Source organism: Alligator mississippiensis, chromosome 3, assembly GCF_030867095.1.
Source record: "Alligator mississippiensis isolate rAllMis1 chromosome 3, rAllMis1, whole genome shotgun sequence".
In the NCBI taxonomy this organism is placed as follows: Eukaryota; Metazoa; Chordata; order Crocodylia; family Alligatoridae; genus Alligator; species Alligator mississippiensis.
Genome location: NC_081826.1, coordinates 225,358,350 through 225,502,528, shown reverse-complemented (window position 1 = coordinate 225,502,528; position 144,179 = coordinate 225,358,350). Strand labels below are relative to the sequence as shown.

Sequence of the window (144,179 nt, the reverse complement as noted above, 5' to 3'; positions counted from 1 at the left end):
GGGTAACCTGTTCCATTGCATTACTACCTTCCTAGTGAAAAAATTCTTCCTAATATCTAACCTAAATGTCCCTTGCTGCAACTTGAGACCGTTGCTCCTTGTTCTGTCATCTGCCACCACTGAGAACAGTCCATCTTCATCCTCTTTTGAACCCCACTTCAGGAAGCTGAAGACTGCTATTAAGCCTCCTCTCAGTCTCCTCTTCTCTAGCCTAATAAGTCCGGTTCCCCCAGTCTTGCCTCATAAATCATGTCCTCCAGCCCCCTTGTTATACAAATAGACTTTTTGCCAATTGCTTTTAATTTTATGTATTTTCTTGAGTTTTGCATTGCCTTAAAAAACTCCATTTTGTATTGCTCTGTATCTTGACATAAGTGCTCGACCTTTGTATGCTGTATGTGTGAGAGAATGGGTGAGAGTGTGTTTGTGGAAAAGGAAAACATCAGCTGGTGACTGACTGAAGAATGCAGACAGATAAAAGACAAAAGCAAGAAAAATCCACCCCAGAACAGCAAAAGAACAACGGCAACTGACCTTCAAGGAAGAACACAATGATAACCCAGCAGAAGCCCAGAAGACTGGGTGAATTGACAAGGCTATAAAAGATGGGGTGAGATGTATCAATTTTGAATCTTGTTCTGCGTGTCATCCTGGAGCATCAATTCATCTGACAAGAGGGACGGCCAGGAGCCCGGCTCCTACTCGTGATCAACTTGGCTGGCCACCAAGTTGATCTGAGCACTGATAAGACTGGTAACATATACCAGCGCAGAACAGAAAGCGGGGTATGAGTGTGTGTGTGTGTGTGCGCGCGCGCGCGTGCGTGTGTGTGCGTGTGTGTATTAAGCGCTTAATCAATAGATGCGGCATCTTGCCTTATCCTCCCTCATAAGGTCTTGCTCATGATTTGAGCAATTGGCAATTTATGTAACACCCTCCACATTTTGTCGCCCTCTGCTAGACTCTCTCCAAACCATAATTTAAATTCTACATAAGTTTACCCTCAGCCCTGATACAACACAGCCCTAACTTGCCACAGCTAAAATAGGAGAACCACAGCAGCCAACATCCTGCTTCCATGAAATGTTGTCCTATATATGCTGAAGAGATCCAAGGGAGAGGGCCACACTCCCCTTTCCCTCCTCTCCCCAGCTGCAGAGGAAGGCAAAAACCCTCACAGTCCAAACCAATCTGACCATTAGGTAAAATTCCTTCCTGACCCCAGATATGGAGATTGGTCTGACCATGAGCAGAGAGGCAAGGCCCTCTAACCAGGAACCTCTGGCTTTGGAACCAGCAGGAGCATTAGTCAAAATCCCCAGCCTTGGCTGTAACCCAATGCTTCTGGGAAGGCTTAAAAACACCCTGACACATATAGCAGAAAAAGAGGTGAGGGGAAGGAACTGCTTGTGTCATGCAGGCAGTGGATTGCAGCTCTGCCCCAGCTCCAGATCATGCTGTGACTGCTGTAAGGTCCCAGCCTGGGAGCAGCTTCCCACCCAGCTATGCACCCTGCCAGCGCTGCTGGGGCCAGGTCTCCATGGAAACCCTGGCCCCGTGCTGTCATGGTGCCGCTGCTCTCAGGGTCTCCATGGAAACCGGCCGCAGCAATGTGAGCAGGGACTGCTGGGAAATGGAGACTGCCACAGGCCCAATGTGGTCCCAATTTTCAAGAAAGGGAGAAAGGAGGACCCAAGTAACTAGAGGCCTGTAAGCCTCACCTCGGTGCTCAGGAAGATCTTGGAGAGAATCATCAAGGAGCACATCTGTGGAGGACCTGCAGGGGAGATCATGGTCAGGGGCAATCAGCATGGGTTTATCAAAGGCAGGTCCTGCCTGACCAACCTGATTGCTTTTTATGACCAAGTAACTAAATCCTTGGATGATGGTGTCGCTGTGGATGTAGTCTTTCTAGACTTTAAGAAGGCCTTTGACACTGTCTCTCACCCCATCCTCATCAATAAATTAAGCGACTGTGGCATTGATGCCTGCACAGTTGGACGGGTAAAAAATTGGCTGATGGGGCACACCCAGAGAGTAGTGGTGAATGGGTTATACTCAACCTGGTGAGATGTGAGCAGTGGGGTACCCCAGGGGTCGGTCCTCGGGCCCACACTGTTTAACATCTTCATCAGCAACTTGGATGATGGGGTGGAAAGCACTCTGACCAAGTTTGCTGATGACACTAAGATGCGGGGCGAGGTGGACACACTTGAAGGGAGAGAGAGGCTGCAACTAGATTTAGACAGACTACAAAAGTGGGCAGATGAGAATAGGATGGGGTTCAATGTAGACAAATGCTGGGTGCTGCACCTTGGGAGAAGGAATCCCCAGCATACATACAGGCTGGGGAGTTCCCTTCTTGAAAGCACAGAGGCGGAAAGGGACCTTGGAGTCATTATTGATTCCAAGATGAACATGAGCCGCCAATGCCAGACCGCAGCCAGCAAGGACAGCCATACCTTGTCATGCATCCGAAGATGCATCTCAAGTTGGTCCAGAGAGGTGATACTCCCCCCTCTGTGTGACTTTGGTCAGGCCACAGTTGGAGTACTATGTCCAGTACTGGGTGCCGCACTTCAAAAGGGATGTGGCCAGCCTGGAGAAGGTTCAGAGGAGGGCCACCCGCTTGGTGAGAGGGCAGCAGGACAGGTCCTACGAGGAGAGACTGAAGGACCTGAACCTGTTCAGCCTCAGCAAGAGGAGGCTGAGGGGGGACCTGGTGGCTGCCTACAAACTCATCACAGGAGATCAAAAGCAAATAGGCAGAGCCCTTTTCTCCCCAGCACCACCTGGGGTGATGAGGAACAATGGTAATAAGCTGATGGAGAATAGGTTTAGGTTAGAGATCAGATGGCAATATTTTACAGTTAGGGTGGCCAGAATCTGGAACCAACTTCCCAGGGAAGTGGTCCTTGCCCCTACCTTGGGCAAATTCAAGAGGAGGTTGGATGATCACGTGTCTGGGGTCTTGTGAACCCAGCATTCATTCCTGCCTGTGGCAGGAGGTCAGGCTAGATTGATCTGTTCAGGTTCCTCCTGACCCTAGCTACTATGATACTGTGATACAATCTGGCCCGCAGGCCAGTCTTTGCCCACCCCTGGCCTAGGAGGGGACACTAGTTTATTGGCTGTCTTCTGCTCTTCGCTTCTTAGGTTCCTTATGCTAGCTAGATGTTAACTAGCACAGGTACTAATGTTGCAATCATACCTTTATTGTGCAGTGTAGGCATACTCTCAGTGTTTGCAGGATCAAACCTTAAAGCAGTTTCTTAAACTGTGTGTAGTTGTTAGGTAAGAGATGCCTGTGACAAACCTTTGGCCCCGAACTTGTAATCTGATCCACCAGAGTGGACCTTATTCCCAGGTAGAGCTCTAGATAGTAGCACAGTTCTTCACCCACTTCAGTCTGATTGTAGTATCAGGGCCTATGGACTTGTCAACATAGGAAAATTGACCAGAATAGTTCTTTTAAATGAGACAAAGTGCTATAGCTCCCTGCACCTCCCCATTTTATCATGGAATAATTAGTTCACTCACAAAGTACACTAATAAATAAAGTACAATGTCATTTTTATCGAGGATTAGAATGTAAATACGGAGAGGTATTTATTGCAGAATAGCTTGTTCCACACCAGCTATTCTGATAAATCTAAGTCCACCTGCAGTGAAGTCCATGGACAAAGTTCAGTTTCACTTTTTGATTCCCCAGCATTTGCTGCAGTCTCTAAACTGCAAGCCTGGTGTGTTTCAGTCTAATTTAAACTTACTTAATTTTTAAACAGTTTTTCATGAAAAAATTTCTATTCCATAATAGATTTTATGAAACATTTTTCTCCTCCTCAGAACCTGCATTTTTGACTCAGTATATGACAGTGCTATTTTAACATGTAATCATAACATGTAATCATCTGCATTTCTTCCTCTGAAAAATTACTGATGCCCTTTGTTAGTTAGTAAGGCCATTCATTGGTTTGATATGGAAAGTTATAGTAGATCCTTCTGGTGTTTACCCACCTCCTTTCAAAGGGAGAAACTTGGTACAAAGGGCTCCAGCATGCATATGGGGACACAGCAAACCTACCCCTTTCCCAAAACACCATTTGTTCACCTGGCTTTCCAAATTCTCATCTTCAGTTTCACGGAAACAAAGAGACGATGGGAGAAGAAGAGTGGAAAGGCTCACCTGTATACAAAAGTGGCAACAATATGACATGCACCAATATAACTTATGCCAGTTGTGCACGTGGTCTGACATTTGCAGTGCGGCAGCCCATATTGTAGTTGTGAGAAAGTCCCAGGAGACTAGAGGAACTATGATAGAAGGCATCAGATTCTTGTGATCCTTCCTTCTAGAAATCAGAATTCCTGATTCCTGCACTGTTTTCAAATTTCTGTTATAGTAGAAGAAGCCCTGAGGGGTATAGCATACTAGGCCATTACTGAAGTTGATGACCAGATCCCATTGTAACTGAGCTACAGCCCATCTGATGGGTGAAGTCCTTGTTCTCCTTCTGCCATTGGCAGTTCTCCAACCAACAGCAGAACTGTGATAGGACCAAAGGATCTCCCTACATTCATCTCGTAGGGAAAGTGAGAGCACTAGTTCACTCCAAGTAATGAAGTCATTTCAGCCCTGTTATCATGGGCATCCCTCCAGGCTCTGCCACTCCAATGAAGAAGGACTGACCATAGTGTAGGTAATTACAGACTTTGAGAAGTGAAAATATATTAATTCCTCTTTTCTAGAACTCCTCAGTACCCACCCACAAATGGGAGTGAAATATAGGGTCAGTTTCTCAGCAGATATAGATTGCTCTAGCTCCAGTCTGGTTTCAGTTGAGCTCTACACCCACCAGTGGGTTGATATACACCCACAGAAGATCTGGCTTAAACTTAAAACAAAAAAGGTACCAGTTACTTCATAATACAATGTGCAAAATCCCACCAAATGTATAATTATATTTGGCCCAGTGAGGCCAGGAATTTCAGCATAAATTCATCTGCTAGATGTTTAGTACCTGTTAACAGATGTTCTCTGATTGTTGTAATGTGATTATCACAAGCTGAGTCTCCCAGCAAACCATTCATAATCACTTCAAAGAAGGGTCTAAGAACTGTAGGATCTAAGAGGCTCTAATCTTATTACCTTTAACTCCAGTCTGATTCTCCACAAAACTCCTTGCACGTAGGATGTGAAAAATATTCTGAACAAACCTTGTGCCTATTCCACAGGTAATAGAGGGATTTGTCATAACCAGGTACCGGAGTAATATAATACTGGTCTCCAGAAAGACTGAGATGATTGCTTCTACAAGCATCTCAGACACAGGCACTCTGAGGTATGTGAGAAATGGTGTCCAAATAGCACAGATAGTCTTCTAGCTTTCCCTTCAACAGAAAAATAAATGGGATTAGGAAAATGTGGCTGAAGAACTCTGTCACTGAAGCAGAAAACGCAATAAATCTCCTTTGGGAGAATATATCTGCAACCACACTGCATGGGCAAGGTGGCTTAGTGGGAACCCAAGAGTCTGTAGTGAAACCAGGTCCCAAATGCTTTGGATAATAGAGCTCTCATGTCTACCCACATCCTCAGCAAAAAGCCATGCTTTCACTGCCTCCCTCTTAGTGAACACACATTTTGCCCTCTGCAAAGGCAGGTAGAAACCCCAGGCAAGACTTTGTGCTTGGAAATCTGCTGGGTTTTTGGAGGAGCACACTGCAGAGAGCAGTTGACTTCCCATCTCCCTCCCTTCCAGTCTTACACTCCCCACAAAGGCCACAGTAACCATCTTCACAGTGCTCACAGGAAGGAGCCCTCCTCGCTCTTGTCTGGTGTAAAGGCCTTACTGCCTACCTTTGCTCCCTTCCACACCAGGAAGGAGGGGAGTATCCTTAGCATTGGGTACTGCATAAGTAACCTACTAATCACATCTAACTTCTCTGTGGTGAAAACATTGAAAAGGGGATTTTATAACAGTATTGTGTATCTTTTCAGAGCCTGTATTTGCTAAGCTCTGTGATACTACAGTAATATTATCCCAGACCCTTTCTACAGGTTACTCACTGAAATAATAAACCCTTTCTTTCTCAGTAAATGGGGCACATGAATAGATACCAGACTTGTTTGTTATTAGATACTAGCAACGGATATCAGATGACTCATTAACCAGAGAGCTTGCTATTTGAATATACACACACACTTCCAGTACACTGTCAGCAGTCTGACAAGTCTTTCCTTCCATCTTGTTCATTCCTAAACCGCTGTCAGAAAAGAAAGAGACACTGGTCAATAGAGCTGCAAAGCTCTCAATGCATAATTTAACGTGATGCTAGGTATTCTATTTCTCTGATCTACCTAATAAAGACTTTTTACAGCTCATCTGGCATGTCTACACATGCATTTGTGCTGGCTTAAATTTACTGCACAGTAAATTACTGCACAGTAAGTGGGAATAGGCTGGCATGCACATGTGCAGGCATTAAAGCTCATTAATGCTGAGTGTGGAATGACTTGGGACTAAATTTAGTCCCAAGTCAGTCCACACACAGTGTTACTGTGCAGTAAGGTATCTACACATGTGTTACTGTGAAGCAAATAATCGGATATAAATTTGATACCTGCATGATGCAGGTATCAAATTTATGCTCAAGTCAGCATAAGTTGCCATATTTACTGTGCAGTACAGGTGTGCAAGTATAGACGTGCGCCTGTACAGCACAGTAATTTTGGTTACTGCACAGTAGATGCCCACCTGTAGACACACCCACTAAGTAGTATTAAAAAGCACTTCAATGGCCAACTTTCACTGTCGGTTATCATTCCTCTTCCTGAGTATTAGCAGGAGTTCAGGAACAATAAATTAGTTAATCCTAGAACAAGGAATTGTTTGAAAGGATTCCTTATATTTTGAGAACTCTTAATGCAACTGTCATTAAACTGGAATACTAATTTAGTCCTGAAGAAAGGGTTGAATCACTGCTGCATTAAGGATGAGTATAATCTGATGCTTCTCCAGAATTATAGCATCTTATGAAGTGATCTTGGCCTCACAAAAGCTTGCACATCTCTACTTTAATTAGTCTATAAGGTGCACCTCTACCCTGCTTTCTCCAAAATGATAATCAGAACCAGGCAAAAATGATCTTCTGCTTAGTAAAAACACTGTGAAAAGCCAAGAATTTACAGCTATTTCCACTTCACAATACTGAAGACAATAGTTTACACTACAGTCTCCTCTAGCTAGTGGCCCTATTCAAGATCCTGCTTCTTAGGACACATCTACACTTGAATCTTAGGGTAAGTTTGAGTGTCTATATCCAGTGATCCTTAATAAGTATTGCAGTGTGTATACACCACATTGTTAGCCAGTGATTAAGGTATTTCTGCTTGTCTCTTTGAGGATGCACAGCACAGCAGGAGCATCTACACATGTTGCTGTGGTGCTGTTGTTACTGCGCCATTATTTAGTACTTCCTTGTGGAAGTACTAAAAGATGACACATTAACAGCCCGTACTGCAATGTGTACACCCTGCAGTTATTTTTAGGCACTACGTCGCTGTAGTGACACGCTATAATGAGGGAGTGTGTTGCTAAAGTGACATAGCTGCAGTGTCATGGTTTTTGCCCGTGGATGCTATGTCACTGTGGCATTTTGCTAGGGTGATGTAGTATCACGTGTAGACATGCCCAGTGATGCTTCTAAAGAAGCCCACTGCATTCTGGCCAGATGTCCCACAGTGCATTGCTCCACTACCATGCTAAATGCATTCTGGGATTTTCTATGCTGTGCATTGTGGGTTTCCTCACCAGAAGCCAATGGAATTCGGGAGCTTCAGATCAAAAATGTTCCTCTTTTTTCACCCCATAACCCCTGCTATTTTTGCAAGCCAGGCTATGCTGTTTTCCAAGTACTGTCAGGCCATGTGCCAGTTGCGGTTAGGTAACAGGACGTGAGCAATCACTGAATTAAAGCCTGGAATCAGAAGGTGGCTGTCAGGAGACAAAGAGTCTGGACTAGAGCCTACAGCTGGAAGTCAAGAACAAGACGACAGCAGTCATGAACAAGGAGCCTGTGGCTAAAACTTCCTGCCCCTGGGACAGGGGGCTGGATTTGATGATCTTTGAGGTCCCTTCCAGCTCTAATGTCTATGAAATCTATGAAACAGAGACACCTGTGCTGATGAGTAGCCTGACAAATACTGAGAGGTCAGCTGCTTATACCCAGGGAAGTCACTCCCACACTGGTAACTAGAGGCAGCTGGGGGTAAGAAGGCAACCGGCAGCCATTACTCCATTACTTAGGGCTAGCTGGGAGTTAAACCCTACCTGTTGCCCTGACTCCTGACAATAGGATGCTGTAAATCAATTTAACATCCAGTGGCGACTTCAGAACTAGTTTAATAAGGGCATTTGAAGAGAATAGGCAAGCTGAAATGTCCATTTCATTTCTCCAAAATCTTTTCCTGTCACAGCTTGATTTAGTGGCTGGCTTCACTTGCACTGACTGATGGGACAGGATAGTGCTGCAGACTTGGGATAACTAGAAGTGACAGCAGAACTTCACGCTAGCTGCAGGTTCTCCCAGATATCTTGTCATTGTCCTTCACACTCTTATGACCCAGCCAGACCTCTTTAGTCTCCATGTAGTACTGACTTCTATTTCAGTAGGATCCCTTCTCCTTCAGTTGTTCAGGTAGCCACTTGTATATACTTTGGGTGGCTAGATGGACTATGGACCTGTGTACACTTCTTCCCCAGAGATCTTAGCATAAGGCCACACTAAAACATGAGGCATAGCCACTGAATAATCAGGAATATGATAGTCTGACACAGGTCTGTGAAAAAGGTATATTTGTGGACACAAGGCACTTTACCACAGATTAACCCAACTTGCCCCGCAACAAATTTCAGCTGTAGATATACGCTTACCTCAGCACTTTTCAGCCAAAGGGCTATATTAAATCAAGTAGATTTCCACCATAGAATGACATTGGAATTTATCTGCAGTAAAGGACTCAAAAGATCAATACAATGGAAACAAAAAGACTGAGTAGTTTAGCACACTGAACAAATTATGGGATTAGTAATGACTGAAAATTTCCAGCAGTTTTCAGTTTGCATGAAATTACTTTGATGGTCTAGTAGATAGTCTTGATCCCTGTCTACTACACTTTAAAAACTACCAGAATAATTGTCACTAAAATCTCAGCCATGCTAACAAATGGTCTCCTATCTGCACTGGAACATTGACTAGATTCAAGCACTCTTCCTGCACTCGTGTACACATCGTTGTTTTTCACTGCACGCTAGTAGTCTTCAAATTGATTTGATCATTGCCAATAATGATTGCCTATAGGGTCAGCTGCCTACCATGCATAGGACTTAACTGGCACCCTGTTTTGACAATCAGAACCAACAGGCCAAGGTTTACCACCTCCTTTAAAAGGAGTTGCCATTGGTGGAGAAATTCCTAAAAAATTCCCACTTTTAGCAGTGTTTGTAGAGATGAACGGGAGACTTGTGGTAGCCAAAGATCCCTTTGTCAAATGAATGAGAGTATCTTAGTAAGCTGTCCTAATGCAAATATGGCAGCAAGAGTGGTCTTGGATGAGTCATATTGGCAGACCACTTAGGATATGTCTTCAGTTTAGAGCTAACTTGGTCTCCTCTCTGGGTGTTGACCCTAAATCTCTTCCCACCCACAGAAACTTTTTACCCATTGTAAATGGTGGTACTTTCAGCTCAGGCTAGCTGGTCTAGCTAGGGAGCATAGGCCAGAGCACAAGTGCTACTTTTATTCAACTTTGCCATGAGGAGTTAGTCTAAAAAACTCATGGTCTGATAAGACTTGCCACAGTTTCCCCTGCATACTTGTGTTCTCCCATAATAGACTACAAAAGAATAATAAAGCAGCTCAGGTTACTTTTTTACAGCTCAAAGAACCATGGTACAAAGAACTATCCCCCAGAAGAAGTCCCAGTGGTTTACAGAATAAATATAAGAGGTACAGCATTAATGAGGACACAGAGGGAGGGAGGTGCCTAAATGCTATCCACCTACCACTGATAGAAAATTAGGGTTGGAAGGGACCTCAGGAGATCATCTAGTCCAAGCCCCTGCTTAAAGCGGGATCATCTGCAACTATATCATCCCAGCCAAGGCTTTGTCTAGCTGTCTTAAAAACCTCCGAGGATGGAGACTTCCAAGTCTACAATTTAGATCCTCATCCATAGAGAGATAAACATAAGACAGCATATACAGGGAGAATTTGGCTGAATATATAGATGAGAACTAATATGAACTGATACCTTTGCACTTTTGGTTTTATTTAGGCTTCAATTCTGGAGATAAGTTGGTCCCGCTCCAGACATGAAAAATTCTGACAGAATTTTTCTGCCATTCAAAACGAGTTAGATCTGAAGCTTCAGGGTAAACCCATCTCCCTTAAGTAGGTGCCTTATCTTAAGGTTGCATTAGCACAGATTTCTTCATGTACGTTTCTAGGGCAAGTAAGAAATTCTGTCTTGCTGCATTAGAGACAGGCCCCAAGATACTTTCATATAGCCTCATCTGAAGCATGACAGCACAGCAGAGAGCAGGAACTAACCTAAAGGCTCTACGTCACAGCTAGAACTCCATGGGATGTTTCTCTGTGGTCTGGTTGGGGGGTGGTCAAATGCTGGCTCTTCTCCTTCCCAGATGCTAAAAGCTGTAAAAAAAACCATTTTCTTCTTAATGTCACTGGCTATGGCTGTCATTCAGGTGCCATTTGTTCACCGTTGGGACAGGAAGTAGTGTATGTGGAGCAGCAAGGGAGGGGGAGGGAGCTTGAGAAACAATTAGATGTAGGTGAAATGTTGCAAATGCCCACCTTTGACCTGTTTTCTATGAACCAGAACATGAGACTAGTGTGTATTTGTTTTTTGTCTGCTTTCTTCATCTCTAGGAGCCTTTTTCATCTCTAGAACTGTTTTCTTTATTCTTTTTTCTTTAAAAACTGTTAGCACCAATTCAGTGCTTTTTATAAGCTCTCGATAGACTTTACATCAAAATAAAGAGTAAACTGTTTGCTTTGGACTTTAAAATGTCTTCCACACAATTACATACCATGGGCCAAGTTATCAGCTGTCACAAACCAATTTATACGAATATACCCTAGCAGGTGACTTGGTCTCACATTATAGTCCCATAGCATAGCACAAACTAGTACTAAGTCCTGGTGTGTCTTGATAGAGATCAACATATAGAAGAAATGTGTATTTCCTGACCTGTAAAATATGTTGACTCTCCAAGGACAGTTGTGACAGCTCTGGATTTGCTGCTTTGTCTCTTCCTTTGCTGAGTTTCTGCTGCTGAAATAATTCTGAGCAGTGAAGCTTGATGCCATTTTCTTTTTACTCTCTGAGGACTTTAAAGTATTCGCTTTTTTCCATGAGGTAGTGAATCCAGTCATGTACATACCTATTATACATGTCTCACTTCTTATTTAAGGGCTTTTTCCATATAAATATGCACACAGGGTATTTAAATCACTGGCAGGTCTTACATAGGGAATCCCCTTAAGACAAGTAACTGGAAATGGTGGTTCAAGTGGAGACATTCCAAATGCCTGGAAGACAATATAGAAAGACTGGGACTAAATTCTACCCTCTAAATAGGACAACTGGACTGAAAATAGATACATGCAGAAAGACAACCATGTACTTTTATATCACAGCAATAAAATGTTACTAACAGTTTAAACTTGAAGAAGAGAGAGACAAGACAGATCAAATTATGGATGGTACTAAAATATTCCAGTGTACAGCGTGACTGTCCTAAGCATTACATTGTATCATTAAAACAACAAACACTCAAAATCTTTAAAAAACTATGCATATGCATATCAAAGTATGTATGTCCCTGGTGAGAAATATGACCTACTTCTGTTCTTCTAGACATAATCAAAGGAGTTTATAGGCCGGTGTCCAAATCAAACAAAACTAAAGAGAATTAGCATAAATGGTTTATGAATTTTACATAAACTCTCTCCTTCCTCAGGGAACAGAGTCAGTGGAAAGTAGCTGAAGAGATTCAATAAAGCATCAAGAACACATTCCCCCCATCCCCCAACAGGCAGGAGGAATTTTACAAATAGAGGAAATGTTATTTGACCACATTTTCATTCATAAGCTCACTGCTTGGGTGTGCAGGCCACAAACTCCACTTGCAGTGAAACCTATTCATGGCTATTCTGTACTAGGAGGCAACTCTTTTAAATGCTACAATTGGATTTTTTTTTCTTTTTCAGAAGTCCCCTTTGCTGCTTCTGGGAGGAAAAAGCAATGCAATTAACTTGACACTCATAGTAAACAATCGATATACATGCATTATCATCTGTCAAGGAACTGAGAATAGCCACTAGTTTGTTAGCTTCCACTGCTCTTCCCTCCTCCACCTTTGTTTTACTGCAGATACACATATCATTTGCACTTATATAGTGACTTCCATGGAGGGATCGCAGAATATGTTTGTCTCATCAAATCCTAAAGTCTTTTCTCTTTGAAAAGGTTTTTTTACCTCAAGGAGGATGCCCACAACATAAGACACCCCGCCTTTTATCCCAAGTTCTCCAACCAAGGCCCTTATTTAAAAATAAAAGGCAAATTAAGACATAATCGGTTTCTTACTTTGAAAAGGGAGAAATACAAGGGACTCCATGACATTCACTAAAGCCTCAGATTTTAACTAGAAGATGCTCAGATCCTACAATGATCATGGTAATATAAAACACAAAGATGGTTGGATGAATGAGGGAAACTTTACAATGCATCTCTGAGTTATATAAATATCTTTGACACCCTTTTTACAAAGGGAGAAATAGGCTTGTATTCAAAGGGCATGTCTACATGTGCATTTTTGCTGACTTCAATTTACTGGGCAGTAAATTACTGCTCAGTAAGCGGGAATAGGCCAGTGTCTACATGTGCAGGAATTAAAGCACATTAACGCTGCATGTGGACTGACTTGGAACTAAAGTTAGTCCTAAGTTAGTCCACACACACAGTGTTACTGCATAGTAAGGTGTCTACATGTGTGTTACTGTGTAGTAACTAATCAGGAGTGCAAGGAATAGTGGGCGGTGGGGAGGGCGTGCTGCCCTCACCTCCCCCCACCACCAGCCGCTCACATGTCAGGCTGCAGCTCTATCTCACTGCCATTGTCACCACTGTCCTCGGGCCACGACTTTACCCCAGAAGTGAGGTGGGGTGAGGGGCAATGTGGCAGCTTGAGGGGAGCAGAGGTGGCTCCTGCCCGGTCTAGCAAGGCTGCAGCCACATGCCCACTGTGGACACAGAAATTGGGGGGGTATATACATATACATACTCTACCCCACCCACTGGGGGTCTGGGGGTTGGGAGAGAGGGGCATCGGCAGGACTGAGGGGTGCAGGTCAGGAGTGAGGGGGATTTTGAGTCCAAAAAGGTTGAGAACCACTGGCTTAAGAGGGCACTTCACACCCTGTAATTAGTCAGCTAAATTGATATAAAATTTCCACTCAGGAGTAATGTTTAGGGGCATCTTGGCCTCTGCCACTCCAAATCTAGTCTTTTCATCTTAGCCCAGAACTGACTGGTACATCTTGTGATTCTTGGTTTGGGGAGTTTGTCCAAGATCTATTTATAGACTCACTGTTTTTGGATAGCACACTGTTCCACATCACAATTAAGATCCTTCTTCTGATCTTGTTTCAGCTGGCTGATCATTCCAACTCAGCTCTTGCTAACAAAGTAAAATAATCCAACAAAGGAGACATGAATGCCCACAATAAAGTGTGTGCTATCAGCTACTTAATAAAAACCAGTAGCTACTTCCTGTTTCTGCAGGGCACATCACTCAGTGGGATACATAACATAAAATTGGGAGAACCCTGTGGAAGATCAGGGAAGAGGGCTGCTCAGCTAGCCAACTAAGATGATACAGACTGGGTTTTTGATCCTCAGTTGAGATGGAAATTGAGACACTTGTCCTTTACCACTCAGTTGAACTTATGATCTGAGCAAGACTCAGTATTGGTGTTTGAGCAGGCTTTCAATGACTTCTAAAGGCATGTCATGCATTGACATAAATTTCCACCAGGATGGTACTTGGAACTACACAAATGAACTAAAATTTCAACACCTATTACCACAAGATAAAACAGGGTTTAGCATCTCTGGTAATTTTACTCTGATGAGCACCAGCAAAGACAATAAAAACATTACACATGTAATACTAAACTACCAGTTCCTGTAACACTAAAACACTGCTGGTAAGCAATGCATTAGCAGTGCTTTATACTTGCTGATGCTACTGATGACAGAATCTAGAGAGAAACTTTCCATGTCTGAAAATGACCCCCCTTCTCCTGATCTCTGCCCCCACATCTGATTTACAGATGTTCATGGCCCAAACAAAGTTGTGGCAAAGTGCACTGAATGGACATTTCAAACTCACAACGTTTTGAGGCATTTGGGTCCAGGGATTCTGTTTATCCATAGATAATGGTCAACTGTGAACCATGGATCCCAATCATTTTAACATCCAAGATATTGGACTTTGTTGACTTGCTCTGTTTCTAGTCCAACAACCGCTTTCATTTGAGGTGCAAACACACAAAAGAAAAAGACATTCAGAGAAAAGCCCTTTGGCTTCAGTGATTTGCTGCACTGAAACATATAATTCCTTATGGTCTCCCCTCACACAGTCCCATTTGACATAACAGTACAGTAATCATATGCCACTGGGAACAAGTTCATTTCAGAAATATGGGTTAAGTAGATAGATTTCTATTAATATTTAATGCATTATTTTGAGTATGCAATTATATATTTATAAAGAACCATCCCAAGTATGTAGCCATGCATACCATGAATATGTAATGCAGAAGCCATTTTATGGTACAGTTATTGTTAATATACTCTGACAAGAGGAATGTAGGTATCTACAGCTTTTAAAAACATTAATTGAATAAGAAGAGCAGACCGACTAAATTCATTCAATTAAAACAATCTGCCCTAAAACTCAGAAATCAGATACTGCTGGAAATCAGAGAAAGACCAGTCCTATGCAGTCAGTGCAAGTTAATTTGCTACAATATATTTTCTAGTACTATTATCAATGGGGTATCTACACTTCTCTTAGAGCTTGGCTACACAGGTGTTTTTGTTCATATTAACGTAGAGGGGTTTTGTTGTTTTTTTGTTTTGTTTTAAATAAAATAGCTTATATCATTGTCTGTAATTTACCAGCTGAACAGATTCTATAATCCCCTTCTTAAGTGGAAGATGTTCACTGTACACTCCTGTACTTTGCACTAGCCTGGCACTGCTCCAGTTGCTATCCCACACTGCTTTGCAATAACACCAGGACTCACCAGCTTTTTACCTGTGTGCACGTCATTGTTCTGGGGCCATTTAAAGCCTAGGACACACCCAGAACTGGACCACTTGTGGCTTCACACTCTGAAAATAGCATCCCACAGTAATATAGTGCTGTTATTATGGCAAAGCTATATCAGGCATCCTCTGACCATTTGGAGCTAAGCAGAAGTCATGGATCTCCCTTACCCACTGAAGAGAAGCAAATATGCAGGTGGCCTTTTCAAAAAGGTCACTGTAATAGAGTCGTCTACAAAGAACAAATGGTTGATGAAGAGGAATTTATCCTGGGATGCAATCCAATGCCTCAACAAAAGCAAGGACATCAAACACGTTTATAAGAAATCCCAGGATAAAAGTAGGGCCTCCTGTCTCAACTACAAGGACAAGCACAGAGGGTGATTGTTCCCCCCTGTGCTCCCCCAGAAGTCATTTCTGCTCCCAGTTCCTGGTGGGCAGTATCAAAGTTCCTGAGGAGACTGTGAACTTCAAGGATAACCATTAATTTGAGAAAGAAGAGGAGAAAAAGGGAGTAGAGAAGATCATTTAGGGTCAAAGCGCCTCACCTCAGTCCTTGGAAAAATCATGGAGCAGATCCTCAAGGAATCCATTTCTAAGCACTTGGAAGAGAAAAAGGTGATTAGAAACAGTCAGCATGTATTCACCAAGGACAAGCCATGCCTGACCAACCCAATTGCCTTCTATGACAAGGTGACAGGCTCTGTGGACACAGGGAGACCAGTGGATGTGGTGTACCTTGATTTTAGCAAGGCTTTTAATTCAGTCTTCCACAACATTTTCACAGGCAAGCTAAGGAAGTATGGGCTGGATGAATGGACTATAAGGTGGATAGGAAACTGACCAGAGCATTAGGTTCAGAGGGTAATAATCAATGGATTGATGTCTACTTGGCAGCTGGTATCAAGTGGAACACTTCAGGGGTTGGTCCTGGGGCCAGTTTTGTTCAATGTCTTCATCAACAACCTGGAAGATGGCATAGAGTGCACCCTCAGCAAGTTTACAGATGACACCAGGCTGAGGGGAGTAGCAGATATGCTGGAGGATAGGGCTAGGATTCAGTGACCTAGACCAATTGGAGGTTTGGGCCAAAAGGAATCTTATGAGGTTAAGCAAGGACAAGTGCAAAGTCCTGCACTTAGGACAAAACAATCCATGCACCAGGACAGGCTGGGGGCTAAGTGGCTAGGCAGCAGCTCTGCAGAAAAAGACCTGGGGGTTACAGTGGACAATAAGCTGAATATGAGCCAGCACTGTGCCCTTGTTATCAAGAAGGCTAATGGCATACTAGGCTGCATTGGTAGATATGTTGCCAGTAGGTCCAAAGAAGTGATTATTCCCCACTATTTCATACTGGTGAGGCCACATTTGGAGTAGTGTGTTCAGTTTTGGGCCCCCACTACAGAAAGGATGCAGACAAATTGGAGAGTCCATCGGAGGGCCACAAAAATGGTGAGGAGGCTGGGGGACATAACTTATGAGGAAAGACTGAAAGAACTGGTCTTATTTAGTCTAGAGAAGACTGAGGGGGGATTTAATAGCAGCCTTCAACTACCAGAAAAGGGGTTCAAAAGAGGATGGAACTAGACTGTTCTAGTGCTGGCAGATGACAGAACAAGAAGCAACTGTCTCAAGTTGTAGCAAGGGAAGTTTAGGTTAGATATTAGGAAGAATTTTCTCACTAGGAGGGTAGTAAAACACTAGAACAGGTTACCCAGAGAGGTGGTGGAAGCTCCATCCTTGGAGGTTTTTAAGACCTGGCTAGACAAAGCTTTGACTAGGATGATCTAGTTGGGGCTGGTCCTGCTTTGAGCAGGAGGTTGGACTAGATGACCTCCTGAGGTCCCTTCCAACCCTATGATTCTATGAATTCACAGCTGGTTTCTGCTATATATCCTACAGTATACCATCAGAAATGTTGGAGAATACATAAAGACCAGGGTGAGGACAAAGCACCCAAAAGTGCTGTAATTTTATTGTGGAAAAAGTCCTTGATGTGGGTATAGATTTTCAGACTGAAACAGCCGGCTGTTTGGACAAGCTTATTAAATAGCTATCCCTCAAGGCTAGGGACATAAGTTACACATAAACCGGTTTAAGTGATCAGAAACTGGTTTAAACCTGTAACAGAACAGAAGTTCAGTGTACATAAACCAGTTTCAAAATGGCTGAAACTGGTTTAAGATGCACCTGGTTGAATGCAGTATCAGACTTAACTGATGTGGATCAAAATGAGTTATGAAACTTCTGTCCCAAACCCCTCCCTGGTTCAAGTTAAATCAGAGTCCCCCAGCATCCCAGCATTTTGCAACCCTGGGCTGGGCTACACTGTCTGCTCCAGAGATCAGGGCTGCCCCTGCCCCTCTTCTCCATAGCTGGAGCAGTAAGGGCTGGCTGACAAGGGGGTTGAGGGGACAAGCCTGGCTGGGGATACAGCCCAGTCTACAGCAAGAGGGGACTGCCCCTCTCAGACAAACCCCAGCTGGTGGTTGGGACCAGGAAGGGGAGCTAAACACCCCTTCCCCCACTCAAACTTACTGCTGGCTGCATCTGTGGACTACAAATCCAAGAGGCACTTGGAAGCAAGAAGTGATGAACAACCCTACAGAGTCCTGTGGCTCTGATTTTGGACTGCAAATCCCAGAGACCTCAGGGGCAGCAGGAAGAGGAAGCAAACACAGCCAGAGCTGTGCTGTAGCACACCCAACTTCTGGCCAAAGCCACTGCAGGCATGTGGCTGCATTTCCTGAATCAAAGGTAAATGTTCATTCACTTTTGTTTCAATTTAATCTGTGCATTTTAGACTAACCTGCAAAAACTGAATGGATTCAGCCTTGGGGTTTTTGACTGTCTGTACCTAGCTCAAGAGTTAAAGCTCTGCACAAACTGAATTCTTCCCAACCCAGTGCAGACAGGCCCATAGGCATAATCCTATGGTCTTCTGGGAAAATTGCCCTAATTTTCAGTGTCAAATTCCCCTGTGCTATTTCATGTTACTGCTCCCACTTATATGATCTCTTAATAGGCTGAACAGTAGGGCTGTGTGCAGCTTCAGGTGGTGATTCGATTCAGAGGAGATTCAGCCTGATTTGGTGGCCGAATCTCCAAATCCAAATCAGATTAGGGAACCAATAAAATTTGAAGCTCTCTGAATCGATTTGGAAAAGATTCGGAGAACTTTGATGATTCAGACAGTCCCCACCTGCTCTAGCAAGGAGCTGGAACTGGACTCGGAGCTGGTAAGTAGGGGATGGGGGAGGTGAGGCTGAAGAAGGGGACAATGGGGGTCCCCTGCCAGGCCCCATGCCCTGCCTGCTCCCTCAGCCTCCTCCAACTCCAGCCCACTCCCCCCAGCACCCCCACCCCCCACCATGGCTGCCCTGCCTGCCCCAGCTCCAGTCCTTTAAGGAAAAAACAACCCCCCCCCCCCCCCCCCGACTCACTAGTTCCTGCAGTGGCAGTCAGGGCTTCACGGGGCTTGTGCAGAGCCCCCCACGCTGCGCGGGGGGCAGTGGGGATCACCTCTCCCCACCCGGCAGGAACCGGTGAGCCTAGGATTGGGGGGGGGGGGGGGGGGGGGCGTTCTTAAAGGGCTGGACCTGGAACAGGCGGGGCAGCCATTCCCAGGGCTGGGAGAGTGGATGGGGGATGGCCCTGTGTGATTTAGAGATTTGGCAGCAGCCAAATCTCCGAATCAGATTCGGCTGAATCAGTTCAGGACAGTGATTTGAATCACTGAATCAAATCGCTGTCCCCCGAATCAGTCAAACCCGAATCCAAATTTCACAAAAAATAAAGGCATCCCTTACTGATGTGACTATGCCATAAAACATTTCTAGCTTTACCCTCCCTCTGGCTCCATAAGGGGCTCCTGCCATTGACCTGAAGCCTCTTGCAACAGGCAGAAGCATTATCTGCTTGTAGCACACAGCCCTTTAGAGCAGTGACTGACATCAGGCCACTTGTTTGGTTGGGGGGGAAAAAAAAGAAATCATCCACCTGCCCATTTGCTTCAACTCTGCACAGAGGATGACACCAATGCATTGAAAGGCTCAGAGCAAGCTTTGTTCCAGCTGTAGAGAGGGCAGGCTAGCTTGCCAGGGAGAGGGGAATCCAATCCAATCTTGCTATCTGAGCAACAGCTGCTGCAGAATTTTGTTGCTTTTTTTAGCAAGGGGATCGTGGGAATGGTTGATCTCTAGCAGCATTCCACAGCCTTGGGGCTTTGAAAGGGCACTTTCCAGGGACCCACATTAAGCACGTCTCATATGCTGCTTAGAAGGATCCTGCTCTGGTCTTTCCCCCTTTGTCTGTGCTGACTCCAGAGCTTGGAGGCCACAGCCATGAATTAACTAATTGCCCTCTCCTGCTCCTTTTAGGGTGAGCTGCAAACTCTCCACTGAAGCTCCTTGGCATTTACAGGGGATCACTGAGGTCAAGACTGCAGTAGGGTTTGCATAGCCCTACAGGAGGATAGCTGGGGAACGTTCACAGGGATGAGAATCAGGGATTCCCAGATACAGAAGAATGAAGCAGATGGGCTCTTAAGTGAACTGCCACACAAGGCCCCCACCAGATATCCCAGGAACTCTGCTGGATCCCTTGTACGCCTGGCAAAGCACAGTACATGGCAGTGTAAAAACGTGAACTACCACGTGGCCTTGGATATATTTCCTGAGTGCTCCCCAGCAGCAAAGATTTTAGCATCTCCAGCAGCTCAGTAACAGCATGAAGTTCTGCTGTTCTGTGTCAGGGGTTCACAAAGGCTGTAAGCGGTGGGGTAGGGAGAGAGAAGAAGGGGGCTTGGCACATTGCTAATGGCCTGAGGCATTTGTCTAATTATCAGAAGAATGAACATGCTTTTCTTTTTTAAAATTACACCATCCCCATATTTGCTTGTACTTGCAGCTTCCTTGGTCCATTAGTACAAATTATTTGCTAGTGGAATTAGTTTACAAAGAAAATAAGTCTCAGGGCTTGGAAGAGCTATTAGAGGGACCTAGTCATAGTAGTAGCTTGCATGGGTGGGTGGGTGGGTGTGGGTGTAATACTGGATCATATGTTACTACCAGTCTGCAGGCAACGTGTTCCATCTCTCTTATGCATCTGTGTGTATAAAAGGAAAGTCCTGTGGCTATATTTGACCTGCTTGGGCTGGTTTTACTCTTGCTGGAGCCTGTCCTTGGCCCTGAGAGCTGCACATTTCAGAGGCTATTTAAGGATGGTGTCTAGTGAGTGTAAGCTACACACAGCTGGTTTGTATAATGTGAGTATGCAGACTGGAGAGCAACTGAATGCACACCATCCTGTAAAGACTGCAGAGTTGTTCTAAAATCTCTCCCTACTATTTATAATAATCACATATTCATGCCTGTGTGCTTTTGAGTTGAGTTGTCCGTAAAAGAAAAAACAGCAAATCACATCAGACCAGCCTCAAAAAGTATAAATAGAATAAATAGGAATAAACAGAACAAGCACCAAAACAAGTAACAAAGATAAGACTATAAACCTTTCTACAATGAGAGTTTACAGTTACAGCAAGAGGTGATATGATGGCTGATCTCAAGGTTAAGAATTTATTTTTTTATTTAATTTCCTTTATTTTGGTGAGCTGAGGCCACAGAAGGACAGCTTTTCCTAAAATAAGGTTACTGTGCAGCACCAAGTAAAGACAGGGCCATGCTCATTTCAGATAGCTGAAAGCTATTTCAAGTATGTCGTTCCAAGAACATTCCAGCTTGCTTAGCTGTCTGGGCAGCACAGGCACCACAATGATATGTTATGAACCTTTCCCTTTTGTTTGCCCTAAACTTAGAAATGGGTGATTAAAAATTAAATCCTCTTTCCTGATGATGGCCCAGATTTTATTCTGATGAGCCCCCGTTTTCCACATCACTTCAATGTCAAAGTTGCCTTTTGGTGGATGTCCCACAAAATGAGCATGTGATTCTCTGGATCCTCCCCCAGAATAAAGACTATGTTTAGCAAATCCTGAATGTATTGTGTGTGCTGTGGTTGTGGGAAAAGAGGTGGTGGCATGGAGACCTGGATCCAAAAGGGAAGGCATTGGTCTACAAAAGCAACTTCAAATAGGCCCTGCTTCCTTTTCAAAAGAGCATTTTAACTTAGGTTAGTCAAATGGGATAGCTTCTACCAAAGTCAGCCAATCCAAAAGGATGTTTCAGTTGACTGAAGCAAGAGGTTATTCATTTGATGCATTTCATCTTGGCAGGGTTACAGGGTTCAACAGGGATGCAGTCTTCATGAATAAAGGCCACTATTTATTGTCAAAATATAGACTCCTCTTCATTTGCGTGTTTTTCCTCCCATTTTTTTTTTTTAATTGAAATGTACCTAATAACCTTAGCAATAAAAGCACCATTCTCTAGCATTGAGAAATTTCCTTCTCTCCTAACACTGGGCAAGGCAGTGAATACATGCATAACTCTGTTCCAGACTCCTGTCTCAGGTGGATAGCTCCTTTTGGAAAGCAAACAGCAGGAGTTTTAACGTAGCTAGCATGAAGGTAATCTGGAAGTCTTTGCACCAGCGGATGAGAAATTAGCTAGTCCAACTTAGTACCTAAAAGCATAAATGCACTAATATGTAGGCAACACCACATGCTGAGACTGAAGGCATTAAATATAGCATCATTAAGGGGAGGACATTATGCATCACTAAAGTTGTCTTGTCATTTCTTTCCCCAATAACCCTAAGAGACTGAGCACTATAAAGGCAGACAAGGGTGGCCTTAAGGCTTGCACTGAAAAGCTCATCATCACTAAATGCCATATTCAAATACACCTCATCATACCACCTCAGCACCTAAAAGTCCTCCTCTCTCTCTACATTTTTTCCATCAGGCCCTTATCATATATATATTCTGCCTCAACATCTGCCTCTTTAGCCTTCTCAAACCCACATTAGTCCTCCAAACCAAGCAATGTCCCTCATGCTACACTTCCATGTTGGACATGTTATTCTTCCTTTTGAACTGTCTACATATGGCCAAACCTTTGAGCCTTTCATTTTGTGAAAGGCATACAAATATGAGCGAAATAACTAAGATGGAAAAATGCTGTGTCCTGTTTCATGTTAAGACCCTAATTAGCCAAGTATTAACATTTCTAAGTAGACCAGACCGAGTATTTTCTGGTGAAAGCATTTTCATTTGAAAACATTCATTTGCCAATAGTGACTTGTTTCACAAGAAATGCACCAGTTCCATCTGATTTCCAAAGGAAGTATGCCTGCTTCTCTGACAGCTCACTTTGTGGATTCTTGTAGATCCCAGAGTTTGTAGGATACATGGGACCAGAGAAGCATCTCTCTGAGGTCTGCCTTTGGACTATAAATACTGGCTGGCATGTAAGCAGCAGCTTCATGCAGGGTGTCCTTTATTGACTGCCAATTTCAAGGGCCTTTATATACTCTCTCTTCCACGTGAAATCATTTGAACTCTTAAAGTTTTAAGGCTGCAGTGGAGAATTTGTAGATACAAAGGTGGAGAAATTTCATTTTTGGGTAGTAACTTCACTTGTAGACAAAATGGTCATGTGCACTTGCTCTCCCCAGTTTTGACTTTCCTTTTAATTTTTCCAGGATACCAAGAGGACCTTGATTTGTTTGTTGAAATTAATGTATTTTAGGTTTCTCCTACATCCAATTATTTGTTAGCCATCTGTATTAGAATGTACTAGTCTTATCTGGAACTTTGAAGATGAGAAAACCATGTATTTCAGGGGTGTCCAACCTTTTTGAATGTGGGGCCAGATCATGAACTTTTATCACCCAGTGGGCTGGCGAGCTACATTAAAAGACCTCACAGGAAGTGGTATCACATCAGGAAGTGATGTCACGTGACCTTTGACATCAATGAAGTTGCAGGAAGTGACAATGAAACAGGTCTAATCAGTTCAAAACTCTCCCTCTATAGCATCCACCTCTGCCACTGTTCAGGACAGGATACTGAGCTAGATGGACCATTGGGCTGACCAAGCATGGCATTTTTTATGCTCTTATGTTCTTTGGCTGAGCTTCCAAACTATGGCTGAGATTTGCAAAAAGGGGTAGATTGGCATGTTACAAAGTTGTCATAAAAAATTTGGAGCCCTCTAAATCCCATTCATTTTAATGGAAGTTGGCCTTTTGACTCAGCTTTGAAAATCTCAGCCCAAGGTGCCAACTAAATAAGTAAAAATATATTTTGCATTTCTATGCAGTGTATCTATGTGGGGCTCTCCAAGCATTTTATAAACATTAAATGAACCTCAGGACATCCCTGCTTTTCAGAAGTAATGTGATGGTGAGGACATTCTGGGAACATCTCTCACTCTGTGTGTGATCTGCTTCTACTGTCCTTGGACCACCCTAGAAGGGCCCTCACTGCCTCATTTCCAGTTCAGAGCAGGTAAAGTGTAAGTGGGTAGAAAGGGCTTATTTTTTGGCAGCAGCTTTGAGTGGCTTGAAAATAGTGAAGATGTACCCACAATTAGTCACTGACAGAGTGGGAACACAGTTGTCCTCACTTATTAACATGACTCCAAGGTCCTACACTGCCTCTGCCTTCATATTGTTCTCATGTCCTCTTGCTTTCCTAAATCTCATGAAAGTAGAGGATTCCCATCATGCCTCCTCGACTGCCGTCACCAGATAGCTGTGCTGGTTCTAAGGTTGTGCTTCTGACTGTTTCATGGCCTCTTTTAGGGCGCACACTTAGAACTCTGACTTTTCCTTCCTGCTCATTTTGCTGTATTGTGATTATTCCCATGGGGCATGAATTTAGTTCAGGGGCTATGATTCTGATTTCTCATACAGAGGCAATGACTCTCACAAAGTATGGCATATTTTAGTAGGATAAAAACATTTTGAAGGCCACACAGAAAGCAATAAGCAGTCTTTACTCACATGAGCTTACCAGGTATCAACCACCTGCTACTTGGGTTCCTGGCAGGTACAGACACAAGTTTATTAGCATGTTGTTCCAGAGTGAGTCTCTGTGCCATAGCCTACATCAGGTCTCAGATCTAGGGAGCCTGACCCCTCCCCAGCCATAGGTTTGTCATGTTATACCCATCTGCTGGCCGGTGCAGACCCAGCTGGGCTCCTCCCATCCCCAGCAGCACATGGGAAGCCAGCTTCAGCTGCATGCCACTTTTCCTGGCTGGTGTTGACCCAGCTGGGTCCGTCCCATCTGGAGCAGCATGCCACTTTTCCTGGCTGGTGTTGACCCAGCTGGGTCCATCCCATCTGGAGCAGCATGCAGCTGAAGCCAGCTTCCCACGAACTACTGGGGACGGGAGGAGCCCAGCTGGGTCTGCACTGGCCAGCGGAAGCAGTGGTGGAGCTGTGTGCCGCTCAGGACTGACCGGCGCAGGTAGGGGAAAAGTGCAGCTGAGCCCCTGCTGCTCCGGCCAGGCTCATCCTGTCCCGAGTGGCACATGGCTACTCCTCTTCCCACATGCACCATGTCAGCAACATTGTTTGTAAGGTTTTTAGTCCATACCACATTAAAATCCAACAAAGGTCCTAATACTTCAGTAAAAGCTAATTACAACAGTCCACTTCAAGGGTAGGCAACGTTTTTAGCCAGAGTGCTGAAAAAACCTGTAATGTTTACATTGGAAGGTGCTGGAGTGCCAGCATGCAAGAAAAACAAGACTGGGGCAGGGGGGTACATGGCAGAACGAACTGCATATTAATATAGTTAATAATCATACTTTTTTATGGTAAATCCCAGGTTTTCTAAAGATTCTAAAACTGGTGACAATAAATAAAACTTCATATACTACCTTTGTTCTTGTGTATTCTTAAGCATGTTGTGATGAGAGAGAAAAAAAAGAGGGGGGGCGAGGGAAAGAAAAAAGAGAAAAAAGGGGAGAGGAGAGAGAAAAAAAGGAGAAGAGAGAAAAAGGGGAGAAGAGAGAAAAAAGGAGAGAAAAGGAAAGCTGGAGGAGAGAAGAGAGAAAAAAAGAAAGAGGGTGTGTCTTTTGCTGCTCATGTCTCCCACTGCTACCAGCTACAGCTTGGGCCTGCTGGTAACATCCAGTGGAGGGAAACAGCAACACCCCAGCAGCAACCACCAGGGCTGGGGCGCTCAGGCCTCACTGATGATCCCAGAGCAGGGGAAGCCTGGGCCCAGGGCTGGGGTTTGGGCACGCAGATGCCGCCACCCCACCCACATGGAGGCAGCACCAGGGCGCGGAGCACTAGGGTGGCCATCATAGAGGACATTCCGGTTTTCTGATGCCGTGTCCTCTATTGATACGAAACCAAATGCCTTTATGTCCTCTATCTTTGTCTTGAAGAGAAAAATAGAGGAAGTAAAGGCGTTGGGTTTCGTATCAATAGAGGACAGAGGACAACCAGACTGTTCTCTATGATGGCCACCCTATGGAGCACCCAGGCCAGGTGCTCAGCACAGGGTCTGGGCTGCACGGGGAGAGATGCCATGGACAGGCTGACCCCTTGGGAAGGCAGCACCTGGAGGAGAGCAGGAGCCGAGTGAGAAGCAGGGGCTACCCTGGGGCCCTGCAGACTTGGGCCACGGCAAGCAGGCAGGGGTGCCCAGTGACACCTGAGGTGGGGCCCAGCCCAGCACAGCCTGTGCAGCTCCACAGGGTTGGGCTGCAGCTGCCTTGCCTGCCAGGGGACGTGCCTGGCCAGGTCAGGATGCTGGGCTCGGTGGTGGGGGGCCTGGCTCTGGACTCAACCTCCTTGTGGTCTGGGCACAGTGACAGCAGGGCAGAGCTGCCCCCGGTGCAAGGGCCTGGCCATGGGAGCTCCCTGGGCCTTGGGAACAGCTACCACAGATGGCGCTTGGGGCAAAGCCAACCAGGAACCTGCAGTGCAGTGGCCCTCCACAGTACCTGCCCCAGCCCTGGCCCCTGGAGGGTAGCTGCCGGTCAGCCAGGCCAGGGCTTGGTCAGGCAACTGTGGTGGCTATTCCTGGGACCCGGCAGGCTCCCACAGCCAGGCCCTTGCAGCAGGGGAAGCTTTGCCCTGCTTGCACTGTGCCCTGTGCAAAGGGTGGCCGAGCCTGGAGCCAGGAGCCCCCCTGAGCCGGATGTCCTGCCCTGCCAGGTGGTGCCTCTCACAGGCAGGGCAGCTCTGGCCCATCCCTACAAAGCTGCACAGACCTTGGGTGCTCCTGGATGCTCCTGCCTACCCACCAGCTGCAGCCCAAGCCATGGGGCCCCAGGGCAGCCCCACTTCCCACCCAGCGCCAACCTTCCCAAGGGGTCAGCTGGGCCAGCCTGCCCACAGCACCTTACCCAGCACCTCTTTCTCCCCATACCACCCATAACCCTGCCCCTGCTTCCCACCCAGCACCAGCCTTCCCAAGGGGTCAGCTGGGCCAGCCTGCCCGCAGCACCTTACCCAGCGCCTCTTTCTCCCCATGCCGCCCATACCCAAGCGCCTGGTCCCCTGGTGCTGCCCCTGCCTGGGTGGGACAGGGTGTCTGCCTGCCCTAACCCCAGCCAGGCCTAGGGCTCATCCACCCACTGGGAGCCTCCAGCACAGTGGCCCAGCACAGTGCCTGCTCAAGCCCCAGTCCCACCCCTCCAGCAGCTCTCTCCGGGGGCCAGCCTGGGCTGGGGGATGCAGCCCAGGGACAGGGGTTAGGGTTAGCAAAACAGAGACTGCATCCCTGTCTGTGTTCTCTTTACTTCACCCCCCCATGCCTGCCATGGTGCTAGGACCTGCAGTTGCTCAGGAGAACCCAGAGCAGCAACTTGTTTAAAAATATATTTTTTAAACAATTTCCTCACATACCTCCTCGTGTGCTGGGGAAAAATGTCTCTGCATGCCACTAATTGGCACATGCGCCAGGGGTTGCCTATCCCTGGTCTACTTCCTTGTTGCAGGAGCTGTGCAAGGAGATTACGAATATTTTAATAACTTTAGAAATCCACTGTATATTGAATAAAATAATTTTATTTTATTTTATTTTTTACAAAGATTATGGAATCTGAAAGTAGATGAAAAAAGGTAACCTTTAATGAGGCTTAATGTAGGAGATTCTCTACCCAAAAATGTGTCAAATAATAAGGTCATTAAGAACTCCAAAATTTAGTGCTATACTGTATGATATGTAAACAGATTTTGAAAATACTTTTCCCGTTACACAGCTTGACACAGTATGCACTAATCAAAAAAAATATAAACTGAAGAGTTAAATTTGCTTCAAGGGATTTCTTAGAAGGACAAGCTGTTTGAAGAGCCTTTACAGAGCCTGCAGCAAAGAACTTCTACATAACTGAAATTATTTCCTTTTACCCCAGTGCCAAATAACTCACCAAAGGCTGTCCGCTATCAAAGTGATGCCCGGAACATGGATTTGATTGTAGGACTCCAGCACTTAAAGAGCACATTGGTTATACATGGCTTTTAACCCTGGGCTACAGTGATGCTACGACACTAAACTTGAGCCTAAATCAGTCATGTAGAGATATGCATGTCATCTGAACACTGTTTAGAGTCCTTAGTTTTCCAGATCTCATGGAGGTGGTGAAGGCGCTCTGAGGTTCTGGTGCTTACATTCAGGGCAGGGTGAACTTTGCAAATGCCAGATTCCTCCATTAATGACAGGCCACAGATCCCAAAATAGGCATGTAAAGCATCTGAAAACAAGACAAAAAGGGATATAGTAAGAGCTTTGTGGTGAACCATGCAGCAACACAGTCACCTGTTCTAAATTCCAATTTATTTTTAGCCAGGCAATGAACAATTAGAAAATGAAAAGCCCTTCACTTTCTGCTTTATTATTCTACAGATCTAAATATTTCATGCTGTATTTGTTCACATACACCAGGGGTTCTCAAACTGTGGATCATGACCGAGCAACTTAAAAAGGGGGCCGCAAACTCCCCAAGGGGTACGCACAGCGATGTGGGGAAGTGTTGTGCAGAGTGGCAGCAGTGGCTACCACATGCGAGCTTCCCATCCCCCACCATCCAGCACTCGGGGTTGCGGTATCACAAAGTTTGAGAACCCCTGACATAAACCATGGCCCCCTGGTATAATATTTATCTTGTTTTTAAAGGCAGGGTGAAGAAAAGAGTTTTCCTAGATGAAAACCAGTGGTAGCAGCCAGGGAGCCAAACCTGTTGCCAGTCTTGCATGCCAGATAAGTCTAGGGGCACGTGTGAAGTCCAGCCACAGACTAACCCCATGCACTGCCCTGTCTAGCAGGTAGGAACACGTCATCCAGCTGGGGGGAGGGGCTCTCCATGGGTCTAGAAATTTAGTGGCAGGGGAGCAGTGGTACCTTTAATTGTCATAGCTTCCATAGCTGCACCAGTTAATGTTACCGCTGCTCCATAGCCACCATATTTCTGGCCTTCTTAAGAGTGGATGTTCAGTTGGTTTTGATGAAAAAGGGTGTTACACATAAGAAAACACAGTAATTGACTAGGTCATAAAGAGTATTGAGCAAAGGCCTGAAATCTGAGAATGTATTCTAGGAATCTCACCTTCTTTATTCAGCAAAGGCCTCTGCCAACTAATAGCAGTTACTTCAGCCTAGAGAGGAGATGGCCCTACCTAAAGAGTATGTTTCTCAGAGTCAATATTCTCAAGCAGTGAGAATTGACCCTCTTGGCAGAAGTACCATAAATTAGCCCTGCACCCTCCCTGAGTACTACTCTGACCTCCTTTCCCTGCTTATCTGCTGCTCTTTCTTCTTCCTTCCCTGTGCTCTCCAAATGATCTGCTGCTCTGCTTTGTTTCCTGCCCCATGCTACCTGCCTATGCTGCTGCTTTTCTGCTCCATGCCCTGTTTGCCATTTTGCCGCTGATGTCCCCTCCCCAATCTGCCACACACCACACACAAGCTGGCCACCACTGGTCTAAACATTTCCTGCTACAAATAGGCACAAGATATTTTTTAGCATAAGAACACTGTTCTTGGGTACAGCAGGAGACTCTGCAGATGAGATGACGTGAATTATTGAAACAGCAAGATATATATGAACACTAGGAACTATAACCATGACCATAATACCACCATAAACACAGAAAAATTCCCCACACTTCCCCCACTCCCCATGGGAAACAGATACTCCTAACTTGACTCTCTCAGGCAGATCAATGCTCCATAAAATACTTACGTGAGTTTCACTGTAATTTCACCGGTGACTGAACAGATTTTTCAAGAATGTATTTGCACAAACGCCAGCCAAATGTTTTGATCTTTACTGAATGAAAGAATCCTCCATTAAAGTTCATTAACGTGCAGACAGACCATAATTCACTATATATGGGAAATGTCTGCCATAGAGAGCTCTCCCACAGGAAAAAAAACGAAGAATGTTTGCTAAAACCCCATTACAAACTATTGCCTGATTGTCCATACATGGCTATCTAGTAGGCTTAATCAAGAGGTTGTGAAGTAGTGCAGAACAGTGCAGACTAATGCAGAATTTAGGATAGGTCAAAACATACCTATTCTGACATAACTTTGTTTGAAACAAGTCAGTCACCATCAGTTAAGGCTTCTGAAGGCTAGAATGGTCGCACAACCAAAATTTAGTGAAAGTGTCATATAGACAGCAGATCGCCTAATAATTTAAGACATTTAGACCTGCAATGATTGGATAAGACAACTTTCATTTACAGTGCTTCCTAAACAAGTCTCAGTTTACACTTACTCATAACTTCACTTTTAATTAAGGGTGCACCAATAAAGATTTTTTTGGCCAATACCGTTGGCTAATTATTAACCAGCCATATCAGCTGATACTGATCTGACAGTCGATACACAGCCTGACAGCGTGGAGAGCAGCATCCAGCTGGTAAATCTATCAGGGCGGTGGGGGGGGAGGAGCCTGAGGGAGGAAAGGGGCATAGTGGGGGGCAAACTGAGGCCCCAGCAGTGAGGGAGGGAATGGGCTGGGGCAGGTACTGCCCAGCTGGGGCAGTGGATGGATCCTCATTCAGGGTGGTGCACAGGGATGGGGGGTGGGGAAAACAGCTCCTTGTTGCTGCATGCATCCCAGGGGGAGGAATGGGGGGGCATGTGCCCCCCAGATTTGTGTGCAGGGCAAGGGCAGGCTGCCTGCTGTGGGCTGGGGCCAGAGGCTGTACCAGCCTCTCCTTGCCAGGGGGGCTGGGCCAGAGCTGTCCTCTGGGTGGGAAGGGCAGGTATGCTACTATAGCAGAAAGCCCCCTTTTCCTCTTGCCTGCAGTTGCTCTCCCCTCCTTGGATATGTTTTTCCTCTTCTACCTTTTCTTCCTTCCTCTTTCTTTCACTTTAAGATAAGGAATTGTGTTTTGAAATTTGTAAGTGTGCATTTTGTATCTCCCCCTGTATTTTGGTATTTTTATCTATTTGTGTGCCATGGCATTACATTTGTAGCTTATATTTTATACTCCTCACCTTTCAACTAAATGTGTTTAGTTTCATAAATAAGTTATACATTGTAACAATGTTAACAAGGGCAGGAATCAAACTGCCCTTCCCTGTATCAGGCTGGCCCCTGAAAGAGCAAGTGAATCAGTGATTGAATGTGTAACACGGTAGCAGGCAGCAATTAACACCTAAGAAAACTGCAGATCAACCAAGGGAAGAACTCAATAGAAGACAATGTAACAACCGGGAAATCTCTAAACCTGACTGATCAAGGGCTAGAAGCCCTGGCCTGAGTTAATCAATGCTGGGGACCAACTTTTGGGCTGAATATCTCCAAATCGACTGCTCCCAGAGCCCTATTCAAAATTCATAAACAGACTCCCAAACCTGCACGTACATGCGGACAACCCCTGGGGCTGACAGATGACATCCAGTAGCCACCAAGGGGGGAAGTCCCACGAGGGTCATGACCCCTGGATTGGGCAACCCTGAAAACTGGGGAGTCACCAAAGTCTGCTAAGGACAGATAAAAGGCAGTGAAAAGTGACCTTCAGTGGCACCCTCTTGATCTCCAACTCGACCAGACCTGTCCAGCCAGAAGGACCAGCCGGTGACCCCCTTCTGGAGGATAACACCATGCTGAAAGAAGCCTCGACTGGCCATCGACGGCAGACTCCAGCGCTTGTAGGATAGGTATACCGGATTCTTGTAGCTTGCTAGTGTGTGTGTGTGTGTGTGTGTGTGTGTGTGTGGACCAGCCCAAGGTTTATGAGTTAACTTCATTACAATGTTTCAATCCGCCTAATAAACCAGAATTTTAAGGATCCCAAGTTGGACATTTGTAGCTAACATTATAACAAATTTTGGGGTGGTTATAACTCACCCCATAGCCCCCACTTCCAGTGCTGCTGCCACCCGTCACATCCCCATGCCGGAAAGAGGCTGGTGTAGCCCCTGGCCCCAGGCCTGCAGTAAGCAGTCCGTCCTCGCCCCGCGCACAAATCCAAGGGGCACATGCTCCCCATGCCTCCACCGGGGGTGTGCGCAGTGGTGAGAAGCCGCCTCCTTCTCCAATGCCCCACGCCCCCAGATGAGCCTTCCGCAGCTCCATCCCACGCCCCACCCTGCTCTGGCTGGGTAGCACCTGCCCCTGTCCCAATCCCTCCCTCGCTATGTGGGCCTTGATCTGCATCCCTCATGCCCCTTCCCTTCCTCACACTCCTTCCCCACCGACTTACCAACTGGACGCTGCTTTCCACACTGTCAGGCTGCATTCCTGGTCACATGCATGCTGTAGCTGCATGCATGCATGCATGTGACATTTATTGGTGACATTATCAGCCACACTAGCCAAAAAGACCCAATTGCTGATAACGTCAATTTTCTTTTTATCGGTGCCGATCCAGTATGAACCGATATGTCAATGCACCTCTACTTTTAATGTTTTCAAAGTGCTTATTTCTATGTTCTTCTTAATCCTTGTGTTTTAATCAAAGTAATTATTTATTTCCAGTCTTCTTTGTGCTTCATCTGTGCCTTTATATACACTTTCAATTCACTCTTCATTTTCTTAGTTTTGCATTGAATTTTAAAGTTTAGGTAGTTCAGATACTACACTGAGGTGTATACTATAAGACTCAAATAAGGTCTCACTGTTTTGGCCCAACAGGGACACAGGCAATTGTGTTGGTGTCTATTTTCCCCTGAAGAAAAGACTGATGCATAAGTAGTGAAGGATAACCAAGTCATTCTTTGTTTTTCAAAACTGGCTTATTCACAAAAAATTCTTGCACTGATCACTTATCACTGGATACCAGCAAAATTAACATAAGACAGATGTCAATCTTAAATATGTAAATCTGAAAACCTTTTAAACTAAAGTCTGCTTTTGCTTACCTAATTGGAAGCACAATAAAGTGCATGTGATTTATTAGTGATTAACATACAAGCCAACTTGATGTCTGAAGTTCTACTCCTGCTTTAACATGAAATTTTTGGACAAATCTACATTTCCCCTTCCTCATCTGCAAAAGAGCAGTAACTGCTACTGGGGTTCTGAGAGGTTTAAGGTACTGTGCTCTCAAATTGTGGACAATCTTGAATGGGTGTTCAGCTGCACAGCTAACTACAATGGATCCTACAAACATAGAACAAAAAGTTTCTTAGCTCCCAGCCCAGAGGTCTAGAATTATACTGGTCCATAACTACAGACTTGGTGATAGTAAGTTAAGAACCAGTGCTAAACAGCATGATAGACTGAAGATCCAACAATTCTTTGGTCTTTAGTACAATGAAAATTAAGATTAGAAATGACTGAGTTTTAATTTTCTTAATGCTGAAAACTATTTGTATTCTTTTTGGTCCATGAAATAAAAAAAAAAATAACATTTTGTCTTTCTACTTACCATTATATCCCCCGCCCCCACCCTTCAGTTGACATCAGCTCAAGAGCTAGAATCATAACTGTACAAAGCCAGAACATTTGGAATCTCAAGCTTTCAATCCTAATTTCAAAAACTAGGGTTTCATGAGATGACCACCTATTAATATGAATGCTCAACTGAAGTAAGGGTGGGGGGAGAATCAAATCAGAGTAACTTTACAACCAATATGGTATCACCAAATTAAATCTCTATATTTATTAGCTATGTACAATTTTTCCTTGGTTTCACAAAACTTAGATGTAATCATTCTTCCTGAAGATTACTATTTGAGCCGCAAAATACTGACATAGGTTGCAGTTTCAAAGATCAAAACGTAAAAAGACTCTTATATCAATAGAGAAGTCAAAGGAGATCAGAACAGAATCAAAACTTGAAAAATGACTATACAAAAATAGCATCCACATATTAAATAGACTTGCTCTGGGGCATACAGAGTCTCACTCACTGACTTCAGTGACAAAGGCAAGTTTAACACCCCTCTATGTTTAGCCTTGCAGAACCAAAGAAGCTCAAGGAAAGTGATCCATCTCTTTCCTGATTCTCACATCAACAAACTTGAGTTCAGTTTACAGGACTACTGTCCTTCCCACCTCTAGATGTAGATGTTATAGTGAAAGTAACAGGGCTGTTTCATCCTGATGGTATGTTTTGAAGACAAAGGGTGTAACTGAAGACAGCATTAGGCTGGAAAAATCTGCATTATGCAGATATTGTACAAGCCAGAAAGAACAAAGCTTAACTTTCAGATGTCAGGCAGATTCTTCAGGGATGGCAGTTACCATTTCAGCCATGCAGTTTTGTAATAGAAGCCACAGACATGCATAAGTGGAAATGTAAGATACAGTTTTCATGAGGTCACTCTTCAAAGCAGACCTGCATTCCCTCCCTCATATCTGACTTAAGCTTTGTGAAGTTGCACACAGGTGATATTCAAAAGCAGCAAAACTGCGTAAAACACATACAGGTCACACCAGCTGCCAAGGCTAGTAAGTATTAAGAAATAAGCTGTATTTCACAAGGTGCCAGAGCTAATAAGTGCTTGGCATACCAGTGAAGTTTTCTAGAGACATCCTACACTAATCATGAGATTGAAGTTCTAAATCCTCCAGTTCCACATTCAGCCTGTCTATAATCATGCACAGAAGCCTACCACCTTCAAAAGAGAGCCTTGGCAGCAGAATCAGAGAAGACTCGCTTTGAAGGGAATTACATAGTGTTCATGTGTGCGCTTAATGAAAACCCGAAGAAAGTAAGGTTTATCTTTAGCTTTACCAGCCTTAAGCCATATTCCTTCATACATACAACTTTGTACGAGAAATCTTTTATACAGCTCAAGTTTTAATCAGATTGTTTTTTAGTGTGCTAAAAAAAGGAGCACATCAAGATAGAGACGAATGGCTCTACTATGGTGATGGTGACTGATCACAAAGCAGCACAGCAAATACAAGTAGCTTCAAGAAGAATACATTCTCATGCAGTAATTCTTTTGCTGGAAACCTTATGGTGAATACATACTTCCTTTGGGGTATTATCATGTGGACAGAACCACTCCAGTTGCGGTCTCTGTTAAGACTATAAGGTTACTTATTACACAAGTTCTTTAGTTAAAAAGTGATCAGAAAAACTAAAGAAAATGCAATCCAGAGTCAAAACTCTGTTTTATGTCCCCTTTATGTAAGGGACTAATTTGCTACAGCAATAAACAAGGAAAAGTGGTAGAGGGAAACGTGTATACTTCATGTTATGACAGTCAGTTATATTTTATAGCTTCTATTGCCCACATTTTTGAGAGGAAAACAATTAAAAAGTATGAGAGACCTATTGGACTAAATTGGGAGATAAAAAATACCCCAGATTTGTGAGAGTAGTTTACCTGGATGGCTGTCTGGCCACTTTGCAAATCCACCAACAAGGCGATCTTGAGTTGACAAGATGTAATTCCTATTTTTCTCAAAATTGGTATACTGGAATATTTTTAAGAGCTGAAAAGAAATAAGTGGCACGACAATACGTGAACAAAAGTATTAATATTTAATTGGTGCAAAAGAGCATAAATCTAATAAGATTTAAGGCCCTACATTTTTGCAAAAAAGTACTAGATAAGTATAGTACAGTACAAAGTGCAGAGAGCAAGATAGCAATTTTAAGGTCATGCCAGCCTGCACTGGATGCAGCTATGCTGCAGCAGTGACAGATAAAGGAGTTAAACTAGTTAATAAATATATAAAAATGCCTCACTACTGTATTACCTTAAGAGTTGCTCCCACCCAGAAGGAGTAACACGTGTCCACAGGTTTGTTGGGCCGTCCATGGTAGCCATTCTGTTGCCTCATTATACACCATCTTCTTATCCTGTTCAGTTCTTTTTCAGAGAAGACTTCCTCCAATTTACCCATCAAGCACAATGATGCAATTCCACAGAACGTGGAGCCACCTGCAAGAAGAAGAATAGTCTCTGTGATGCTTTGAAATAGAAATTTGGCCTTAGTGAGGATCTGGCTAACTGAGATCATAAAAGCTACAGCATAATACAAAAAGTAAATAAATAAATCAGACGCCTGCTTAATTAGAAAACCTAATTTGAAATCTAACCTCCACAGGAAAAGTAACCCTTTGTCTAGCACAGACACCCGCCACAAAAAAAATTACATGTGCTATTCTACAATGACTAGAGCTTAATTTCCTTACAGCTGGAGGTTCTATCAGTGCTGCACCATTCATGTAACTAGTAAACAGTGATGTAACAGTGCTGTATTCACTGCTGCAGACCTGTTTCCATACGTAATCAACAAGCAAATGAATGGGAAGCCAGAAATCTATTTGAAATGATGCTGCCAAATTCAGAGACACAGCAAGCAAGCTATCTATACCAGTGTTTCTTAACTTTTAAGTAGCAAGTACTCCCTAACTTCTGAAAATTTTAATAAGTACCCCAACACTCAATTTTCCAGGGGATTTTATATTTACAGACTAATGTGTGCCATATGTTGGAAGAAGGGCTGTGTATATAAGGCCATGATATGACAGATGTCTGATCTGGTGTGGGTAGGATTGCCACCTTTTACACCAGGGGTGCACAACTCAAGTATGTACCTGGGCTAGAGGTGATGTTGACCAAAGCTAGAAGGGCTGAACCCAGGTGCCGTGCAAAGCACGGCATGCCAAATTATTACTGGGAAATTTAAAGCGCTGCAATGCATGGCGCACCAAATTTTTTGCCATAGTTTTGAGAGGAGGAAGGGGCAAGAGAGAAAGGAAAAGAGGGTGAGAGAGAGAGAGAGAGAGAGAGAGTGTGTTGGGGTACCCACATACCCCCTTGCCTGTGTCTCGCATACCCCCAGGGGTACACATACCACAGGTTGAGAAACTATGATCTATACCACTCCAATGTAGAAAAGTTAAAGGGAAGAAAAATTTTCAATTCACTACCCTCTACTATAAGTCTCATTGTGTCTGGGGAAAAAAAGGATCATAAGGTTGGAGAGAGAGAAAAATTTCCAGTGTAAGAAGGGGGAAGATAAAGTCATTCCACCCTTAATTTCTACAGAACATTCACTGTTGTTTTTAAGCCACAATAAAGACCTTTGCCTTCTTTCTGCTAGTGCTCCAGCTGGGATGATTTATTTGAGGCACAGAAACAGAAAATTGCTGAACCCTCTCCTCCCAGGACATCCCCTTCCTCACCCCTGGTTCCAATTCAACTGCTCTCAATGGAGCCAATGAATGATGGTTTATTAATCAAATTAATGCTACAGTTTCACCAGAACGGATATCAGTCAGTTTCCTTCAACTGGGGTGGGGGGGGTCACAGAGGGAAAAGCTAGACTTCCACATCAAATTACTGAAGTAGCCAAATTCCTGAAGTAAATTGTAGGTAACCTGCCAGTGTATTTAGTTAGCTCATGCTCAAAAGTCCAACTAGCTACAAGCTGCCAGCAGTTGTGCATTGTTTCAGGCTCTCTCACTGCTACACTTCAGCAAGTTTACAACAAAAAATATACCACCATGAAGCTTCTTACACTGCAGCTGGCCTACTGGGAACTGATCACTTCACCTTCTTCTCACTGCACTGACAGTAAACACCAAGTACTTCCCTAAAATTGCTGATGTAGAACATTTCTCTGATGGACAGAAGGGAACCATAAGACCATATCCATTTCAAGATGATGTCTACACTATGAAAGTCTAAGGACCCCATTATAACTATAAGGAACACTGCAAAACACACAGTGGTGCTCCAGACTTCAAGAGAATAGACCGAAGTCCGAAACAAAACAGGAATCTCAAGTAATTTCTGCATCACTTTCACACTAACTAAACTGTCAAGATTTCCTGAAACCACACTACAACTTGGTAGTGAATTACTTTATTTGAGTCTACCTAATCCTTGTTATTACGGAATATGCCATAGCATACACTTAGGTTAAAAACTGCCTGGGTAAGAACCTAAATTAAGTTGTTGAGGCAATATGTGGGCTCATTTAGATCAAGACACACCACTAGCAATACAAACATGCTGTGAACTGGGTCCAATGAGAATTAGGCTCCTTTACTTCACAACTAACTTCATTCTAGCATCAATACGTAGAAGAGAGACTAGAGCAAAAGCACGGTGGAATGCTAAGGAACCATGGATAAATTTGTTAACTGTAGACATAAATAATCCCTTTGAAATGAGTTTTTTTGTTTCCAAAATGCCATGGAACAATCATCATATCATGCAAGAACCAGTGTTCACTATAAGGTTATCAAACCTTTAACATACATGCACACATATAATAACATTGGTTTTTCCATATTAGAAATGATCCAGCTGCTCTAGCAATTATTGCCACAGACAAATAAATAATGTTTGCACTGAAAACAGCAAGTTAAGAATTTCTGACTTCATGCTTTTCAGCTTGCTGCTTATAAAAGCTAACTGTAGTCCTAAAATTCAACTGACTCTGTGGTTCAGTGCAGGAAAAGATGATAGGGTTTATCTGTGGTTGTCTGAACTGGAGAGTACCCTCAGGAAGGATTGCTGCATGAGGACACTTGCAGGACTCCCAAAACAGCAATGATAACATTGTAAGGAGGCTGCTCTCCCAATATACAGCTTAGGTCCCCTCTAAGAGTTAGTTAGATAAGAACAATAGAGAGCAAAACTGTTTAGCACTCTCTCTCTCTGCCTCCAAACCTGTACAGGTCACACTGTAGGGTCATAGGAAAAAGGATGGCAACACATTCTGAGAGGTGCTTTGGATTTATTGTACTTCCTTAACCACCCAAAATATCCAAAGGGAGGGAAAGCATGATAGGAATGCTGAATGCCAAGTGTGGAAAGCAGCTTAAAGTTCACTATAGCCATTTTTAGAGTGGAGAAAACATTTTGAGGGCCTTACCATGAGATTCCAGCCCAGCTCCCTGTGCCAGCCCATTATCGTATGACTAAAAAAGAAAAAGCACTTCAGAACCAAATTATTCATATCAACATACATCTCCAGCATCCTGCATATATATTTTCATTTTGTAAGAAGAATTTGTATCAAGACATAGTATTCAATTTTTAAACCAGCTGATAACTTCTGAACAACCTGCGCCTTGAAAAGTTAACAGCAATAAAATGCCCTGCCGGCAGCTTTTATAATTGTTTTCTCAAAACAAGATCAATGTTTCTGTTTCAGTAGCATTGCATGATAAGCGCTGAATAATTCTATAGCATTTCATTGCAAAGTTACAGGGACAGAAAAAGCCAATTCTGTGGGACTTTTTAAATCTATTCTGCTGGAGCTGTGTTTTTTTTACACAGAGAAAGTAGTTTCTGAATTCAGACAAGATGAAACTAACTTATTTATGCTGTTATCTTCACCAAACCAAGAGCAGGAAAGTAACAAAACATTACAAGTAACTTGGCGCTGAAGTACATTACATACTCTAGTAAAGACTTGCACACATCAAGCCCATAAGAGCAACAAGAAAATGCAGCACAAACATACTTGTTAAGCATGAAAAAGAAAGCTTGAGATGAAATGAAACAGCTCTATGAAAAGCTACCTTTAAAAATACCAGTGTTGGGAGTAATTTCTTCCCTCTGATGTAAGCTTTAGCAATCAGTTAAGTGCTAAAATCTCTTGTATTAAATCTGCCTAAAAACATATTTAAAAACAAAACACAATTTTTTTTATAAAGGCAGCATTGTGGGTTCCATGTTTATGGGATTAGTAATTCCAAGCCATGTCTGTTCAGTTTATCTATCTATCTGTATTTTCTAAAAAGGGTCACAACCCCTTGAATACTGAAGTCAAAGTTGACTCTAAGGTTTACAGATCAACAAAAATACTACATCAAAAACTTTTAAGTCAGTGACATAATGAAAAGAGTGCTAGTCTATCATGTACAAAGATGCATTTTTTAAATAGATTACTTTTTCAGACTAGAGGTACACTGTAATATTGTAATGTTCAATCAAACATTTGCCTTTATTGGCGTACGTGCTTAAATGTATGATTCAGGAAACAATTTTCTGTATGAAATTTAAGTTTGTGTTGCACTTCTGACACAACAATACTAAACCAAGAGACAGAGGGCAAGAGAAAATAATGAATTCTAAAACAGGAAAGATCTGTAATAATGACTGATATGGCTACTCAGTCTTGCTGTTGTCTAAACAAATTACTGTACCTCAGCTGCAAGTCAATTTGCATAGCTGAAGAGCTTATGAACTGACTTGCACTGAAATATATAAATAAGCCTCACTTACTTGCAACTGGTGACATAGGATATTGAAACAAAACCAAATCTTTGTATGGTAGTTCACTACTGAACAATGCCAACTATTTTGCCTGATAATTAACGTGCATATGAGAACAAAGTAACATTGTTAAAAAAGAAGCATTTGTACGGGAAACCCCCCCCACTAAAACAACGATATGGTTTATAAAAGAAATCCAGAACTGTAAAAACTGAAATAATATTTGCTTCAGATGTAATCATGAAATTTATTTTTGAATGCAAAATATTTGTACTTAATGTTATTTTATAACAGCAGCCACGTAGTGTTTAATAGCAGCGTTGGATATTAGCATTCAGGCATCCTGCGTGTTATGCAATTTTAAATACTGTATTTATAAACTCTGTAAAATTCCTTTTTACATAGTGGGAAAATAGTCACCTTGGCAACCTATATAAAGCAAAAATTGAGCAGCCTTTGTTAATAACAGCTCTATTTTATTTTTTTCTGATAGTATAATAAATATCTGTTTTCTAACTTCAATGGATCTGGAGATTCATCAGACTTGAAATCAAGCAGAGGTAAACCAAGTGATAAGCAGGATGAATGCTTTCCAGGTACAGTATTTTGTAACTTACCTGGGTTAGAAAGGCTTGCTTAAAAGACTCAATTCCCAATTGTGTGAGGAACTGTGCCTATCCTGGATAGCGAGACACGAGAACTCAACTGTCAAGCTTACACTAAGGTTATACAATCCAGTAGTGTTTGACACTAATCCAAAAATGAATATAGCAGGCTAGAAAGCAGAGATCGCCTATAAACACCTTACTGAGGATCCCTGCTGCATTGGGGGTTCCCTAGCAAGCGTAAAGCCAACAGAGCATCAAAATATCATGCAAACATAGGCCATACTCCCGCTGATGAGGGGTCCCTTGAGGAACGAAATGCAGCAGAGGACCCAGACAAGCAAATCCCAATGTATAAATGTATAATTTCTTATGACTGACAAATTTCTTCATTTGGGTAAAGGTTGTGAACAGAGACTGTACATCTTCAGTGCTTGTGCTGTGAATGCTACCACGTCCAGAGACCTAATGACTACATGATAACAAGTCTCCCTTCTCAGTTACATTCTTTTCCATCTCACAGCACAGGAGAGCTGCAGGCATGTTTAACTCGAATCTTAGATCCTGCAACAGCCCCGCTTATTCAATACGTGCAGTGTCAGGAACAAAACTAACTCACGTGTTGACTGTATCAGGGATGACTGCAGTAACCAGATTCTAAAATATGGTGGGATTGAAGGTGTATACACACTTCTGTGCAAAGATACCTGTGCTAAGTCTAAACGATCGAGAACGGATACTGAAAGCTGTAAAGCCATAGGAGCACGGAGCTTCAAATGGGCTACTTTACCTGCTACGGTATCTTTAGACTGCGCCACAGCATTCTACCTCATTCCAATCTGAGGGTTCATTGATACAGCACAGTTATACATTTTTAATGGAATATAATAAATGTAGGTCTTAACAAAGGTAGAAAATTTGAAATTAAATTTGAAACATTTATATGCTAAAAATAAATTATATTTACAAATACAAATAACTGACTTCTTACCCCTGGCTCATATACAATACTATAATTATATTAACAGCACACGTGCAGCAGGGCTGTGCATTGTACACATTTAAATGTATAATGCTAATATCTGAAGATTTTCCCTACTACATAGAAGTCTAATATCTTTTTAATAAACACAGGAAAACTCACCATACTTCTTCTAATATAGTCTATTGCCTTCTTCATATCCATGCCTGACCAGTTGTTGAGCATGTAGCAGATACAGGAAGCACAGTACACAAATCTCATGTCATTCTCGCTACCTTCAAGCACAGCGCAGAAACTGAAAGAGATTTTTTTCAATATGCACTGAAAAGGGTATCACTTTATTACGATGAACATGAATAGTAACTATTCAGAATAATGCAACATTTATTTCTCCTTTCAGGAGGAAATTCCTTATATATCTGGACTACCCAGAAGGACTATACTATGATTAGAAAGATATCTAATCCACGCATACATTGAATTATTAAATATCCTCTGTAAAAGATATGCTTCTATCAAACAAAACAAGATTAAATGAACCATTTACATTTTAGAGGCTTTTGCAATTTTAGCTACGCTAATGTCAGACTACTTGTATTAATATTTAATAAAATGTTTCAATGCCCGCATTCTTCCACCCACATCATATTACATCACTACCCACAACAGAATCTTTTTGCCTACTAATCCCTTTGTAGGAATCCTAGGGCCCTAGTTATTCACTGTTTAAGGATCAGGTTTTATATGTACAAAGATATTAAATCAGTATCATTAGCGCTGCACATACTGTGTGTGGAAATAATCTGGCATCCAGTTTCTTTGATTGGGTGACCCTTTTGAATTTTATCTTAGTCCTTCTAACAACTAGAAAATGAAAGCAGCATGAATTAACACGTCCAAGTCAGACATCGATCTTTATGTTGCTTGACATCAAAACCCATATCACTGAATTGCTTTGCTTCCTGACAAGAGTTCATTTGGCTCAAATATATAGCTAGGATACTTAGGAGCTTTTAGAACCCATGAACCTGGCAGGTGAACTGAAGTTGTTTGAAAATGTCCTCTGACTGACACATTAATCTAAAGAACAATTTATCTTTTTGATTTGAAAAACACCAACTCAAATACCACACTGAGCCAAACAGTAAGAGAAGAGCATGAGATATAGACACGCTAATAATCCAATGTGCCTGCAGATGCTGACTTATACCAAAACTAGACAGACAAATGCACACTTTTTTCCCCATAGGAATATTTGTCTCATTTCATGTCAGTCATTTTATCTAGACATGAGATTCAAATCCAAAAACACATGCAGCTCATTCCTCATCTAGAATTCTCAGATTTTAAAATAAAATTTAGAATTATATTTTCATTTTGTCTGAATTCCTGAAAAGAGTTTTACTTGGTAGAGTCCTCTATAACATATTATACGCATCATCTTAGCACAAATTGCAAATACTTTGATTTTTCATTACACTTTTTGATAGCCCATTCTGGGCTAGATGTGGCCCACAGGCTACCAGCTGGATAACCCTGACATATAATATATATATTTTTAGACCAATTCTATTTCCTTTAGATGTTGAAATATAATGATTCAGTTTAAGGGAACAAAAAATGTTACTTGGGCAACACTGAACAACATCTTACATTAAGCATTATAGTAAGCTTATTACTAGAGTGTTATCAGGTAAGGGAAAGTCTCTTTTTTTCAAAACTAAGCACACATGCGAAATACTTTCACCCTAGTTAACAACTGATTTAGAAACCATCTGCTAACTTACAATTGCTCTGAGGTAAAAACAGTTTCTACTTAAAGGAAGGTTTGATGATAGAATTGGAAGCTCCAATGCAAAAACCAAGTGTAAACATAATTCAGAAATGGAAAGGATCCTTTTGCAATGAAGAGCCCCAAACAGACAGTTTATTCATTAACTAACAAAGCCTCTTCAATGAATGACAACTGGAGGGGCTGCACACATGTTTTTTTACAAATCAGAATAATGGATTCACAGAATTATAAAACGGACATGTATTCTACACGCTGCCTGCTCCTTCATAATTTGCCCATACTGCCTTTTATCTAACATTCCCCTGCAAACATTTCTAACCTGCTAGTGTTCTGGTTTAACTTTATGTATGTGTGTAATTTAATTAAAACAACACTGTTTATTGTTTAAGTTCTGATTGCTAAACTATTCTTAAAGCAGAATGTGACGGAGAATGAGCTTCCTTATTGTCAATAATATTTAGTGCATATGCTTAGCAAGAATAACTTAATTAGTCGAGTTTTTGGAAGCCTGCATTAGGAGCAAATAGCTAAAGCAGGGATGAGGAACCTCCAGGCCACTAGTCAGCTAGGGACTCTATTTCCCAACCACCCCTGCCCGCATGTCTCGTGCCAGTCTTCATGAAGACCTCAGTCACATTGGCAGAGCACGTGACAGAGCAGTGGAAGGTGCTGTTCCAGAGCTGCCGGGAGCATGGGACAGAGGCAGCTTGCATGGGACAGGGGCAGCTTGCTCCGGAGCTGCCATCTGTAGCCTGCATTCTCCAGGCAGGGGCACGCATGCAGGGGATCATGGCTCCACCCTAGCTCCAGATGGGCTGTCACTGCTGCAAGGAGCCAGAGCAGAGCCACAATCCCCTACATGCATGCCCCTGCCTGGAGCTTGCAGGCTATAGATCGCAGCTCTGCCCTGGCACCGGAGCAAGCTGCCCTCGCCGCAAGATCCCAGCAGCTCCAGGGCAACCCATTACACTGCTCTGCCGCATGCGCTGCTGGCTGGCTAAGGCTCAGGTCTCCATGGAGACCAGCACAAGCCATGTGGGCAGGGGCGGCTAGGAAATGGAGTCCCCGGCCTACCAGATCCAGCCCATGGGGCGGATGTTCCCCATCCCTGAGCTAAAGTTTCAAGTACTGAATGGGCTACAATGCTTGGATTTTTGCTATATATTTACCAATTTAGTGTAGGATCCCCTAAAATCTGTCATGAAAAAAAACCCAAAAGAATTATGCTTTCACAGACATATCATTAGCCTCTGATTTTACAAATGGTGTCTGAGGGCTCCTGTCTTTTTTCAATTATATGCATTACTGTGGGCTAACAAACATATCCCTTGATGGAGGGAAGTATTAAAAACAAATACAAGCTATTAACTGATCTGGGGTGCTGAACAGCAACAGAAGCTTATGCTTTCTACAGAAGACTTTTTCCCCCACACCAATTTCCCTTCCTCCCATCCCTACCCCATATAAAAATTTCTTGAGTCAACTGTGGTTAAGTGTTAAAAAATGTTATAAGAAACTAAGGGCTGTCTCTCTCATATCTCTCTACGTACAAACAGCAGCGTATTACCAAATGCATTCCTTACATTTCTGACTACCTTTAAAATCCTGAATCAGAAAGCTACTGTCATGACAATTTGATCAGTCTGCCATCCACTAAAAACAAACAGGGAACTACAAACAAAATATTTTTCTCTAACTCTAGAAAGTCAGACACTCCATATGTTGCTTTTCTACAGTCTTCTTTTAGAGGACATCAAGGAGTCTAGCACCACACAGAAAGTCAAACAAGTCTGTTTAATATGCATCTCGTGAAGAAACTGGGGATTGAGAAACAAAAAAAAATTGTTTTCAAGCTAATTCATACACTGCGGACACAGGTTCACCCATGATCTATTTATGGGACTGAGGAATAGAGCAGCATTAGTTTATGCAGTGTAGTTAGTCCCCCCCTGACTAATGCCAGACACCTGTAAGTCTGGCAGGATCAGCTCTCCTTTCTAGATAGGACACTACATTTCAATGTCTAATATCCAGAAGACAGACTGAGAGGTTAAGCCAGCTAGATTTCCCCAGAACTAAACGAAGCTCAGATAGGTCCTGCAAAGGAACATGCTCAGCTAAGAGCACCATCAAAATCAGAGAACAGGAAGGCATATTAAAGTTCATTCAGGCTTGAATGAAAGACACCACAGCTATAGACTTCTTAATAGGGAACCTTTGCAATGCTAGACAAGCATAACTGTTCTTTGAATATAAGTAATCTCAGGATACCAGTAAACTATACTGCCTCTGTTTGGCCCCTGATAACTTATTTGTAGCTTAGCTTCTACAGATAACAGGAAGCTTTTGGTAAATGGAGAACTGTTAAAACCAGGTGTTTCACAGCAATATGTAGTATATTTGTTCCACAATTACATTTTTCTCAAAATTTTCCAGTGTGCTTTGCTATAAAGAAAGTCTTGTACCTTCCATCTTCCAGTTGGAGAGCCTTCAATCCAATCAATAAGGCATCTTTGTTCACTCGACTCAGGTCATCGCCAAGAATAACCAAACATGATAATCCAGTGTAAGTCATTGCTATGTGGCCACTGTCGTATGGATGAGATATACCAGGACCCTTAAAAACAAAAACATTTAGCAGAGGATATTATCAGACAACAAAATGCATACAGGCAGCCCAAACTTTTATGTTTTGTTTACCTTTATAATTCATCTCTGTGCAACTAATTTTGGTCAAGTGGAATACAGCCAGCCAGATACATCTGAAATAAATTAAAATTATTGCACAGCTCCATTTAACATCCTTGCCAACTTTTGCCATGCTGGAAACCAGTAGAAGGCTATGGGAGTTTTTAAGAACAGGGTAGACAAGCACTTGTCTAAAATGGTTGAGTCAGGGATGATTCTGCCTTGAGCAGGGTATTAAACTAGATGACCTCCTTCCTAATGTCTCTCCCAGCCCTGTTTTCTATCATTCTAAGCTTCACAAATCCTTTTTTTTTAAAAAAGGAAAGTGGGCTCTACTAAAAACTGGTAATTACACCAATAAATAAATAACTAAATCAGCAGTACTCATTCATAACAGCTTTGTAAAAAGAGATCACCACATTCAAGGCTAATACTGAACTTTTCAGCTACAGTTCTCATCTCACTTTACTAAGGTAAAGTGAGATTAATCACATTTTGTGCATAAGCAAATGAGAGTTAGAGGCAGCAACTGGCCAACGGTCAAAGAGCAGAACCCAACATCACAAAGGAAGTGGGGGACAATCTTTTGGTAACACAAGTTAAACCCTGAGCCCAGAGTGCCACTCCAATCACTTTTCCCTGCTGCTCTAGTTTCTGCTCCCTGCCAGATCTGCTGCTCTACTCTCTGCTCCTGACCCTCTTATTTCCTACCTGATCTGCTACTCTACTTTCTGCTCCCTGTCCGATCTACCACTGTGCTCCTGGCTCCCTCCCTGATCTTACATGTGCCACACAGAGAGGCTGTCTGCGTCACTTGCAGCATGCATGTCACGTCATAGGCTGGCCCCACACTAAGGCCTCTGACTGTCTGATGACTTAGTTACTCAATCACACTGCTTACAACAGTCCTTTCTACAAAGGGCTGACAGTACATTAACAAGTATTTGGAGTTATTCATTTAATACTTTCTATATCCACAAATTCCTTCACATCATTAGATGTATGTATTAGCAAGAACAGGTACTCCTCACTTAACGACCGAGTTCCGTTCCTGCGACTCGGTCGTTAAGCGAATTGGTCGATAAGCGAGGAGCCGCTCTGAGCAGCAAAGTGCTCCCCGCAGGACCGTGTGCTGGCAGCCGCGTCCCTGGGGTGGGGGGCCAAGCTGCTCCCTCCCCCCCTCTTGCCAGCACCAGGGCAGCATTTGGCCCTGAAGCCAGGGCTGGTGGGAAGAGGATGCTGAGAGAGAGAAGGAGCTGGCACCAGGGAGCAGGAGGGAAGCTTGGCTCCGGCAGGCAGAACTAACCACCGCCCTTAAACCCACCCTCCAGACCCGCGCGCGGGGCTGCTCTGCGCCCTGCTGGCTGTTGTCCCGTGGGGCCGGGGGCATTGCGCCTGCAGGCAGGTGGGAGCTGGCAGAGCTGCCCCGGCCCCGGCGAGGAAAGCCCGCTCCGTGTGCCCTGCCCTGCCCGGGCCGCGAGCATGGGAGCTGTCCGCCCCGCTGTGCTGAACCTGCGGCGCGCTGTTTCCACAATACAGGTACTCCTCACTTAACAACCTACCTGCTCGGAGTACCGACTGCTCGGAGAGCTGGTCGTAAGTCCGCGCGGTCGTTAAACAGGTAGGTCGTTAAGTGAGGAGTACCTGTATGAGAAATACAACATGCCAGATTTCTGCAATTTTCTCTTTGCTGGCTGAGGGAGAACCTTTTATCTCTATTACACAAGACCTAAATAGGAGATGAAACAAAACTTTAAAGGCATGCTACAAAGCTGAAATGAAAGGTGAGCTCCAAAACACAACAGAAGCAGCATCAATTTGTAGGCATTCATAAGGGAAGACAGTTTTTCTTGTGATGCCCTTAGGTGCACCCATCACTGGATTATTGTACTACATCAAATACCACGTGTTGCAATGATTCAAATATGTAGGGCAGACCTTTTAAAAAACTGCAAGTATCAAGGCTTTATAAAAGGAAGAGAAGATTTTTTTAAATGCTAGGAGAGCCATTTCTCTACTGAACACAGTGGAAACCAACTGGGGATTTTAGCACATTTTAATAGGGTTTTTATTTTAAACTATTTTCATTTTCACTTTCCGGTCCTTTTTTTAAAATCTATGCAAGACAATAATATTAAGTTTTTAAAACTATTAAATAAAAAACCTTATTTTCTTAGCACTAAATTCAGGAGAAATGTACTCATCTTTCCTGCTTTTACTCTGAGAATAGATACACAAATTGGTTGTTTATTTTCCATTCACCAATCCTGTTATCTTTATAGCTATAAGGGCCAAATATTTTTCAAAGTAAAAGTTTTGCTTCAACTGCAAAATTTGGCACCAAATCTCACAGCTGTGACATAAAAGGAATGCAGACTACTTAAAGTCTCCACAGACAACAGGTACCTGGACCTGTTGACAGACAACAGGTACATGACCCAACTAGGGAAGTGGATGGGGAGAAAATTTTGTCAGGCAAATCCCTATTCTTGCAGAAACTATACAACAGATTAAATTAATGCTAGTAACTCAGTGGCAGGGAGGTGGTCTGTAGATAGTCCTTACTCTGGAGATTTTCAGTCCAAAAAAAGGGGAAAAAGGGGTGCAATAGGTAATGTTTCACTTTCTGCCACGTATTATGAGGGGCAGAAAAAAGGGAGAGAGATTGACGTGAAGAAGGTAAGGCAAGCAGTCAGAGTAGACAGTAAAAAATGTCCAGCATTCAAGATTTAAAGTAGCATCTGTTGGCCCAGCATCCTCCTGAACTGGAAAGCTCACTGCTGAAAGTGAACGCTGTCCAACAAGTGCTGGATCTGGGCACAGAGTCCTTCCTCCTCCAACAAACAGTGGTCACATAAAGACTTTCATTTTCACCAGTAAGAATCTCTCTAAAATTCTTATTAATAGTAAAATAGCTGGAGCATACATACCTTCCAGCCTCCTAGCTGGAGAGTTACACAGGTGAGCTGCCCAGCAGCCATGGGGCCACCCTCATGCTTATGGGAACCTATCCTCTCCCTGGCCTAGGAAGGGGGCAGGATGTAAAAAGGTAGCCCCCCAGGTAGCCTAGATGGCTGTATGCAGTAATTTAAAGCTGGAGGCACAGGGAAGAAGGGCCAGGGATAGCTTCTCTGACCCCTAGTTTTCCAGCTTTTAAATAACTGCATGTGCCTCTCAGCTGAGCAGCACATACAGCATTTAAAGCCTGTGAGGCTGGGACCTCAGGTGGGTACAAGTGTCCTGGCCCCACTCCCTTCGGCTTTGCAATCCCCACTCCTGCTGCCCAGCTAGGCAGCGTGGGTGATAGCGGGACACCAGTGGAAGCCAGTACACCAGGCTGGGAGGGGAAGGGAGCAGCAGGGCAAAGCCCCCAACCACTTCTCCAAATCAGGCAGTCCCCAGTTTGGGGAAAAGTCCCCTCCCATCTGGGAGGGGAATGTACAAATGCTCACTCTTAGGAGAGAAACTCCTGGAAGCGGTAATTTTCCCCCAGGGGAAATTTACTGAATGCTTATGTGCTTCTCATTTCTACTAGTAGAACAGCAATTCTCTTTGGCAGAAATGTAATGCCCATATGTCACGGTGCCGCCATTTAACACCTCTGTCATCTTGTTTCTCAGATGGATGTCATCTCTTGGCCATGACTCTCACTGTAGCTTATCCCTGGCCCATCTGCTGTGGCAGGTGCCAGGGCTGGGTAGTTAACCCTCTGGGCTAGGCTCCACCCTCAATATGATCAGCTCTTCTAGTCATAGTTCATCTGACAAGGGAAAAGGGCCCTACTGAGACATGGGTAGTGGGACTGACCGTCATTCTCCTCAAGGATATGAATGGGGATTCAGGATGGGCTTCACATCATCATATCCTACTGCTGCAGTTGCTCCTAGCTGGTGTCTGAGGAGCTGGAGGCAACGGGAAAGACAGGGCATAGGAGGCAAAAGGAATATAGGAGAAAGAAAAGGAAGGAAGGAAAGAAGAGAAGTCTGTAGTATTGGCATTGACTTTCCACATAGAACCACGCTGCTTTTCTTCCACAGATCATCTGAGCTGGAGGAAAGAAGAGGGGACCAATGACAAGTTTTAAGACTTTTTTTTTCTCAGCATTTAATCTGAAACACTGATCAGGTCAATGAACTGTATCGCACTATATTTAATCTAACTGGGACACGCTAGACCAGGGGTCGACAACCCCCAGCACTATTGCTCGACACGCCACCACCAGCCCCAGCTCTGGGTAGCTGCTGCCAACCATGGAGCCTGGGCTGCTCCCAGCAGGAAGACAGGAAGCTGCAATTAGCAGCTACCCAGAGCCAGGGCTGGGTGCAGCAGGCAGGCTGCAAACAGCTCTGTACTGGCACGTGCACCCGCGCCTTGGAGGGGACAGTGGGAGGGGCCTGAGGCAGCTCAACCCCAGTCTCTCCCCCGCTCCCAGCACAGGGGTGATGACTGGGCTCTGGGCAGCTGCAGCAAGCATCAGGCAGGCTGCAAACGGTTGTGCTAGGCTCCACCGCTCGGGCATCAGCTCCATGCTGGCGGTGACTGTGTCCTCAGAGCGGACAGCAGGAGGGCTGCGCTGCCTTGGGCAGGGCAAGGCAGCCGTAGGCATAGCCGCCCTACCCAGCACCATCCTCCCCAACCTAGTCCTGGCATCTGCTGCCTAAGGTAATGGGGCAGGGGCAGGTCCTGGGTCCTGGTCCTGAGCCCCTTGCTCAGCTGTCTGGGACAATGGGATAGGGGCCCTGGGGCTCAGTGCCTGCCCAGAGGGTTGAGGGATGGGGGAGCTCAGGAAGCGGAGCCCTCCCTGCTGAGTCCGCAAAGCAGAGCAAGAGGGAGAGGGTGAGTGTGTGAGTGTCGGGCTTCAGCCAGCCCCAGCCCAGCCCTGAGACTGCCAGCAGGCTCCTCTCCCTGGCTGGGCAAAGCCAGGGCTGACCCCTGCCCTGGTAGGCAAGGGCAAGGCCAGGAGCAGGGTGAGCAGCGCTGGGAATGCCCTGCCAGGCCAGGCTCCCCCTGCCTCTCCTGGTGTCAGTGGCGCCACGCTGGAGCAGGACTGGGAGGGGAGGAACGGCTGTCCTCCCCACCCCAAGCTTTCTGGCCCCTGCCGCTGGGACCAAGGCTAATGCCCAGCTAAGGAGTAGCTGTGTGGGGACTGACAGACCCAGCCCACCCTGCTGCATCAGTTCCTCCCGGCTCTGGTGGCTTCCCCTGGGGCAGAGCCTGGGAGAGTGGGCCTGGAAGGCTCCTGGTCTGCACCTTGGGGGAGCAGAAGGATAAGGGGCAGGGAGAGGCTGAGGTGAGCAAAGCCTGGCCCTCTACTAATCCCCCTGAACCCCCTGGCTGAGTGGGGGGGGCTTAATCCCCTCTATTTCTCCCACAAACTGGGGGGGGGGGGGTGGTCAAAGAGTCCCTGAAACAGGCTGCTCAGCCCTCTAGCTGATGCCAGCATGTGTGCTGTGACCCCCCAAAATTGGCTAGTTTTGAAGTGACTTTGGGTTATAAATTTAGCTGACACCTGGCAACCCTGCTGGCTACAAGCAGCTGCTTGGGGCTCCGGAGCCCAGTCATCAGCTTTGTGCTGGCAGCAAGAGAGAAGCTAGGGTTGTGCTGCCTCAGGACCCCCACCGTCTTCTCCAAGGCACACGTGCAGCTGTTTGCAACCTCCTGGCTGCAGCCAGCCCCAGCTCTGGGTAGCTGCTGCCAACCATGGAGCCCGGGCTGCTTGCAGCAGGGCTTGCAGCTGAGCCGGCTTGCATCTGCTCCAAGCCCAGCTATGGCCTAGGCCCCCTACTGGGATGAGGCTGGCGCTGCCCCTTGCCAGGAGTGCTGCACCCTTGCGGGCTTAGCTGCGTGGGTGGGTGGGTGGTTGGGCTGATGGGCAGGCTCTAGGCTGGGGCCTCAGCTGGCCACGCTGCAGCACAGGGGCTGGCTCCCCAGGGAAGCACAGGGGCTCTGGCAGGCCCGGTGCATTGTTGGGTCGGACTCTGTCCAGTGGCCCAGCAGCCTGGCTCTGTGCACCCATGCATCTGGTTCTGTGCATCTGTGTGTGCACACGTGTCTGGTTCTGGATGTGTATGTGCATGTGTGTTCTGATTTTCTGTGTTTGTGCACATGTGGATCTGTGCGTGCATGCGTGCGTGCGTGTATGTGCCTGGTTCTCTCTCTGCTCTCTTTTTAATTTCTCTTTCCCTCTTTCTATTTCTCTCTCTCCTCTTTCTCTTATTTCTCTTTTTTTCTCTCTCTCTCACTGCAACATGCTTAACAAAAAAAGTACATGACAACAAAGGCAACACTTATGATTATTAAATATACTAATATGCAGTGCATCCTGCCATGTACCGCCTCCCCCCCCCCCCAATTTTGTTTTTCTGGCATGCCGGCACTCTGGCACCTTCCAGAGTTGACATTGTGGTTTTTTCAGTACTCTGGCCAAAAAACGTTGCCTACCCCTGCATTAGACCAAGTCACCCCCCGGTGGATTAGATTCTGAACTTGCAAACAATTAAGGACAAATCTGAAGGTTAGTGCAGCAGGTTGTTATTCAGCTTTTTATTTTTCCTGGGGCTAACTTGTCCCCATATGAAAACCAACATCCATAACAAAACAAACACACAAACAAGCAACAAAGGTTTAACTCAAACCTGTAGTCCTTCCTTGGACCTGGAGAAAGCTTTCCCAGTTCTGTTCTGTCTCCTCAGCACCTCAGCCTCCACTTCCTCCTCAGCTCCTTTCCCTGGGAACTTTTAACTTCCTCAAGCCAGGCAATCATCTCTGTCCACTGGCCCGTGCCCCTGAGCAGGCAGGCTATTACTCCCTACAGCAGGGGTGGGCAAAATGAGGCCCGGGGACCGAATGTGGCCCGCCGGGCCATTCTATCCGGCCCGCGAAGCCCCTAAAAAATTTAGAAAATTAATATTATTTTGCCCTGGGCTGCCTGTCGTGCAGCCCTCAATGGCTTGCCAAAACTCAGTAAGCGGCCCTCTGCCCAAAATAATTCCCCACCCCTGCCCTACAGCCTGAGCCATGTCCCTGGTTACAGTTAGTATGGTAAATCCTTGTGTCCAAAATACATTCACCTCAACAACTTTACTCTGAGCAGTCTACTTTCCATGCTGCACTTCTAATTTTGAGTTCCAGAATCCACATCTCAAAATATAAGTACCAATCTCGAATTTCTAGGGCAACAGAAACCAGGTCCTGTTACAGCCAATACTCAGTTTATAAGTGACAGGGCAAACAAGATTTTCCCTTTTACAAAACTTAAATTTGAACCAACACAGCTGCTGTAGCAGCATTGCCTGTAACCTAGCACACCAGCCAGATTTCAAGTGTTCTACATCTAATTTGGGCAGAAAAGATTTCAGCAAGACATTCACAGGTGAAAAATGTTTGGAAAAGTTCCACGATACTAAGCAGTAAGTTCCCTTACAATACTGAAGTAGGTCATCCACAAGACTGACTAGAAAATTGAATTTGCAAAAAATTTAAACATAATAGGATTATATAAACTGGATGGCTGCAACAAATTAATTTTTACTTGGCATGTCTATGAAGGAGGGAAGATGCCAGCACTAATTATACACATAGAAAATGCCAGTCTGAAAAATATTGTGTTTCTTTATTTTATCTACGCATGGATGTTGACAGTGCTAATCTCCAAATAAATACTGACATCTGGAATAGTAGACAAGTAAAAGGTGCAATGAAACATTTTTTTTTTAAATTTAAAGTTTCATTCTGATGAAGAGAAGATTATACTTATTTGAGAATTGAGATTTAGTACAGTCTAGCTTTTGACTTTTAAATTAAGGTTGCAGAAATTCTAATTGAATGTCATGCTCCACTAGCAATTTTAGAAGCATTTAAAAAGATTTTATTGGAAAAAAAATCTTTGGCATTTATCATTCTAAAAAATACTCCCATTTAGATAGCAATTTTCATGTTACCCCTCAACATAAAGTTTTATTTTGGAAAGTTTGGTAAAATGTTGTTCCATCAGAATTATTGTAGTGGGAAGAAATTCATAGATACATAGACTGTAAGGCCAGAATGGACCTTGGAAGATCATCAGGTCCAGCCCCCTGCACCAAGCAGGAAAGACAACTGAGGTCCTCTTGAAGATTTCCAGGGTAGGCAATTGCACCACCTCTGGAGGGAGCTTATTCTGTAACATATAATGAGTGGTTTATACATTATGTAGCACTGATTTAATGTGTTTGCTGAGTATGGATAATGAAAAGCTATTTACAAGTTGTATTTCATTTAGGTATTTAATGAAGATAAGGCCTTTCTTGGAACAACACCCAGCTAGACGGCTGTTGCATTGTATTTTTAAGATAAATAGTAATATACTTTCAAACTTGCAAATTGTGTACTTGGGGCACATCAAGGAATACAAAGGGAAAAGAGCAGAGGCAGGCAATTATTTTGGGCGGAGGGCCGCTTACTGAGTTTTGGCAAGCCATCAAGGGATGCATGACAGACAGTCAGGGGCAGATAAATATTAGTTTTCTAAATTTTTTAGGGGCCCCATGGGCCGGATAGAATGGCCTGGCAGGCCACATCCGGCCCTCAGGCTGCATTTTGCCCACCCCTGGAAAAGAGAGTGACCAAGCAGTTTTTCCGGATGAAAAATACTCCTCACCTCCCCCCATTTAAAGGGCAGTACAACATTGTAATGGGTTTTAACAACAGCTTAATCATAACACAGGATAAAATAGCATGTAAACTAACAGACAGGAACTGCCACCTTAAGAATTTGAGGACTGAACAAGTGGCTTTCCTGACAGTGGGTGGAAAAAACAAATCAAGTTTTGTAAGATGTTTTAACTACTAACCCAGATAGATTACTTTGCTAAGTTTAATGACACTAAAACAACTTATTTTAAAAGGGTTTACTGTTAAATGAAGAGATTTCTAGAAGCTAAGACTATTTTCAAGATTTCTTCAGGATTTTCCTTGTGCAATTTACATCTTAGGCTTTGGGACGCATAACAACACACTGAATAAAACCAGTGTTAACCTGATAAGAAACATGGTATTTCCAAACCAACTGCACAATGCCAGTGTTTATATCCCAGAAGCAAACTTCAAGGGAAAATAATCTCTGTCCAATTTAATTGCAGATTGTTTTTACAAAATCTAACACCACACAGGTATCAAATTATACTTGAAGAATTTTAAATGCTTTTTCCATAATTTCCAAGATTTAATAAAAGAAAAACACTGTATTCAAGACCACATTTACTAAGCTGCTCCCTATACCGACTGTACCACAGAGCCTCCAAGCACAGTGCACACAACTAACTCCTGCTCTACATTTATCAGAGAGGCCATCGCTTTGCAGGTACCTTCAGGATTAGCCGAGAGGCATGTTTCACTGTATACAGTGTATTTCGCAGAAAGACTACTCTTATTTCTGTGCCACTGCAGTAATAACTCACAAATCATCAAGCTAAAATATAAGCAAGTTATTGTTTCTGTCCACTCAAACAGCATTGAACTTTTTAAGGTCAAGGACAGAGAGGAAAGCAAAATGATGATAAACTATTTTAAGAATGAAAGTAGTTGCATCACAGATATATTAGTGACAAGAAGGACATTGAAAATTATGGTCCTGTTACACTTTGTAACATGGACAAGACTTAACCTCCTTTTTATGGAGAAAGATCCAGACTATGGCTATGTCCTGCCCATGTTAACAAATTTTAACTGCTGTTAAGAGATCCTTCTAGTGTAATAGAAACAAGGATCAGAGCAATGGCGCTCACAACAAACAGCTAAGACTGTGATTGCCACCTTGCACTTCCAATATGAGAAGTAACTCCTCATGCTTGTGAAGAAACATTTAAAATTTGAACCATAAATAAATGAAAATTATTGCAGCAAACTCTCATTAGTACGGTATTAACTGCTTTTGCTGACCACTGCAGACAAAGTTAAGGTCCTAGCTACAATGCAAAACCAATCAAGCTGGTGGAAATGATTTATGTGCTTTGGTCCTGCAGTATAGGCAGAATCTGTCTGCACCAATGAAGCAAATCATCATGATAATATAGATCAGAGACACTTAAATCCTTCCCATCCCCTCAACACAGTAACTGTGGTATGATGTATTATGGCAGGGGGGCTCAATCTGCATTGCAGAGCCATGGCATCCTACCTGTGGAGCTCCCCACAAGTTGGGAAATTTGTTAATGGGAGAGTGGTGGCAATTACTACTGCTACCCTCCTCTGATGCCAAATTCCCAATCCTCGTGCGGCAGGTCAGAGCTGGGCCATACTCTCTCACTCCACAGAGCCAGATCAGGGCCCAGCCACCCCACCCCCGCTTTCCCATGGGTCAAGGTTGGGGCCAGGCCATGCTCCTTACCCCACAACATGGATACATGGAGCCCCACTGCGCCCACTCCAGACACCGGATCAGGACCACCAGCCGTGCCTGTGGAAGGACTGGGCACTTCCCATCTGGTTTGCTAGGCAAAAAGCTTGAGCACCAATGCACTATAGTAACAGGGTCCCTGAACTCAGTTGATTTTACACTGCAAACACAACCTCCTTAAAACAGTTTTACATGGAAAAAGCACTACTGACGAGGGTTCACCCCTCAAATGGATTTATAACAGTTTCAAAAGACTTAAGATTTCTGGCCAACTTAGGATCAGCTAAGACATTGTCTTTTATGCATGCTAGATTTAACTCGAGTCTAGTAACACCGGATGGAACAGACCTTGGGACCTGAAGCAAATTCATACTCTCAAATTATGCTATACAACTGTTACAGACAGATGTACACATCCAGAAGCATTTGCTAGTGTGGAATTTTCAATCGGTCTACAAGTTTACAGTACTTCATATACTTATTAAGACACACCTAATCATCTTGAATTAGGTTAACATGACTATTGATTTGAACAAAGGTTTTTTTTCAGTCTCTCACAGATTTGAAGACACCACAATCATGTAAAAAAAAAAAATCAAATGGTTAAAGAACAACCTGTCTCGGCCGGGCTGAACCGACTCAAGGTGATTCAGAATTTACCCGTTCGTCAGGGCGGGCTGGTGAATAGAGAGGCTGACAAAGCTTAATGGTTGCAAAAAACTTTACTTACGTCGCGGGTGGCTGCGACGGAAACGGTTCGGTTGTCTGGACAACAATGTGAGTTGCTCCAGCTGGCGAGGCCAATGCCAGTAAACTCGTCCATAATTCAAGCTGGTGGGAAAAGGGTATGTCTGGGACTGCGTTCGGCGACGGGAAGAGGGATCGATAGGTGATCAGTCTATGGATCAGCTAGCCGCAAGTCGGATCTCTAAGAGGCACTCTGCAGTGTGCTCAAAGCTCTTCGACTTGGGCGGAAGTCGCGCTAGTTTTTAAACGGCCAGCAAGCCAATTACCGGCCGCCACGTGTGAATAATTTAGCACTAGCCAATTGCAGGGCACAAATTTGCATCCGAATGGCGGGAACTCTTTGCACCGTGCACCTCCGTGCTGCAAAGAAAAAATGCATCCTGCAAAGGCAGCTGCAAAAGTGGCGGGAACTCCCTCCTGCACGAGGGTTCTTTATGCAGCAAAAACCCTCGCTGTGCAAGAGGCTCTCGTGTGTCAAGAAAATTCCATAGTGCCAAGGCACCAAACTCACTGGGTCGTGACATGCCCCCTTGCCGACGGCACACCTGGAACTTTCGACACATGAGCACATTATATGGATTCACTGACTTGGCAAAGCCTTCACAACCAATATATATATATATATTTAAATACATAAACAAATAACTTTTGAACACATAACAACAACTGTTGATCATCGTCTGATTAGAGAACATTCCGCTTCGGTCCGTCTTCTCCTATAACAGACAATGTCAGTAAACATTTAACAAAATAAAATAATGCCATAACAAGTCCTGAGTAGATGCGTTCTTTGCTGTCTCAGTGCCTCCCTCGCAATTATCACTTTCTGGCCTCAAATGGACTGCAGTCTGGTCTATTACCGCTTTTGCTGGGGTCAAACCAGTGAAGAAAACAGAATAACAAGACAAAACACAACGAGAAAGAATCATAACTGGTTTCACTGTAAGGATACTGGGTGACTATCGGAACGGCGTGTCATCCAGTTGTGATGAACGATAATAGGGGGACAATCAGGCTTCTCTTCCAGTTGGACAGAATAGGTATTGGGATATTGTCCCGGCCGTTGAACTATCCCTTTGTGAACTTGTGGATGAGACTGATGAGGGTGAGGTATTGAAATCCACACTAACTCGTCAGGTTGGAACTTGGGCTCCCAAGGTGGGGGTTTTTGGACATTAGCTTCGTCCCATAACGGTTTAGCAGTGTTTAGTGAAATAAGGACATCATGATTAAATTTAGTCCAATTTTTAAACGTCCCTCCCTCCTCTAAGGCGAAGCTGCTCCTTGTATAGACCTATATGTCTCTCCACAATGCCGTTGGACTGCGGATGGTACGGCAGATGAAGATGCCATGCCACATTATGAAGACAAGCAAATTTATCCAGAGAGTTAGAGTTAAACGGAGGTCCTCCATCAGACTGGATTTCATGAGGAGGTTGCCAGGTGGCAAACACAGCAGTCAAGGCAGCAATAACAGCAGTGGCATTGCTTTTTTGTAAGGGAATAACCTGCAACTGTCTGGTCCCCAAATCAACCATAACTAGTCCTTTATTTGGCAGTTTAGACCCTGGGAGGGGTCCCAGTAAATCCACCTGCCAAACTTTTCCTGCCGGAAACTGCAAAGAATCGAAAGCTCCGATCTGATGCTTGGGTTTTATGACACTCCTCTTTAGCACATGTCTCACAGGCCTGAGCTACCTTTTCCCAATCCCGCCGGGCTCCATATGAGGCCGGCTCTGTAATGGTTCGGCACCAACGTTGATGACAAGCCCGTGGTCCCGGGTGACCCCAATTTTCGTGAAGCCACGCGAGGAATGGATTTGCTTCAGGATCAGTGGTAGATGTGACAGGCAAGGCTGTCGGTCCGGAGCGGATCCTCCAAGAGCTTATCAATTACCTCATGCACTGGATCAGTATCTGAACGATGGGATTTAGTGTGCCTAATCAATGGAAGGCGTATAAATCTAGTTAACATCCTCCAGATGTCTCGCCAATCATCCAAGTTTTCGGAGGGAAAAGCTGTGCCCGTGAGAATTTTGTAGATATACTGCAAATCAATTGCGATGATCGGAACTGGGAGTGTATCGTTATGATACATCAAACAATGTTCCAGTACCTTCAGGAATCCTAATAATTCACATTTTTGGGACGAATTATCATCTGGGTCAGCTTGGAAAATTTCCTTATCATGACAAGCTTTACAGTAGTACCCATAGGCTCCTCCATGCCGGGAGGTTCCGTCCGAGGCCATCCACGCTGGGGCTGAAGTTCCATACAGCGTAGGAACCTTTTCCTCATCTTCTGGGCTTGGATCAGGTACCGTGTCTTCCAACCTCCAACAATGCCAATTATAATGGTGGGTTAGTACTAGCGTATTCCAGGTCTTAGACTCCCCTTGAAAATGTGGGTCGATTCTTCCCGCGTCTAGCAAGGGTAACAACGTGGCACCAGGAGCGCGTAACGTCCCATGCCCCCTTGCTAACAGCTCCACCAGTTGTTCGGCTAGGAGAATCTTTCCCATAGCTCTATATCGATGTTGCGCCGCTTGAAGCGTCTTATGGGCCATATATACCAACTCATCGCGGGGGTTATGCACGACAGCCCACACGTGATTGGTGGTGAATCCAAGGGTTATGGTTAGTGACTCACCCAGATCGATGGCATGGAGTTGTGTACCTTTAACTGTGGTTAGCAGGCGAAGCAGATTCTGCTGATCTTTTTCCGTCCAAGCCGTGGACTTTCGGGACTTGTCACGAATCTGTCGCTGTAATTTAGTGAGGAGTGCCAAATCGCTGGGTTCAACATAATGTCGATACCAATTTAAATGACCCAAAAGCTGTTGAAAATGCCTCTTAGTGACAGGGTGGAATGTTTTTAGCGGATCGATGTTAGGACCCTCATGCGAGACTCCGTGGCAGATGGAACCGATGTATCGAGTGCCAAGGAACGTAATGTCATCTACAGGATGTAGGCTTGACTTTTCCTCGTTGATGGTCCATCCCTCACTTTGAAGGTGAGCAACTAGTTGGTTTACTACACCGGCAACTACAGAGCTATCGCGACCCATGATGGCAATATCATCCACATAACTCCAAATTTTTAATTCTTTCTCTGGGGGAAGAGAGTGCAAGGCTCGAAAATTCTTCAGGGTGTTATTCATGGCACCAGTGGCTAACGATGGAGCGTTGCGATATCCTTGCGGACAAACTGTCCACCTGTACATGATGCCATCAATACGCATATTCAGTATTCCCTCCGGGTCAGTTATTGGGATAGAAAAGAACATATTTTTTAGATCTAATGTAACTCCGACCCACGGACTTTGCTGGAACTGTGCCATCTCAAACATACACTGTGGCAAAGTAGACAGATTAGGCTGTCGAAGCACTTGGCATCTTTTATTAACTTCTCGATAGTCTACAACCAACCGGGCTTCATTAGGCTTCCCAGGTTTCGCCACTCCCCATCCTGATGATAGGTAGGTGCTGGCTGTTATGGTCTTAATACAGCCTCGTCGCTCAAGTCGCTGCAGAAGGTTAGTAAGGAACTGTTTCAGAGAATCCTTAGTTGGGATTGGCCGATATCGCCAGGTGGAAGTGTCACGAAGCGTTGGTCGATGCCAGTCCTGCTCTGGGATAATTACAGGTAATGCCTGTAGCACTTGCTCCTTGAGGTCAAGCACTTTTATCCCCGGGATTCCTAAAATATTGATGCCCCCTAAAACAGCTTCTAGGGGATATCGTGATACTGAACCCAAAACTTGACCTTCGTTGTGATGGTGATAGCATTAAGCCCTTGTACCTTGATCGTCTTGGTGGTCTTTTGATGAGGTATCGTTAAGGTGATCACATTGGTCTGAGCTCCAGTATCAAGAAGAAAGAATACCTGTTGTTGGTCATCCGGATCGGTAGGGTTGTAAACAGTGAGTTCAGTGTATGGTCGAGAATCAGTAGGATCAGGTCTGAGTTGAGGAAGGCCGCCGGCGGAGCCAACGGCCATTACTTGTTTTTTGACGGATCCTCAAAATTAAATCCCATTGCTTCAGCCATACTGGTCTGGGCCTTGTCTCCCAAAAGTCTCAATTGAGCCTTTGTTAGTCCGGAGTGCGCAAGAAGAAATTCGAACACAGTCCTTTCCTTCAGAATTCTTTCCTTTGAGGTTCTTTCTTTTGGGGTCCTTGGAGGTGATCCCCATGGCTCTCGTCGAGGGGTATACCCTGGACACCTAGGCCTCAATGTTGCAGCCAGGTACACTGAAGGTCGATCCCTTGTGTCACCAGAAACTTCCTCATCTTGCTTCATAAGTGCCTGCAATCGTGGGAGATGGCCTAAAAGACATCCCACTGGTTGTCCTGCTATCGGGTTCAAGAAGAGTCGAAGTGTAATAGCATTCGCTCCTCCGTACACCTCCACGCAGGCATCTATGGCTTCCAAGGGCGTTGGAATTGCCCCAGGGTCCGATAGGTGACGATGAGCCCATCTCTCTTTACGCTGGACTGCTGTTAGTCCCATTGGATTTGTTCTTGGGCTCCACGAGAGATACGACATTCCAACTATAGCCAGGAGTTGTTCTGCCGTAGCCTTCTTCAGGCAACCCTCGTGCCAGGTGTGAAATTTGTGGTTTACCTGTCCTACCACAAGCGCCGGGAGCGGGATGGGCCAGTGGGTACTATCCGTGACCACATTCAAATCAGTAGCGCGCCCTCCGCTCCACGCTGCTTGTCGTGTCAGGGCACTCGCTTCTTCTTTATCCAGAGTGTCGGATCCAAATTCCACTATCAGTCGTCCTAACCACATGGCCAAGGTTTCTTCCGGCCTTATTTTGGATTCTTTACAAAGCTCTTGAATCTCTGGTCTGGTGCGCGTACGAGAGATAGTGATGGTATGTGTAGCACCAACTTCATCCTCAACATGCTTCGTCACAGCTATCAGGTAAGCTGCGGCAGAGAGAGGGTTAAATTCTGCATCTGGGAGCATTGGGTACATCCCTCCTCCCATTGCCCCCTCCCTGTGGCAAAGAGGCGTGGTTGCAGGGAATGATGTCACTTCAGGGGGTGGAGTCACTAAGGGAATCCCCGCAGGGTCTTCCAAAACTCCGCCCCTCCTTTCCGGGTTCCCCGGGTAGCTTGCGCTTCTCTCAGCGCCATTTTCTGCTAGCAGCATCATGCGGCTGGCACTGTTAATAAACGCTGCTCCGGAGCCCTTTGCTGTCTGCTCCAGCGACTCTTTACCCGCAGTATACATCTGAGCCTCCAGATTCGCGTATTCCCTCAGTAGGCCCGTTACTGCACGGAACAGCACATTTATCATCTTTCCCTTTTTCCATTTAATTAGACCCCACTTCGGCTTGTGACGGCCCTTAGTTTCTAAATCCTCCCGCAGCTGAACGAGGAGCTCATGGCCCCGCGACTCGGGCACCAAATCCGGACAGCTGAACCAGTCCGCGGGGGTGGGTTCCCCCCCCTCCTTCAAGTATCGGGTGCATTGGGCGAACTCCTGAGCGGGGGTCAGCTGCTCTGCCTTCCGCACTTTCACCCCGGCTAGGGATATTGTTGAAGTTTCCTCCGGGGGCCGATAGTAAACCCGGTCGCTCCCCATTATGCATCCGAACTCCCCTAGGGATAGTTTTGTTCTCCATTCTTTTATTACGGTCTCTTCTCTTTTTACGGAGAAGTAACCATCAATACTTTTTTCCTCCCCTTCTACCGCCTGGTGGTAAGCAATATGCGCTCATAGATCGTTAGCGTTCTCTACGTGGCAGTTCCCGGTGCGCCAGGGGCAGCACCCAATTAAGTTCTTCTCCATCACCGTGCCCTTTAATCCCATCCTCGTCGCCATGTCTCGGCCGGGCTGAACCGACTCGAGGTGATTCAGAATTTACCCGTTCGTCAGGGCGGGCTGGTGAATAGAGAGGCTGACGAAGCTTAATGGTTGCAAAAAACTTTACTTACGTCACGGGTAGCTGCGACGGAAACGGTTCGGTCGTCTGGACAACAACGTGAGTTGCTCCAGCTGGCGAGGCCAATACCAGTAAACTCATCCGTAATTCAAGCCGGCGGGAAAAGGGTACGTCTGGGACTGCGTTCGGCGACAGGAAGAGGGATCGATAGGTGATCAGTCTATCGATCAGCTAGCCGCAAGTCGGATCTCTAAGAGGCACTCTGCAGCGTGCTCAAAGCTCTTCGACTTGGGTGGAAGTCGCGCTAGTTTTTAAACAGCCAGCAAGCCAATTACTGGCTGCCATGTGTGAATAATTTAGCACTAGCCAATTGCGGAACAGGAATTTGCGTCCAAATGGCGGGAACTCTTTGCACCGTGCACCTCCATGCTGCAAAGAGAAAATGTATCCTGCAAAGGCAGCTGCAAAAGTGGCGGGAACTCCCTCCTGCACGCGGGTTCTTTATGCAGCAAAAACCCTTGCTGTGCAAGAGGCTCTCGTGTGTCAAGAAAATTCCATCGTGCCGAGGCACCAAACTCACTGGGTCGTGACACAACCATCTACTTCCCCCCTCCCCTCAAACACACTTAGATCCTGTCAACATTCAGTAAAACTGGGAGAATTTTCCATTTTCTTTTCTTCATTATTTTGCAACGTCTATAGTGATGAGAGATTTCCATGAACTTCCATGAATCAGCTCAGACATACACCTATCAGCCTTATTTCCAATGTGACACTAAGCAGAGCTAAAAGATGAGATGGTCACTACAGAGGTGTGGAAATAACTTGCCAATGCAAAACCAAAAACACTTATTAGCAATTTTTTTGTTTGCTTATTTTTTTTCTTTTAAGATGCCCACTTGACTGACCACTTTTCATTTATAAATTAAAAGGCAGAACCATTCTTACCATTTTAAACAAGTTTTATCATTGTAGGCTTCCATGTTTTATTATTCTTTTGTGTATTGATAATTCTTTTTAAGTTGTCTTATTGGCAATATTTTAGAATTTTTTATGCCAATACAATCCAGGGAGGTCCACTTCCTTGAACCCAGTGGTGCTCAGCTTTTTTCTCTGGTGGGCTAGATGGACAGTGTCTGGTCCCTATGTGAGCTAGTCCAGCTGACAGTCTCCATCTGGTGCTCAGGCCAGGCACAGCAGGCCCCATCCAGCCTTATGGGGGATATGGGCTTAACTTGGTCCTAGTCCAGCCATGGAGAGGGGAAGGGGACAGAGGTGGCCCAGTCTTGATCCAGGCACAGGGGGGTTAGGGTTTGGGAATCTGGCAAGTGGGAAGGGTGGCAGTATTAATTGCCACTACTCTGCATTGTTTCCTGATCCGTGGGGAGCCCCAAGGACTAGATAAGATAGCTCTGTAGGCCACATTTGGCCTGTTGGCTGGAGGTGAAGCACCTCTGCTTTAACCTAATGATTCTTAATATAAAAACATGCTCTCCTATGAACAGTGTTTAGGCTTTGGAAAGCGAGTGCATTAGATTTCTATAGATTACCCACTCCTACCCTCGGTCCCTTTCTACAAACTGACAGTTTACAGAGCATGGGACATCATGGTAGGTAGCAACAAGTGTCCAGAAAATAAAAGATGTATCGCTCAAGTCATGTGCTGTTTGAAAATAAGCAATACAACGAAGGTACATAAAGTGTAGACAGTGAATTGCAATGGCATTCAGAACTTTATACAACACTTTTCTTCAAGCTGCTGTACAAAAACTCCTTTCGGTGAAGCCCAGTTTCTTCAAGCTTTGTGCACAGGAGAGGATTTCAGGAAGCTTACAGAAACCATACCCTTCCTTAATGTACTGAGTTTATTTCATTCTTTCATTTACTCATTCCCTCATTTTAAGGCTTTGTTTCAATATTATGACTGAAAATCCTTGATGTGCATTTCAGACCATTCAAATCGTATTACACAACTGTGCTGCAGGAGCACTACACTACTAACAACTTCTAATTAACCAGAAGAAAGATAAGAATCAGCTCACAGAATGTAACTTGAGGAATATATAACCTTACTTGGGTTATGGGTTGCTATTTATGCATTTAAAAGGTTATTGAAACACCTTAACATAAACTGCCCTTTGGTATGTCTGTAAGATTGTTACAGAAACTCTCCTTAAAGAGAGCTCCATGAAGAAATCCTTAACAGCTCCAAGAGCCTGTAATTAAAGTTAATGCCAATTCCAACCAGTGTACAGTTCATCATCTTTACCTCTAAGACCATGGCAGGCACAGTATGGGCTCTAGAAGGGAGTAACTCCACAGCAAACCAAGAGACAAAAATACCTTGTCTCTCGGCAGTGCCTGGTAGAGATGGCGCTGTGCTCCCAAGCACTGTATTGCTCTGGAGCCTTGGCTGATTCACTCCACAAGAGGAGACAACTTGTTATTCCAGAGTAAATCAACTTAACAGCATTTCAGTCAGGGTATGTCCATACTGCAGACTATAGTACAGACACCAAAGTAAAAATGAATTAGTCTAGGCAGAAGGCAAGGAAGGACAAGGTAGCACCTTACAGTTATAACACTAACTCATTCAGAAGCTATTAGCTTTTATATGCTACAGCTGACTTTCAGACAGCATCTGATTACACTACACTACCACTGCAGTTTAGAAATACTTCCATGAAACAGCTACTCTTGATCCTGCAAATCTTCCTGCTAACCCCCCTTCCCTCCTCCAAATGCTTTTTGGAATCTGGCCCAGACCCAAATCTACATCTCCTTCTCACATCACCATCAGCTATCCTGACAGAAGCAGCACAGACAAGCCTTCTGCTCCCTCTTCCAATCCCCCCACCTGTCCCTGTCAAGTTCACCACTATTCTTATCTTCTGAGTGTAGCACCCGCCACCAACAACATTTTTAACTGTTTCTGCTCACTTCTAGGTCTCCCCTTTTCTCTCAATTCTACTGCCTTGTATCCTACCTCCTGTTGCCTTCCCCTACAAGTGGGTATGAGCACAGTTTTGCTCACATTCAAGTAATACACAGGATCCACTCAAATGCCCTGTGAATACATCTCATTCGCTTTAAGAAAATTCTGCTTTTTCTGGCCCAGATCCACTTGCAATTCTTAAGCCTGGCTGGCCTAGTCAACTGCAATTGTTCCTAGAACTGCCAATGATTTGCAGTGTGGGTTGATGCAAGCCACTATAGGGGTATATCAGTTTCTCCCCTGACACTTGTAAATGCAGACATAATACTGTCTTCCTTAGAAGCATGCTGGAGATTTTTAAAAACTATACAATGAACTTAATATTCAGTTGACTAAAAAAGGTTGCCTGGATCTACACTTGCTTCCTAAATATTTAAGGATTGTACATCTAGGTCAATGAAGAAGCCACAAGATCATTACTTGTTTGTACAGGAGACTCTCCCCTCACACAAAGCATCAACTAACCTTGGATGGATTGAATGGCAGCCCCAAATACGAAGAGCCTCGGAAGCCACAGCGATTCAAGTTTGTTCCTGGAGAGGGGAGGGGAGGGAAAAAAAGAAAAAAAAAAGGAAAAAGGCAACTGATTTACTTTGATGAAACTTAAATTTTGGCCAGATCCAAGATATGTTAGCACTAAGTATCCATATAGCTTGTTCTTGTCCTTTCAATACTGTCTAATTTCAGCATGTTACTCCTGTAACACAATTTTCTCCAGAAAGATAATAGTGCAGCAGAAGGTGCTTTATCTGCTTCACATATCCTGTTTGTACTAGCATGGAATTTCCTCCACTGTTCTTAGTACCTCCTAGAAAAGTGTCTACCATGTGGATAAAGCTGTTTGCATTTAGATTTCTATCCAGTAAGACTTGCTTTTCACAGCACCCTTATTTAGTTGCTTGATGTACATGAATGCAGAAATGACTTCTATGGTTTTAAGTGGGCACTGACTAAACCATTTCAAAATAACAGGTAGGTCACTACATTGAACTACAGAAGTATCTAATAGAGACTTTGTGAGGAGCTAACGGGACTGCTCTCTCTATCCAGAATACATATGGGTGTATTTTTCCCCAAGAAAAAGCTGCTTGCTTATTCAAATATGGAACTCTTGTTGAAGTTCTCTATATCATCATGCTCATCTTTATGGCATGAATACCTAGGATAGGTTAATATATTTTCAAATGACATAATGCTAGCCTTTTAGATAGCTGAACTATGCTTTGAGCTGCAGTAACCCAAGTCCTTGATTTTAAGTCTCTGGAGGTACAAAGCTAGTGCTGAGCCCTATATTTTAGCGTTCAAATAATAAACATAAAAGGTTTATACTCTGGACCTAAAACTCCCCATCTATACTATAGAAATCTGAAACAAAATAACTACAATGTAATTACAATGATGCAAACTCCCAATATAGATTTGTAACAGATTTGTACACTCCCCTTCTGGGCATTGATATAACAGAAGCCCCTTCTTACCTGCACCCCCTCCCCTTTTTGTGCATTTCTTTTTCCTTCTAAGTACTGGCAGAGACCTAGCACACTCATTGCATGGGTGTGGCAAAGCTCAGAGAAAGCCAGAAAGCTGAAGTTGGTTTCTGTAGGAGAAACCTACAAACTACATCTACATAGCAAATGACCTAAGTGTCACTGAATAAAACAAAAGAACTAAAATATCCACTTCAAAGCAAAGCCTGTAAGAGACAAGAAAACCCAAGGTGCATTGAAAACATTACTTTAAATATATCCTGGTAAACCCAGTCCCCCTTTGATTAAAATCTATTTTCCAAAGCAAACTTCCCATATCTGTTTAAAGTTTATGCTAAATCAGTGTATGTGAGTTAGGTTAGACTGCATCTAACCTAACTCACCTGTCCCCAGTAGTCTTTGATCCTCACCACCTCACACTGCATCTTTATATATTTCTCATTTTTATATTACATCTGTCTCATGTTTGGCCTGGCATTCTGTATTTTATGTTTTATACCTTTTAACAAATGTATTCTTTAGAGAAAGTCATACCTTGCATTACTAAAATTATTATTATAAGAATACATTGGAATTGTAAATCACTGGAATTGTATTGCTGTATTGGGCTGATCCCCTGAGTGAATGCGAGTATGTATGAGTCAGTAGGTAACTGAATGACAAAGCAATAGCCTCTGGCGGTTAACTGACAATAGTCTAGCCCGCGAAACTTACCATTACAAAACTGTACTCTACAAGCCATTCTAAGCTAACCAAGCCACCTGAAACCTGCAACAACACATGTGCAACAACACAATGAGTCAATCAAGTCAAGGGTGGACTCCCAAAACTGCACCATCAGGCAGAACCCCCAGTGACTGACTGACAGCTGTCATGCACTACTCAAGACCCATGTGGGACAACAACTGGGTAGCCAAGATGATGCAGATCGCAGAAATCTGCCAGAAATGGATAAAAGGCAGTGAAGCATGACCCTTAGTGGTGCCCTCTCATCCAGCACCCGATCTATCGAGACAGGACAAGCAAGCAACCACCTTCTGGAGAAGACATCACCTTGGAGGAAGCTGATCATTGACAGATTCCAGTGCCCCGGATAGGTATAAACCAACATCGGTGCTATATTACTACTGCAGCAATCGCAAGTGCATGTGTAAAGTGGCCAGTACCCCTTATAACTCAAAGTTTGCATTTATGATTTTATTGGTAACTTCACATCCCGTACAATAAATAAGCATTTATTAAGATCTTGTGAGTTGATCCTTTGTAGCCAACAGACTCACTGTGCAATAATACTATTTTCCAATTTAAACACCAGTTTAAGATCCAATTTGTATCTAATACAATTTATATGAACATGCCCGAGTTTGTACCAGTGTAAATACTTCCATGCCATTAGACTAGTGAAAAGTTTATTTATCAGAGAGGTCCCTAGATCTATTATGTTTACAGCCATTATTCTGAAGTGCAACGAAGTGCTTACTTAATGGAAAGAAATGCCTGCAATTTCGAAAACCTCCGCTGCCCCGCCCAAGCTGAAAACTATATGAATAGAAATACAACAAAGGTCAGTTCAGTTTAAAAAGCAATTGGTATCATCTGTTATAGTATATGGAGATAAAGATAAATAAAATGCTGAGGAAGAAGGAAGCTTTGGTAATTTTCTCTTCACAAACCCCAAAATTAATTGTAGCCACCACATTAATTGTAGCACACCCTATTTTAAAATCATAAAAAAAAAACTTTCAGGAGCAAGGAACAAAGTTCTTAGAGACAGATTCTTTACCCATCTTGCAGGCACACCTAGACGGCTCACTAAGGACTGGGTCCTCCACTGTGTTGGGTCCCATACCTTAAGAATACAGCAAAAAAGGCCTCTACCCAAAGAAGTTCAGACTGAAGGAAAAGGAGAACTAGGACAATTCGTGAAAATGAGATCACAAAGCCACCTAAATTGCTGCCATACAACTGAGTGTTTTCTGATGGTTCCACAGCCTAGATCAGGGCTGTCCAACTTCTAAGTGGCCAGGGCCACATGAGCCACACTAGTGGAGGCCACATTAGCATGAACCACGCGGGGTGCAGGCCCCCCACTTCCCCACCACTTCACTGCACATGAAGGCAGTCCCCTCACTTTCCTCTCTATGACTGTGGGCTCCCCCACTGCTCTGTGTAGTGAGCTGTACCACACTGCCCCCTGGGGTGAGGCAGAGAGCAAAAGCTAGAAGAGGGACAGGGAGCCTGGAGATCCTGGAAGCTGCTGGGAGTAGCAGCAGCCAGGTGGGAGCCAGTTGAAAAGCCCTGTCCTACATAATTTCCTAAAATAAATAAGATCAGCTGTCCTAGACTGGACACAACCAAAACCACCACTGGCTAGACTTAAAACTAAATCAGTGACATGTTTAGAGTACATGTAATCAAGACAGTACACCTGGAAATCACCATTCTACCATCTTGAGATCATTAATTTTAAGAGTAGTAAGGGTGCACAGATAAAGATTTTCTGGCCCAATACCAATGGCCAATTATTAACGAGCCATATCAGCCTTTACCGATCTGATTGCTGAAATGCAGCCAGGCAGGTTGGAGAGCAGCGTCTGGCTGGTAAGTCTGTGGGGGACACAGATCAAGGCCCCCCATGGTGAGGGAGAGAGTAGGGCAGGGGCATGCACTGTCCAACCGGGTCGGGGCATGGGACAGAGCCACAATCAGCTCATCGAGGGGGCATCGGGAGGGGGTCAGCGGTTCCTGCCAGTGGGCGCACCCCCAGGGGAGACAGAGGACATGTGCACTCCTGGATCTGTGCGCAGGGGTGAGGGCAGTTTGCCGCTGTGGGCTGGGGCCAGGGGCAGCACCGGACTCTTGCCGGTGGGGGAGCTGGGCCAGTGCCACACTCAGGGCAGGTGCAGGCGGTGCTGGGAGGAGGGCTACAGTGAATTTTAGCCTATCCTGTAGATCCTCACTTACCCTGAGCATAGCCCTGGCCCAGCCCCCCGCTGGGAAGATCACAGTGCCACCCCCAGCCACAGCCCACAGCAGCAGGCCACCCTCGCCCCACATACAGATCTAGGGGGCACACCTCCCTCATGCCTTCCCTGGGGGTGCATGCAGTGGCAGGAGCTGCCCCCCGTGTGAGCCGTTCACAGCTTCATCTCCACGTCCCACCCTGCTCTGGCTGGGCAGTGCCTGCCCCTGCCCTAGCCCCAACCCACTCCCTCCTTCACCGTGGGGGCCTCAATCTGCCCCCCTTCCCTTCCACGCCACAGACTTACCAGCCAGACACTGCTCTCCAAGCTGCCAGGCTGCATTCCTGGCCATCTGCATGCTGTGGCTATGCCCATGCATGCAGCACTTAACAGTGACATTTATCAGCCACATCAGCCAAAAAAGCCAATCGTCAATAATGTCAATTTTCCTTTTATCAGTGCCGATACTACATGAACTGATGTATCAACACACCTCTAAGGAGTAGAGAATGCTTTTCTTTACAATTTACAAAGTGTTATGGTGATAGGATATAGCTTGGTGCAAATACCATATTTATTCAAATACAAGATAACAACCCCCCCTCAATAATTAGATTCTATATATGGGAAATGTATACATTAGATATAATTTTTGAAGTATAGAATCTAATTATTGGACCTTGAATCTGTACCCTTCCTACTGCTACAGCAGGGAAAATAGATCGCGGGGGGGGGGGGGGGGGCAGGTCACCCCTTTGTCCTCTACCACCCCTGAACTTCTTCCCCCTGTAGCCCTTTCCCCCCCACTTACTGTTAAACCCTAATCTTACTGAGCACATGGAAGTGAGAAGCAAATTAAAAAAAAAAAAAAAAACACCTGACCCTGAAATAAATATAGTTATAGAAATTTGCATATAGTACCCTTAGACTGAGCTCCTCCAGAACCCAGGTGCTAATTAGTCCCCCACTCATGACTGCAATTGAGTGTTCTTGTTCTGAGTCCAGGGATATACTCCAAAAATGTATATGCACAAGGCATATAGTAATCTGGTCCAGCTCAACCTTACAGAGGGCAGAGCCACACTAATCATACGTGACAGGCTGAGAGAGGGGCCAACAAAGAGATTCTGGGTGAATATGGGCCATGTACTTTATAGTCATGCTCAGTGCTGTGGCTGCATTTAATCAGCTTCAGAGTTGGTTTCCTGAGCACATGCTACATTTAGCAGCAATTCAAAAGATAAGACAATGTATTTAATGTGTGGTTTCCTTGTATGTGAATGTAAAATGAGGGGCTTTTTTCCACATGCTGATTGGGAGAAAAAGCCTTGTGTTGTATTTGAATAAATACAGTAAGAACACGCTGTGAGCCAGACTGTTTTGCAATTAAGCTGAACACAAGTTCCAATAGTTAACAGGGAGGAAAAGAATTTGCTTTTTACTCTGCGCTACTGTGACACTAAGGGAGCTACGTAATTTCAGTCTATACATATGTAATTTACTGAATGTTGTTTGTTAGAGTATGGTGTGAATAATACCAAGGTTGCAGGTTTGATCTCTGGTTGAACAAGATGATCTCTTGAGGTCCCTTCCAACCTTACATCTCTATGATCTGGTCTGAAAGTGGTAATACACTATGTTATTGGACTATTTCACTATTCTGTACAAATATAGTGATCTAGCTTAGTTGGAAACTACTTGAAAAGCAACCACAAGAACAATTGAACAGCTAACTTCCAATAAACATGTGTGACACAACTACAGACAAGAGCAATATTTTTGCCACAGCTCAGAATCTAGAGATCAAAAAGGAAATATATGGTAAAAAAGGACTGCCTTCAGCCCAAAGGGAGTAGTTACGAATGTGTTGTTCCTAAAGAGGAACTAACAAATTCCGTAAAAAAAGTCCAAAACAACTGGGCTCTTCCCAGACCTCCTGGAAATGGTAAACCCTAAAGAAGCTAGGCAAATAATAGTCTGACTAATGTTTAAAACACATTTTCTATTAAATTATGTGGTTCTAAGTAATACTTTTCTTTAAGAAGGCTCCCTGGTCACCAGATAGAAAGATCATTGCTCTTGAAGGCAACAGAGCTTCCGGTACTGACCTTGAGACAGTCCTGGTTAGTGGCTAGAGCCTGCGGCCCAAGACCTGTTCTGAGTATAGAAGTAATATGATTACACCCTGAGGATGCTAGCATCTGATATCTGAGTGTAAGTGGACTAGGAGAGACCAAGAGGGCCAGAAGTACAGCTGGCCCAGGAACTGACAACCACCATGAGGAAAATGAGATTTTAAAAATTAAATTAACTTAAAACGTATTTCCATCATTATCTCTTTTAATTTCTTAAACATCTGTGGAGCTTACTGCACCAATTATTTTATTATAAAATGTTGGGGTTTGATGTCAAGCAGAAAGCAATACCTGTAATCTTTTAATGCCATGGTTTTATCAGCAGTGCTATTAATTTTATTGTTGTTTTTTTGGCAAACAATGATTTTCTGGTCAAGTAGTCCAATTGGTTAGTTCAGAGTTTTGACACTTCTTGGCTAGCGGCTTAGGTGAACACATACTTAGTCCCTGGGGAAAGCAACACAGCAATCCATTATTCATGGAAGAAGACCAAAAATTGTCAGAGAAGACCCACATCTCAGCCTCCTAAAATAAAAAGCATTTTGTACTTAAGGCCCCCAGACTATCAGATTTACAGCTGGCCTTTTTTTCATTAAAAATAGATGGTTAAGCTGAAAAGGAAATGCTAAAAAGGAAGTGAAAATAGCTGCTTTTGCTGGTGAATTATAGTATGAAAAAGAAAGGCCATAATATTTAGAAGACTCATCTATAAAATCTTGAAAACTGTTTCACATGGCAAAGGTGGCAGACAAAGGCTGATTTAAGTTGATCACATTATCTGAGTTTTTAAACACCTAAAGTTACTTTAGCCAGCACCTACACAGCCAGCTAAAACATTACATGCAAATATAGTTAAGAAATGGCACCATCTAGTGTTTATTTCTAGCTTTAACAATACCTGAACATCTACTAAAATAAGCTTTAGAAGCAACAAAAACAAGTTATCAAAGTTAAATTATACAGCACTCACAATCCCCAACAATCATAAGAGAAGCACCTGGAAAAGTCGGCTTCATCTGAGCAGAAAGACAGGACTATGTCAATTTAACCCTCTCCCAAGGCTATATACCCCAAATCATGGGAGTTAAATACTTGCTTGGAGAAGGCCAATTTCATTTAAATTGTGGGCCACTGGCTACAAACTTAGAGCCACAAAGTACCCCAATCTACACCAGTGCTTTTACTAATGACTGTATGCAGTTTATGCAAAACTCAGAAACCGACAGCCTGTTCAGAATGATTAAAATAACAACAAAGCTGTTCCTGCTTTAAATGAGCGTTCCAGTCAGCACCGAGTGGAAAAGACAACAAAAGGCCACCACTTCTATTTGTCCCCTTTGTGCTTACTTGTGCATTTCACTAGTTGTTTGGCATGCATGACTGAGCAAAGTAAATTATCTGTAAAATCATAGCCTTAACTTAGAACTATGACATCTGCACTGCACCCACAGACAAGGACTGCACAGTTCTCACTGTGCTGGCCAAAGTAAAGACAGCATTATGCTACATTGGGTCACAGTTGGAAAGTTATCTTTGCAAGCTTAAGTACTAGCACTGATTTTAAAATGAGAATTTTTATTCTTGAAGCAAGGTTCTCTCAGGGCGATCCAAGTGGATAAGAGCCAGCCATACACAGGAGATTAGATAAGAGTAGTAAAACCAATTGTAGCTCAATTTTCTAACTCACAAACACATAAACAGATGCCTCAGCTGTGAATGGGATCTCAAAAAAATATTTTTCCTGTTTCTTCACGTGCTGAGGAGGCAGCCAAATAAATCAGAAATGGGTATTGTAAAAATCAGGTTTCAAAGCCTGACAACATCTTACTTTCTCGTTGCAGAGTCTATATCCTCCCTCTTTTTTTTCCTTTAGAAAAAGAAATCTGATTTTATTTGCATCCATTTTTAATCTAATTTAAATAAGAAACTTTTCTTTTTAGAAATGAACCTGCTTTAAATGAAATCTGAATGTAATAAAAACATGGGTGGGAGGGAGGGAAAACTTTAGTGGGATAGCATTGAAAATAAAAGGTACGTTTTCATCTCTCAGATGTAGTCTACACTGAAAAGGATTTGCCAGTCTAGTTATCCCTTCTAGCACAGGCTCAGAACCTACCAGAAAAAAACCCATGGTTTTGCTGTTCTACCTTATACTAGATGCCTGGACAAAATAAGCTACACACACAAAACCACTTTGTAAAATTGACATAAAATTGTATCAACCAAGAGCTTTTGCCAATATAAAACACCATACCCTTGACCAATGTTTTAAAACCACAAGAGTTTCTAACACTAACCAGGGCTATGTCATTTTCAAATTTATCAGAGATCACAATACTTGGTTTCTAGTGGATAGATTACTTTCACATCACAAAACTATCCTTACAAATGGCAGTCTTTGAATTAAACTCTCCCTCCTGCAGAAGTCTTACTAGCATAGCTGATCTTGCCCTGCCTCTCCCATAGCTGTTTTACTCCAGCCCAGAGCTCTCAAGTCTCTCAAGCTCTCAACATCTTCCAAAAGTGCTAAATTTGTCTTTAAAGTGATCAGCAAAAGACAATAGGGCTTGCATCCTTTTTCTCACGATCTAAAGCAGGGAACAGCAACCTATATGGAGTGCTGGGCCAAAATAAGGCAGCTGGATCTGAAGGTCCCTGTTTGTGACCAACTACACTCACTACTACAAACTGCCTAATGACATCCCAGCCCTCCCTGCTCTGTGCCAAGGGCTGCTCTCTCACCCTCACATGCCCGCTACTGGAGTTACTGCTGCTGCCACCTCTTATCCTTTGTCACTGGTTCCCATCACCACCAACTGCCACAAAGTGACAAAATCAGCAGTGAGAAAAGAAGTGCCTACATTAAGGGCACACCTGAAAGAGCACACAGGGAGGGTTGAGGCAGCAGCACAAAGTTCTAAAAACAAACAAACAAACAAAAAAACCCAGTATGGCAAAGCAGAGTGCGCAGGCAGATGTGCTCGTCACCCCTACTTGGGCCACTGAATCATGGGCTGGATGCAACTGCTTGGTAGGCTGGATTGGGCCCGGTGGCCATAAGTAAGGATCTACTTAAAGCATGCCGAGGTAAAGAGGAAAAAAAAATAAAATAAAAATCGCAGGATGTCTGCAGCACCCAGCACCATTTTCAATTTTTTTTCCCAGTGACCCCCCCCACCCCGCACTGATTGGCAGAGGGGCCCTGGTAGTTCCACCCCTCACCGCTGATTTATATTCTACTCTTTCTCATTTATGTCTGATTAAGTGTGAATGAAGTGCAATTAATGTCACATCTACTTTACACGGATACATATCACTATACATTGTGTTAAGCAGCAGGCAATCAGGTTTTAATAGGTTTAACTGACACAGTACTAGTATTATTCACTTAAAAAATAGGCAGTTTAGCTCCGAAACTAAATCCTTTTAAAAACAAGCAGGGGGTCATTTCTGTCCGGTTTTATACCCTAATCCTTCTCTCCCCATCTTCAAAAGTTGCTTTCCTTCATGCTTCCTACGACTGTCCTGCTGCTCCGTCACATCAGTAATATTTGCCTGTTTTACTGTTGCTTATAACCATGTTAAGCAGCTAGGTCAGTGCAATCACTAAGAAAGATGATAACTGCATATGATACATCTCTTGTAGGCAGGGCCGCCCCTGGGGGGCGGCAAATCGGGACGACTATTCCGGGCCCCACGGTCAGTGCTGCATAGGCCCTGCTACAGCCGCCACGCACCACCGGCTCTGCTGTTGCCGCCAGCTCTAGTCACTCACCACCCCCCCCGGGGCCCCACACAGGTTGATATGCCTTGGGCCCTGCACACACTCCCCACACACCCCTAGGGATGGCTCTGCTTGTAGGAATAAACTATTAATCTCTTTACAGAGGTGTATACAGGTGGTTCAAGAATGAAGAAAGCACATGGTAAATCACCAAACTACCCACAAGCAAAATTAAGAATTCCTACTAACTAAATGGAAGACATTATTATGCCCATTTATTTTTGGTAGAGTTTACTTGGAATTTTACATTTTCTACAGCTTCAGAGTAATTTTATACCTGTAACGTTATGAAGTTAAAACAAATGGATTTGTCTAAGAAGAGTCAGGCTCTCTTTTACAAGGCTATTTTTAATATAAATTTGTATAACTGCTTGGCACTCTCAACTCCCATTTTAAATTACTGGGAGTTAGATGGAGTCAGTACCTTTGAAAAGTTCTATCTATAAGTAAATAATCATGCATTACTCCCAAGGGCTAGAAGTAAAACAAAAGGTGTTAAAGGCAATAAAAAAGCTAAAAACTCACTCACTGTCTTCTGTGGGAAGGACCTGCAGAGAATAAATCCATTCTATTATATCATCTTTGTTCACCACATCTAAGGAATCCAACATATCCAGACCAGAGAGGGCGAAAAATGCAATTGTCAACCTAAAAGAAAAAGATACGGCTTACACTTCCCACCATAAATGTCACAGCGGAGATTAACAAATTCCTGTAGAAACAGAAAAATCTACAGTATCTCAACCTGTGACTATGAGGGGAAACTCGTTAAGTCTCTCTTCTACAGTTATGAATTTTATCAGTTGCATTCAGTTATATTCCTTACTCTTTGCTGTCTCCACATATTTGGGCAAGGTTCTTTAGGTAAATCCCATTTTTTGTGATACTAATACACTGATAATTCAGATATTTAGAACATCAGCCTGAGGGTCTAACTACCCAGTGGTGTTACTGCAAAGTGGCACACGTTAGTGCTGCACTGCATGACTGTTGGCAAGCACTGAAAAGGGACAGTCAATTGGTGCTTTTGCAGCACTGCATTAACGCCGCTAGGAGGCAACATGTACAGAGCAACACAGCACATCTCAGTTTGGCCCTACCTGGCACCATCACTAAGCAGCATGGATTTACCCAGAGCACTTGTTATGTTCACATTCTGAGCTGTGGTTCATAAGATTCATCCCCTCCACCCCACAAAGCATCCTCAAGTCATGCTGTCATATCTTTGTTATCACATGAAGCATTTTCTCAAAAGGGGCATGTTGCAAACACTGGAGCTTTGTAAACTCTGTGTTACATTTTGTGACATTAATACAAATTACCACAGCCAAAATAAGCTCATTTTGTGAACAACTGGTTTTCAAGGCTGTTTCAATTTACTATATGTTATAGGGGAAAAAAAACATTTGAAGTATAGATGCAAAAACATAAAAGGTGCATACAGGAGCCCCTGTGTGAGCAGAATTTCCATCTTAATCAGATAGCTAGAGTTCTTTGAGCAGCATAAACTTAACCAAAGCTTCTTACCCCAATACTTTCAGACAACCATACCTGTGGCACCATTCTAGCCTTTCACCAATATCCAGCCAAACCAATCCCTAGAACAGTGGTTCTCAACCTTTTTTGTACCAGGACACATTTATAAATACCGATGGCCAGTCCAGACCCAGTCAATAGTTTAAGTACAAAAAAGCCCCCTGGCCCTGTCAGTGTCCTTTGTTCCTGACCCGCTGCCGCCAGGCCCCACTCCCCATAGTGTATGGTGTAAGGGGTGGGTATGTGGGGCAGCGTGGGATGAGTGGGGAATGGAGGGGCCCAAAGCAGCTCCCTGCAGGCTGGAACTCTTACAGCCTGCAAGGGAAAACACATGGTTTTCCATGTTTTTCTCCTTTAAAGCAGAATCCATTTTTAAAGTTTGTTTTCATGACCCTTTCATATATTCTTGCAACCCACTTTTGGGTCATGACCCACAGGTTAAGAAACACTGACTTAGAAGACACAAGGAAAAAAAAAAAAACTTAAAAGATGATTCAATTCAACTAAAGGTCAAGTTTGGGCAGGTCTGCATACAGCAGGGGCAGGCAAAATATGGCCTGTGAGCCAAATCTGGCCCTCCAGGTCATTCTACCCAAGGCCCCTAAAAATTTAGAAAATTAATTATTATCTGCATGTGGCTGCCTGTCAAAAAAGACAAGGCACCAGCAGCAGCAGGACCCAGGGGGAGCCGGTGGCAGGACCCAGCAGTGGAGCAGCAAGGTCCGCCCGGCTCCACCCCGCCCCCAGTTGGAAGCCTCTGGAGCTTCTGGCCTGGTGACTCTTTGGCTGTTCCCCACCTTCCCTCAGTCCAAATGGAAAGTCAGATAAGATCAGACAGAGGGAAGAAGGTAAACTGCTGCAATCAACCCATGCAGCTAGGAACCGTGTGGTGCTGGCGGGGGTGGGCTGGAGGCAAAGCAGCTGGCAGGTGGGTGGGAAGCAGCAGTGGTAGGCAGACAGAGCAGTGGAGTGGCAGCTGGAAGCGGCAGTAGGTGCAGGGAGCAGTGGCAGCTGGGAAGTGGTGGCAGCAGTGGCAGGCAGGTGCGCAAGAGGGAAAACAGGGAAGCGGAGTGGGAGTGGCAGTGGTGGACAGGAGTGTGGAGCCCATGCTGGTGCCCTGGGGCTAGCAGGGGTGGGGTGGCAGGAGTACAGAGCTTGGGCAAAGGGTTGGCCTGGCTGCATCGTGTGAGGGTCACGTAGTCCACAAGAGCCGCACATGATGAAGCCAGAGGCCCAGCCCCATCTCTCTCTCTCCCACCCCACCTACCATAACCCCACACCCTCCCACAGCCCCATCCCAACCACATACCCTACACCCCTCCACACCCACCCATCATATCCACACCCCACACACTCCCCAACTACACCCACCCCACATACATCTCCTTACCTCCCACACACAAAATACAAGAGAAGCACTGTATTTTGAGCTATTACGCAATTGCCTCTAGATACACTATGCAAGCACATGTAAATCAGAATAAAAATATATTTAAATAAAAAAGGGACATCACGGCAAGGATTCCTGATGTCATTCGACCCTCCAACAGCTATCCCCTGCTCCTCATCCATGTGGGAACAAATAATGTTGCCAGGAGTAGTCCAGACCATATCATGAGTGACTACAGGGCTCTGGGGACCAGGCTTAGCAGATGCATGACAAATAGAACTAGGGAGGTGATGCTTCCCCTCTATGCAGCATTGGTCAAACCACAGTTGGAGTGCTGCATTCAGTTCTGGGCACCGTACTTCAAGAAGGATGTTGACAGACTCAAGAGGGTCCAGAGGAGAGCCGCTCCTATGGTTAGGAGCTTACAGGACAAGCCCTATGAGAAGAGACTGAGGGACCTGGACCTCTTCAGCCTCACACAAGAAGGCTGAGAGGTGATCTTGTGGCCACCTAAAAATTCATTAGGGGGACACAGCAAGGGATCGAAGATGCTCTGTTCACCAGGGCGCCTCCTGAGTCACAAACTAACAGAGAGCAGATTTAGGCTAGATATCAGGAAAAACTTTTTCATGGTAAGGGTGGCCAATATTTGGAATGGGCTTCCTAGGGAGGTGGTGCAGCCCCTTACTTTGGGGGTCTTTAAGAGAAGGCTGGACAGGCATCTGGCTGGGGTCATCTGACCCCAGCACTCTTTCCTGCCTAGGCAGGGGGTTGGACTCAATGATGTGTTGAGGTCCCTTCCGACCCTAGCATCTATGAATCTATGGGGGGGGGGTTCAGTTTCAAGATAGCAGTACCCTTCCTCCCAAAAGGAGTACTTCTTAGACAAGGGGAGGGACTTCTGGTGGCAAAGGTCAGGGGTTAGAGATTGGACGTCCAGTCCCGAGATGGTAACCAAGAGGTGGGGCACCTGTCAAGGGGTGAGGCTTGTGACCCTTGACAGCTCACCAAAACTCATTAAGCAGCCCTCCACCTGAAATAACTGCCCACCCCTGGCATACAGTGATCTTGTACAGACATTCAGTTTCTCCTGGGGCAGTTACTGCTTTTCCAGGAGAAGCCATGAGTCTATGCATGTTCAAGCTTTTTCTCCCAGAGTAAAAATGGCCACTCCAGGAGAAAAATAACACAGGAAGAACCAGGGTTAAATCATTCCCAGGAGAGTTTCTCCTGAGGGAGTGAATGTTTGTCTATGTTGTGGCTTCTCTAAGAAAAAAACATAGTTCTCCAGTTCTCCCCCTCTCTCCCAGGAGACGGTGTCTCTTGTTGGACTCTGTTGCTCCAGCAGGGAGCAGGACATGTCCTCTTCACAATCCCCACATTGTGTTTTAGGGAAACACAGGCTGACTATGGGTGGCCCGGGTCAGCCAATCAGGGCTGCCCTATGCAGGCATACTCAGGGTGCCTATACAGAATGTAGAGATGAGTGTACAGGGCCCCTGCAGCTGCAGCGTCAGCATGGAAAGCTCTTCACTCTTCAGCGCCTCAGCATTTGAATGTCTGTACATGCAACTCGGGGTAATTTTTTCTACCAAGAGAAGAAACTTGAGAGAATACTGCCATATTAACTGAAGGTATGTATGTAGCCAGTATTTCCCATATTGGAGAAATACTGCAGCTAGAATCCTTTGTATGCTAGTGCAAATGCTGAAAAAGCCTTTTCACATAATGCTACACAGTTAAGCCACCATCAGAGTATAGAAAGCTTCGTAATTCAACTGAGAATCCACTGTTAATCAGGCTGGGATTCAGCAAAGATCACATATATAGAAGGGAAGGGACCATAGCTAAATCAGTATGAAAAAGTATGAATACCAGGCAAATAAGCACTATGAGCCCATAATTTCTTTTGCCAGAGAACCCACTGTCCTATTGGTACCAGACCATTATGGAGTTACATATACATTTTAAGTGCTGGAATGGACTGCATGGATCATCAAATCCAGTTCCCTGCTATTGTGACATGGCTGACTATAATCTTTTTCATGCAGTGATCAAGCTTATGGAAAAGTAAAAGATACATTCTCAATAGAAGCAACTGCTGCCAGTACCTATGTTGATCTATTGGTCACATTTATTGAGTATACCATCATTCTGAAACAAACTAAAAAAAAACAAACACAAAAAATTCAGCAATGCTAGGTATAAAGGTATTTCACATAACTATTAATTTAGAATTAAGTGTCAAACATGTCAGACATTTGCCTCCTATGAGGTCTGGAAGCTCATACACTAGCAAAACAGAAAGGATTTAATGAATAGATATACAGACCCTTATGTTTTAAGCTCCCAATTTATTTTTTAAACAGGCCTCCCTCTAAAATAAGTGAAACTGATCAATACTGATTTCTAAAAGGCTCTGTTTCTTGTATGAAGTCAGGAGCTTTAATAATGTCTCAGTAGAATTTAATTTTTTTTTTTAAGTAACTGATTTGTGGTACTAAACATGTCAGAAAGAATGTTTAGAGACATCATAACTTTCTGTACTGCAAAGGTGAAGGGAATTCTTTCCCTTCAATAGTCTATAGCACAAAGTGATGGTGTAGGGACATTACTGAATTGTATTACTGAAATTAATATTGCTATTACTGCATACTACAACTATATATTAAAATAAACCTCAGGATATGGAGCACAGCAGTTTCAGCGTGGGATATGTAATCAAGCATCTAATTGCTTATCTCCAACCCCAAAATTAATTCCTTAGTAGCCCTGAACAAGTCATATGCTCCTTGACTGAATTTCTATACATCTAAACAAGAAAGATAGCCCTTTGAGATATAAAAATGTTACTATGTGAAATACACGTTTACAAATTCTTATGTTGACAAAGTTCCCCTTTAAAAAAACTCTACATATCAAAACAGAACGTTTTCTGAGTGGATAAAAGTGTCATGGCAAAAGAACTGCATGTTGAATTTAGACTACCTTCATTTTTCATTTTTAAATTGAGAATTTAAATTGAACATTTTCTGTTTAATTAGAATGCTCAAAATAATTAAAACAGATTCAACACATCTTTTATTTTTGTATTATTCAACCACTAGACAACAGCTAATATTATTTTAGTGCTTTGTAGAAGGTGTAATACAGTTTAAATTATCCCCATCCCTAAACAGTAAATAAACACAGTGTTCACAAAAGGTATTATCAGAGCTACATTGGCTGATGAGATTACAGGTATTGTACTCTATTTCAGCCCAATGCCTAAACTTCTGTGCTTCAGCAATGCCTACAGGTCTAGTAAATACCAGGTCTAAATCCTCAAACTAATTTTCACTTGCATTCAGCAATGGCATTTTATCTTATATGTCAGACATTAACTTGGTGCACCACCTTCACATGTAACAAGGTGCAAAGCAACAAGGCAGAAGTAAGTGACTGTCACTGACCTGTCTCTAATAGGTCAAAGTAGAGATCTACCTCCTATTGTATATTCTTTATAGTGCATTTCCCAATATCTGCCATCATCAACTGGCCCAAAAGAGCTAAACATAACCTTCTGGGTCTTTTCATCTAGAGATACTGTGAAGTTCTACATAAACACACATTCTTTTGCTTTCTCGTCTCCCCCCTGCATCTTTTTACTTAGATTTTATCTTCAAGAAGGGGTTCAGTGGATTCTCTCTCTTCACCCTAGGCTGTCAGGATGGACCAAAATTACTTTAAAAAACTAAATGAAAAAAAACAACACTCTACTTGTATTCAAATTTATGAGAATATCTTACATTATGGACTAAATGTCCTAGTCTGTCAAGAGCATTGAAATAAAAATATGTTGGAACAATGAGACTTAAATGCTGCTTTTAAAATGTAGATTTAGAAAGACACCAACTAAATTTGATATCAAGCTTTATAAATAAAGCATTCTCTCACACATACTGTATTCACTATCTAGATAACCTGGAATCTTTGTAACTGAAAAATGATATTTGCCTCCCCTCCAAAACTCACAGTGGCGTAGTAAACTGTGTTATTCTGAAGTCAGGCACAAGATAGGGTAGGGTGGCTGGCACTTTAGAGACTGGTTAGCCTCTGCTTCCTCCAGAAGTACTTTAATTTGTGCAAAAGATCTTTTTGCCTTGATCACTTTTGATTTCACTTCAGCAGAGATACTTGGTTTCACTTTCATCATCCGTTAATTCAAAATCATTACCGTTCTTCATAGCAGAACTTCATATATACATTAATTGAGAATGGAAAGCTTAGTAAAAGTTTTAGACAATTAACAAAAATAATTTTAAAATACTGTTCCACTAAGTTTTAGAATGAATTCCAATTTCTAGCCCAATGGAGCCTAGAAACAAAGCCATAAACAAAAAAAAATGAATTGTCTAGTAAGTAAATAAAAACTATGATTCACTTTTTTCATCTGTAAAATACATGTAACAGAAACGCTAAACCTTTTTTGGATTTAAGATCCCTAGACAGACTTGAGGCTGCCCTTGGAAAAATGCCAGCTCTTGTTTTCGAGTGCTACATTCGAAAATGCTAGGTTTTCGAGTGCAGAAAAACAAGGGAGCAGTTCTCTTCTGTGGCAAAGAACTGAGGAAGCCCAAAGGAGGGCAGACTGGTTCTGTTTGATACTCTGGATGCCTATTTGAACTCTCTGGGCTCATCTTGTAACTAGTATGTGCACACCCAACAGCGCTCACACTGTGCAGCACCCCAAAAGGATCTCAGCCAAGACACCCATGACAGCTTCACCCCCCCAGTCAAATATCACTAGCCTGTAAGTTTGGAAGCTAAACACCTGTTAAACTAAACAATTAGGTAAACACTTGCACTTTGAGGACACCCTTTCCATTGGTGTGAAGCAGCCCCATGTCTAGCATGACAGTGGAGTTTGGTTAATAAGGTAAGAACAGCCATTTGCTAGGTCATACCACGGGTCTGCCCAGCCCTGGATCCTCCTGGTCAACCCCCTCCTGGCTCTGGCCAAACTGGCCATCTACCAGCCAGGAAGGAGGCCCTGGCAGCAGGGTGGGGAGGCATGACATCCATGGGAGGGTGAAGCCGTTTTCCTCTCAATCCTCTGCTCAGGTCTCCAGGCAGAGTTTTCAGGGTGGATAAAACTCAACAATTAAAAAAAAAAAAAAAATCAGATTTTCCATTTAAATAATTTTTTTGATTTATTTGTATTTGTATTCATTTGTTAAGATGCTTTTTTTAAAAAGTAAACATATAGTTTTAATTTAAGATAGTTAAAGCTCAAAGATATCATCATATCTGGGCCACAGGTATAGACGGCTATACCTTGGTACAGGAAAGATCAAGTGGATAAAAAGGGTGGGGATGTAGCTCTCTCTGTCAAGGAAAGCTACACATCCCCGCAAGCTGACACTGGCGCCCAAGGTGGGCGACTGGAGACCCTCCGAGTTAAAATCCATGGGGAACACGGCACAGGTGACACAATGGTGGGAGTCTACTACAGACCTCCAACCCGGGATCAAGAACTTGACCAGGAGTTCGCCAGGGAATTGGCCGCGGCCGCATGCTCCCAATCCATGGCTGCCATGGGAGACTTCAACTACCTGGACATCTCATAGGAAGAGCACTCAGCCATATCCCCATATCCGAATGGTCACAAAGCTCTCATGTGCGTGGATGAGCTCTATCTGACGCAAGAAGTCTACGGGGCAACAAGAGGCAAAGCACTGCTCGACCTGGTACTGGCAAAGGGGACAACCTTATCAGTGACCTAATGATCGAAGGGAAGCTGGCTGACAGTGACCACGAGCTGATCACCTTCACAGTCCACAGTAAAGCTGGCAAGTCAGTCAGCAATACAGAAGTCCTCGACTTCAGGAAAGCTAACTTTGACAAGCTCAGGAAGCTTGTCGGTGAGGCCCTCAGGGACCACGACCTCAAGGGGAGGGGAGTTCAGGATGAGTGGCTGCTCCTCAAGGGAGCGACCCTGGATGCACAAGCAAAGTGTATTCCATCTCGAAGGAGAGGCAGCAAAAGGGCACAGCGGCTCCCTTGGCTCTAGCACTGCCTATAAGCAGACCTCCTTTGTGGGTGGGCCCAGGGGCGGGCCAAAAGCCCCACATCTACTCCTATACTTCTGTGCCTTGGCTTAGTACCCTCCCCACCCCCCCCACCCCACATGCCGTCGGCCCACACAGCAAAAAAACCTGCCCTGTCCTGAGCTGTGCAAAGTCAAGTGTTTCAACCTAGGAGAACTTTTAGTCTCTGCACTCCCCTACGTCTGGTGATGACAGGTGCCTGAGCCCGAAGACTTGCAAATAAAAACTTTTTTTTTTTTTTTTTGCAAACTTCTGCCACGAGTTATAAAATCGAGGCGTCCTAACCAACAACTTAAATGGTGGTTTAAATAATCATTTCAATCTTCGCGATTTAAATCAAATCCGCCCGAGCAGTGTCCCTATCAGGTGTCCGGGCGCGGCCGGGCTCTGCTCTGCGCCGCTTCCAGCCCCCTGCCGCGGGGCTGCGGCCTCGCTCCCCGCCCCGATGCCTCACGCAGCCGCGGCCGAGCCCGGGGGCGCTGCCCGGCCCCGCAGGAAGACGGAGGCCCCGGTGACGACACCCCCACCCCGCGGCGAGGCCGCACCTGCTGGTCTCCAGCGAGTGGTACCGCTCGGGCAGCACCTGCAGGCAGCGCTGGAAAAAGCGCACGTGCCGCTCCTTCAGGAAGTCCAGCCGCTCCCCGTCCCCGCCGCCGCTGCCCAGCTCCTCCGCCCTAGCCGCCGCCGCCGCCATCTTCTCCGCCCGCCCGCCGCGACCCGGCGCGCGCCATGTACGTCATCGCCTTCCGCCACGTCACAGCCCAGCCTCGGCCGCTGTCACGTGACGCCGGAGCCCAGCGCGACAGGGGGAGTCGAAGGGAGATGGGGTACTTGAGAGCCTCCGTCCGCAAGGCTGGAAGGGCGGGGGAGAGTCGGGTCATGGAGGGGAGCCCCAAGCTGGGTGATGGTCCCAGGGGGCTATAGCGGGTCCCCAGGCTGGCCAGGGGTCCCGGGGTGGAAGGGAGGGCAGCTGAGGTCGGGTGGGGGTAGTGGGGTGGTCTCTAGGCTCAGGGGGAGCAAAAAGGGGGGAAGAAGACAGAAGCCCGGACACCAGGGTGCTGCCTGCATCAGGCCTATGGCACCCCTAGTCTCTCCCCTGTGGCAGCAGGGACGTGGGCAGCACAGCACAGCACAGAGTTGCCCGGGAGCCTGCGGCCATAGGAGCGATGCCGCGGGGCCCCCAGCGCCCAAATGGAACCACCCTGGGAGCAAGGGGGTGGCTGGGCTGGCAGCCCGGATGCCTGGGTTCTGGCTCTAGGAGGGACAGGAGCCTGGGCTGAGAGCCTGGGTTGTCTGGCCAGGTCTGTTTGGGCAGCAGTGGCCCTGTGTCTCTCCGGGCAGCAGTGGCCCTGTGTCTCTCCCCCACAGGGAACACAGCTCATCCCTACGGGGGTAGTGCCAGGACTTTGTTGAAGAAAGGTTAAAAAAAACCCCAGTAGGAACCTGGTAAGGCGATGACCTGGGCTTAGTTATAGGGCTGTCTCTCAGACAGTCATTGCTGCGCCCATGTCATTGCCTGCTTTTGCATATCAGCAGTTTTGAGGCCACTGAGCTGGACTCCTTCAGTGAAAGGTTGACAATCTCTGTGCAATTAACTGCAGTCTCTGTAGAGGAAAGACAAAGGACGATTCCTGCCCACACAGACCTGGCCAGAGAACCCAGGTGTCAGGGCTCCTAGCCACCCCCCCTCTCCAGCCCACTGTCCCCATTCCTCTCCCAGAGCAGAAGTGAACCCAGGCATCCAGATTCCCACCCCCCGCCAATTGCTTACCAAGCATGGGAGGTGCCATGGCCATGGCATTGTTCTGCAGCTCTAATGTCTGATGCCATGGAGCACACTGGTAAGCAACCACTCCTATCACAACCAGCAGTGCCCCCACCACCAGTACTAGGAACCAGACCAGGAGGGAAAGCAGGTGTAAGAGGAGGCAGCAAGTGCAGCAGAAGCACCTCCCTCCCTGCTCCCTGACACCTGGGGTCCTTGAGCCAGGGGCTGGTACAGATTTCTGGGGCATATCCAGGCCAAACCCTACCTGAGGCAGCAGGATCAGCCCTGTCCAGCCCAGACACCCTCATCCTCAGTGATGACTGTTCTCTGCCAGGCTGTACTGCATAGTCCCCCACCCTTACTGTTCCATGGGTCAGGGGGTTTAAGCCACCCCCACAGGCACTGGGTGCTGGCTACAGCTCAGGGCAGGGACTGGGCTGTGCCAATGCTCCTGCTGGGACTCAGCCCTGGAACCTTCCTCCAGGCCTGTAAACTATGGGAGTGGGGGCTGCTGGGGTCCTAGATGCCTGGGTTCTCTGGCTAGGTCTGTATGGGCAGCAGCCATCCTGCATCTTCCCCCCCAGAGTCCAAGTTCTGTCCTGATGAGAAGGCTGAAACTTTATTCAAGGTCAAACGTTTGGTTTTTTGTGGGTTTTTTTGTTTTTTTAATGTGACCAATAACAGTGGGCAACTATTGGGTGGGGGTAACCTGGGCGCAGCAGTGCTGGGCTCTGTCTGAGGCTCTCCCAAGCTGCCGTGCTCTGCTGTGTGCTCCAACCCCCTTGCTGCTCCATGGGTTGGGGGCTTCCCCTTCCCCAGAGGTGCTGGCTGCACCCCAGGCTGGGGGTAGGGACTAGGCTGTGCCAATGTTCCTGCTGGGACTTGAGTGCAACTGGCAGGGGGAGGAGGGAGGGGAGGAGGTGGGAGCCCAGACACCTGGGTTCAAAGGGGTGACCCTGTTACACCCAGCCCTAGCATCACTCCCAAGCTAGCCACAGCTCAGCCCCCTGCTGTACCAGCCCCATGTGTTCCCTTACCGGCTGGGATAGGTTTTGCTCCACGTGCTGTTGGGGTGGGGGTCCACATCTGCCTGAACATCCCCCAGCATCTGCAGCTGCCTCCACGGTTTCTCCTTCAGACACTGATGACAACTCCTCCAACTGTTGCATTGGTGTGATACAGGTAGATGTCCAAGACCTGGCCATGTGGCTGGCTCTGGGGTGGGGTGTAACGGCTGGGTGTTATAAGGGGTTGAGATGCCACCGCTTCTGGGCTGGGGCACTGGTTGTACAGAGCACCAGTGCCTGGTGCAGAGATGCAGCTGCCTTGGGTCGGTGCTGGGAGTGGGTAGAACAGGCCCCCCTGGTGCAGCTGGCTCTGGCATGGGAAGCAGGGCTGGGTATACCAGGGCCCCTCCCCAGTGCAGCTGCTCTGGGATGGGCATCCAGCACCATGGGCTGTTTCATTTCTCCCAGCAGAAGCAGCTGGAGTATTATGTCATCATACATGTACCATCCCCCTCAATTGTGAGGAAGAAGTCAAACAAGTATAAGTGTCCTGCTGAGCTCAGGGGCAGGAAGACAGACCCAAGTCTGCCCCCATCTGCTTTTGTCTTTGGAACAAATGGTGCCATCCTGACTCCCCTTCCCTCTGCACCCAGTGTGGCCCCCTAGTGCACCCCACTCTGGGGGGAGGCACAAGCCCCCTGTGGGCCCTACCACTACCCTGCTCTGTACCTCCCCTAGACCCTTGGTGCAGCTCTGGACAGGTGCTGGGACATAGGCAGAGAGAGGCCAGCGCAGCTGCTGCCACCCAGCAGTGGCTGGGAGTGCTGGCTGAGGCTGAGCAGGTGGGGGGCAGAACTGGCTGGTGGGCAGGCATCTGCCCCTCTATGCTCAGCCCCATGCAGAGCCAGGGGCACAGTCTGGGTTCCATGTACATGTGTCCCAGGGAGCTTCCAATGGAGTCTCCTTCTTTCTAGGATCTGCTACTTTGCTCATTTTCTGTTCCCCATCCTAGCTAATGTCACCATACTCAGATCCCATTGTTGCAAGGGAACAGCACACAGCCCCCAGCTGCATCTCCTGCATCTGACAGCAGAGCAGAGCCAACCTAGCTATGCTACACCTGCAGTATATTACATGCATGAGGCCAGAATGAAGAGCTCCTGTGTCCGTGTCCCATTCCTGTCCCACTTCTCCCCCTCCCCCCCTTGAGACCCTTTTATACTCTCAGCACTTTTCTACTTCTTTCTGGGTTTGTGTTTTAATTGAAAAAGAATGGGGCTACAGGTTTAACTGCTGCGGGGGGGCCTGGGCAGATTTGAGCAGGGGTCATTCTACAACAGTGGTCTCCAACCTTTTTAAGTAGGAGATCACCTTTAGCATTTAAAAGCAACCCAAGATCTACTGTGCACTGCCACCCCCCCCCTCCCCATGCCCAGCAAGTCTGTGGGGAAGGAAGGGGAGGAAGGCAGATCAAGGCAGAGGGAGAAAACATTATTTAGGGGTGCACCTCCCCAGCAGGTAAGTCCCACTTGGCTGGGGCTCCACTCAACTTACCCCTGCCTCTGCAGCAGTGTCCCTCACTGCAGGGACCTTGATTTAACCCATCCTTTCCCCTCCCCACAAACTGACCTGCTGGGCCGGGGCACATGTGTGCATGCACGCCAGCACTCAGCCCCCTACCCCAGCCTCATATTGACTCCAAGATCTACTGGTAGATCGAGATCCACTAGCTGATGACTACTGTTCTACTTCTGCCTGCCTCGGTTCAGCCTGGGCCTGGCTTTGTGAAAAAAGGGGGTCTTCACACAAGGACTCTCGAGCAAGAGGGGGATGGTTATTACCAGGGATGGGCAGGGGTGGTGGCAGAGGGGAAGGGGAAAGGCACACAGCCCTCTCCTCCTACTGATAGGATTGGTGTCATGTGAGAGGGAGGTTTTCAGGAGAGGAGGAGAAAGTAGCAGAGGGAAGGGAGAATGGTTTGTATTTCCTACCCTCTCATGCTCCAATGGGATTGGTGTTGCACAAGCACTGCAAAAAGGGGCCTCACATGATGACTTGTGCAAGGGAGTGGGGGTTTACCAGGGGGTTGGTAGCAGAGGGGAATGGCTGATGTAGGCCTGGCTGCAGCATCGATTACTATATGCTACTCCCACAAAGGCTTTGCTTAAAGCACTGACATGAGTATGCCTCAGGCCCCGGTACAAAAGTTTGAGATGGAATACAACATCTGTATCTTGAACACATAATTTGTTTTGATCATTGGATAAGAGGAGAATTGGAAAGCAGGAACACCTTGTGGCAGCCTGGAGGAGCCTGCATGATGTTGTTCCACCTACACTGTCACAGTACAAGTGCCCTAGCTGATAGACTTGTCAGGGCCATGATTGTAGACAAACTTGACCAGCTCTTTGCTACCAAACTAAGCCTGTTGTCATTCTTTAAGACAAGATTAGTGTTGGGATCTCCTGGCTGTGAGTTTGCCAGTACTGCAGTTCTTGAGACTTCAACACTGACAACACATCAATAACTGCAGCAACAATAATACCAATAACCCCAGAGGACATTGGTGACCCCTAACCAAGTGGCAAACTGCCCTCTCATAGGCTCACAACCTGCAATGACATGACATCACAGGAGGAGCCTCTTGTTTCAAACTGCTGGGCTGTCTTCATCACCATGGGATTTGATGGAAGTGTTTCCTCAAAGGATTAAGAGAACAAACCCAAGCAAGTTACCCACCGACCTGGCCGCCCTGAGAGCATTCATGAGACTCTCTGGAGAAGCCCCAACACACCTGGTGGAGAAAGTGAAAGTTTTTTGAGATAACTGAAGATAAAGAATGGGATCAAGACACACTGACAAAAGGTGGTGCAAGTACTGCTGCCCAGTGTGTCAGAACAGAAGAATGCCTGGGGTTAAGATGGAGGATAAGGGTTACCAATGAGCAACTGATTGGGGAAAAATAGAAACAGCCATCAAAAGGCTTGAGGGAACCAAAGGCTTGAGGGAACCCCCTACTAGTGAGCTATGGACACAGCTGGATCAGGGTCCAGGTTATATGCATACAGTTGAACAAATATGTAACCTCCTTCAGGCCTCAGGCAGAGTCTTACCTGCCACAGCTGGAGCTCTCTCTACTCTGAGAAGGCTGGCTGCTGCTGGGACACAGGGTCCCTGGATACCAGCTGCAGTATAGTGCTGTCTGGGGGCCAGCCTAGCACCAGCTAGCAGTATTGCCAAGTGTACAATAATTATCATATTTGTACAATAATTTCAAACTGTACACAATGTACAATAGATAATATCAAAAGTGTTCAAAATGTATGATATTTTTTAGGCAGTTAATTGATGCAGCATATGCAAAGCCCATGTCATTCTCAGAGAGTCTTAGCTAGCTTTTAGGTTCATTAGCAGCACTTTATGACTGCTTGCATCCACATAACATGCTTCAGCTTTGACCCATTTCTCACTTGCTCACTCACTGGGAGAGACTTACAGTGAGCTATGTAAAGTAAATAAGACTTATTTGCATGCATTTTTTTCAGTGTACAAGTTTGTTTTTTCAGAAAATACCATAATTTGAGCTTCCCAATACGATAATGTCATATTTAAGACCTGGCAACACTGGCACCAACTCTAAATCGGTATCTCAGGCTTATGCCTGACACCCCACTATCCCCCCCACCCAACATTGATGCTTTTGCTTGCACATTCTTCTCACCAAAAATTCTGGATTAAGCAAAAGCCGCACAGTCTGTTTCACTATTTTCAAAGTATTTTCTTCAGGGGGACATGGAAATTCTTCATCAAAACAGTTAAGCCCCCATCTTCACCAAGATTCTTACTAAAGAGGTAAGTCATGTTGATCGGGAGTCAGGCAGACAATAAGGTAGATATATCTTAAGTCTGTACAGTGCATAAAGTGCACAGGATTCTGTGAACTCAGAAATTGTGTGTTCTACATTTCTACTAAAACCATACTATGCTGAAATACAGAAAGAAAGTTTTACAGGGGGTTGTTTTTTCATAGAGATTGCAGAAATGTGGTATACCTCATTCAACAGAACACTAAAGAAGGAAACAAGAAATCTTAAAACATCTACTACTCAACTATCAATACCTGACAGGGCACCAAGCACCCCACAACTTCACTAGAAACTAATGATCCCAGTAAGCTTCCAACTAAGGTCCAGATTACCTTTTTCCATGACAGCAAGCAGCCATCAAATCCACTAATCCATTTTTTCTGTTAATGTAAGAGATCCTTTCCAACACATACAATGTGCTAATTTTTATAGATAAGGCAACTCCAATATGTTCAGATTTATAACCATCTGAACCAAGATGGGATAGATTATTAAAACTGCATATATACTGAAGAAAACCTTCCATCACTGCTGTAACTAAGCTATTCATCACCTGATCTCTTGAATTTCTGAATAATCCATGAGACCCAGACACCTCATTATTGTTTGCAATTCTTCCTAAGGAGAAATAAACATCAGTCTACACTTGGAAATCAGTGTTGTTTCCTGATTGATCTATTGATGATGTATGCATTTTCAAATCTCTCATTAATTGTATATTTATTATTGCATCCTGTATACTTAATTGGTAAATAGATGTTTACTATTTATATGTCACCAATCACAGATGTTTTGACATATTCTAATTTGACTCAACTAATATAGTAACACTGGTATTTTCCATTAACACCCGAGGAACACAAAAGTCATGATGATATAGTATTATGTAAGATGATACAGCAGGGGTAGGCAACATTTTTTGGCTGGAGTGCTGAAAAACACCACAATGCCTACCTTGGAAGGAGCTGGAGTGCCAGCATGGCAGAACAACAGAACGAGGGCAAGGGGTACATGGCAGGATGCCCTGCTTGTGCCCCTGCCCCCCAGCCCTACTGCCCCAGGCCCCTCACCCAGAGCCCCTGCCTCACAGCCCAGGCACTGGCTGCCAGCAGTCCTACTGCCAGGAGACAGTTAAAGCCCAGTGACTTCAACAAGACTTACTGCATTTGGCTTCCATGTCACTTTTAAGTAGAGTTTTACACCTAACACCATCACACAGCTTTTAGCATTCGAGCACTTCCACGCTCTCACAAGGATGTAGAATGGCTTTTATTTAAAAACGCAGCATTTATGAGATGTAGTACATCCAATTCAGAACCTAATTTCAAAATCTCCTAGTGCTGCAATGCAAACTTTAAACATGGAAAAGCTAGAATATAGCTTACTAACTTGAATAGAAGAGTTGGCCTTTTCTGCCCTAATATACTGAACACTTTGATATACCTGAATTTGCACCCCATTCAAACATTCTCATGTTAATGCTTTAAATCAGAGGTAGGCAAACTTTCCCAGCCTTTTCCTGTCTTTTTGTAGACAGGCAGGTAATTAGGACCCTATCATGCCTCTGCAGGGGAAGAGCTCCTGCAGCCAACATCCCCCACCGCTAAACACAACCAAAGCCCCACATCCACAGGCTGGATTCAAATGGCTCAGATAAGGTCTGAGAGCCATAGGTTGCTAACTGCTGCTGTAAACTAAGATGTCCCTGGACAAGTAGAAGTTGTATCTATAGTTTTCTGCCCCCTCTCCAAAAAGGACCAGAGGACCCCCCTCTCCCCCTCCAAAAAGGACCAGATAAATACATATTTGACCACAATAGAAAATGCAAAAACAAATGTAACTTGAAGAATATTATCTTAACAAGGCATTTCATTTGAGACTTTCTCCAATGCCAGCAAATCCTCAACTGTTAGTTTAGATCAAAGTTGTTAAACATACAGCCTGTAGATCTGGGTCATCTGGCCCACAGCTTTGATGGGGCAGAGATTGGGGGAAGAACAGGCATTCCTTTGGCTATAGCCAAATGCCCAGGCAAGTGCTGGAGCCCCAGAAGCATTGCAGGATGAAGCCTGACATCACAGTTTGCTCCCATTGGCAGCCAAGCACCCAAGCAACAGCTGCAGCGCTGAAGCCCCAGTGGGAAGAGCCCTGATGCTGTGGCTTGTTCCTGTGGCAGCAGCCGCCAAGTGCCCAGGATACCAGGCCTTTTTCTACCAGGTCCCAGAGAAGGAGCAGGGTGGGAGAGGGGTGATCTGTGGGCTGGCCCATGGTGCCAGCCTTATACCATTCATTTGGCCCATGGATAATCTCATATCATTCAGCTGGCCTGTGGGGACAGGTAAATTTGACATCCCTGGCTTAGAACAACAGATTAAAAGACTGTTGATCATCACCTCCATCTCTTCCCTTACAGTTCATTTGACAGAGCTTTGTTAAATCTTGTATGTCTAAACTATTTGTAAATTAATAAATATTACAAAAAAAGCAAGTGTACAGAAAACTCTGTCCAGACTGCATTCCCTTCCAAACCTTCGTATAGAAAACAAGAACTCCAGTCTCACCTTTACTGGGCTGGCAGCAAATAGCTGTGAGACCTTCTTTTGATACAGATAAAGGATGACACCCCACTAACAGTTGCTACATTAGCTCAAGTACCAGAAATTTGAAGGAACACTCTATTGTTCACCAGTGGGGCTCAAACTTGTATGCATGTCAAAAATTCAGTCCATTTCTTAAAAACACTAGGCATTCTTTCTTATACATGAAGTGAAATGTAAGTTTAAGGTTGGTAAGCATTTCCTAATTTGAGTCAAGATACGCATAGGCAAGCTGAATTCTGGCATTCCTAAATTTGGTCTGCTTAATTGTTTGCATCATAATGCAGTTTTTAGTTAAACAATCACTTACTGCTCCTCACCCCCACCAATGCAACTCCTGTCCAATTCATCTTCAGATCCATCCCATGCATTGAATGTTACACGGATCCTAGGTATGACAATACTCAAGGGAAAGGAATAACCTTAGTTTTGGTATTTCCTAATGTTTGACTTTGCAGCCCTTATACTCTTAACCTAGATGTGTAATATAATTAAGCACAGTAACTGCATATCTTAGAGTTACAGTGGCTAGGGACAGAATTTACACATAAACCAGTTTAAGATATATATTGAAACCAGTTCAAATTAATTGAAAAATTAGAATATGAAACAGAAAACTTTAAGAAACTGAGAAAAAGCCCCTTCCTTGGTCAAAAGTATTATTGCTTCCACTGCTTTATCAAGTGACTATTGTATATATGAAATCTATGGCAGGAGTCAGCAACTTATGGCCTGCAAAGCCAAAACTTCTGTGACCTTTCAGTTTGTGACGGAGGGGGCAAAAACAGGGGGTGGTGGGAGAAGAGGGGACCCAGGGCTTCAGTGTGGCAGCCGAGTCAGAAGGGCTGGCATGCCTTAGACTGACCTGGATAATCTCTCCTCACTGTGAACCATTGCCAGCTCCTGGTCTGTGGTACACAACATGTGAAAAAAGCAAGTTTGCTATACTAACTGATAGTCTATAAAGTCATCTACCAACACTTTTTAATACAAGTTGGATAATTTAATGTTCCTATTTATGAAATTATGAAGGCCATGACACTTGGTACTTCTATCAAACTGAAAATACATACCATAACGTATGGTATCACATACCATTGCTAACATGACAAAATATTAAGCAGTCAAACTCAAAACTCATGTAACAATACTCTTACTCTTCTTTCTTCCTTTATGAAAACTTTTGAACACATGGTTGGCCATTATGATAACATGTAAACCATCTTCCTGTATACGTTATACACAAATATTCAGCTATAAACCTTGTCTCCAGGTTGGAATAGCTCTATGGGGATAAAAAGAATGAATTGCAATTAACTACATTTAAAAACAAACAAACCAACCAACCCATTTTTACCCATATCCAAGATAACCCTGAATTTAGGATGACACCCAGTAATCAGATTCTATACATGGAATAGTTATCATTTTCCATGTATGAAACCTAATTATTAGAGTATTGTCTTAAATATATGTTCCCCCACGACTGCAGACAGTGGCAGACAAGTGATGAGGGGGGACAGTAGCAGGACAAGCAGTGGGGGAGAAGGGGGAGCATAAAGTAAGGCAGGAGGTAGGGGAGGCGATAAGGGGAAAAAGCAGTAGAGGCAGGCAGTAAGGGCCAGGCGGTATGGAGGCAGGCACCTTGCCCCCCCTCTCCCCCCACAACTTATGACCTCTTGTGCCTTCCCCCTTTTTCAGGGTCAAGCCCCCATCCTCCTTCCCCCCATGCCATTTGTCCCCCTTGGGTCCCTGCCCTCCCTCACTAAAGCATCTATACCACCCACCTTTGCTTCAGTGCCAACAGGCTCTTTTCCCACTGCAGCCTAAGACATAGGCAGCTGGAGCAATACAAGCACCAGCATCTGGGTGGGCACCCAGGAGCTGCACATCAACCCCTCATGGGTTGCATATGGTCCATAGGTGCCCAGTTGGATAGCCCTGAAATAACTGAATCAGAGAGAGGCACAAGCTTTGGTGAGCAAGAGCTCACTGCAAGAAGCAGGTGAGTTAGCATAGCTGCAGCCTTTTAAGCGGCCAGGGGACAGAACCAGCACTACTGCTATGGGGCTGGGCTGGGGCCCCGCTCCACACCTCAGGCTGCAGCAGGGACAGAGCCTGCCAGCACCAGAACAAACGTAAGGGGGAAGGGGCAGAAGCAGCATGGGGAGAGATGAAGGCCGGAAGATGTGTAGAGGTAAAGTGGGGGGCCGGGGAAAAAAAAACAAAAACAAAGGCAGTAGATATGACTCGGGCCCCACCCAGGGTTGGGTCCAGAGCCTGAACTGCAGCAGCTGCCCACCCCTTACTCATAATCATTTCATATTCAATTTCAAGATAAGGGACTTTTCTCTCCACCCCCATGTTAAATGAGGGGAGAATACTTTATCTTAGAATCGAGTAAATACAGTTTTCTTCTTTCTTACCTATGTGGAATGTGTAAAAGTGGCTCTGCACCAGTGGGACCAATCTCTTTTGTACGTTCCTCCCAACCCTTTGTAGGTTTGTACAATCTGGATGGGTCTCTGGTTACATGAACTTCAACCTTTCAACAGTATATTTAAAGAAAAAAAAAGTAGTCAGTACCTTTTCATTAGCTAGATCTCTAGCATAAAAGCAGTGCGTGTTTGATAATCCTTAGAAGACATGCAGCAAGTGTTATTAGTGAAGAGAGACTTTGACCTCAGAGACCACATGTAGCTCAATGCAATACTGAAGCATTTACTCTATGTGGTTACAAAAGGGAACAGTGACTGCATAAGTGGTTTTAATCTGCACACTAAAAACAAACAAACAAACAAACAAACAAACAAACAAACAAACCCGAGTCTTGCATATAGAAGTCTTCTGTAAATTCTCAAAATGATTCAGCATGAACATCAGCTACCAAGTGGTCAGCATCTTTTAGAATTAATGTAATCAAACAACTCTAGACAGGTATATATTTGATTTGTTTTTTGCTGATATTTTGCCATCTTCATATGCTTTTAACATACTATTACAAATCTCTCTCAAATGAAAAATTAACTCTCTCCCCTTTGTTAACAAAACATTTGTTGTATTTTCCTTGTTATAAAAAACCTGATTTTTCATAGCATTAGGGATGGGGAGGATTAACAAACAAAACAATCAATGGTAGTTATAATAAATCAATTCAATGAGAGAAAGGGAGAACGCAAGCAAGGCAACAGATAAAAAGCTCTTTAAAATATATATTTCGAGCACAAGAATATTTCTCAGACTAACAAAAAGGTTCAACCAAATAATCCTATACATATGTCTGTTACCTTCTCTCTTAATTTTGCTAATCTTTTTTCTTTTTCTAGTTTTTCCTCTTCTTTAACTTGCTTTTCTAGCATCTTGAGCTCAAGTTTATTCAGATCCTGAAAAATATATTCTGGATGAAATGTGTATCAAGTACTTTTTGTAACATAAAACAAATAGTGTTAAAGCACCAATGGCATTTTTAAACTTTATTTAGTAATGAATCTAGCTTATGGAATAACAGATCCAACATTAAAAGGCACATCCAATCCCTCCAAATTTACAAAGACAGACACCAGTCTCCCACCAACAGTGCTACCACAGCTAAAAATCAGTGTCTATGGAAGTCTTGTGCTCCTTTCCCCTTCCTAATCCCCAACAGCTCCCCAGTGCCTCCATTGAAGTAAAGCTTGTGTTTCTTCATTGTTAATACAATAATTCACCCCCTCCTCTGCCCCAGAACTCTGCACAATATAAATCCCACTATCCTCCATTAAACTTCTACCCCCAAAATCTAAAATCCATTCCAAATTCATTCCCAAGTGTTCTCTCATAAAAACTTGCACCTCAATATTCAAAAAAGTTCCTCAAATTTTCTGGTTTGGAAGTTTGTTTGTTTGTTTTTTAAAGCAAATTCCAGAAATTCTCACCCAAATTGCCAAATAAGAAACTTTCTGCTTTCTACCCTGTAGAACCCTGACTTGATAGGACAGTTTTTCCATTACTAGAACTTCCCAAACTTTTTTATGCCAGTCTGTGATTTTAGCAGTTAAGTACCTTCTAGTGTTGCCTTTACAACTAATTCTTGCAGCCACCAGAAGACAAAAGTGATCAATGCCTTATGACATTTATACGTTGCTGAAACTCAGGAAGGTTCAATAGGAAAATTAAGGGGTTATCCGATAGCTGGCATCCTGTTATCTCCCCTCACTGTCTCTCCAACGTTCTTCCAGAACAGTTTAATTTTGGGATATTATCCACCACATGTGGTAGAATCCTCCCAAAATGACCACACTTCCTCCAACGTTTGTCTGTTCCTATATCAAAAAATTAAATGCATTTATGAAGTGGGGGCAGATATTATAAAATCCTATATTGATGATAATTTTATTTTATTATTGTGCAGATGGATGTATAAGAACCATTGTTCCAGACAGTACTAATTTCCTCCCATTCTTCAGTACTAATTTCTGATCTAATGGGATTAGCCTACCTCACAGCAATGGCATTTTCATATGATAAAAAAACAAAACAAAAAACCAACTTCAAATGTTTTTCATTCCTAATGTTACAATGCAGAACTAAATTACGCTGGAGAGTTGCTTAACACAAGTTTATCTTCTTCAAACAAACTACTGTAACCTTTGACATTGCATCACTATATAGTCCCTTTATTTAATATCCTTTCTTTAAGAAAGAAAAATTGAAGCAAATGATGACAGTGGGAATGCCCTTATTCAGCAGCTTACTTAAGCATATGATAAACTTTTCAGTAGGTACATGGCCCTACTAAAGCCAATGAAACTACTCTTGTGCACATTTCATTTTATGTAAAAGTACTTTGCTGAACTTAGACCTTAAAGAAAAGCAACAGAACATAGTTTAGGATGGTTTAGATAGGGATGACTGTGCCTTGAAGTAGGGGACTGGAAACAATGATTTTGTTAGGTCCATTTGAGCCCTATTTCTCTATAATTTAAACCAGGGCTGTCCAACTTCAGTATGGCCAAGGGCCATGTGCTGTGGGGTACCCCCCCCACCCTCTTGCAGTACTGCACAGCTCCTTCCTCCCAATGCACAGCAGTGGGAGAAATGACCCTCAGGGTCCATGGGTCACATGTTGTTAACTGCTCACAAGCCCATGTGGCCTGCAGACCATATGCTGGCTCCTAGCAGGCCACATGCAACTTGTGGATCACCAGTTGGATGGCCTTAAATTTAGACAAAACAATGAATTATTTTCAGGACACAGACCTACCTTCCAACAGATGTGGCTAATGATCCTAAAAACAAAACTTAAGACTTATTGATAATCAATTAACAAGTGTCTTACACTTTCTAATACCATATGTAAAAACTAAAATTACTCACTCGCTCTTGAAACTTAGAAATTCCTTCTGCAGCAATTCTCTTCTTCTCTTCCCTTTCTGCCTCCTCTCTCTTCTCCTTTTCAAGCCTCTGGAGCTCCTCCTTTTCCTTCTTCTGTAATGTGTATTCTTCTAATACTAGCTTCAACTGGAACTGGCGCTGGCGCTCTTTTTCCTGTTTCTTCTGCTTCTCTATTTCTTCTTTCAATTTAGATGCTTGCTTCATTGCAAATTCAATTGTTTTATGTTGTTTCCATGCTTCAATTGCTGCTCGTCGCATTTTTCTTTCCTCCTCTGCTTTCTGTTTCTGAACTTCATCATGTTGAAGATGTGCTGTCCTTAGAATTTCCTCTGACTTCTCCTTGTGCTTCAAGATTTCATCTTTTTGTTGTTGCTTCTTCTTTTTCCACTTTTGGATAGACTTCAAGAGAAAAGAAAAACATTTAATTTTGTTTTATAAAAGTCTTACAATTCCCATAACAATCCTATCATTCCTAAAAGAGACAGAGTGGACAAAAATGTAGTCTAACGGCAAAACTAAAACAAGTAGAAATTAATCTCTGACATAGCCCTTTTTCCGCTTCTGTAAATTACTTAACTACTCCATCTTAAATTTTTCACATGTAATGAAACAGTTTTTATTTAACTGCCACAAGCATGTTTGAGGATTAATATCTAAAATAAGTTGAACTTATCCTTGGCTAGCTAACATCAATGTCTTCGTGCCTGAATAAATATTTAAATAAGATTGGAGAAAGCTTCCCAAAGCCACCAAATCCAGTCCCTTGCATTCACAGACCACCATTTAACCCAGAAATTCATAAAACTGTCCACCCCAAACCTTCATGCACAGGATGCAACACAAAAATACCAACAACACTCTACAACTGCTATATGTAAAAAGCAGGACAGACAAAAGCGAATCGACCTCCCTAATTGCCTTAGTTTCTTAAAGTTAGCCCTGCTGAAGTCCAAAACCCTCGCTGTATATTTTTGTGCATCCTGAAATTCAAGTTCAACCAAATCAACTCACAATTGCTTGATCCCACAGCCAGATCATCTAATGTCTTCAATAGTGGAAGCCACATACAAGACTTTTTTTGTCCATATTAACACCAGTTTAGCCTCCCCTCCCCATTCCCCTCCCTTCCCTCCCCCCCAGCCTTTTAAGAAAATATTAATTACCATGCAGGAGACCCAAGTTCAGAGCTACCTCATACTTTCTGTTGTCCAAACAAGTGGGAACCAAGCATGTTCCACTTCTACAAAGGCATTTCTTCAAACCATTGTTTCTTGTTTGTTTAGAAAGATCCTTCCTCAAAGTTTGTACAATATAAGAATGTAAACATTGTTTAAAAATTATCCATTTGACCTCATCTAATTATATCGATTAAACAGTTAACCAATAGCACAGCAGCTTGAACACAGCTGCTGCTGGGAGCTAGCCCCTAGGGTTTTAAGGGGAGGGAGGAAAGGAGGAGGTGGTGGTGAGCCCTGCCAGACAACACACTGCACATGAAGCTGTGGGCAGCACAGCAGGCAAAGGGCTTCCCCAGTCCACTGCAGTCCTGGCACACTGGGAGGGAGCACCCATGAACGAGTCGCTAATTGTTTAATTGATAAGTCATTAGGCCACCCACTGTTTTCCTCTTTCATCTCACAGGCTATGGATATTACTCCCCCCTCACCCCTCCTCATCACTCTTCCCTGCCTCCTGCGTTCCCAGCCGTCTTCCTGTCCTCAAGGCACCACACCGCTTCCCTTCCCTGCTGGACTGCACCCCATGCTAAACATTAATGGTAATGCATTACCAGTACAAATATACTTATCATTTAAATGTCTAAACGTTTAACCTTTCACATCCCTAGTACAATCTACTCTGCAATTTGTACAGTGCCTGGCACAACAGATTCCCATTCTTGTTTGGTATTTTGGATTACTAGAACTATGATTAATGATAATAATACATTAAGTATTGTCATGGCACAGGGTCCTACAGGATGGCCGTGATCTCCCCAAGGCCCCCTTACCATGCCAAGTTGGCCCAATGGGCACCTTCGATTCTTGCCCGCCATGTCTTTGATGGAAAATATACGTATTTGGGAGGCTGCCTTTACACCCTCTTTGACACAGTTTGTTGTACACTCTGACCCCGTGGACTCCCGGACCCCTGATGGGTCTTGTTCTACAGTGGGTGTTTCAGGACACCCTAGCCTTATGGGCTATGCGTGACTCCAACCACCCCTTTCACCACGCCCCAAGCCTCACAGATGGAACTGACATTGTTCGGTCTGGGCCTTGTTATAATTTGGCCCCCTTGTCCTCTCTGGGCCCTCCGCAGCCCTGTCTCACTCTGTGCCTCACTGGGTGCTTGGGGTCAGCACACCCCCAATGCTGCACCCTCTTTGGCACTCAGGGTCAACACCCCCCCAATGCTGCCCACTCCCTGGGGCTTCTCAATTGCTGCCCCCTTCTCTGGGGCTGCGGTCCCCACACTACCATGAGTCCCCTATGAGGCCTCCTCCATCCCCTTATCACCTCACCCAAGCCACCAGTCTTACACAGTAAACAAAACACAAGCCCCTGGGCTATAACAAACTCAAGCTGCCCAGCTATAACAACATGATGCAAGCTACCCCAGGGGTGCTCCATCCCTCACCAGTGTCGTCAGCAGCTGTACCTGCAGTCAGGCCTTTCCCCCTTGCTTGCTCCGCGAGAGCTCCTTTCCCCTTGGCTGCCAGCAGGGAACTACCACCCTTGCCTCAGCCCTGGGGTTTATAGGGGAGCCAGGCCCTGCCCCTTCCTGTCAGCTGACTGCTGGCAGGTGTGGGTCACTAGCTAACTCTAGTTGCCCTGGTGACCCACAGCTGGGCTCCTTACTCACTGCTAGGGCTCTTTCCCTAGCAGATCCCCCTCTTTATAGGAGCAGGGCACCTAAGTGCTCTGCGACAAATATGTTTGGCCAATATATACACCACTACAACATGTGCCAAGAGAATCGTCTTTAAAACAGCATTTGCAGAGTGAAGTACTAGAGAACCTGTTTTGTTTACCATCTGTGGGAAAAATGCTGCATCTGCTGTAACAGCTAGGGAAGCAGACAGAAGCAGGTAGGTCTGTATTTTTAAAAGCCAAAACCATATTTTAAAATATTTTTTAAAAATATTCAAAATTCTCTTACCTCTTTTTTTCTTTCCTGTAATATCTGGAATTCTCGATACCATTCCTCATGCTGTAGAATATCTTCTTTTGTCCTTCCAGAGAGACACTCAAGAACTTCATCTATGTAGGATGCCTTTCCTTTATGTTTTGTCCATATTTGCAAAAAGAGTTGATGATCATAATCATCCCAGCCTCCTTGTCGTCCTCCTGACTGCTGAAGAAATTTTTCAAATTCTACTACTTCTTCAGGCAGATGATTTTGTAGCGTTTTATCCATTGAAATCTTACCTGATGGAATTCGGAAAACCCTTTCTGCTGCTGTGCTACCAAATGCCCACATCTCAATTTTTTTCTCTAATGCACTGAGCTCATTAGTAGCAATCTTCTCCTCCTTCAGAAGTTCTTCATATCTAAGAGGTAAGACAAAATTAAAATTAAAAAAACCCCATCATCCATGCACAGGAAATAATCTCTGGATGTTCTTAATTCCCAGACAAAAATCTACTTTTAAGAGAATGCAGATACATAAGTAACTTAGGATAAAATACATTATGGAGGGGCTTTACTGAAACACTATAAACCCCTGAAATTCGGAGTTAAGGATCAAAAGAAATAGAGGCAGAACAGGTACAGTTAGGGCACTCAGAACAGTAATTCTTTCCTGTTGTGGTGCCATAGAGAGACACGAAAAAAGAAAAATGACATGCCTTCAAAAATTAGATTAATATGATCTAGAACGCCATACTGAAATGCCTTTAATTATATGGCTATTGTGTAGTATCACCACACACACTTAGAGGTATGACATTTATCTTTCCCTAAATAAAATCTAATTTTAAAAATTAGTAAAATCTAATTTTAAAAATTAGTAAAAGCGTGCTGTTTATGAAACAAAGCATATAGAAACATACATTTGTCTCTGCTCTTCCTTAAAAGCATTTATTGCATTTTCAACTTCTTCCATCATTTCTCGGAGCTTTTCAACAACTACAAAAAGCAGAAAAAGAAGCAAGTATCACTTTCTCTGTACAGGTTTCCCTTGATTTATGCAGGTTTTTTATATGCAAATTTACTCTTATGAGATAAGCACATTTAGATCCGTAATTCGTTATATGCAAGGTAAATTTGCTCTTATGCGATTGGCATAGACTCCCCCGCGCCCCAAGCAGGTAAGTCTGTGAGGGGAGGAGAAAGGGCCACAGCCCCACTCATCCCAGCTCCAGCTGCAGCGGCCCTGGGAGCAGCCGGCACCAGCTGCCTGCACTGGGCTGCACAGTGCTTTGCCTGTCCCCTCCCGCACCTCGGCTCCGCTTGTCTGCACCTCTGCTCCTGGGCTGCGCTGATATAACTGAAAACTGGTTGCACAAGGCTAAAAGCGGTAAAATTAAATATGTTAACATAATCTCATTTTATCTGTGAGAGGGGAAGTAAAAGCCCCTCTAGGGTGTCGCCAGACTCCTGCCACAAGCCTCTGTGTCCTGGTGCAGGCAGCTGGTGTAGGCTGCTCCAGCACGGGCTGGGGCAAGTGCGGACAAGCGCGGGCGGCGTGGGACGTGGCAGTCACCCCAGCCCTGGCTGCAGCAGCCCCAGGAGCGACTGACACTAGCTGCCTGTAGCTGCTGGGCTGCACCGTGCCCCAAACCCCCCGGGGCTCTGCCTGTCCCCACTCACCCCAGCTCCTGCTGCAGCAGCCCCATGAGTGGCCAATGCCAGCTGCCTGTAGCCGCTGGGCTGCACCATGTCCTGGTGTGGGCAGCTGGCCCCAGCAGCTCCTGGCACTCACCCCAGGCAGCTGCCGCCAGAGTTAGGGAACTGCTGGCACCAGCTGCCTGCACCAGGACACGGTGCAGCCCAGCGGTTACAGGAAGCTGCAGCTGGGGCTGTGGCGAGTACTGTGGCCCGCGCTGCCTGGGGCTCCACTTGTCCGCAGTCACCGCAGCCCATGCTGGAGCAGCCAACACCAGTTGCCTACACCAGGTCATGGTACAGCCCAGAAGCTACAAGCAGCAGGCATCGGCTGCTCCCAGGGCTGGTGCAGCAGGAGATGGGGTGAGAAGGGACAGGCAGAGCCCTGGGGAGTTCAGGGCACAGTGCAACCCAGCGGTTACAGGCAGCTGGTGTTGGCCGCTCCTGGGGCTGCTGCATCCAGGGCTGGGGTGAGTGCTGCTCTGTTCCCTCTGCTTTGCTGCCTTGTGTAGTCCTGGGAGCGGCACCCCTCCCCGCACTTGTTCCCTAGTCCCAGCCTCACTCCCTCCCTCACTGCCATGGGAACCTATACCTATTTGTTACATTGTAAAGTGGGTCCACTTTATGTGATTTAAATTTATGCGCCGCTCTCCGGGACCGCATGTACTGCATCAGTCGAGGGAAACACGTAGTTCAATTTAGAGAGTGCTTTCCACATCTTCCTGTGGATTAGAATTAGCTTTTTTTGAATTAGAGACAAATACTGAAATGGGTAACACCCAATTTCCTCAAATGCAACTAAAATAATGAATTAACAAACTACCGCTGATATGAAGGAATTCTTTATCAGTATTGACAGAACATGCTATTCTGATGAATATGTACATTTTTTATTCATCTTCACCCTTCTCCACCAGATACTGAAGATAGGTATATGTCAGGGTTAGCAAAAAAATAAAATAAAATAAAACAAAACTCAAATTGGTCTATTAGGCACTTACAATTTTGGATTCAGCAACATTAACAATTACAGAATGTTCCTGGTACTAAGACGGTGATCTAAGGAAATGGGAATGTGTACTGAAGCACCCTATACAAATTACTGAGGGGAAATTAGATGACTCCAAGAGATGATTAAGAGGGCCTAGACACCAAGTAGGTGAGATAACAGGAAGACCTATATGAAACACTAAGAACAGAAAGGGCTCTAAAACCATATACTTTTAGAGTTTAGGTGGCCGATTCAGGTGACACATTAGATACCTTCAGCCACTTGGATTCCAGTCTCAGGTGCCTGACAATGGCAGTGTAACGACCTGATGTGTAACAGCCTATTAATTAAAGCTCAGAGGAAATTGATTACCTGGGTCATAGCCCCCCACCCCCCAAAGTCTAAGGGGGTTCAAGCCCACATCTCTTAAATCAGCAACCTGGAAAACAGGCAGAGCCAACCAAGAATGGGGCCAGAACAAGAGCAGAAAAAGAGGGATACAGAATTGGTATTAGGGCATCCAGCAAAAGAGAGAGGGAAAAATTCTGGTTCCCCACACCTGAACTGTTTATACATATTATATTAGGCAGCCACTGGATTTAAAAGAACACAGAAATTACCCTGAGATCAAAGGCAGGATATGGTGTAAAAACAAGCTGATTGATACAGTTCATCGTCCAAATAAGGCCTTAGTTTAGTTTCATGTTCGTTCATGCCTTGGAAGCCCTGTTGACTTCTCCAGAGACAGCAACTTGATTTTGTGATACAGATACTTGTAGATAAAAAGTGAGTAAGATTAACATATGTAATGTAAGCATCATAACGCCGCCAGCTGTTAAGAGATTTCTATCTCCAGTCTGTGTTACATTAGAGCTGGTAAGCTATGGGTGAACAGCTTTTCCATTACCAACACTCCAGGTGTTCAAGGAATTCAATGCTGAATGTGCTTCATTCATTCTCTATAAAACATTCCACTTTTTAACAGCAATCTGGTTTGCTTAAATGTAACCTGCCTTTGTGGCTGTTTAATGCCCTATCTCAGATGGCAGAGAGATATAATGCTATATCCAAGTTCCAAAGGTATATTAACTAAACTTAATTGTTTATTATAACTCAAAAAGAATGATAAGGACGCTAGCACAGAAAGTGCCACACTCCAACAGCCTACAGAAACTTAGGCCTGTTCCAAGGAAAATTAATCTCAGTGACTTCAGGGAGCCTCAGCTCTTTCTTTACACTTTCCTGCCCTTGAAGTTTTAGAGAAGGAAAGACAGACTAGAGAAAGGACATCTTGAATCTGCAGTTACACATCCTGTTACAATTAACTGAGGATATGAAAGTTTTGTTTAAAAAAGTATTTTAAAGTTCATCAACAAGACTTACATTCTGGAGTAGGCTTTACATCTTTTAACTGGCACTGAAGTCTCTTAACGTTATGATGTATTTTTGATAGTTGTTGCTCAATTTTAGCTCCTGTGGAGGAAGTATAAGAAAATAAATGGCATGTCTAACAGTTTCACTGTGCAGCAAATTCAAACTTCCTATGCTGGCTCTCTCTAACGACATGGAAGTTCTGTTTACATGCAACTTAGGAATTCTGAATGATTTCACAACAATTCCACATCACTGAATACTTCAGAGTATGTGGAATCAACCACATGCTATTGGATTGTCACAAAATTCCTTAACTAGGGACAATGGATTGTTTTAAGCTTTGGTGGCTCCCATTCAAATAGCTATATCCCTACTTAAACCAGTTTTCTCCAACCTCTTGGCAGAGGCCCAAGGTTTAGCAAGCAGGACATTCTCAAACTGGAGAACAAAGGACACTTTCTGTTAATGCTGGGTCTTGAAAAACACAGATCTCATGAGTATGGTAGCAAGGGACATTCAGAGGCACCTCAGAGACACAGAGGGCTAACGGTCTTGTTTAACTAAAGGAACAGGTGAGGAAGATAAAAGAGATGCACAAGAGAGAGACCTCCTCCATTATTCTCAGAAGCCTTGTGCAAGAGAGGAGGGCCCAAGGTTTGTTAGAAAAATCTGGCCCAAGCCCAAATAATGCTCCAGAGACGTAAGGAAATAGAAATGTACAGGTTTTTTTTTTGTCTAAATCCTTATATACTTCTTGTCCTAGCTACAAAAAAGTTATCATTTTGAGCCCATAAGAAAGGGTGCAGGTACACAACACAGTTGCACTGGTATTGCCATGTTTTCTCATGTATAATATACCCTCCAAATATAGTGCATGCCCTCTTTTTGGAAGGCCCCCCCAAAAAGGGGGGAAAAAATCTTATCTTGAAGTGCAGGCAACTACCAGAGGTCTGGGGGCCACACAGTGTGGCTGGGGGCCAGGACCTGATCTGAAGCCATGGCAATTAATATTGCCACCGTTCCCTTTTCCTTCTCCCCCCCAAATTTCCAGACCTGTGAGGAGCCCTGTTTCTCATATATAATGCATATGCCAATTTTCCCCAGCTGGTTTTGGGGAAAAAGGTGCAGAATGTGTGAGAAAATACAGTATCTGCCTTTATATAAGTGTAAGTTGGGAGCAGGCATACAATGAACAGCCCTACTCCAGTAAAAGTCACTTCAGTCTAGAGTAATGGTACCCCAGGAAAGTCAGAAGTAATTATACACTGGTGTAAATTACTCCAGTGTAGAGGTCACATGTCCACACTGTTCATTTCATGCTGGGACAGCCCCAATGCACACAGGCTATTACTGGTTCTCCACTACATAGTTCAGGGTACTGTTACAAACCTACAGCAGAGAGTTAAAAGAGCTGGTTAACCAGCTCTTCCAGTCAGCAGTACAACTTTCATGAACATATAAGCCAATATAAGTTACATCTTTGTAAACGTGTCATGAGTCCACACCAAAGTTTGTGCATCTGTTTGCTTCAAATGAAGAGGTGAAGAGTAAATAGAGAATGCATACGTGGTTGGTGTTCTGGGAAAGGGTATACTTAAAGTTACTGATTAGTCTGGGGGCTATGGCAACTGCACTGTAAGGTCCTATTCCCTGAAAGTTGTAACAGAGTCTGTTACAACTCTAGATTGTGCCTAGAATATGTGCAAGAGCAGCCAAGGGAAGAAACAGGACTACTGAAGAAAAGTTTAAATGCGCAAGACTCCAGTGACCTAACACAGCAACTTGGTAAGTGTCAAACTGGGGCAGGTTTCACACATTCTCAAAGCCATAAATTGTGTAACCCTTTGTTTCAAATCTTCCTGTTATCCTTAAAGTATGCACTCCTAGTCCTGTATCACTACCCCTTTCATCTTCATCTTCCTTTTCTAACTGCATTACCCTCTTGAAACCTTTTTGCCCAACTAAGTACCTTCTAAATATTTATTTTTGTCTTAAAGCCATGTGGGGAAGAAAAGGTATATATCAGGGGTCGGCAATGGTCCAAACCAGCTGGCACCATGGGCCACCATTCCCCTTCAGTGACAGTGAGCAGAGGCTGTAGCAAGGAAGAACAGCCTTCCACAGGGGCTGCAGCAGCTAGCTAGAGCAGCCAGAGCTGATTGACAAGCCATTACCACAATGCAGACTAGATTAACAGCAGGGGAATAGGCATGCTCTTAGGAAAGTGCAGACCACACCCAACCCCTTTGCAGGCTGCATCTGCCCTATGGGCCATAGTTGGCAACCCCTGGTATATAGGATAGGAGAAAAAAAACCCACCATCAAAAAAGTTCAAACTTTACTATGTAAAATGATCTTACTAGCATCTTCCCAATATGAATGGTTTCCTAAAGCAGTTTTACAAAGACTGGATATTTGCTATACTCTGGATGTAAGACTGCTTAAAAATGGCTAATAATAGTAAATATTGCCACAATGCAGTTCTTACGCCATGCTCCTTATAAATAGCACATAAAAGTATTTTTCTACATTATTGTCAGAATTCACTTCCTGCTTTGCTTTGTTCTACGAGTTAATAAACCACTCATGGGAGTGACTATGGAGAAGCAAACAAACTGTGTTACTTTCAGCTTTTCTGCCGTTGGTCATTTTACGTTCCAGTTCTTCCAGCGTGCTGTATTCCATCCTGAAATCACTCTTCTTACTGTAGAGATGGCCATTTTTGTCTTTTTCTATAGTTGCAAGTCTGAAACAAAAAACTTATGCGACTGAAATCTCATTTTAAAATAACTGAAGATTAACAGAAAATAAGTTTGTGGTCATAGTCATTACCACTTAGAAATCAGTTACAAGAACGCTGACTAGTTCTCTTTATTTTTTGATGCAATAAGGTGAGTTTCATTTAATGTTACAGACAAGTATATCCTTACAGAAAGTAACAGCTCTGTGAAGGGAACATTAATCAAAATAACTGCTTTCAATCTACCTTGTAAATAGTGTTATCATGCCTCCAACAAATATTTTGTTAATCCCAAATGTACACACCATTTTCTGGGCCTGGAGAAGTACATGGCTTCATTTGCTTTGTACTTAACATCCACTGTTCTAGGAGTAGCCACCACAACACATCTTACATGCCATTCTCTATCCAATCCCACCTTGCAAGATGTTGGGATTTTAAATAGAAGCACACCGATATAATTGGTGGCATATCGGATCAGCACCGATAACAGGAAAATTAACGTTATGTGCAATCGTCTTTTTTTGGCTGGTGTAGCCAATAATGTCACCAATAAATGCCGCATGCATGTGACCAGGAATGCAGCCCAACAACTTGGAGAGCAGCATCTGGCTGGTAAATCTGTGAGGGGAAGGGGCAGGGGGAAGGGAAAGGGTGTGGGAGGGGCAGTTCGAGGCCCCCATGGTGAGGGAGGGAGTGAGGCAGGGGCAGGCACTGCCCAGCCAGGGTGGTGAATGAGACCCCAGGATGGAACACAGGGCAGAGCTGCAGGTGACTTGTCCAAGGAGTGCGGGGAGATAGGGAGGGGAAGTTGCAGTGGGGTAGGGAGAGGGGGCAGCTCCCTGCCACTGTGCACACCCCCAGGGAAGGCATGGGGGGTATGTGCCCCCCGGATTTATGTGCGAGGCAAAGGCGGGCTGCCTGCTGTGGGCCAGGGGCTGCACCAGCCTCTTCCCGGTGAGGGTGCTGGGCCAGGGCTGCACTCAGGGCGGGTGGCAGCACTGCTGGGAGGGGTGGCTACGAGGAATTTTGAGGTGGCTATAGCCCACTCCATAGCCACCCCTCCCAACACTGCCCACCTCACCTGCAGCCCCGGCCCAACCCCCCTCCCCGCCTGGTAGAGACCAACACAGCCCCTGGCCCCAAGCCCACAGTGGAAAACCCACCCCTGCCCTGCACACAAATCCAGGGGGCACATGCCCCCTATGCCTCCCCCAGGGGTGTGCACAGCAGCAGGGAGCCATCCTCCCTAGCCCCCATCCCCGCCAATGAGCCACCTGCAGCTCCACCCCACGCCCTGCCCTGGGGTCACATTGGCCGCCATGGCTAAGCAGTGCCTGTCCCTGCCCCACTCCCTTCCTCACCATGGGGGCCTCAATCTGCCCCCTTGGCCCCCTCCACTTCCCTTCCCTCCCACACACTTATTGGCAGGATGCTGCTCTTCAAGCTTCCCGGCTGCATTCCTGTAAATCAGCTATCAGATCAGTATCAGCCGATATGGTAATAATAATCGGCCATTGGTATTGGCCAAGAAAATCTTTATCAGTGCACCCGTAATTTTAAAATCCAAATTTGAAAGAAAATATTTTTTTTATTTGGAACAAAAACCAGAAGTTTCTCTTTACATGTAATTTCCACCCTCTTCCCAGATCTACTTGGAACTCTGGGGACCACCTCATGGGCTGCCTTGTGTTCTGTCTTAGAGCCAGACTGTCCTGGGGCCTGGGATATTGAGGATCGGGGAATATGGAGGCACATGGAGCCCAATCTCCCAAGAAGCTAAGAATCTGTAACTATAATCTGGAATCTGGGTATACATGGGTTCAAGTCCTTGATCTGCCACACAACCCTTGTCTGACCCCAGACAAGTCACTCAGCCCCCTTTTCCTAATCTATAAAAAGAGGATAACAGTATTTCCCTACCTCATATGGGTAATGGGAGTATTAATACAATCTAAGCAGCCTACAGGGGACATTTAAGCAGAAAATTGCTTACCATGTGTGGATTCAGCAGTTCATCCTCACAGCACTGCTGTTACAGCTGTTCTACTAGTAGTCCTGAAACTGCCTAGGTCCTGTCAAGTTCACGGTTGCTATTAGAAGCAAGACAATCAAAGGAAACTACATCCTGGTGGCAGCATGTCCTGGCCAGGCTTCTTCAGCACATTCTATTCACCCACGCCCACTAATATGCTTCAAATCTTACAGCATACCAGTGAAGCTCTGCGGGGGTCTTTGTCCACAGTTCCCATTTTTCTTGGGAAGAGCCACTGGAGCAGCTTTACAGCATGCTTCCAAGTTTGGAAGGTAAGCAGAAGTGAATAGTAGGGTCATGCTTGGAGAAGGGCATGTCTTAGCCACAATGAACTGCCCCAGCACCCTAGACATACCCTAAATAACAATGTAACTAGCATTAATAATGAACAAAAAACTAAGAAGCAGGCTGTTCCTTTACGTAAGCATAAATAAGATAAATCTGCCCAGCAGGTAAGTCTGTGGGGAGGAACAGATCGAGGCAGAGAAAGAAAAAATTATTTGGGGGCACACCTCCCCAGTACCTAAGTCCTACCTGGCCGGGGCCCCACTCAACTTACCCCTGCTCCTGCCTCTGCGGCAATCCCTCACTGCAGGGGCCTCAATCTAGGCCCCGCCCCTTCCTTCCCCCATGGACTGACCTGCTAGGCTGGGGCGCACATGTGCATGCATGCAGGCACTCAGCCCCCAGCCCCAGCCTCAGATCGACTCCAAGACGCTGTCAGATCTACCACAAGAGGCTCTGAGATCTACCGGTAGATCAAGATCCACTGGTTGGTGACTACTACTGCAGGGAATGAAAAGCAGGAAACCAGCAATGTTTTGAGCATAGCAAAAGCATCTTTGGGACCCAAGATTTACCTGGAGGGATAACTTGGGCTAACTGCCACGTATTTATGGGTCTGATGTCATTTAATTCTCCTGTGTTTCTTCCTCCACTTTCCATTTTAAATATCTGGTGCCTTGAAGTTGCTAATGAATCACACCAGTGTAATTTATGTTGTTATAGTAATGTATGATAGTAATATGATATAATAAAAAAATATGTATGCATGGGGGGAGGGTAAGTACTTTTCTCCTTTAATGGCACCTCTGAATTGTAGTGCGTTTGCTAACATTGTTTATTTCTATTTTTGTGAAGTAGCTTATTCCTTTAGGGTTTCATTTATGTTACTTTACATTTTTTTTCCCCAAATGAAATATTATTTATATTGTTTCTTATTTATTTTTCCTGCTGTTCTTCCATAGTGCCAGAAGCCCTTACAAATAGCTATCACTCAGTAGAGCATAGCAGGGGTAGAGCTGGGAAACTAGCTACCCCAATGCCATTGCAAACACAGATGGAGCTCTAGCATAAACAGACAAATTTGCTTCAAATTTGCTGAAAAATCTTTGCTTGTACAGTAGAACATGAATCATTCATATCCTAATGACTTGCTGCCTGCTTACTTTAAAACAGGTTTCTGAGGAAAGGACAAGCCTTGTAGCTGTTTGCTGCAGCATTTATTTTAATGGATGCTGCTTCTCCACTGGGCTACAGCACCGTAGCAGTCCCACAAAGCTGTTTTCTAAAGCTGTATATATCCTGTTAGCTTGCAAATGCTCATCCTCACAAGGCCCAAGAAATCTAACCCTACAATTATCCGGGTTCTACCACATTCCAAATACTTCTACAATAAATGAGTGATCTAAACAAGAATGAGAGCTGTGCAGACATTAATGTTAGAAATGGCTAACTTGGCTATAACAGTTCTTTTGTAGTTTTATTGACAGGTGATCTTTGCTACTTTATGAGGTCAACAACGTGGTAAAGAAATGAGAAAGATATGACCAAACGCCAACGTGAGAGCAAGCCGTGCTCATAGCATGGGGAGGAGGAGTGATGGGCACGGTTAGCAGCGTTCCCGCTCGTGCTGATTGGCAGGGGGCGGGCAGACGCTGCCCGGTTAAAAGGGGAGCGCGCCAAAACAACGGGGGGGACCCATGTAATATCGGAGAGGACCGATCACCCCCGCCGGAGGTCCTGCGTCCGCGAAAACCTGGACGGCCCCATCACGATTTGGTATACCATCTGAGTATGCTCAAGAGCTCCCGAGGAATCGGCAAACTAGATTCCTGATACAGCTGTACGAGATTGTTGCCTGAAATAGTGAGTAAAGCAATTTTCTTATCTCACTGCCTCCCCGGTGTGTTTCTGTCGACGGAGGGAGAGACAGAAGAAGGAGGAAAGGCCCGAACCCTTTTGTCCCCGACCTACTTGAGTGGATTGGGCTCAACCACCCATAGTTAGGTTGCACATGGCGACGAGGATGGGATCCTCGGGGGAAAGGGGAAACGAAGGAGATGCCGACGAGTTAATTAGGCGTTGCCCGTGGGGAAACCATCAGCGGCCCCCAACCACGAACGCCAACGATTTATGGGCTCATGTGGTGTATCATCAAGCTGGGCAGGACGGGAGGATGGGAGGCTATGTTTCCATCCGCCCGACCGAAGATAGTGAGGAGCCGCCTAAGGAATGGGTAGTGTCGGGTCTCAGTCCCGCGGCCCTAGGATGTCTCCTTTCCAGCCCCGCAGTTCTTTATCATCCACCCGATAAAAAGCCCGAGGCGTTACTTAGCCGTGTCAGGCTCGCAGGCACGGATGACCGTACTCCCGCAAAAGAGTATGCCAAGTGTATACAGTACCTAAGGGAAGGGAGCGGCTGCGAAACCCCTCCCGATAAATTCAAATGCCCCGATCTCGATCTCGGGGGCACCGAGAATGAAATCCTAACGGCACTCCGTGAGAGTCTTGAGGCCAATGGACGGGATGCCATGGGGTGGACGGGACAGAGGTGGAACAAGGGGAAAATGATTAATATCCTGTTTTGCTCAGTGACTACCTTGCTGCGGCATGCGGCGAACCAAGCCAGCATAATAGATACTCTGACTAGAAAAGCTGAGCAGCAGAGCGCTGCACAGCCTGAGCCGCCACTTAAAGATGGCGCTGCAGGCAAAGAAGAAGGCGTGGCCAAAGAGCCCCGGGCAGGAAACCCCGACGTTAGAGAGACCCCGTTGGCCCTGCCCGAGGAACCACCTCCATATAACATCCCGCCAGAGCCATGCTCCGCCCTCCCCACCGACGCAGGCACATCCGTTCTGCATGCGAACCCTGTAGCCATAGTGAAGACTGTCATCGATGGCGTGGGAACCCGCACCTTCACTACCTTCCGCACGCGCACTAGAGGGGAACTCCAAGAATTAACAAAGGATACCTGACTAAATCCGGGTGAAACACTGGCAATATGGTTAGGACAACTGATACTAGAGCATGGGTCAGACCTAGTAGACCCGGAGGAGTGTGCTATCCTAATGAGCCAGCCCGCATGGAGTGGAGGAGCGTGTAGCGACACGACTCAAGTACTGCGCAACCAGGCCTGGCCAATCCCTCTGTGTGCCGCCACGGTTCCAGCACTGCTGAGCCGAGCTCACGTTTGGCATGCGGACCCGCCTGATGATCCATCACCCGCACAGTTCCTATACACGATAGCGGGAGCCAGTTACTTGACTTGGGAAGCCGGACAGAACCCACTAACCCTGACTTCACTTCAGGCGAACAATGTTTGGCCGCATCACTGGTGTAAGGATCCTGGTAAAGTTCCTGTATCGATGTCAGCAGTGGAGGCCTGCGTTGAGATTTATGGAGGTACGAATACACCCATGTTCCGCTTGTTATTACACCCACTGGTAGGAGGGCTAATAGGGAATGTTCTTAGCAGTTTGGGAAAGCTCACCACAGCGCGTAAAGCAGAAAACAAGCCTACCTCGCCAGCGATAGTACAGGAGGTACAGGCCATAGGAGCATGGACAGCAATGCCTAGAAAACCCCTAACTGATCGTTCACCACGTGGACAACCACCAGACCGCACACTTAAGGAGTGTGCTATGTTCAGTTTCCTGCTGAGCAAGAGCGGTCTGACAAAGAATCAGCTTCGTGGGTTAGGAGATGAGGGGCAAAGGATGCTGGCACTGAACCTAGGCTTCAAGCTTAGGGAGCAGGAGCTAGACAGGGAAAAAAACGAGTAGCAGCCAGTGAGACAGGCAACAACGGCCGACCTACCGATGATGAACGCCCGCATACAACTTATGATGTGAGCGCGACTGCAGATTCTACTCCTACCCCTATACGCTTTTTGCTAGATATGGGAGCTCAAGTAAATGTATTGAGATCTGAGACACCCCATGTTAAGACATCCAAGGTCATCTTCGTACAAGGGCTGAATGCCATGACATCTGTGCCCGTGGTCAAGTTTTGGATCAACAAAAGGGTATTGCATGGAGTCTTAGGGGGCATAAATATCTTGGGTATCCCTGCGATAAAGACGTTGGCCTTAAAGAACGTCATACATCTAGCACTCCCGTTGACTGTGACATCAGGGGAAAAACACCAGCCAGCGCTAGCGAGCTCTACACCCTGGCGGTATCAGCCAATCCCGACACGCACCGATTTGCGACTCCAAATCCGAGATCTTCTGGCTGATTTGTGCAAGCGAGAGTGCATCCAGCCTGTGAAGTCCTCCATCTACCTCTCAGCCAGATGGGGAATCCCAAAGCCGGGAAAGCCGACGGAGACTTGTCTAGTGGTGGACTACCGACAAGCGAATCATCGCTGTAAGCCGCTCCAGATGCCCGCCATGCAGAGACTGTTTCGGACATCCTCGACGGCACGGCCGAGATACAGAGAGGTGGAGAGTGGTTTGCCACCATGCTAGATTTAAAGGACATGTTTTATTCAATTCCTATACATGATCCGTATGGGATCTTTAATATGTGTGTAGGCGGACAGATGTTTTCCTGGAAGGTTTGTCCCCAAGGTTACGGCAACGCACCAGCCCTAGCAGTTGCAGCGATGAATGGGACAGTCGACAGCTTTGTCCGTACCCGCCCAAAGACTGCAGACATCCACATCTGGACCTATGTCGACGATGTTGTTATTATGGGGCACAACCGTGCCGCGGTCCGCATCACTACTGCAAACCTAAAGGACCACTTGAGCGATAAAGGATGGACAGTGAATCCGACAAAGTCCATGAGTGAGCCGTCCTCGGACATCAAGTTTTTAGGGACACGATTCACTGGACCATGGTGATCGGGGACAGCACACAATGCTACCCTGGAGCTGTCCTTGCCTTGGCCGACTACGCAGGCAGACTTTCAAGGCTTGCTAGGCCAGCTAAATTGGTTCCGTAACTTCATGACATCATCACATCTAAAAGTTGCTGTTGCAGACGCTGGATAAATCCGTAAGAAGACGCGACGTAGAGTCCCATGGAGTGAGCATGACCAGGCTGCACTAGAACAGGTTATGGCAGAGGTCAAAGCGATGCGCCTGATCGCGCCCCCCGCCGGTAGCCTCCTGACGATCCATGTAGGCTACACCATGGAGCATATCTGGTTTACAGCCAATGACACCAAAACGGGGGAACTCCCTAGTTGGAGAACTCCGCGATTCCCCCTGGAGTGGAACTCCGGCAGCTTGATCACCTGCCAACGACTCCCTGTCGACGAAGCCTTGCGACGTATCCTCCGTGTTGCATGCCCGAGTTAGACCCGAGCTACCCAGTCTACAAGAGCTCCTTGATTAGCAACTAGAGATTAGAATTGTTGCAACTACGATTGCCTGCGCTGTACACGACTCTACAGTGTAAGTAAAGCTATCTCTGTTTTCCAACTGATACGTGTCCCGTCTGTGCCTAATTCCGCTCCGGTGATAGAGAGTAACCATCTGCCCGTTACGGGATCGCAGCCGCAACCCCAGCTAGCGTTCCCAAGGGCTCCTGATCCTTGATTCCCCCTCGGCCCCCACAATCTCTTTCTCGCTTGGCTCCACGAGCGCTGGAGACACCTCGGGGCAAAAAGAGAGCAAGCACGCTGGAGGGAAGAAGGCAGCGAAGGACCAAGTGTAAAACAATGGAGAAAGATACTCCAGGCCTGCTCCGCTTGTGCACAAGAGAAACCGGTGCATCATAAGCACCGAAGAGGCGTCTATGACCCAGCACACTTTGCTCCAGGAAAGGTGTGGCAAGTGGACCTGCTCGGGCCACTCCCAGGAGCCAAACCACTAAATAAAGGATTAGTAATTGTGGACCTGGGAACCCGTCAAATCCTCGTTCTCCCCACGAGGAAGACCACCGCTCCCGTAATTCAGGGATGTCTACAGCTTGCCTTCGCTCATTGGCAAGTACCCCATGTCATACATTCTGATGGAGGACCACCTTTTAACTCCAGAAGTTTAGAGCAGTTCGTGACAGAGCACAATATTCAGTGGCATCATCATCTACCTTACCATCCGCAGTCGAATGGTGTCATGGAGTGCCAGATAGGACTGTACAAGGAACAGCTAAGACTGAGGGAAAGCGGATCGTTTAAGAACTGGACCAAGTACAATAATGATGTACTAATTGCCATGAACGCCACTAAAGTTTTATGGGATGAACACACCCCGGTGCCACATCCGGCCTGGAAGCCATGTTACTCATCCCAAGAAACAGTGTGGCTGACCATTCCCACGGCTACTAGTAAGCATCCGACTCCAGCTACCGGTGTTGTACTTGAGCCCGGCGAGTACCCAAACACCTATCTTGTTTCCCTTGAAGCAGTCACACCCACACGCACCGTCTTAGCTCATCATAATTGGCTAAGTTGACGCAGTACAGTTTAGTACATGCTATTAATGAACCCCGAGTTTTGTTTTCCAGCCCGAAGAGGCATGAAGTCGTCGATGCATAACACAATGTGAGGTTCGTCGCCGCGAGTGAACCCATTGGCGATGACCCCCCTGGCAGAAACGTCGTGCTGCATCTAGACAGGCTTGATTAGACTTAGTCATTGCTTAGTATTTTATTATATACCTGTATTAGATGCTGTATTTGGAGGGAGTTCTTGAGCCCAACCATGCTCGAGATTGGCATTTGGTCAAGGGGACATGTGGTAAAGAAATGAGAAAGATATGACCAAACACCAATGTGAGAGCAAGCCATGCTCATAGCATGGGGAGGAGGAGTGATGGGTGCAGTTAGCAGCGTTCCCGCTCGTGCTGATTGGCAGGGGGCGGGCAAAAGCTGCCCGGTTAAAAGGGGAGCGCGCCAAAACAACGGGGGGGGGACCCGCGTAATATCGGAGAGGACTGATCACCCTCGCCGGAGGTCCTGCGTCCGCGAAAACCTGGACTGCCCCATCACGATTTGGTATACCATCTGAGTATGCTCAAGAGCTCCCGAGGAATTGGCGAACTAGATTCCTGATACAGCTGTACGAGATTGTTGCCTGAAATAGTGAGTAAAGCAATTTTCTTATCTCACTGCCTCCCCGGTGTGTTTCTGTCGACGGAGGGAGAGACAGAAGGAGGAGGAAAGGCCCGAACCCTTTTGACCCCAACCTACTCGAGTGGATTGGGCTCAACCACCCATAGTTAGGTTGCACAAACAATATAGCAAAACTTAAAGGATTCCAGATTCTGGATCCAGGTCTCTCACACAGAGCTAGACAGGGGCAGGCAAACTCCATTTTCCAGAAGGCCCTGCCCACATGGCTAGGACCAGTCTCCATGGAGACCCCAGCCACACCTGCGCTGTGATAGTACAAGGCTCGGAGTGCCAAGGAGACTGGTTCCAGCCGTGCTGGCAAGGCACACAGCAGGACAAGGGGCTTCTCCAGAGTCGCTGGGATTTTGCAGAGGGGGCACCTTGGTCCGGGGCCAGGGCAGAGCCGCGATCTGCAGCCTGTGCACTCCAGGCAGGGGCACACAGGCAGCAGAGGACAGCTCTGCCCCAGTTCCTTGCAGTAGTAACAGCCTGGTACCGAGCTGGGGCACAGCTGTGATCTGCTGCCTGCGTGCCACTGCCCAGAGCATGTAGACTGCGTATTGTGGCTCTGCCCTGGCCCCAGACCAAGCTGCCCCTGCCACATGATCCCAGCAGCTCCTCAGCAGCAACCTGCCCTGCCCTGCCCTGCCCTGCCCTGCCCCTTGCCAGCATGGCTGGGGCAGGTCTCCATGGAGACCCCAGCCTTGTGCTATCACAGCACAGGTGAAGCTAGGGTTTCCATGGAGATCAGCCCCAGCCATGTGGGCAAGGGCTGCTGGGAAATGGAGTCCGGCTACCAGCTGGATCTGCCATTTTGCCTAGCTCTGGGCTACAGCCACACAAGGATTGAAAGTTGCCTAACTTAGGGGCCTTGCCACCTAGGGGAATGCAATGCCCAGAGTTTGGCACAAATATACGCCTGCATTCTTTTTTGGAAATTAAGAGCCTAAGAATCACAGAAACAAAGGAAATACGCCTATGTTGAGCTTTGCACTGCCACAACCAGGCTGGGACTGGTACCTGAACTAGCTAGTTTAAAGCACCTTTGTGACTGCCACATAAATATACTGTAGGAATGGTATCCATAGCCACCAGCTGTGATCATGGTTGAGAGAGCAGCTGTCTGAATCAGCCAGTAGAAAATGCCCAGATGATACTCAGGCACCTGCTTTTGCTGAAGAATCACAGCTATGAACCCTTTCCTGAAATGAGGTGCCTATGCTTACAAAATACAGTTGGAAAAGGGGGTGTTGCTCCTTTTTAAACAATAGCTCAATGGTTAGGGCACTAACAAAGGATGCTGGAGACACGTTTCAAACAATCCTTCCTCTGCCTGAAGTTAACTTGAATGTACCTCTGCCACCTTCTAGAACAATGATTCTTAATGTTTTTGTACCCCTGGCACCCCTCCATAGCTTTTGTGAATTGTGTGTTAACCAATTTCAAAGATAATTTACAGATTACAGTGCTTACCTCCTTGCAGAGAGGCCTGGCATCCAGGCCTGAACAAGCCTGTCTGCTCTTATCTACTTAGTTTATCTCCTAACACTTCACTTTTATCTTCAGGCACCCTTCAAAAGATCAGGCAGCACTCCATGGTGTCTGGGAGTCTGCTTAAGAATCACTGTTCTAAAAGAATAAAGCTACTGAGTATTCTAGGGTGCAGGTTTTCTCCATCCAGCTCACTGAAATTGTCCTACTTTGCATGGAACAACCATTTTTTCATTGGGCCTCACTTCAGGGGAAGGAAGGGAGACCTGGGTTATTATTCCCACTCTGATGAATATTTAATATAAAATAGTGAAATATCTAGTGGAGCAATAAGTGGAATATAAGTCTCCTCCCTCAGCACCCTCGCATCCCAGGATCAACTGCAAGAGGCTCCAGGATCTCCTCCCTCCTTTGTGAAGAAAAAAGTATTTGGGGGCATGCCTCCCCAGCAGGAAGTCTGTGGGGGAAGGGGAGAGGGCCCAGCCCTAGACCCACTCCCTCTCTCACCACTGGGTCCTCAATCTACTGCCCCCCCACTACTCCCCCAACAGGCAGGGTGGGATGGAGCCATCAGCGGCTCATCAGGGGGTGTGGGGAGAGGGGCAAGGCACACCCCAGGAGGGCATTGGGGGGTGGGGGGTGGGAAGTGCCCCTGAAATTGCACAGAGCAGGGCAGGGCAGGGCAGGCTGCAGCTGGGGCCAGGCTGTTCCCAGCAGAGGCTGGGGCCATGCAGCGGCAGCACTGGGAACAGGGCTACGGGGTCTGCAGCCACCCAAAAATTCGCTGTAGCCCTCCCAACTCCCTTCCCAGCACCCCCGCCGCCCAGCCCAACCACAGCTCCTAGCCTCCACTGGGAACAGCCCGGCACCACCTCCCAGCAACTGCCCACAGCAGCAGCCTGTCCTCCCCTGTGCAGATCTGGGGCACATGGTCCCTACGCCCTGGGGCAGGGAGGAGGGGCTGGGAGGCGGCGCCAGGCTGTTCCCGGCAAAGACTGGGGACTGCAGTCGGGCTGGGCAGCGGTGGTGGGAGGGGGGTTGGGAGGGCTACAGTGAATTTTTGTGTGGCTGCACCCCTCCATAGCCCAGCTCCCAGCACCGCTGCCATGCAGCCTCAGCCTCCACCAAGAATAGTCTGGCCCCAGCTGGCAGCTGCAGTCTGCCCCACCCTGCCTTGCACAATCCCAGAGCCACCCCCTGTGCTCTTCTGGGGTCCACGTGCCCCTCTCCCACTCACCACTGCTGCAGCTCACCACTGCTGCAGCCCACCACACTGCCCTGCGTTTGGCCGGGGGGGGGAGGGAGGGGGTATGTGCCCCCCCGATCTGTGTAACACGGAGGTGGTTCCCACTGTGGGCTGGGTTTTGCACCCCAAGCTCTGCTGCAGCTGGCCTGGGAGCAGCTGGACACACATGGCGTCGGGCTATTCCCGGGCCAGCTGCAGCGGGGCTGGGGGCACAAAGCCCAGCCCACAGCGGGATCTGCCTCTGCTGGGCACTAATGGGGGGAGGGGGCGGCACGTGCCCCTTGAGGCCTCTGCCAGGTGCACACAGCAGTGAGAGCCCTTTCCACCCACCCGGGCTGAATCTTCCCACCACCCACCCAGCCAGGGCCCCACTTACCGGGTTGCTCCTGCACTCTGTCCCTCACCGCAGGGGCCTCAATCTGGCCCCCACCCCTTACTGTCCCCCACCAACTGACCTGCTGGGATCACCCGGGGGGGTGGGGGGAAGAATGTGCGCACACATGCACGTGAGTGCTCACTGCTGTTTCTGCTGGCCGGTGCTGACCCAGCCGGGCTCCTCCCATCCCCAGCAGCAAGTGGGAAGCTGGCTTCAGCTGCATGCCGCTTTTCCTGGCCAGTGCTGACCCAGAAGGGCCCGTCCCATCTACAGCAGCATGTGGCTGCAGCTGGCTTCCCACGTGCTGCTGGGGACTCCCGGCTGGGTTGGCACTGGCCAGCAGAAGTGGCGGTGGAGCCTCCTGCCTTTTGGGACCAGCTGGTACAGGTAGAGGGAAAGTGTAGCAGCACGTGGGGAAGCTACTGCTTGATAGGGGATGGGATGGGCTGGCTGGGCCGCACCAAGGAGGGAAAACCGTGGCTGAGCTCCCTGCGGCTCAGGACAGGAGCATTCCCACAGCACTGGAGGGTGCTGTGCTGGCGAGGGGACCTGGGCCTGGGCTGGCTTCTGCTGTGCCACAGGGGAAGGTGGGGTGCGGGCTGGGATGGGTCAGGACCAGGTCATGCTGGCACCAGTGATGGGTTGGGGGGTTGGCCAGTTTTTGATGCCTGGGGCCTGATGGGGTGGGCTGGGTCCTTGCTTGTGGGAGGGGTCAGGTTCCAAGGCCACCTCTCCAAAAGGAGTACTTCCAGGGACAAGGGGAGGGACTTCTAGTGGCAAAGGTCAGGGGTTAAGGGGTGGGACTTCCGGTCCCAAGAGGACGACCAGGGGGTAGGGCTACCCATGCGGCCCTCCACAGCTTGCTAAAACTCATCCAGCAGCCCTCCGCCCAAAATAATGAGATAACAACATCCCTTTACTGTTTTAGCAACTAATCTGAAATCACCTCACAAGTCTATCACCCAAAACAACACTATGCAAAATACATTTATGCAGACAATTTTTAACTTACTGATTTTTCAGTTTCTCTGCTGTTCTTATGAATTCAACTTTCTTAACTTGTTCAGCTTTTATCTTCCAGTTCTGAAACGGAAAGTGTTGACGAGCACCTGGAGTGCTGAAGCAGCTATCACTCTGTACAGAACACAAAATGCAGCACTCTTTATTATTTAAACTATTCTAGCATTTAAAAAACGTATTTGTGTCACTGGTAATAGAGTAAGATAAAAGACCTGGCATGAACCCAATTTAAAAGTACAACTTCAATGTAATTCAAATTATTTTAAATGGCCACATAGTGGCTTAATACTGCACTAACAAAACAAACTGAAAACTGTAATATGTTTTTTTTTTAAAGAAATATAGGAAAATACCAAATCACTGCATGCCACAAGATATGCAATACTGCCAGACCCAATATTCTGCCTCTGACCATGACCAAAACCAGAAGCTTCAAAGAAAAGTGTTACTACCTGACATGAGGCATCCTTAGGAAAATATCTACCCATAGAGGTCTCATCTGAGCTCCAATAATTAGGAAGTGGTTAAAAACCTGTAGCATAAGGTTTCATAGTTTCACAGTAGCTAGGGTCAGGAGGGACCTGAACAGATCATCTAGCCTGACCCCCTGCCACAGGCAGGAATGAATGCTGGGTTCACAAGACCCCAGACAGGTGATCGTCCAACCTCCTCTTGAATTTGCCCAAGGTAGGGGCGAGGACCACTTCCCTGGGAAGTTGGTTCCAGATTTTGGCCACCCTAACTGTAAAATATTGCCTTCTGATCTCTAACCTACACCTACTCTCCATCAGCTTATTACCATTGTTCCTTGTCACCCCAGGTGGTGCTGGCGAGAAAAGGGCTCTACCTATTTGCTGTTGATCTCCCCTGATGAGTTTGTAGGCAGCCACCAGGTCCTCCCTCAGCCTCCTCAGTCTCTCCTCGTATGGCCTGTCCTGCTGCCCTCTCACCAAGCGGGTAGCCCTCCTCTGAACCCTCTCCAGGCTGGCCACATCATCCCTTTTGAAGTGCGGTACCCAGTAGTGGACACAGTACTCCAACTGTGGCCTGACCAAAGGTTTAATATCCCTTCCAAATGTTGTAATTACTTACAAACAACTTTGAATATTTCCAACATTACCGTTAACTATTGGTGAGTTAGCCTACAATTTTACAATCCCTACTCATGTATAGTAAGCATGTGCTATATAGGCAGTTGCCATGCTGAGACCACTGCCGATCATTATTTCTTTGTGCTCTCCCATCTATACTCACTTGATTCAATCAGTGCTGAGTAAATATTTCCCTCCTCAGATTATATCCACCTAACACCACCACACAGCAAGTTTAGTAAGCGTCAGCTTTTCTATAGGCAAAAACACTAATAATCAAGAACTTCTTAGCATAGATAAACAAGACATTTGTCTTCAACATGCAGTAGCTACAACCAAAATGATTAAGGCCTTGTTAACCCAAGAAAACAGCACAAGTTCTCTCTGCTGGAAAGCTATGGGGAAAAGAAGCAGAGAACTTGTAAGACACTCGCCACTGACCTAAAGGTGTGACTAAAAAGAATCAACTCAACAGAGGCAGGACATTCCAGTTTTTAATTCATTTTAACTTTATCAGCTGAAGAGTACCTAGTAAGTATGTGATTAGTATTACCCTGGTTTAACAAAGCCCCTTTTTTCTTCTTTAAGGGTCACTCTTCTTTCGTATTTGTCCTTTTGGACAAATAAATGTCCCCTAAAAATATAAAAATAAGATGTGTACTCTGCTTCATTGGAAAGCTTTCGTCCCTGCCAGCTTCTTCATTGTTACTTTATATATCTTTTAGGTTAAGGGTGTCAAAGATATGGTTGGCTCATGGAGCCACATAATCCAGCTCGGAGTGCTGCCTGTGGGTCTCAGACCTGCCCCATGCACTGCCTGTGGCATACGCTGGCCCTGCTACGCACTACATGTAGCACACACAACCCATACTGCATACACTGTTCATTGCGTGCAGGCTAGAGCCGAAATGAACAATGCACACAGCACATAGGGCTGATCTGGGGTGTGCCAGGCACAAAACACACAGGGCCAGGCCAGGGGGCGGCACACCGCATGCACAGCTTGCTTTTACTAGATCGGCCCTATACACTGAATCCAAGGCAGTCTGCATCTGGCCCAAAGACTGGCTATGCAAGCCAGATGCAGCGCCAAGACGATCTGGCATGTGCGCCACATGCAGTGCACGCCCCAGCCTGACCCCATGCCCTGCAGCATGTGGCATATGAGACTGGTCTGGAACAGGTTATACGTGGCACAGGGCTGGAGCCTTCATGGGCTACATGCAGCATGTGGGGCCAGTCTGGGATATAAGAAGACTTATTTGCTTACTTATTTGCACGCTTGTTTGCATATTTTTCAGTGTACGATCATTTTTCAGCAAATACTGTAGAGCATTTTAAGCTTCTAATACGATCGTTTCATATTTAAGACCCAGCAACGCTGCTTCGGAGCGGGGCCGGGGGCTTTGGGCCACGCCCCCTACCCGGGCCACGCCCCCTCCCCCACGGAAGCACATCCAGCGCCTTTCCCCTGCGGGACGCGGTAGGGCTGCCCCGCCCCCGCCGGCTCGGGACCAGCGTAGTCCGGGGTTCATGCTTGGAGCGGGAGAAGAAGCGGGGGCGACGAAGCCCGCACCGCGACCCAGGAGTTAGCGCGGCCTTTACCTGTTGGTGGCCGGACGCCGCCGCTGCCACAGCCGTTGCCAGGGCCGCCATCTTGAAGCCGAGCAGCGGTTCAAGGTCTGCCCCGCTCCTCCCTCCCCTTTCCCTTCCCCCGGCTCGGGCCTGGGGGCGGGGCTTAGGAAGGAGGTGTTCCTTGGCCCCGCCCCTTTCGTCTCAAGTGTGGCCTAGGGGCGGAGCCAGGGGGACCACGCCCCCAGCATGTTAGTGGCGGTGCACAGGCGGCAGTGTGTGCGCGTGCGCGTTGGTGCTTGCGAAGCTTCGCGCTGCGCCTGGGCGGCCCGGGCCGAAGGCTGAGCGGTGCCTGCGGGGTCCCACCTGGCCCGGGCAACCTTCTGCGATGGCAGCGTGATACCCCGCGATGCGTCCTGCTGCGGGGGGGGGGGTTCACGTCCCTCAGGGGCTGCAGTTCCTGTCTGAGCTGCTGGTCCTGAGACAAGACCCTGCCGTCCTGGTGCCCACCCAGCTACAACCAGCCCTTCCTGGGCCTGCTCCACTGCTCGGTGACATCAGTTAAAAGGCTCCCCCTAGTCTGGTTCAGAACCTGTTTCGGACAAACAGTTGCCTGCAAATGCAGGAGGCTGGACTAGATGGGCCAGGAGATCCCAGCCAGCCCTGCATCCCTTTCCCAGCAAGGTTGCCGGTCTACCCAGTTTATCTGGTGGCTCCAGCACTCAGTAAAAAGTACCACAGTTTAATAAAGGATGATCAAATGTTGCAGCAGCAACTCCAGCTTGCCACAGGCTTACATGTTAGCAGTGAATTTCATACGCTCGTATAGACTGGTATTCACGTCAGTGTGGGGCCCGTGTCAGCTCCGTCAGTGAACCCAAAAGGAAGGTTCTGTGGTTTGGAGGAGAAATCTGACCTAGGCATGGAGTCCGGACCCCTGAAAGGACAGCTACTCAAATCCTGAAGAACATTTATCAGTGATGAGGACAGAGAGAAGTTTTGAGTTCAGGGTTTATTTGATATTAGATCTGTGCAGTATCCCTTGTTCCATCTAAAGTAGGTTGTGACTGCATTAAAAACCCCATGAAAAGACTATCTGTTAGCTTCCACTGTTGTGCCCCATGAAAGGGTAAATGCAAATTAGAGCGACTACAAGCTTGGAGCTCTAGGAGGATTGCGCTTAAGCTACTGGATGCGTGGGGGAGCCAACATTAATCTCAGGTTCAAGGTGGTTAGGCTACAAAGTCCCAGGTCCCAGAAAAGCAAGCTGGATGGCACATCTGTACCTCAAGAGTGTTTCTAAAGGCTAGAAGCCAATAGCAGTGGCCAGACTAAACAAGTTAAACATCTGTTGAGATCTAAATACAGGTCCCTGGTGAATGTACAGCTAGAGGAGTTTGACCAGGGCTGTAGCTGAGTTACAAGGTTGCTGTATAGAGAATGCTGAAATACAGAAAGAGCGAGTGGTGCTTGTCAGAGATTACAGTACAGTTACCACCTCCCCCTGCCCCACCCACCCTGTACAACTTCATCCCCTTCTGTAAAGTTTGCGGCTTAAGTTAGTTGGGGAAAACAATACGTGCAACTAATTTGGTTCTGTCTCTTGGTTTTGCAGGGGATGTAGAGGCAAAGATATCTATCTAACTAATGCTTCAAAAAGTGGAGAGATGTTAGCTGTTGACTTGTACCCTATTCATTTTTTAAATTTAGATTTTCCTACCGATTCTTTGATGCAGGAAGGCCAAAGTACATCCTTCATTATAGTGCAAATATAAAATAAAAAGTTTTTAGTTTTTCAGTGCATTTTCAAGAACTCCCAAGATCTTGTTGGTTTTTTCTTTTACTCACATTCCAATTAAACTTGAGCTGTCAACTACATTTTCTGCCAAACAGAAATTATCTATTCAAATAGTGGTTTTGCTAGCTAAAAAGACTTCATAAACTGGTGCTTTTCCCAGCTGCAGCACACAAAAGCATTCCCAAATGGCCTGTGCTGAAGATATTTTATTGCCTAATTGATGTTTTTAAGAGCACTTTCCTGCTGTATTTTTCCTTTTTGTTTTTATGACTGCAATTACATTTGATTTCTTTGTGTTAGTGATTTCTATGTAGCCAGCCCTGAATAGAAATTAACTAGTAGTGGGAAATGTTTCAAAACCTGAAAATAGTCATCAGTGAAAATTAAGGAGGATTGTTCTCACAGATTGCTACCTGCAATGCCCTGAAAAAATACATTTATTCTTTCCACCAAAATATTTCCAAGTTTTCTTTGTCTTCATGCTGCACTACTCTGGTATAGACAAGTTCCTCCAGATAGTACTTGCTTGTATTTGCTTTTGCTTCAACTGTTTGCAGTTATAAGCCATATATTAAGCTTTCTTTTACTGGATTTAGCAATTTAGCTGTTTAGGCAGTGACCTACTCAAAACATCAGTCTTCAATAAGCAGTTTTGCTCCAATATCTGAATGATACTCTTGAGTAAAGCTATCTATAATTCAGTTGTGTTGGCTCACTTCATTATGGAAAATCCATATATGATATTTGTAAAAAACATTCCCCACATATGGCCCAGAATCCTTTGCATCATTTCTTATTGCACTTTGTCAGAGGTACCAGAGTAATCTCAGAATAGGTATTTCTGGCATCTGGGTTGGACAAAGCCTAGCCTCTCAGTATTCCCAGCATCTGCACTGTAAAGTGGTCATTACATACAAGTCACAAACTGCTGAATCTACTTCCACTACAGAATACTAGTTTGATGAGTCAAAGGAGCTCGGTTAAAATTCTTTCTATCTAAGATTGTATCTTCAGGTTTTTCATTAACTACAACAAGTTAATCACATAAAACTAAATCCTAACATACTTACTCACCTCTTAGTTTAGTCTTGTGTTACAAGCCCTATACAAAGTGTTGATTTGCCTGAGAGTTTATCCTTAGTAAGGGCTTTGTTATCACTGAAGGCCAAATATCTAACTAAAGGTACATACCTGATAACGTGTCTCATTTACTACCCCTCAGTTTATTTAACATGCACAGTAGGTGCTATTGCATTCATCAGGAGAAAGAGAGAGTTTCACATTTAATATTCATTCATTTTTAATGCTGGGGGATTTTGGTTTGGGAGAGAAGGGACTTTGCCAATTAGAGGATAGTGTGATTAACATTTTCAGAAATGGCCACTGATTTTTGGGTATGCAGCGTAGTATATTGTGTCTGATTTTTAGACGTACCAAGTATTTCTATCTTCCATTCGAGTTAAGAGGGGCGATGAATGCTTAGCATTTCCGAAAAATCTAATGCTGTTCTCTATTATGCCAAGGATGAGCTCTGGATACAGCAGACTGGAGGAATAAAAAAATTAGCTCTGTGACATACTGAACTCTCCAGACTTGTGTTGTGTGCAGTTCTGACAAAAACCTAGATCTCGTCCAGAGGTTCTGAAAATGGTGTCTGCTAATGTATTTGTGCGGGCCAGGGGGCTTTAACAAAGCTGAGCTTTAACAAAGTTGAGCTCTTGAAATGGCAGCTATTGTAGCAGAAATAGTACTGAAAACCAGTATGTGCTATCCATAGAAGAGCTGTTTGGCACTGTTGATATCAATCTGGCACACTTTACATCCACATTTTACTGTTTACAATGATACAAAAGTATTCATATCACTGCTGCAACTGCTGTAGGAACAAGATTATTTCAGTGGTTAGTGCCTAGGGGCACTTGTACATGTGACATTCTTTAATCCTCACTAAATTAAATAGGTTTATTAAAACCGAAATGATTTGCTACATCTTTGTTTACAGATGACAGCCTTTAAATCGAATTAAACTCAGTGTGCAAATCACAGTAAATTACAGCAGGGGGAGCCACATAATAATCCACCCTGCTGATCTCTTTGGTACTTACTTGCAGCAAGGGGTGCTGGCAAACCAGTAATCCCCTAATTCCCTAAACATACCCCTGCTCCCTGAAGCTATAGCTGCCCTCATGGAGCCCCACATCCAGAAGGAACTTTATAAATTAAAACCTTTACTTACTACAAACCTTTATTTATATACTATAAACCTTTATTTATATAATATGCAACTATAAAACATACTATTTTTTGGTTTTTGCTTAAAAAAATAAAAATAAAAAACAGCCAACATAAATAAACTTTTCCCCAACTGGATGGGGCCAGCCGGACCATGGTATCTTCTATTTCTACTATTCTTTACCCTATTATTTTCTATTTCTATTATCTATCATCTTCTATCTTGGCAGCCACATCTCTCAACGGGCTACCATCGATGAAGAAGTCCAGCTCTGGGTCATCTGCGCCAATTCCGCCTTCTTCAAGCTGCAACAACATGTCTTCAAAAATAGAGACCTTCGAAAGTCAATGAAGGTCCTGGTTTACAAGGCTGTCGTGCTGGCCACCCTCTACTGCAGTGAAACCTGGACCATCTGCTGACACCACATTAAGACCCTCAAGAGCTTTCACCAGCAGTGCTTGCATTAAATCCTGGGGATCAAATGGGAGGACCACCGGACCAGTGCGAGCGTCCTCCGTGAAGCGGCGTCCACCAGCATCGAAGCCTTGCTCTTGAGAAATCAGCTCTGATGGATGGGCCGCTGCATCCAGATGTCTGAGAACCACCTCCCTCACCAGATTCTCTTTTCCCAGCTCTCCGTTGGTCAACGCTCAAAGGAAACGGTACAAAGACACACTCAAGGTCACCCTCAAGCAGAGATTGACACCAATGGCTGGGAGGAGCAAGCTGCTGACCATTCGGTGTGGCATCGCCTGGTCCACCAAGGCACACACCACTTCGAGGCCCAATGAGTTGATACTGAGGCGGAACAGCGGTGGCAGAGGAAGGAGAATGAGACCAATCTGGGGCTGCAAATCCCACTCCCTTGCACAACAACATGCCTCCATTGCTGAAGAATGTCTATATCTAGAATCAGACTCCTCAGTCACCTGAGGACCCATCAAACCTGACAGATGTCATCCTTGACTCCAAGTGATTGCTGACAATCACTCAGGATGCAGCATAGCCCAGGGGAGGAGTCTGGGAGGATGCCTCCACTGTGCATGGGTTTTCTGGAAGGCAATTATAAGAAAGACTCAAGTTACCCCAAAATATTAACATGTTAACACATGCCAAGGCACACCCCCTCAATGGCTAACTTACCATGTGCTGCACCTGCTGCTACACCTCTTGCAATATGGGTGGGTGCTGGGATTTGTGTGGTTGAGGGGCTCAGAGGGCAGTGGGGTAAGCATTACCACCATAGGCGGTGGTGGTGGTAGAACAACCATCACTGTATATATGGCAATCACAGGGGGGTCGTGACTCTGCCCTGACTCCGGACCACGCTATCACCACCACAAGATCCCAGCCTGGCCCCAGAGCAGGTCCCCCTTCTGCTGCATGCCCTGCCAGCGCTGCTGGGGCCAGTCTCCACAGAAACCCTGGTCCCACACTATCATGATAGCATGGCTGCTGCTGGGATCTCCAAGGAAACTGGCCCCAGCCAGGCAGGTGTCACAACCCAAAGTTGTGATTTTTTGTTTGTGTGTGTTTTGGCACTGCTAAATTATTTTTCTGCTAAATTGCAGCTTCTTTGCATGGTGGAGTTTTCTGCTGCAGAAGAGAACCCCAGTGCAACGGAGAATTCCCGCCAATTTGTAGCTTTCTTTGCATGGTGCATTTCTTTTTGCATCTAAGAAATGCTCGGTGCAAAGAGTTCCCGCCATTTGTATTCAAATTAGAGCCACATTATTGGTTCACATTAAATTATGTACACGTGGCGGCTAGCGATTGGCTTGCTAGCCATATAAAGAGCTTGAGTGGTTTCCGCCCAAGTTGGAGGACTCCACTAACACCAGGAGGAGGAGACTTCACGCTGTGTGAAGATCTCTAAGCGCTGCAGATCCTTACGGACCCAACGCATTTCTTAAAAGGCAACAGGGGCCTGACCAGCCTCTGGCCTCTCCCCGTCGCTGATAGATTCCTAGACGTATCCCTTCCTGCGAGAAAAAAAAAACGGACCCACGGAGCTTCAATAACTCCGTGCAAGAGAGCGAACTTGTCGTAATCCTCAAACGAGGATTTAAGTGGAGCTGTGCCTGGAAAATTGTCCAGCCTACACCACGACCATCTTTGGTGTAAGTAAACAATCTTTAAATCAACCACTACGCGTCCGTGCCTAATTCTAGCTCGCCCCCGGTCCTCTCCGACCCCGCATGCCCGGGCTGCTGGCCACAGCCCGCGTGCGCAAAGATGGGCCTGGAGCGCTCCCGGCCTGCACAGCAGGCAGGAGTTGCTGGGAAATGGTGTCCCCTGGTGGTCAGATCCCCCCGCAGACTGGACTTTGCCTGCCCCTGCCCTAAGGTGATTCTTAGTGGACACCTCTACATGAGATGTTTACTGCAGAGCTACCTAATTAGCTCCTCAGTAAACATTTCATCTTCTACTTGTGCAACCCTATTAGGCCACAGTAAACTAATAAACACTATCACCAGCTAGTACTTATAAATACAAGTACTATCCTGTGGCAGAGATTTTTAGTGCACAGCAATGCACATATAGATGCTGATAGGGCTGGCTGGGGCACAAGAGTACTTCAGTGCAGGAGCTGCCTGCTGGCTAGCTCCACCCTGGAGCATCCACAGGCCCAGCCAGCCCCTCTGTAACACATTGAGCCAGGTTGGAGCAGCCTTGGGCTGGCAGGCTGGCCCCCTGGACCCTCTGCCACCTGGGGCTGCTCTGACCTGGCTCAATGTGCTCTAGTCCTGGGCACACATTCAAACACGACACCCAGAAGTAATTAACTCTGGCACAATATGCACCAGAGTTTATTGCTTCAAAATTCATTGCACATATAGACATGCCCAATGAGTCTCAGTTTTGCCTATCCCATCCTCAAGAGCAGATCCCAGAATCCCCATGCAGTAAAGAAAAATAGATGAAAAAGTAGAACTATGATGAAAAATACGGTTTAACATTAAAACAGGTGCATTTTTAAATATAACTTGGAAAACACAAACATAAATCCAAGTGCTGATAGCATCTACTCTGCAATATACTTACCCCATGGGGATGCCACAGGTGTCATAGGATTGCCTAAGTAATATCTCCCACACTTCTGACATCCTGAAAACCAAAAGAAAGGAAAAGGATTACCAACGCTTACACCTTAAGTAAGCTACTTCACTTGCCATGATACACTAGTACCCACCCATTGTTTTCACAGGACCCAAGGTGTAATACATCTCTTTGTGACCCCACTGCATTACATGGGAGAGAACAAAATAACATAACTCCCTGTAATAGGCCAAAAGGCTCACTGGATGCCTTTCCACTTGACCAAAACACAGACCTAATCCTTTGTCTAATTTTTAGAGTGAAACCATTGAGGTAGTTACAAAACAAGCAGAAATTAAGGATGTCTATAGCCCAACTTAAAGAAAAACTGAAATTTATTTTTTTAAAAGTACATTAATGAAAATAATGAAGCTCTGTTGCTTATCTCCCTGAGCGCTACAACTCATATAGGAAAGTCCTCATTGTGGGATTGCTTAGGTCTCCAGGCCCATAGCACCTTAGAGGCAGGCTGATGTCACTCTACCTTCTTACACGTGTGAGGCCACAAGGACTAATCCTCATTGGCTCATGGACAGGATGAACTCATTCAAAGCATCAATTAAGGTAATCAAAAACTTGAACAGGTGCACATAAATATAGATCCTTGGGTGGTATGTATTTGCTCTGAAGAACTGTGCTAATAATCTACTTGAATGAAGTGGATGTAGAGTCAGCCTGTGTACCTGAAAGAGAATGGCTAGTGTGGGAGCACTGCATTGTTGCAGCTTCCTGTGAAAACAGAACAGTTCTCCAGTGCTAAACTGGGTGTAAGAGCAGGTCACTGTCCCACTGAGTGAAGGGATGAAAAAGACTTGCGTTTGCTAATTATTTCCAGCTGCATGTCTATTTTTTGTCCACCAGGTGTCATCTGAAAAACACCGGATCACTAGTAAGAAACAAGCAGCAAATCTTTTCTTGTCTCCAGCTTACACTGTAAAAAAATATTGACTTGAAAAAAGAAATGGGGTAGAAAAGTTTTGAATACCAGGGTCATAGGAGAGAAATATAAAGGTCCCTTGACACCAAACCCTCTTTATATCTTCCTTCCACCATTACCAACACATGTACACTTTAATTCAGACACTTGTGTGTCTATATGCAATATTTATAAGACAACTATCTCTTTTGTAGTTGGTACAATTTGCAACTACTCTTCAAACATGCCCTGAAAGCCTTTGAACTGGTTCTTGTAACATGTCAAAGGAGGTTGTACTGTTGATAGCGATCCCACATAAAAATCACAAAAGAATCATGCTAAAGAATGCTTTTGGTGTCGAAGATCCAATTAAAAGTTTCTTTTCTAGAAAAAGCTACATATTTAGAAGTAGATCATTGCTGAAGGATAAAGTGCCAAAGAAAAAAACAACATAAAGACCCATAAGGGCAATGGTAGGATATATTCAATTGTTTTAATGGGACAAAGGACCACAATATTCTTCTAAAACAGCAGCTGAAAGAGACGAAAAAGTAAAATGAAATTTGTCACACTAATTACAACTTCTGTTTGCTTGTCATTTTGTCCCATAAGGCTCCCTTAGGAGCCCAGCTGGAGACTCTAATCAAGTCCATTAGTCTAGTAACAAACATATGTGTTTAGTTACATAGGAAGCTTGAAACTCAGCTAGTATCACTCTATGGACCCAATTCGAAATGACCCTTGGTACAAATAAAGGTTGTAGATGAAGTCCTAGGTCAGCTAGATACACTGGGGCTGTACAGTTGGTTGGCCATGGACTATATGCAGCCCACAGAGGATTAACATCCAGTCTGCAGGCTCCCACCTGGCCGCTACCCCTGTCCCTGCTGCTGCTGCTGCCTGGATCACCAGGATCCCCCTCCTCCAGCTTCTACTTCCTGCTTTCACCTCTGGGGGCAGTGCAGCTTGGGTTCACGTGTTTGGAGGAGAGGTCACTCTGCCCACGCTGTGACAGAAGGGAGCCTGTGTTACCCACAGATCAGAGGGGGTTCCCAGTGGAGTGCAGCCCCGAGCCACTAAGAAGTTGGCTAGCCCTGGAATATATGATCCTAAACCCTTGATAGCCACCACAGCCCCATTTGTATTATGAAGGGCAACTGAAACCCAACAGCTTGTCTCTCATTTCTTCCAAATACATAGGTTAGTCCAGTACAAGATATTACCTTTTCCCTCCCTTTTGCACCATATCCCATTTCTTGCTTTTATGTACAGTACTAGCTCTTCCCATGTTTAGCACTCTCATCTCTCCTTGACTTCAACAGGAGTTGACAATACTCAGTACTTCACAGTCTTCTCACCTTGGAAAACAGCCTAAGTCTGCTTTAATTAATGTCCCAGAAACGCAAAGGAGGCTCCCTCTCTCTCATATCTTCACCTCTGTATCATTTCCCATTGTGTCTCCTGTCCCAGCAGTATTTGCTCACTCGCATAATCCAAATCAGCTCTAAATTAGTCCATCATTTGATTTTACCTTGTCTGAACAGCATCCCATCCTATTGGCTCTAATACATTTTAACATAAAGCTAAGTTAGGGAAACACCCTTTAGAAAAAGGGATTTCTCAACTACAGTATAAGGGCAAATTTCACAGAGTTGAATTTTTGTATGAAATATTTTTGTGCAGTTCTGCTTATAAGTCCAGCTGAAAGGGGCCTTTCAAATAGCCTAAGTACTGTAAGAGCAGAGAGGATGGCTCAAGACCTAAAAATAGTGGCTTAGTTACAGCAAGCGGTCCTAAAAAAAAAAAAGAGACAGATGATAGGCCAAGTAAATCTGCCTTTGTAGCTTCAGTCTGTTCTCTTCAAGAACACCCTCTAATCTAGGGCCTAAGCGCCACCCTGTTGGGCACTCTTATTTTCATGTTTATATAGTAAAAATCAGTTTCTTCCTTTCAGGAAAAGTATTTTATACTTAAACTGTAAATTGGACTTCACAGTAAAAGTGAAGTAGAAGGTTAAAATTGGAGTGAAATCCTGGACAAATATACTGATACATTATTTTATGAATCTCAAATGAATAATTCTTTTCTTACTTCTGATTTATAACTGCGTACCAGACAGCAGAAACAGACCTCCTATTAATTCATTCTGATTCCTCCTTTTTTCTCTTCCTTTTTTCCCCTCTTTTTCATTCTCTTAAGATTTCCTTGTTTCTCCTCACTTGCAAATAATCTCATGGTTTTTCTGTACCTCCCCATCCACCCCCACCCCCGCCCTGCTTTTCTCCCTCTCTTACTATAAAACGAACAAGAAAACAGTTAACTCACACACTTATAAGTAGCAGAAAAACAATGTGATACTCATTGCACAATAAAATGTGACATTTACCCAATGTATTATTTTAAATCTCCAGGCTTTTAAAAAATTTGCTCTTAAGGTGTCAAAGGCAAAATAGTGGTCCCAAGTCCCACGTGCAAGGAATGTTGCATAACAGAAATATGTGCCGAGCTGCATGGTACGCAGAAGGAAACAGCGCTCAAGTGAAACTACAGAAAGCTTTAGGCTTGGCCAAGTCTGAGCAAAGCAATAAATTGGAGGCTCTCCTCCATACACATTTGTTTATGTTCTTTCAATCATCAACCTGAGCAGCTGCTTGCATCTAAAACTGGCACATCCCATAGTCACTCTGCTGACGGCCTGTCATGCTAGATCTTCAACACCTTCCTCAGCACCTGTTTCCTCCAGTTTTTCTTCAGCATGGCTCTGTGTTTTAAAAGCCCCTGCACTATTCTCCAGTATCTACTGTGTGTTCATTCCTGACCAACAGTCAAATCTGGTGCACTTTCTTGTGTTGTCCTTTTAGGACATGTCCTTTTATAGCCTTAATGAGAGCACAGCAGCCTTCCAGTAAAAAGGTTTTAGCTCTGGAATCCTATTTTCCTTCTGTCATTTAAAGGGCAAGATGCCACCAGCTTATGTCACCGTCACTTTTACTCTGAGCAGAACAAACAAGAAGTCAGAGAGAGAGGGAAAAGAGGATGTATAGCAACATCATGAAGATTTATTAGGGAAGCATGACTTGCAGAAAGGATGACTCCCAAGTTCATGAAGAAAATAGTTTACAGGCAAAAGCTTACGTAAACAAGCATAATTAAGCTGTTTAGAAACACTATATTAGTCTACAAAGAAAGAAATTAAGTTGATACATCATAGATTTAGAGCCTGATCCTGTTGCCATTGAAGTCAATCAGAGTTTTGCCACTGACTTTGCTGGGGCCAGAATAAATTTTTACCAACATTTTTATCATGTCTTTTTTTTTTCTGGTCCCCATAGTGTGGCACAACAGATGCAATTATTAAGCCATTAGGTAGAGGCTGGAGTTAAAGAATTAACATTTCAGACTTGATGTATATAATTTTGTTTGCAATCATAGGAAACCTATGTACTTAGGCAGCTAACTCTTACTGTGGCTGTGCACTGGTACAGTGACTGCTCAAGCCACCTCACAACTACACACAAATTCTGAGCACACTCTGAAAATGCAGCTGAAAGACACATCATGTTAATTTAATTTAAAATACTCTTGTAGAAACAAATCTTTGTAACTCACAAAAAAGTAGTCATTAGCTAAGACTGGAGTATTTACATTTTCCAAATCCAGATTGCAGAATATGCTATGAATGGTAACTAGAATTACTAAGTATAATCAAGGTTGTACATGACTGTTATAATTTCATCCGTTTTCCAGATTTTAGTCAGTGCTTCCTTTATTAAACAGAACAGCCAAGCCTTCAGCATTCCTTCCAGATCTTTGGAGGCAGTTAACAATGCATAGGTGGTATCTCAGCTGTGGGTATCACATGAGCAGACCCCACATCCAGTGACATTCAAAAGAACAGAGATTTCAGGAAGGCTATCAAGGTCTTAAACTGCATCATTGTCATAAATAACATTTTTAATGATGTCTTAAAAGCTTAAAAATAATACATCAAGCAGGGAGAAAGCCAGTTGAAAGAACATTATGAGGGAGGCAGATCAGTTGAGACAAACACTTCATACTTTGGGGTCCCACTGTAGGTCAATACGGTGGCCTCTAACAGCATTTCTTCTAACCATTGCTATAACCATGAATATACCAGTGCCTACTCTCCAGTTCATGCAGCAGGGTCTTGCAGAGAAGCTGCAAAAGATTAGAGCAGTATGATTTTGGTAAATGGATATGTGGGCCTTCTAGGTACCTACCCATGAGCACGGAGGCTGCCCCGACACACTGGAATTCCACCGCATCAGAGCAGACTCAATTAGTATTGTTGACCTGCATAGTTGTCCCAGGAATGGGGCACAAAGTGATAAGGAATCCTTGTCAATTGTAGTCACTGAACACTAGGTAGTAGCACAGGGGCGAGCAATTATTTTGGGTGGAGGGCCGCTTACTGAGTTTTGGCAAACCACCAAGGACCGCATTACAGGCAGCTAGGGGCAGATAAATATTAATTTTCTGAATTTTTTAGGGACCGTGTGGGCCAGATAGAATGGCCTGGTGGGCCGCATCTGGCCCACAGGCCACATTTTGCCCACCCCTGTAGTAGCACTATGGGATTCCACCTTGAGGACCAGTTTAGTCAGTAAGGCTGCAACATCTTTGATTTCTCACCACAATAGCACCAAGAAAGTTTGAGCTGAATTAGATGTGGAGAGAGGAATTTGATAAGGAACGGTACAATCATACCACTAGGAGGAACAGCACTTTGGGCAAGGAATCTAAATATCAGGTCAGTTCATCAGAACATAGATTTAAAATAATAGGCCAAATCCTCAGCAGGTGTAAATCAGAATCACTCCATTGACTTTGCCAATTTATGATCCTTGAATGCTAAGCCTATGAATTGCCTGGGTGGACTAATACTACATTCAAGAAGTATTTGTAAACCAAATAGACTCCAAGAGTAGGATCATGTTCTTGGTCTTTTTTTTTTTTCTGATATCAGAGATGTATCCATTTCAAAGCAGAAAATGAGTACAGGCCAGGAGAGCATTTTTGATTAGTCACTGTTCATAGCCAAAACAGTCATGTGTTAAGCTAATATTTTCCTTAGAAATGAATGGAATAATCAAGATGCAACAAATGCATCAGCCTACATCCGAGGAGCATATTCTTTTGACAAGCACATGGTATCCAATATCTATGTATCTGTAGGCAGTTAGAACAAAGAAGCTCACTGGAGGGGCATCATAACTCAATGGCTAGAAATTGTGGCTGTGTATCAGAAGTCTAAGATTTTCTCTCCAGCTCTGCTATTGATGGGCAGTGTGGAACATAAGGCGTATCACAGACTCTGCACATCTTGTTTTCCCTTATGTTTAAATGTGGAAAACACCCACCTTTGTGAAGTGCCCTGAGAGCTACAGCTAGAAAGAGCTATGTAATTTGCCCAGGAACATATTATTACTAGAGGTTCACTGATATTTCGGTTGGATAGAGGATCGGCAGCAATAAAAAGGATCTGAGCTTATCAGCTATTGGCATTTTTTTTGGCCAATGTAGCTGATAATGTTTACTGATAATTATGCCTTCTGGCAGGGGCCCCAGATGCCTGGGTTCTCTCTTACCCACAGGGCCGGGGACCCCAGATACCCGGGTTCCCTCCCAAAAGCCAGGGAGATCTTGAGTATGGAGGGCCAAATCCAGATGCAGGGGCCCAAGCTGGTCTCCATCCCCACCCACATCCTCTCATTGGTGGGCCAGGCTGGGCTGGAGCAGAACGGAGCAGCTGGGGCTGTCTCCCGGGCGCTGGTGTGGCACAGACTGCGAGCTGGGGCTTGGGTGGGCACTGTAAAAGGCAGAGAGTCCTGCAGAGACGTGGCTGGGGAAGGAAGGGGTGGGCGGAGCTGCCTGGCCCAGCATGACTCAGTCAGGAGTGCCCAGGGGTCCTCACCACAGGGGCCGGGGACAGAGCCTGGCAGGGGCCACTGCAGCTGCTCTCCCCTGCTGTGTGCAGCAGGGCCCTCCCACATACCCAGCCAGGTACGCCCTTCCCAGGGCCAGGGTTGGGTCCATTCAGCCTCCCCAACAAGGCATGGGGGCTTGCCCTGCCCCTGGCAGCAGCAGCACCAGGAGAGGAAGAGGCCCCTGGAGTCCAGCTCCCGGGACTTAGGGCTCAGCTGCAGGGAAGTGACCCAGTTTCTCCAGGCCTGGAATGGTCCCGTGGCCCTGCCCTGGGTAGAGGGAGCAGACTGGGGAACCTGACCTAGAGACTACCCAGCCCTGGGCAGCCAGGAAAACTCACACCTTCCTCCTCAGCCCTGCTGGGCAGGCTCAGGCAGCTGCCCCCATGCTGGGGTTCAAGGGCATCATGCAAAAGAGCAGGGGCTGAATGGCTCTACGCAGCCAGTTGTGGGCACTGCTAGGCTAGCCCTGCCTGCTGCTACTGGCATGGGCACTTTTATATGTGCTCTGGGGGTCTGAGGTAGCGGTGCTTTAATTAGAGTAGTTCCAACAGCCACTCTAAATTGCAGCAGCATCTCATGTATCAGCGTCCTCATGCTTAAAAATGGCGGTGGGGGTACTTGAACTAAATCTCATTCAACAAGCTTTAGTTCAAGCCCCCCACCACCATTTTTTAGCATGGGGACACTGATACACAAGATGAAGGAGGCTGTCACAGTGCCAAAAATAAAAAGGCTTATTTATTTCAGTAGTTTAAAATGCCTTGAAGTTATTACTAAATATTAGTTATCAGATTAGCATTGGCTGATATGGTTTGATAATCATTGGCAATTGGTATCGGCCAAGAAAATCTTTATCAGTGCATCCCTAATTATTACATATTTAAATTCTGTTAACTTTCATATAAAGCCTTATCTTTCTATTTCAGGTCACATTATCAAATAGAGGCAGCTGATGGAGATTCCCCCTGATTCTTAACCACATTGACTTCTCTAATGATTCTCTATATTGCTAGTTATATAATACATTCCTCTAAAACACATTATATGGAAGATACATTGGTGCAAACTAGCAGGTACGCTATTTCTCTGTTGTAGATAGCAGGTATTAAAAAGCCTCTGCAACACAGTAGTAGTTAGTCACATAACCTGCATAAATGCAACGTGGGTTCGCAGACTCTGTAGGTATGACACAGGACGTGAGGAATGCCCACTCAGCACTCAGACAAGATGTGCCAGACAGAATTGTGTTTTCAGCCAACAGGTATTCTGCAAAATTCATTAGACAAAGTGTCAGGAAACACAACACACTTTAAGCCTGTCTCTCCTCTCAGTTACACTGGTGTAAAGCAGAAATAAATCTATTGATTGCACAGGCATAAGGAAAAGAAGGCACTGTCTGTCTGCTAAGTATATTTTGGGAGATGAGTGGGGAGGATAAGCAATGATGCCATATGTTACAGAGCTCACTGATAGCTTAAGGAACAAAACATGTTGAGCAATGTACTATGTAGTTTCAGGGTAATATAGAGACCTGTTAATCAGGTGAGACAGCTAACAGGGAATCACAGGATAACGGGGTTAGCAAAACTGCTGAGCATAAAAGTAATAAGAAGTATGTACCTTAATATGAGTGTGGACTGAAATGTAAAAGATAAGACCAGAATGCTTCTGGCTTAAATGCAGGGTAAGGCAATATACTCCCTGGGTAAGCCCTAAAAATGGACCTTTGCTACTATATGCCACCCTCTGTGATGGCAGATATCCATGTTTCTCACTCTCACAAAACACAACAGCTCCCACTCCACCCATAAGCCCTACTAATATTAACAGTGGGCCTGCTTCTTCTTTCACTTATAGCAATTTAAGTCAGGGGTTACTAAAATTTAGAGCTGCTTTTGTATAAGGGAGAGAAGATCCATGCCCACTGATATAGCACAGATCATGCTTTGACAGAATATAGGAACATTAAAATTAGCCTAAATAAACAATTAAGGGGTCCCCCCCATGCTGACAATATTCTACTCCCTCTTATATTCCTCAGTAAGACAAAGAAGACTGATAGGAAGGGTGAGTATTTTGAGTATTCTGCCAGAGGGGTCTGTTACAAATTGGGTTAACCCAGGGCACATTTTTCAAGCATGTACCATGCTTTTACTATTATATAAATAAGGCAATGATAATGATTAATCAAACAAAACAGTAATCAGAGCTTATGCTAAGAAAGGAATTAAACTGATGAGTGAGGATTGCAGTATGACATTTGGGAATTAGAGTTACTGAATAATAAGGCTAGAAAGCAGCCTTTCAAATCTAGTTCGGTACACTGCATCACACCCTACACCAGTGGTTCTCAGTCTTTTTAGACAAGGCACTCCTCCATAACTTTTGTAAACTGAGCAGCATCCCATTAAAAAAAACAAACCCTTATTTATTACAGGGCAGTTGGGCTGGGGGAACGGCCAGACTTGTCTGCTTCTCTCCTTACACTTGGCTTATCTCCTCACACACCCTTCAAAGGATTGCATGACACCCCAGGATGCCCCAGTACCCAGGGTTGAGAATCACTGCCCTATACTATACTATAACCTTATCAACATTTCCCTTGCAAAATTTTAGTGATAACATTGCACCAACCTCATCATTACACAAAATTGTTCTACTTACTAACTAACTCTGGGTGCCAGAGGACTGAAAAAGGGCCACTGTGGTCCCCATTTTCAAAAAAGGGAGGAAGGAGGACCCAGGAAACTATAGGCCCTCTAGTCTTACCTCAGTCCTGGGGAAGCTCTTAGAGAAAATTATCCAGGAGCACACGTGCGAGGGACCAGCAGGGGAGGTTATGCTTAGGGGAAACCAACATGGGTTCATTAGAGGCAGGTCCTGTCAGACGAACCTGGTGGCCTTCTACGACCAGGTCACAAAATCCTTGGACACAGGTGTCGCAGTGGATGTAGTCTTTCTGGACTTTAGGAAGGCCTTCGACACTGTCTCTCACCCCATTCTCATTAAAAAATTAGGCGACTGTGATGTCGATGCCTACACAGTCAGATGGGTCACAAATGGGCTGGAGGGCCGCACCCAGAGAGTGGTGGTGGACGTGTCATTTTCGACCTGGAGGAACATGGGCAGTGGAGTCCCCCAGGGCTCGGTCCTTGGGCCCGCACTGTTCAACATCTTCATCAGCGACTTGGACGAGGGGGTGAAAAGCACCTTGTTCAAATTCGCAGATGACACCAAGATGTGGGGAGAAGTGGGCACACTAGAAAGGAGGGACAGTCTACAACTAGATCTGGACAGTTCACAGGGGTGGGTGGATGAGAATAGGATGGGTTTCAATACTGACAAGCGCAAGGTACTGCACCTAGGGAGGAAGAGCCAGCAGCATACCTACAGGCTGGGGAACTCCCTTCTCGTCAGCACAGAGGCAGAAAAGGATCTTGGAGTCATTATTGATTCCAAGATGAAAATGAGCTGCTAATGTGAGGACGTGGTCAGTAAGGCTAACCACACCTTGTCATGCATCCATAGATGCATCACGAGTAGGTCCAAGAAGGTGATCCTCCCCCTCTACATGGCACTGGTCAGGCCGCAGTTGGAGTACTGCGTACAGTTCTGGGCGCCGCACTTCAGGAGGGATGTGGACAGCATTGAGAGGGTCCGGAGGAGGGCCACTCTCATGATTGGGGGCAGCAGGGCAGGTCCTACAAGGACAGGCTACGGGACCTGACCCTGTTCAGCCTCCACAAGAGAAGGCTGAGAGGGGATCTGGTGGCCATCTATAAACTCACCAAGGAGGACCAGCATGGAACGAGAGATGCCCTGTTCCCTTGAGCATTACCAGGAGTAACTAGGAATAATGGCCATAAGTTGACTGAGAGTAGATTCAGGCTAGACATCAGGAGGCACTGCTTCACAGTTAGGGCGGCTAGGATCTGGAACCAACTTTCAAGGGAAGTGGTGCTCACTCCTACCCTGGGGGTCTTCAAAAGGAGGCTAGATAATCACCTAGCCAGGGTTGTTTGACCCCAGCATTCATTCCTGCCCATGGA

The 144,179-nt window shown here is 45.3% G+C and overlaps 2 protein-coding genes and 1 long non-coding RNA gene across 6 annotated transcripts; 1 reads left to right on the top strand and 2 right to left on the bottom strand.

The window, feature by feature from the left end:
• Window positions 1-27,343: 27,343 nt before the first annotated feature.
• Window positions 27,344-86,119, bottom strand: PGGT1B (protein geranylgeranyltransferase type I subunit beta). Of its 2 annotated transcripts, none has more exons than XM_014600954.3 (9): window positions 85,968-86,119; window positions 76,937-77,055; window positions 66,504-66,571; window positions 45,801-45,952; window positions 41,703-41,835; window positions 38,605-38,650; window positions 35,470-35,654; window positions 35,094-35,202; window positions 27,344-28,047 (listed from the first exon to the last, which is right to left on the bottom strand). In XM_014600954.3, exons 1-9 carry the CDS (start codon window positions 86,114-86,116, stop codon window positions 27,866-27,868), a joined length of 1,143 nt encoding a protein of 380 aa, XP_014456440.1. In that variant the 5' UTR covers window positions 86,117-86,119; the 3' UTR covers window positions 27,344-27,865. The 2 variants fall into 2 exon arrangements, with proteins under 2 accessions (XP_014456440.1, XP_019340075.1); XM_019484530.2 differs by having other exon boundaries at window positions 86,006-86,067.
• Window positions 86,120-93,317: 7,198 nt separating this feature from the next.
• CCDC112 (coiled-coil domain containing 112) lies at window positions 93,318-126,253 on the bottom strand. Of its 3 annotated transcripts, none has more exons than XM_014600964.3 (10): window positions 126,170-126,253; window positions 123,466-123,587; window positions 109,849-109,970; window positions 107,234-107,323; window positions 104,085-104,160; window positions 103,193-103,583; window positions 100,016-100,432; window positions 97,948-98,043; window positions 97,087-97,205; window positions 93,318-95,945 (listed from the first exon to the last, which is right to left on the bottom strand). In XM_014600964.3, the coding sequence occupies exons 1-10, from the start codon at window positions 126,218-126,220 to the stop codon at window positions 95,915-95,917; spliced, it is 1,515 nt and encodes a 504-aa protein (XP_014456450.1). In that variant the 5' UTR covers window positions 126,221-126,253; the 3' UTR covers window positions 93,318-95,914. The 3 variants fall into 3 exon arrangements, 2 of the variants coding, with proteins under 2 accessions (XP_014456450.1, XP_059580908.1); XM_059724925.1 differs by lacking the exon at window positions 126,170-126,253 and adding an exon at window positions 111,961-112,039 and having other exon boundaries at window positions 123,466-123,554; XR_009461056.1 differs by lacking the exons at window positions 93,318-95,945; window positions 97,087-97,205 and adding an exon at window positions 98,702-98,961 and having other exon boundaries at window positions 97,987-98,043.
• Window positions 126,156-132,311, top strand: LOC132249561 (uncharacterized). The gene is made up of 2 exons (XR_009461057.1): window positions 126,156-126,244; window positions 130,397-132,311. It is a non-coding gene; the product is annotated as an uncharacterized LOC132249561 (long non-coding RNA).
• The last annotated feature ends 11,868 nt before the right edge of the window (window positions 132,312-144,179 follow it).

Excerpts from the sequence above, each read along its gene's own strand:
- PGGT1B (XM_014600954.3), bottom strand. The coding sequence starts at position 86,116 with ATGGCGGCGGCGGCGGCTAGGGCGGAGGAGCTGGGCAGCGGCGGCGGG. Across the intron at positions 41,836-45,800 it reads CTCCAACTGGAAGATGGAAG|TTTCTGCGCTGTGCTTGAAG; the intron begins GTACAAGACTTT and ends AATCTCTTTCAG. Across the intron at positions 38,651-41,702 it reads ACTATATTAGAAGAAGTATG|TCATACGATAATGGGCTGGC; the intron begins GTGAGTTTTCCT and ends TTTCTTTTTTAG.
- CCDC112 (XM_014600964.3), bottom strand. The coding sequence starts at position 126,220 with ATGGCGGCCCTGGCAACGGCTGTGGCAGCGGCGGCGTCCGGCCACCAA. Across the intron at positions 104,161-107,233 it reads TGTAAAGCCTACTCCAGAAT|TTGTTGAAAAGCTCCGAGAA; the intron begins GTAAGTCTTGTT and ends TGCTTTTTGTAG. Across the intron at positions 97,206-97,947 it reads TAGCAAAATTAAGAGAGAAG|GTTGAAGTTCATGTAACCAG; the intron begins GTAACAGACATA and ends TACTGTTGAAAG.